The sequence below is a fragment of the Ostrea edulis genome, chromosome 2, assembly GCF_947568905.1.
Source record: "Ostrea edulis chromosome 2, xbOstEdul1.1, whole genome shotgun sequence".
NCBI classification, from domain to species: Eukaryota; Metazoa; Mollusca; class Bivalvia; order Ostreida; family Ostreidae; genus Ostrea; species Ostrea edulis.
Window position 1 is genome coordinate 82,077,417 of NC_079165.1, and position 144,179 is coordinate 82,221,595.

The 144,179-nt window shown below is 35.7% G+C and overlaps 7 protein-coding genes and 1 non-coding gene across 14 annotated transcripts; 5 read left to right on the plus strand and 3 right to left on the minus strand.

The window, feature by feature from the left end:
- The first annotated feature begins 8,088 nt into the window (after positions 1-8,088).
- On the plus strand, positions 8,089-15,920 carry LOC125680399 (palmitoyltransferase ZDHHC23-like). The gene is given in 6 exon segments (XM_048919959.2): positions 8,089-10,351; positions 11,945-12,515; positions 12,517-12,544; positions 12,968-13,079; positions 14,215-14,391; positions 14,665-15,920. Coding segments are annotated over 6 exon segments (1,269 nt in total). The 5' UTR covers positions 8,089-10,226; the 3' UTR covers positions 14,921-15,920.
- Positions 15,921-32,376: 16,456 nt separating this feature from the next.
- LOC125680532 (beta-1,3-galactosyl-O-glycosyl-glycoprotein beta-1,6-N-acetylglucosaminyltransferase-like) lies at positions 32,377-48,831 on the plus strand. The gene is made up of 3 exons (XM_048920203.2): positions 32,377-34,849; positions 40,968-41,194; positions 43,744-48,831. Exons 1-3 carry the CDS (start codon positions 33,831-33,833, stop codon positions 44,052-44,054), a joined length of 1,557 nt encoding a protein of 518 aa, XP_048776160.1. The 5' UTR covers positions 32,377-33,830; the 3' UTR covers positions 44,055-48,831.
- Positions 48,832-48,945: 114 nt separating this feature from the next.
- LOC125680088 (loricrin-like) lies at positions 48,946-61,089 on the minus strand. The gene is made up of 10 exons (XM_056155150.1): positions 60,982-61,089; positions 60,414-60,888; positions 59,415-60,365; positions 57,256-57,426; positions 54,881-54,948; positions 54,586-54,796; positions 52,124-52,300; positions 51,764-51,942; positions 51,452-51,617; positions 48,946-49,637 (listed from the first exon to the last, which is right to left on the minus strand). Exons 2-10 carry the CDS (start codon positions 60,874-60,876, stop codon positions 49,633-49,635), a joined length of 2,391 nt encoding a protein of 796 aa, XP_056011125.1. The 5' UTR covers positions 60,877-60,888; positions 60,982-61,089; the 3' UTR covers positions 48,946-49,632.
- A 12,444-nt stretch (positions 61,090-73,533) lies between these two features.
- LOC125681324 (sulfite oxidase-like) lies at positions 73,534-77,898 on the plus strand. The gene is made up of 5 exons (XM_056155151.1): positions 73,534-74,034; positions 74,928-75,070; positions 75,174-76,001; positions 76,112-76,224; positions 76,681-77,898. The coding sequence occupies exons 1-5, from the start codon at positions 73,782-73,784 to the stop codon at positions 77,081-77,083; spliced, it is 1,740 nt and encodes a 579-aa protein (XP_056011126.1). The 5' UTR covers positions 73,534-73,781; the 3' UTR covers positions 77,084-77,898.
- Positions 77,899-83,757: 5,859 nt separating this feature from the next.
- LOC125682012 (uncharacterized) lies at positions 83,758-93,951 on the plus strand. The gene is made up of 9 exons (XM_048922384.2): positions 83,758-83,974; positions 86,242-86,416; positions 86,564-86,667; positions 87,989-88,117; positions 88,209-88,385; positions 89,243-89,352; positions 93,006-93,126; positions 93,264-93,699; positions 93,839-93,951. Exons 1-8 carry the CDS (start codon positions 83,920-83,922, stop codon positions 93,296-93,298), a joined length of 906 nt encoding a protein of 301 aa, XP_048778341.2. The 5' UTR covers positions 83,758-83,919; the 3' UTR covers positions 93,299-93,699; positions 93,839-93,951.
- A 1,422-nt stretch (positions 93,952-95,373) lies between these two features.
- LOC125682387 (uncharacterized) lies at positions 95,374-107,487 on the plus strand. Its single transcript, XM_048922926.2, has 10 exons — positions 95,374-95,538; positions 95,848-96,025; positions 96,301-96,404; positions 97,229-97,357; positions 101,670-101,840; positions 103,398-103,507; positions 105,288-105,408; positions 105,525-105,533; positions 106,076-106,258; positions 106,337-107,487. Exons 1-10 carry the CDS (start codon positions 95,487-95,489, stop codon positions 107,485-107,487), a joined length of 2,208 nt encoding a protein of 735 aa, XP_048778883.2. The 5' UTR covers positions 95,374-95,486.
- A 3,461-nt stretch (positions 107,488-110,948) lies between these two features.
- LOC125680304 (tetraspanin-1-like) lies at positions 110,949-132,447 on the minus strand. 7 transcript variants are annotated; one of them, XM_048919774.2, is made up of 8 exons: positions 132,269-132,447; positions 127,013-127,098; positions 120,675-121,016; positions 120,421-120,528; positions 118,521-118,682; positions 118,134-118,217; positions 114,826-114,899; positions 110,949-111,842 (listed from the first exon to the last, which is right to left on the minus strand). In XM_048919774.2, coding segments are annotated over exons 2-8 (831 nt in total). In that variant the 5' UTR covers positions 127,073-127,098; positions 132,269-132,447; the 3' UTR covers positions 110,949-111,841. The 7 variants fall into 7 exon arrangements, with proteins under 7 accessions (XP_048775731.1, XP_056011130.1, XP_056011131.1 ...); XM_056155155.1 differs by lacking the exon at positions 132,269-132,447 and adding an exon at positions 128,929-129,118; XM_056155156.1 differs by lacking the exon at positions 132,269-132,447 and adding an exon at positions 128,698-128,761.
- On the minus strand, positions 119,186-119,256 carry Trnaa-ugc (transfer RNA alanine (anticodon UGC)). Its single transcript has one exon. It is a non-coding gene; the product is annotated as a tRNA-Ala (tRNA).
- Positions 132,448-144,179: the final 11,732 nt, after the last annotated feature.

Sequence of the window (144,179 nt, forward strand, 5' to 3'; positions counted from 1 at the left end):
ACAATCTAATCAAATGAAACTTTAATATATTGTTGGGTACCAGGTAAGGAAGACCCCTATTGATTGTGGAGAAAAAAGGTCAAAGGTCAAGGTCACAGTGACCGAATATAGAATGAAAATTTCAGAAATATTTGGTTTTCGGATGATAACTCAGAAAGTTTAAATCCGAATCAAATGATAATTAAAGATATTGTTATGTACCAGGTAAGGAAGATCCCTATTGATTTTGGTAAAATGGGTCAAAGGTCAAGGTCACAGTGACCGAAAATAGATTTAAAATTCCAAAAGATTTTGGTTTCCGGAGGATAACTCCAAATATTTTAATTTGAATCAAATGAAATTTGGATATATTGTTGGATACCAGCAAAGCAAGACCCCTATTGATTTTGGAGAAAAAATGTCAAAGGTCAAGGTCACAGTGACCGAAAATAGATTGAAAACTTCAGACAAATATGGTTTCTGGACAGTAACTCGAAAAGTTTAAAACTGAAATTAGTTCTTCACAATTATAAATATGCCACATCATTCCTGACTTTACAATGTATCCCATGCAACTCGGCTCATACACCCCTGGGTGCATGTATTGACTTTTTTATATTAAATTTATGAGACAGCAACTCGAGAATACAACGATATAAGGCCTCAACCGCGCGCAGCATTTTGTGCGCCGTAAATCGAAGGTTTTTATAAGGGGTGGATCTGTAGCTCTCTGTTATGTCAAAATATTTTTTCAGAGAGCTACAGTTCTGCAGCTACATATCAAGTAGACTTAATGATATAAAGAATAGACTTACATGTAACGATATAAAGAATAGACCTAACGATATAAAGAATAGACCTAGCGATATAAAGAATAACTTAATATTGTATGTTATTGACAATACGGATTCTGTACATAGCCATAAGACAGCTGTGGCTTTCCAAATAAGTACGTATACGGGTACTCATCAAAGATGTCCTTCGTTGATTCCTCGCCGTAAACATTTTTGGGCCATTTTGACGCCACAAAGTGCAGATTTCAAGGTCGATAAGGGAAACGTGGACCTCTAACTAATCTAAAGAAATTGACTGATTTTGTATTGACGGCACGCATACCAATCTTTATATTTTTGAGAAAAAATATTAATATTTAAAACCGTTTCCTGAGTTGTTGAACTTTTGATTGAAACTGAACAGAAAAAATGTTAGCTGTTATGACCTCCCCCCCCCCCCCCCCCCCAAATACTTAAAAGGTCGTTTTGCCATTTTTATTTTTTAAAGAATTGAAATGAATCCAAATGACTCTTACTAGTCATTTTCTGTAAAAAAAAAATAAATTAAAAAAAAAATGCATTTATCTGCATTCATTTTCAAATTAAAATGATTATAATCTTCAAATTATGTCCCCTGTATTCGATTTGACCAATGAGACACTTTCTTACTTGTCGGTGCTCATATTCTGCATGAACTTTACACAGTAACACAGGCTTGTCATCGGAAGATTAAATTGTAAACCAAGCCTAGTTTCTGTAACTGTTTTAATTTAAATACTTCATTTAAATATCTTATGAATTGAAAATTCACCGATACGTTTCAAATTTCCCTTACCCCTCCCCTTTTAACTGTTTGCACTATATTTTATACATATCTATCTATTCAAAATACCATAGACTACCTACTCACAAACAGCTAAACCTGTATACGTGCTGATATACACATTATAGGTCCATTTGTCGTACCATAGTTCAAGGAAGGCCAGAAACCTTATTTGTTTCCAGATTTCATTGGTACATTTTCTCCAGTCTACACTTCCCAGTTATCTAATTCTTATCAACGCCATATTAATTAATTATGTTTGAAAGTTTATTAGGCATCACACGTGCCCCCTCCCACACTTTTCAAATGGGAACACAACTATGTCTTTCCACATTAATATCAGTTATGTAATTTTATCATTAAAATTAAACTAAACCTAAGACCCGTTTCCGATTTGTTAATTTCTTGAAGTTATATTTTCCTTTATCTATTTCTTCATTCCAAGAAATTCCTAGCAAAATCTCCGGTATAGAAAAACCGTTATAAATCAGTGACCGCTGTAGCGGAGACAAAAGACGATCCAAAGACGGCAGCTTTCATGATGATATTAAACATTGTACATACTCGTGAAGCCAGTCCTATCATATTATTGGCGGAATGCAAAGAGTGAGATTCACTCAAAGTACTGCTCATTTTTACGTAGTTCCTTGTCATGAATTTGATATAAGAAAATTGTAATTTTATGATATAAAAAATGATTCAAATAAATGTTCCTAATTAGAACCAGGATCATGAAAATATTTCAACTTTTAAAGTCATAATTAATATATACATTGTGCTGAAATTATGTACCTTTCAAACCATTTACAACTTTAAAAATTACAAAAAGTCACGGCCAATATGACCATGGGCAAAAAGTTACAATAAGAAATTTTATGAAAGTAGGACAAAATGTCACAGGACAAAAAGTCAGTTTTATAAGAAAATAAGACCAAATCACAATTACAATTTTATGATAGTAGAAGAAAATGCCACAGGACAAAAAGTCACAGTTTATGAGAAAATAAAAAACTATTGATTTTTGATATATATTTGAAAACATATTTATTCTTTTTGTAAAGTTTAAGAAAATATATATGCAAAATTTATATTTTCTATGAGATTTTGATAATAATTATAAAATTGTTATTCCTTTTATCATATTTATTGTAAAATATCATTTTGATATTTAGATAAAATAAAAATAAGCTTGATGATCATTTGGTTTAGTATACTACATATTACATGTAATGATTGTCAAAACAAAATCTGATGGCACTCTTTCACTCCAGATCATTGTCAAAACAAGAAATAAGTGAACTATCATATAATAATTGCAATATAAACAATTTATTGATTTTTCCTTTCTTATTATCTAATAATGAACATTTAATTATGAACTGAAGGTGCTAAATGTGGCAAAACAAACACCAGTAATGATGACATGTATTTCCTTGTACCTCCTATCCACTGTAAGAAATGTCTGGTGTCTGAACAACAGCTTTAGTGAGCATTTGGGTACATGTACCACCTGTTATTATTATCTTAAAAGTATATATGGGGTCTCATTTGCTAAGTCATTTTTGTGACTTTTCCTACATATTTTGTGACTTTCTGTCCAGTGACGTTTATCCTGTGACTTTTTGTCCGTATACCAAACATGAATTCTATTTTGACTAATTTCGTGAAACTGAAACGTGTCCTTTGTAAGCAATTATAGTTGGGGCATAAGTGAACAGATATACGTTGACCTTGAAAATAAATAAATAGATATTAGGTAAATAAAGAAAGAAAAAAAAAGCCGCCAGACGTTCGTTTGTTATCTTATGGTTTTTATTGGGAATAAGAAGGATGGCACGATCCCTCATGCCTGCTGGTTCCTATACACGACCCTGATATATGTATATAGAGTCTAGTTGGTTAAATTTTAACACAAAAAAACAATTATCTCGTAATAGGAAAGTCTTCCACTTTTGTACAAAAACATCCAAAGTAAACCTCCGAGTTGTATACAGTAGATGTGTGGTTTTTCGCATATCGGAGATAATTTGAATTCAGATAATCAGAAAATATATTTGAAATAAAAGAGTGTGAGAGAAGAAAAATACTATGCAAAATAAATAAATGAATAATAAAACAATGTTGAATATTGTTCGTAAGTTGGTCGAGTGGTACTTGTAATTATATGATTACGAAGGTTGGTCACGGTAGAATAACCTGGTGTTTACAGGTAATTGCTTACACCAAGTTTAAGACGTCTAGCTGTGACTTGTTCACACCTGCTATCATGTGATTAAAATATAAAAGATGACTTAGAACAGGGCCGTAAATTAACCTTCAATTTGGAGGAGGCAGGAAATTAGGCGGGGGTCTGGGGGCCGCCCAGGCCCCCAGACGCTGAGCACATTTTGTGCACACTGAACACGTTTCGTGCAAAATCCTTGATTCTAGGGCCTTCTAAGATGTTACTTGACTAACTCATTCTAAAAGAAAGATTTGGAATGCTTTTTAAGGGAGGTATCATGTTCTTAGTTATTGGAAACAACATAAATTCTAATGAACTTTAAATTTTAATTTTTTTTTGGCTCAAAAGTTGGAGGAGGCAGCTGCCTCCTCCGCCTCCATGTAATTTACGGCCCTGTAGAAATTGTTATGGAGATAACACTATTGTAAATATGCTTTGAATAAAAAGCCATTGTTTTCAAGTTGTTTATTCGTTATTAGATATCTTAGACATAATTCAGAAATCTTATGCATTAAAATATCAATGTTGGAGTTTGATAATACAAGTTAATTTGTATCTTTCAAGTTATGATGTACATACAAAACAGAAAACTGAGAAGGCTATGAATTTAAAACCAATGGGGCACCGCTTCGAGTTAAACACCACGCATGCGCAGAAGCCGGTGATTCGAGTAGTTCTTTTCCCTATATATTCTATTATGAGCGACCTTGGTCACCAGCGACAGCCACCACGGTTACACCGCAACGCTACTATTCATCTATTGGACTTTTGCGAGAACGACTGACTTTCACGGTCAACGTATGACTTGGACATTTAAACCTAAGTATTGTATGGAAGCACGATATCGTTAAAAATATGTAAAGTCGAAGTATATAGAGAACTTCTGCCTCGCTCTTGAGCTAGCTTGTTTAGTGATTTCTCTTGATCACGCAAGTTAAGGAAAGACGAGCGTGTTCAAACCGCTGCACGTTACAAAATGGTGACAGTGTAGTGACTCTGGAGTTTGGCTGTCCAGAGGCTTGCTTCAGGTAGAGTACGCTTGGAACACAGGGACTGTGTGTCCTTATACGCAAGTTGTTTCGTCCTGGGACAACGACGGTTGTCGTCGTGAACGGCAGATGCTTTTGCTGAAGATGTGCCAAAAATAAGAGAAGATCCATGCTAAGCTTCGGGACGAAGCTTCCCTGAGCAGGGGAAGTGTAGCAGACAGTATGTAGGGAATTTCTACAGCCTCGCTAGTGAGCTAGCTTTTCTAGTGATATGGTAGAGTCTCTCTCTAAGCAACAGCGAGCGTGTTCAGATCGCTGCATGTTACGATATTATTACGGTAGGCCTGTCACGTTTCAAACCATTTGAACTTCTTTCATTTATCTGACAATTATCAAAGCATAAAACCACAAGGCTATTGATTCATGCATGCATACCTGGGTGTAAAATCTTAACTCGCACAGATACCTTGATTCATTGTTTAAACTTTACAAAAAGTCATTGCATCATGATAAATCGAATGTAAATTTATATGCAGGAGTTCCGCGTTTTATTTTATAAAAATGTACGAAGGTCTTATACAGCTTTATTCAATCAAACACACACAGGTACAACACAGAACATGATAAACATTCGGAATTACATGTGCATCTGCACTGATGCACATCTGCAGCTCTCTGGGAAAATATTTGGACATACCAGAGAGCTACAGATCCACCCTTTATAAAAACCTTCGATTTACGGCGCAGGTCGATGTATTCTTGCATCGTAATATCAAAAAATTCCTAACATATTTTCCCAGTATATTTCTTAAAACCGCATGTGAACCGAAAACTCATATATCTTCAATTGATTCCGTTTGTAGAGATAGCCATGTTACATGTAGGTAGCAGTCAATTCGAACCGACCCCGTTGATTTTTATATCTATTCATTCTATCCAATATGAAGTACGTAAATATTGAAAAGTAACCCTAGTACGGTATGAAAGTCACGAGTCTGGTCCCCGTCTCCGATTAATCTTTTCAATACTGACATATAAAAACAGGGCTTGGCGGGGATGGAACTGGTAAAGTATTTAACTAACAAGAGGCCCACGGCATAGCATTGAAGGAGATCTATGCTATTTAAATGGTTTACACATAAATACTAATTCCTAGTTTGGCCCCATCCTGGAGTCGGAACGTCTACCCCGGATATCATGAAATTTACAATTTCGGTAGAGGCTTTCCAGCTCTACATGACCAGATCTATGTATTCAGTTTTTCTTACAGATGTAAGAAGATTTTTTAACATTGGTCAATTTTTGCTCCAACCTTAAGGCCCCGGAAGTCCTGTAATTTATACTTTATACCCCCTTGTCCCAAAGATGCTTCGTACCAAATTTGAAAAAAAGGCAGTTATCAGAAAGAAGTTAAGAATGGTCAAGTTTTCGCGCACGACGACGGATGCTGACCAAATGCATTAGGTCAGGTGACCTAAAATATTTAGGGATATTAGGTCACATGGACTTTGCTGTTTTAGAAAGTGTAGGAGTATGGAAGTGAACCGGAACAACTCTATAATATTTGGACAACTTTACCATTTCTGTACATTGCATCGGTTCATCACTTATTCATGTATACAAATATGTCACGAAAAGGTTTCCGTATTATATGCTCGTGTCAAAGTCAGCCGTTGACTGTAAAAGTCAGCCCATCTCGCAAAAGTCCAAATCAGCATGTAATCTGGTCCTATTAAAGCCAACGAGTTCAGACCGGACGGGATTTCTTGGCATGCTGACACAATAACAAGATCTACAACTTTAGTTTTATAGATTTCTAAGTTTAAAAAAAATATTTTTGTAGAAAAATATTTTTGAGCCCTGCCCAGCCCTTGCTCTTTTTTGGCATAAAGAAATGGCAATAACCCATTTCACATTTTCCAAGTTTATGAAATTTCAGTTGCTTGGGGTGTTTGGGCAGCGCAGAGGTAGTACTCTCGCTTCTCACCGTTGCGCCCCCCCCCCCCCCCCCCCCCATAACACACACATCGGTGGATCAAAGGACCCCGTTGGAAATAAGCTTTCGAGGGTTATCCTTGGTATGTATGTATGTGTATATATACCGAATAAACATCTAAAAAAATAAAATTATTTCCTATTTACAATAGTTTCTGAGAACACCCCACAGGCACTTGTTTCTGTAAATGACTTATGACCTCTGTATATATACTAATAACAACACGTGTTATTATTAGTATACAGAGGTCATAAGTCATTTACAGAAACAAGTGCCTGAGGAACACCCAAGGAAAAATTTACCCTCTAAAAATCAAAATCGGGGGAGGGGGTCGTCAATATCCTACGCAAGTGACAACTCCCCCCCCCCCCCCCCCAAAAAAAAAAACCATTCTAGTATAGGCCTGTCGAAACTCCCATCCACAAAAATTGTAAGATAAAAATGATAGGAAAAAAAAGAATAACTTAGAATTATCTATATAGACTTTAATAAACATTACCAAAACGGCGAGTTCTTCTAATCTCGGCACCGCCGCGGTGGCCTGGAGGTTAGAGCGTTCGCCCCGTATGCGGTAGGCTGGTGTTCGAATCCCGGCCGCGACAGACCTAAGTCGTTAACAGATAGTGACAGTTCCAACGCTAAACGCTTGGCATCAGATGTGAAATTCACGCCGGGTCCTCGGAGATTACCTTAAAAACGGATGTCCCGTGTCACAGTAGGTGTGGCAAGCTAAAGAAGCCCTTCAACGGTTTTGGCGACGTCTCCGGAGTCAGTGATTTTCTACTAGACTCGTTCACTTCCGGCAAACTAAAGCACGTTCAGGTGAACTATAGTTTTACTTTTGTGACTAGCCTATCTCCACCACATGAGTGAAAAATTCTCGAGTGAGACGTTAAACAAGATACGATCAATATGATCTCGGCTGAGATTCGGTTCGGATGTCCATATATTTCTAGCCTTCTCCAGCTACACCGGTGCTAGTCCAAATATCCAACTGAGCCGGATCTCAGTCAAGATGAAGGTCTTCCATCTGAAACGGGATATCTTATAAGAAACAGTACCAAAACAGAAAACCTTTATTTGTTTCTAAGAACAGCTATCCAGTGAGACAGGTGCAGCTCTCTGAGAAATATCGCACCTTAATAAGCAAAGAGAAATAACTCCAAAAGACTAATGTAGGAACTCTTTAAATAAGGAGGTATGAAAGGTGAATATGATGTGTTCTCGTTGAGCTCCGTGTGAATCATGTTTTTTTTTGCATGTTTGATCATATGACTATAGTTTTGTGTTTCAAGGTTTGTAATTCAAATTAATTTATACCAGTCAATTAATAATATCTCGCTATAGGGGAAGTGTTCCAACCTGTTCATGTTGCAGTCGGAACATGGATATGTAACGGGCGGGTCTGCCCGATACTAATGGGACAACGATAAACAGATCTATTCTTTTATTTTCGTCATGAATACATTCATAAAAACAATGCTTACCAATTGGCAATTACAAATTGACTATATATAGTCTAGGCTACGTGACTGTCACTCAATCTCAACACAGTGAATCTCTCAATCTCTTCAATTTTCACTCTCTCTGTCGTACACAGCGTTATATATGTAACGTAAAACAGACGGCCGGGATATCCCGAGCCAGGACCTATTGTGACGTAAGCACGTGCAGAAATTTATTATATATATCCCGAGAATATGATTACATAAGGATACACTTAATAACAGTATATAAATTAAAACATATAGCATATATGATATTTATATATTCAATATTCATGCACATTTGCTCATATATTGGGCATGACCCATCACAGGTATATAGCGCCAAAGTCAATAATGTGTTGTCTCGAAGATGTGCCACGGCCGGATGTTGAATGTTAAAACGAATTCAATGTATACAGATGTTTTACAATAAGGAACCCTGAACCGTTGTGGATGTATTCTTGTAGCAACCCTGAGATGGTGAGCTTGGCAGGTTGTCTACAAAGCTGCAACCTCTGCCATCCAAGCTCGTCAAGCATAGCAGTCACGCTGTCTGTGGAGCTGTAGTTGCCAGTGACAACATTAGATGCTTTTCATATTCTATATGTTGGCCTAGGTAATGGGGGTCTCACACGCTTGACAAATACACTATCCATGGATGCACAAAGGTGCTGTCTTGATGTCCCTAGGGCATGATGACAGGTTGCACCTAAGAAATGCTGTGGTGTCGCTGGCTTTTCTGCTGATGGTGTTGCTGGCTTTGCTGCTGATGATGTTGCTGGCTTTTCTGCTGATGGTGTTGATGTGCTTAGGTTGTCCTGATTGTAATTCTGAGGTATTTGACATTCTTGCTGGTGCTCATTGGCCTTGTTGTTGATGTGATATGGCATGTATACCCTCCTTTTCTTCATGATAATGTGAATTGCCTCACATTTTTCTGGTTTGAAGTGCATCTGCCATTGGTGCTCCCATTCCTGGAGGTTGTTGAGGTCCTGTTATAGAGTAGCTGCAGAACTGTAGCTCTCTGAAAAAATATTGTGACAACGATTCCGTCACAATATTTTTTCAGAGAGCTACAGTTCTGCAGCTAGTTGTAGAGAGGCGCTGTCATACAGGAGGCAGTCATCTTGAGCAGCCTGACATTGCTTGGTAGGTCATTAATGAACACCAGGAATAGGATCAGTCCAAGGGCAGACCCCACAGGTAACAGGTGCTGTGTCAGATGATTTCCCGTATATACTACGACCTTCTATGTATGTTCTCCAAGGAAAGCCTCAATCTAATGCGATAATGATGTAGTTTGCATAGAAGTTGTTGATGTATTGAGATAAATACATGTATTGTATAATTCATATTGATGTATTGAGATATGTATCATATAGTAAGGTCTGCATTATTAACACAGATCTTACGATATGATACACATGTATGTATTTCGAAACATCAGCACGATATGATACATGTATCCCACTATTGAAACAAACTGAGTGTCGTTCCACCCCTGTAATCAGAGGATGAAACATGAACAGATGATTTGATTTCATCAGGGAATAATTCATTACATTGTAATTATCAGATTTACCAGTAGAGATGTGTATACGTTGTCAGTATTTACTTTGTATATTTTCTTGTTTTTATTATTATGACCTTAAAATGCCACTGTGAGGGGACCAGGACTGAATTTAAAAATATTTATCTGGGTCAGAAATTGAATTTGGATCATCAGGATCCCCAGGACTTCCTACTAGTCAAGTGCTCAACCCACTGAGCTATATCCATTTCCAGTGAATAAATGGTCAAACAGTAAAATTGCATAAACAGTTGAACTGCATTTCATAAGACAAGAATTAGGCAGACAAAATAATTTCATCATAATAGAGGAAAGTTTGTCTTTTTTAATGAAATATTTGTTTTCAGCTGCATATAGGATAATTTAGCTGTTGTGCGTGTAATTGATGAGGGGGCATACCTCCAGTACTGAAGGCCTGTGTTGCTGTGAATATGAAGATAATCAGGGGCAGAGAAATCACATCTTGGCCTGTTGTTGTGATTGCGAGGCTTTCGACCATGCTGTAGACAGGTTAGCGTGTTTTTTAAAACTTCATACTAATGAAAAGAACATTCTGTGATTGCAGATTAAGGAAATTCATTTTACATAAATGTTACCAGAGTGATTTTTATTAAAAAAAAATTCAGATCTGAAGTAATTTAATGATTGGGGAAATATTAAAATGCATGAAAATTTACTGCATATTGTGTGTTCCTTCTGATTATACATGCATTATAGAAGTATATAAATGACAAATGAATGAAAGACATTGAAGCCAAGATCTGTAGATGTTATAATGCAGAATTTTATCAATTTTAATTTTTATAAAACATTTTATTGAGAAACTCCATAGCATCAGATAACAGGCATAGCCTATGTAGGCCCTCTCCCAAATACAAAGGTTAAGTACAAGGACCTGAGTGATAACAGGATTATTTGAAGATTCGACAATATTTTAATGAGATGTACATGAAAATAGTTGATACGAGTTTTGCTATGAAATTAATTTTTATAGATCAACATGTTCTACAAAATCATGCACACGTATTCTTACAAAACCCTCCACCTACATTCACTCACATACGTATATACATATGATATAGATCTCACACACATACATATATACATATGATATAGATCTCACACACATACATATGATAAAGATCTCACACACATACGTCTATACATATGATAAAGATCTCACACACATATGTATATACATGTGATAAAGATCTCACACACATATGTATATACATGTGATATAGATCTCACACACATATGTATATACATGTGATATAGATCTCACACACATATGTATATACATATGATATAGATCTCGCACACATATGTATATACATATGATAAAGATCTCGCACACATACGTCTATACATGTGATAAAGATCTCGCACACATACATATGATAAAGATCTCGCACACATATGTATATGATATAGATCTCACAGACCTACATATATACATATGATATAGATCTCACACACCTACATATATACATGTGATAAAGATCCCACACACATGCATCTATACATATGATATAGATCTCACACACATACATATATACATATGATATAGATCTCACACACATACGTCTATACATATGATAAAGATCTCGCACACATATGTATATACATATGATATAGATCTCACACACATATGTATATACATATGATATAGATATCTCACACATACGTCTATACATATGATAAAGATCTCACACACATACATATGATAAAGATCTCACACACATGCGTCTATACGTATGATATAGATCTCACACATATATGTATATACATATGATATAGATCTCATACACATACGTATATACATATGATAAAGATCTCGCACACCATACGTCTATACATATGATATAGATCTCACACACATACATATATACATATGATACAGATCTTGCACACATACGTATATACATATGATACAGATCTCACACACATATGTATATACATATGATATAGATATCACACACATATGTATATACATATGATATAGATCTCACACACATACGTATATACATAGGATATAGATCAATATAGATCAATCCAGCCTGTAGGATGAAAAAAAAAAATGCAAAAATTAATCAATTTCAGGTGTATAACGTGTCGAAGTGTACCAGCTGAGACTATGGAAAGATTCTTCAAAACCTTAGAAGACCGTTGTCGTGTACCAGGCATCATGGGTCGGGGAGCCCTGAAAGTGCGACTGGATGTGGTAGTTCCCATCATCATCATTCCTGTCTGTCTGGGGATGGCCACTTGGGGACCCGTAATGACCATTCTGATGCTGACATTAATGCCAATATTCCTGCTGTGGTTCTACCGGTTGTGGAAGAGAAACACTAAAAAAGACAAGACCTTGTTCTTTTACTCCTGGGGGCTGATGTCGGTTGTGGTGATATTTGTGGTGTTTGAGTCGTGTGTGGTTGGCTTTCGTGAGATTCTGCTTTGGGAGCATCTACTGCTTCTCACTGCAATGTTCTTCATGCTCTATAATTTTGTGATAACTAAATTAAATACACCATACTTAAAATCCATAAAGCGACAAAGGAACTTTGAAAAGATTAATCAGTCAGACAGACGAGTTATTTACGCTGATGACAGTGTTAAAGTGCCATTGAGTTTAGAAGAAATGACAGCTGATGAATTGCCAGAATCTGATGTAAAAATGGCTGGATTCGAGGCCCATTACAAGTATGTGATTTCATTATGCGCTACGTTTTGTATACTCTGGTACTTTACTATGAAATACCCGTACATCAAGTAATTTGGCGCACAGAAAATGTTGGCTGTTTGATGGATGAGGAAAATTTGCCAAAAATAAAAGCGCCAGCATTTCTATTTTTTAACTGATACACTTTTTAAATGAAAATGTGCCCAAAACTGAAACGTTAATATTTCAAAGTACATTTGTTTAGAAAAATTTGCTAAATATTTCTGTTGTGAAAATTACCAATAAATATTACTGAACCATATTTCTGAGATACAGCACTCTATTGACACTATTCAGCAAATTATCTGTGTTGAATATTCTGGGTATTAAAATGTTTTGTCATCTTAATCATTTTTTATGTCCAACTGATGAGCAGAATAGAAAATGCTCAATTTGTCTTTCAGATGGAAAACTTGTAACATGGTGCCAGTCCTGTAACCTGAAAAAGCCTCCAAGATCTGGCCACTGTAATGTTTGTAAAGCTTGTGTGTCTGTCCGTGACCATCACTGTGTCTGGTAAGTCATTGCTAGATCTAACCACTGTAATGTTTGTGAAGTCTGTGTGTCTGTCCGTGACCATCACTGTGTCTGACCACTATAATGTTTGTAAAGTCTGTGTGTCACTATGTCTAGTAAGTCACTCCTAGATCTGACCACTGTAATGTTTGTAAAGTCTGTGTGTCTGTCTGTCACTGTGTCTGGTAAATCACTCCTAGATCTGATCACTGTAATGTTAAATAAATAAAAAAAAAAAGATTGTTTATTCGGTATATACATACATACAAAAATACCAAGGATAAACCATGAAAGCTAGAAAGCTTATTTCCAATGGGGTCCTTTGATGCACGGATGTTTGCGCTAGGGGGTCATTTATGTGGGAGGAAACCGGATTACCCTGAGGAGACCCACGTGTCCGAACGGGCGAGCGCTATACCCTCTCACATACAACCACTGCCGATCACGGGGATCAAACTCAGGTTACAGCTGTGAGAAACTAGAGCGCTACCTCTGTGCTACCCGGACACCCTGTGTTTGTAAAGTTTGAGTGTCTGTCAGTCAGTCTGTCACTATGTCTAGTAAGTCACTCCTAGATCTGACCACTGTAGTGTTTGTAAGGTCTGTCTGTTTGTGTGTCACTATGTCTAGTAAGTCACTCCTAGATCTGACCACTGTAATGTTTGTAAGGTCTGTCTGTCTGTGTGTCACTATGTCTAGTAAGTCACTCCTAGATCTGACCACTGTAATGTTTGTAAGGTCTGTCTGTCTGTCTGTGTGTCACTATGTCTAGTAAGTCACTCCTAGATCTGACCACTGTAGTGTTTGTAAAGCTTGTGTGTTTGTCTGTCTGTCACTTATATTGTGCCTGGTAAGTCTCATGGCTACAAAACTAGTCTGAGGTGTCTATGAATAAACTTGAGGATTCAATCAGTATTACAGGTCTCTCTAGGTTTAATATAGGTCCAATGTGCAAGTGAAAATGTGATTATGTTTCCCCTTGTATTCATAGAATCAATTCACAATCCTGTAATAAAAGGAGAATAGAAATGAGGCACTTTCTTTGTATGTGAACATGTATTAACTTTTGAACATATTGTTTATTTTTATCAAACTTGAGAGAACATGTGATATGAAAATAGGTAATTTTTTACAGGATTGATGCTTGTATAGGAGCTGAAAATCACCGTAGCTTCATTCTGTCTATGATGTTATTTGTGTTCTGTGGTTACTATGGATCCCATCTTTCCATGACAACACTCTGCACGCCTAAGATGTATTTCGACTGGTTTTTATTACCCAATGACTGTCGTTTTTTGTACATTGACTTACAGTAAGTTTTAGCAGGCTCTATGAAATTAGTAATTCAGAAAGGAAAGTTTTTTTCTGAGTTCAGTATTGTATCTGGAGTGGTCTTTAAAATTTCAATTTATTTATCAAATGATTTTCAAATATTCAGAGTTGGTTGAGATGATGAGAGCCGTCATGGTTGTTTTTTTGTCATCTCCCTTTCCCTCTCTCTCTATCTCTCTCACTCTCACACACACACACAATCACACTCAGAATTCGACATACAGAAATAATACTGTGAAGGATTTCATTTCAGAACGTCTGCTAGTTTTGTGGCGGCCTGCTACACATTTATGGCTTCCACCTGTATGCTGTTTGGTCTAGTGTTCCAGTTCTTGTTGATCAGCCAGAACTTAACCTCTCAAGAATTCCACATTGCCTCCAAGAGAAACATGCTAAGGAGTGGTCTGTTTGCTACTAAAAATGTGTACAACCAAGGCTTAATCCACAACTGGTTCAATTTCTGGCTGACAGGACGCAGTGACACACGGACAGGTGTCATCACCTTATAATGCACACGCAGACAGCTCATTTTTAGAATTATTTTTGTCTATATATTGCCATGTGTATTTAGATACCTGCATTTTCTATACACTTGCCAAAATGTAAGCCCTATTAATGTTATGGTACTGTAGGTTCCTAAATATGATTGAGAAATTTATTTTCATGTAATTTTGCGAGAAGCATCACTCGCAAAATAAAAGTACTCGCTTTAATTTTATTTTTGCTAATATACATGTAAAAAGTCTTGATTAAGAGACCACTTGTGAATTCATGTTCTCCCGATTTGAAGTCTACGAGTAATTTTGCGATATAAAGTACTCTCGTAAAATAAGAAATCTACAGTATTCTGTCATTGTGGTGTGTGTAGTACGTTTTGCTGCGGTTTCATCAGTTTTCTATTGACCAGGAAATACAATTTCTGCCCATAACCAAAAAACGATGCTAATAGTTCTGCATAAAATTACATGTGAATGAAGCTATTCTAGGAACATTATATCTCTGAAATTTGATGCCCACAAAAAATTATAAATTCTCAGTACGGTATGTCATAATAGTAAATAGATTTATTTGGTATCCTGTCACAATATATACATGTACTAGGAAAGCATAATCTCATTGGGAATTGAACAAGGAAAGACATACTCTTTAAAAGACATTATGTCATATCCATGTATTATTAAAATGATACAAAAAAATGTTTGAATATCAAGGATTTGAATTGTGACATTATAAAACAGGACAGCTCTTTAAAGCTCAAGAGCTTAAAGGGATTGATTAACAATTTCCCCCAAAATTTTGTTTTTCATCATGACAGATACTCATTATAGAGAGTTTATTATTTCTTTTGAAAACAAGATTGCGGTATGTTATTGTTTACGAAATTTGCCAAAGAAATGGATATCGATCTAAATTTATTATATCTTTTGCATTTCAAGCATTCTTCGGGTAAAATGTGTCATCTAAAAGTTAAAATTTGTGACTGCAAAATAAGATGCTTTACATACAAAATTAATATTACACTTGTTTGTACATGTATACATAAAAAGACTCGAGTCTTTGTTTACATAACACATATTTAAGGTTAAAATATAGCTTTTATTTTGGCATTCAGGTCAGAATTTTGGTTGTCAACATTAAATGAGTTATATTTTTAATGTTAAACATCAAAAATAAAAAAAATATGTTGTTCGAAAATTGTGAACCAGTCCCTTTAATTTGGCAATATGCGAATGACAACTGTAGTACTATGTTGGTTTTGAAGTGTATTTGACAACAATTCATCATAGACACTTTTATTCTTCTAGATCAGTTCTTTGGTGTAGTGCCTTTCCAGTGTTGCTTTTGTACAATTTTATCTAGATCATTTCTTGCATATTTTGATGACAAGAATGATTGAATCTTGTCAATGTACACAGTTAATGAGTGGGGGGGGGGGGGGGGGGGGGGGGGGGGTATTGTGACCTTAGAAATAGGAATTGAAAGGCAGAACATTTAGAAAGATGTATTGTATATACAAGAATTTACTTTAGAAATTGAACTCCTTTTAAGTAAAGTTGACTAAATTTTGAATGATATAGATGATTTGCACTAGTACACTACTATGGAGTTGGTGTAAGTTGATTTCCCCCCCCCGCCCCCCCCCCCCCCCCCCCCCGCAGTATTAGCCTGAAGACTTAAGTGTGAATGAAATCCCCTCTCTTCTTGGTATGTTCTTTTCACCGAGATTCACAGTACATGTACGTAAAATGTCAAATAAGCAAAGCACATCTTCCACGATCCATTATCTTGATTCTCTGACCCATTTCAGATTTAGTTGTGCTCTTAACATGGGGTAGGGGTATCAATTCAACTAGGGTTGTCCTAGTTTTTGCTGATATTGTTCCTAAGTTGGATCTTTTTATAGATATATTTTGTATCATTACTAGAAATATATACATTCATATTTTGTGATTTATGAAATGTACAGCTTGTATTCAAAAGTAAAAATCTTACCTAAAGTTTCATACATTTTCTTCCTTTCTGCAGTCAAAAACAGTACTATATAAACAATGCATTTCCATATAAATATCCCGAAACAAATGTTGTATCTAATATATTACAGTTAATGTATTGCCCATTAAACGTTAGAAAATATTGTTTATTGTTTAGCATTGAGTCCATGCTTAAGAACATCGTGAATACATTTTGTGTAAGTCAAAGAGGGATTTGGGAACATTTTTTTCTTCACATTAGTACATGTTCGATTGCATGTCAACATGGGAACATGTTTTAGATTCGAGAACTCACATGTCAAGCTCGCGAGGTAGTGTGAACGAGAATGATATGTTGATGGATGTTTCAGTCATGTTTTGTCTCTTTTATTGAAGTCCTCAAGTTTACATTTTATCCTTATGTTATAGCTGTATTTGTTGAGAATTATGTGCACTATTATAAACTCCATTGTTTTTATGCCCCCCGAGATCGAAGATCGAGGGTCATAATGTTTTTGTCCTGTCTATCATTCTGTAATTCTGTCATTCTGTCTGAAACTTTAACCTTGCTAATAACTTTTGAACAGTAAGTGATAGAGCTTTGATATTTCACATGAGTATTCCTTGTGACAAGACCTTTCCGTTGGTACTAAACCTTTTGACCTTGACATTTGACCTACTTTTAATTTTTTTTTTTACATTGGTCATAACTTCTAAATGGTAAATATTGGAGCTTTCATATTACACATGAGCATTTCTTGTGACAAGATCTTTCTACTGGTACCGAGATATTTGTCCTTGTGACCTTGGCCATCTTCGGAATTGGCCATTATCGGTGGCATTTGTGTTTCCCAAACACATCTTGTTATTGTTTGTTTCAACACTGAACTTGCGAAAACGTTCTTGGATTTTGCGACACTAGGAATGATATTAACGAGCATGGGTTGTGAACGCGTTCAAAATGTCATTGATTTGTCTGACCCTCTTTTAGATTCAGTAAACTTTTGAATGAATCTGTGCATAAGCTGACAAAAGATATTAACTAAAGAATGTTTCCAATTTGTGCTAAGCAGTGGCAAGCTGGGTAATTGGATTTAATTGACGTCTTAGAGCTAATTTCTTTATGTTCTTCTTTGGATTTGATAAATTATGAAGCTGTTACAAGAATGATTCCACTGCATTTATTGCACAGATCATGATAAAAGTATGGAAGAGGAAACTGCTCATGAAACTTGAGTTGTTACTTTTGAAAATAAGCTGTGTCTACAGACAAGGGAAACACCTTTCTTATGATATGAATTATTAAACTTTAACATATTTTTATTGTTTGTACCTGTATTCTTAATTCGGTACTTCTGTGTTCTTAGTGTGCATACTGTTCTTATTATCTCTGTGCTATGTAGTAAATTATTGTAGTGCAAGTATATGATGAAGTCAATAAATATTTTCAATATATATTCAAACTTTCTTTAGAAAGGCTACGTGTGGAAAAAGTCATCAGATGGCAAAGAGGTTCTACATGTGGGGAAAGGAAATTAAGGAATGTGTATTTCTCTTTTTGAGAGTTCATGAGATTAAAGTTACATTTCCACTGTTTTTGTAATGATCGCTATTTCCTCAGGAATGCGCTGCAGTTGTAAACAGTGCACGTATAATCTATATATAGTATGTGTATTTTAATGGCTGGGAATTCCATCAAATGAAAGTAGGAAGTAAATATCAGATATAAATTTTTCATTTTTGAAGATGCATCAGAGTATGAACTGTGATGCTTCACACTGCTACACCAGCTAACGCACTTCATGACAGATGTGCGGTCGAGAAGAGTTGTAGTTCATATTCTGATGTATTTTTAAAAAGAGATTCATTTCTTACATTAAATGTAAGTTTTCACTCATGGAGGTACGTTTCTTAAAACATACACGAGTTCCCTTATGATTAGCTTGGTCATTTGTACGGAATGTAGAAATCAACTGATCTGAAGCAATTTCGTTGCCATTTGTCCTAAGTAACAGCTATCGTCTTCCAATTTTCATCTTTCTGGAAGATATGGCTACCTAGGATTGTACCTGTCTCCAACCCTTCGGAGAATATAGGTAAATTCGGAAAATACGGCATCTGAAATGAGTATGATAGAATTCATCCTGGCAGGTATTTATGCAAGTCCCATTACAGTAACATTTGGATATATACATACTGGCAATTGAATAGTGAGCCATGCTAAGGGGATGCAGTCTTGTTCCCACTTAAAAAAATATATTAAACACATCGAATCATTTGAGAATTGAACAGAACTTTTGAACTGTTCATGGTCAATATGAACGGATTGTGTCGCGTACTAAATGATAAAAGAAGCAAAAATTTCTTCCATTCCCGCAGAAATAAATGACAAAATCTTTTGCTTTCTTGAATTGCTGTATTGGGAGAATTTTAAATTCTTTCCAAAAACCCTTAAAATTTGCGTCATTTTACTAATTTCACCTTATTAAAAATGATAGAAAATAGTACTAATAACTTAAATAGGAGACATATTTCAAGCCCTATAAAATCTGTAAAATCCAGGAGTCTCAGGGCACCCCCAGAGCCCCTGCCTCATAAAGTGGTGCCTCACCCCCCCCCCCCCCCCCCCCCGTAACCGCTAATCCTGGATCCGCCCCTGGTATATGTAGTACACTGAGCATGGTAAAGTTGTATTTTCATGACGTCATGTCCTGGGATCAACGACTTATCCAAATATCATTTACCAGAAAGCTGTACATGTACACATGCTCAAAATGAAATAAAAAACTTTGCTTCATATAATTAAAGACATTTTACACATCCCTTTTACTGACTTGCATCGACGACGTTTTATCTATTAACAATAATAATGTCCCAATGAACTCGAAAGTCTCTAACATATTCCCCGTACCTGTATCGAGCGCCAAATTAACATAAACTCAAATAATTGAAAATATCTTCAAATATTTGAAGATATCATCAATTCAATTATTGCTCTCTTTAATTGAATTAATGCGCGCATTAAATCAATTATTGCTCTTATCAAATGAATTAATGCGCGCATCAGTTGAATTAATGAGAGCAATACCGTAATTGATTTAATGCGTGCATTAATTCAATTATTGCTCTTTTTAATTCATTTGAATTTTCAATTCTTTTAGTAGAAATATTGCTCGCAATAATTAATTTAGAGCTCGGTATAAATAATTTGATGATCTCTTTAATTCAATTGAATATATCTTTAAATCATTTACAATGCTTTTGTATAAGGAATTAATGCGCACCTCAATTCTTTTAAAGAGAACAACTATTCAATTAAAGAGATCATTAATTCAATTGTGCATATGTTGAATTGAAGATATCTTTGATGATATAGTTGCTCTCTCTAAAAGAATTATTGCTCTCATTAAATGAATTAATGCGCGTATCAATTCAATTATTGCTCTCATCAATTGATTTAATGCGCGCATTATATCAATTATTGCTCTCTTCAATTGAATTGTAGCGCGCATCAATTCAATGTTGATATCATTAATTCATTTGAAGAGATCATTAATTCAATTAAAGCGCGCATCAATTCAGCAGAAGAATTAATGCTATCATCAATTCAACTAATGCGTGCAATAATTCAGAATTGAAGATATCATTAATTATTTGAAGATATCTTTCATTCAATTGTTGTGCGCATCAAATGAATTGATGATATCTTCAAATAATTGAAGATATCTTCAATTATTTGAGTTTATGTTAATTTGGCGCTCCATATACCTGAATATTTTATTGAGCTGATGGCAAATTAACAAGTCACTTTTTGACAAAACGGATGACTTCTCAACGTGAACTTCCCACCAACTTCCCATATTCATGTAGCAATAATTCCAATGTTATTTATTACAATTGTTCTGAATGAACAAAAATAAAGCTAAATGAGAATTTACACATCAATTAAATCCAAAAAGCGTGATGTAATCATACGCATCGGAAAACAAATAACGTAAAAGTGTGTGAGGAAAATGTCCGGAGTTTACATTTCGATGAATTCTCCAAAAAGAATGTTTCATCCTATAATATACATGTACCATTATAAACAGCATATGAAGTTTGTGTCTCTCAACTGATTCAATACACACGTACATGTTCTACGTATGATCAGTTTTGAATCGAGGTATGCTACTGACAAACAAGTTGATGTCACAGGGGTTTCAACAGGAATAGCTCTACCAAAATTGTAAATTTCATGACCTCCAGGGTAGGGGTTCTGACACCAAGAAGGGGCCAAACTTAGTATATAGTGTTTATGCTTTAAACATTTAATAGCTCTACCAAAATTGTAAATTTCATGACCCCCAGGGTATGGGTTCTGACACCAAGATGGGGCCAAACTTAGTATATAGTGTTTATGCTTTAAACATTTAAATAACATTTTCTTCAGTGTTCTTACTACTAAACTGAAACTAAATAGATATTTAGAATGAGCAGGTAGTCCTTTAACAAACTTGTAGATTTGATAATCCCAGGGGTAGGGGTTTTGGTATCAGAATGGGGTCAATATCGTGTTATTAAATGTGTGAACAATAGAAAATTTTAGCTTGATAACTACCACTTCCAATTCTTTTCAAATTTGGTATGAAGCATCTTTGGGACAAGGGGGACATAAAAGTGAATTTCAGGACTCCTGCACCCCTGGGGCATTATGTGTGGGGCAAAAACTGTCCAAATTGACAAATTTTCAAAAATATTCTTCTCTAGAACCGCACATGTGTAAGAAAAAGTAAATGCATGGTGTTGTAAAGCAGGTAGGCCTCTACCAATATTGTAAAATTCATGATCCCTAGGGTAGGGATTCTGACCCCAGGGTGGGGTCAAACTTAGTATATAGTGTTTGTGTTTTAAACATTTAGAAAACATCTTCTTTAGTGCTATTGATACTATATTGAATCTAAATGGATATTAAGAAGGACTAGATTGTCCTTTACCAAAATTGTAAATTCCATGATCCTAGAGTGTAAGGGTTTTGTTTCAGGGTGGTATCAAAATTGTGATAACAATTTGAAGGACTTCTTTAAGTTTGCTAATGTTGTATAATATCTAAATGCATACTTAGGAATAGCAGAAAAGGGTGTACAAAAATGGTGAATTTCACAACCCAGGGGTTTGACTTTAGGATGGGTCCAAATTAGTAATATTTTTTTTATGTTTTAATGTTAATACACCGATATTATATTATGTAAAGCCTTTCATCAGTGTATGCACTTTTGAGGTCATTGAAGTTTTATGAACACATTTTGTTTTATACTGTTGCTAAATATTATAATTTAGCTTGGATATTTAGAACAATTTTTTTTTTAGATTTCATAGCCCTTGGGAGTAGTGATACTTTTTACCAGTACTCAGGTGACCGATAAGGCCTGTGAGCCACTTGTATGGTTGTTACAACGATCTAATTTAGAAATACAACCTTTCACATGGTCGAATGCTGTCTGACGTGTTTCATACCATATTGTTAGACCATATTCTTTACACACCGATTTTGACTACGGATAACTCCGTTTACCTGATCAAGATCCAGGGCTCACAGCAGGTGTGGCAGTCAACAGGGGATGCTTACTTCTCCTAGGCACCTGACCTCACCTCTGGTGTGTCTAGGGGGGCGTGTTTCTCTATAGGAATTAGTAGATTCATCAAGAGGCCATCGTTATATCCCCTTCATGTAGGCCTGGCGCGTAGCTGCCTATACGCAAGTACACATCATTTGAGAGAGAGAGAGAGAGAGAGAGAGAGAGAGAGAGAGATCTTTGCCTTTAAATATTTATTCCTAATTACTGCATTATATAGTCCCGCTTTATAATTTAATCACTCCATTTAAGCAAATTTAAAATCCGTTTTGAATTTCAAAGTATTATCATCATGTCGAATATCACTTTAATACGATGGCCGATAGCTCCTCACTTGGTACCCCTTTCGTATTTTAATTGGCTCGTAATTCACCGTCGCACCATGTCGCATTTTAATTAGTTCGCAAATTGCCTCGTAGCTTTCGCCGGAGCTTTGCTTCTCTAGAAGAATTACAGGTTCTTAAAAGAGAGTATGTAAGTACCATGCTGAAGCTAGCAGCCAAAATTAATAAGCACGTAAAAGCTAGCAGCCACTAAGGAAAATCATCAAAGGATTGAGAGTACTCATAGAAAAATATTTAATTTTATGGGAAATTTTTAATTTAATTAATGTTTTGAATTAATAAATGTCAATCGCAACACTCATGGGCAACTTAGCTCACATGAGAGATTGTACATCAATGGTGAAATGAATTTATATCAGTAATTTGTAATGAAAGGATGGAAGGAAATAAAATTGACCACACATTTCATTTTCTGATCTTTTTGAACAATTAATTTCTCAGCTTACATGCATGAAAGTAAATGCACATTGATAATTTAGCTCACCAGAATATTACGATCTTAGTCATTAAGTACCTATGAATAGATTGATATGATAGGGAAACTATATGATGTGGGGTGCTTTATTATCTCAAGACTGATCCTATTTTCATGTGCCAATCCGTTTGAAATCATATTGCATTCAAAAATCTTTTCTGTAAATTAGCTCACCTGAAGAGTGATAACCATTGCTTTGTAACAAAAGAAATCAATAAAGGAAATCTTTTGAGCAAGTGGTGTAAGGAAGCAGGATTAAATAATGAAACAAACACTTTCTCTGTAATATCTGGTGAATACTTAGTGTTACCTCCATCCGGTGACTGTTATCAAAAATTGTGCATTAGCTCATGACACCTGATTTTGACATTGCGCATAACCTACCAAAAACAGTAAAGAGCTGTAATCTGTGAAAACAAGGCAGAAGGAACATCAAGGCAAGGTAGAGGACCCCTAGAACTATCATTCACCACTTTCAGCTTGGGGCTGTAGTGGTACCACCCGGTGGCTCCGGGGGGTCGGGACAGATTTGGAGTCCCTATTTCTACTTTATCAGGGGTGACAGGGACAATGTATCCATTGATTGAGGTAGAGAATACTAAGGGGTACTCGATGACATGTAAAGAAGAGTTCTGCGATACCCAGAAGTATTGTTTGGCTCACCTGAACTTTGACATTTTTCGTTTCTCGTAATGAAAGAGGGGGTTTTATGACTGCTTTTCCAGCATTAATCTTTGAAGACAAGGCGGAAGGAACATCAAATCATAGTAGAGGACCCCTAGGACTATCATTTACCACTTTCATTTTGGGACTGTAGTGGTACCACCCGGTGGCTCCCGGGGGTCGCGACAAATTTCAAGTCCCCATTTACACTCTAGGAAGGGTGAGAAGGACAATGATCGAGGTAGAAAGTACTAAGGGGTACTCGATGCCATGTATAGAATAGCTCTGGGATACCCGGAGGTATTTTTTAGCTCACCTGAACTTTGACATTTTTCGTTTCTCGTAATGAAAGAGGGTTTTTTATGACTGCTTTCAGAGCATTAAACCTTGAAGACAAGGCGGAAGCAACATCAAGGCAATGTAGAGGACCCTCGGGACTATCATTTACTGCTTTCAGTTTTAGAGCTGTAGTGGTACCACCTGGTGGCTCTCGGGGGTCGGGACAGATTTTGGAGTCTTTATTTCTCCTCCTTAAGGGAAGACAAGGATAATGTATCCATTGATTGAAGTAGAGAGTACTAAGGGGTGTTCGATGACATGCAGAGAAGAGCTTTAGGATACCCGAAAGTATTGTTTAGCTCACCTGAACTTTGATATTTTTCGTTTCTCGTAGAGCAAAAAAGGGGTTTTATGTGGCTCCCGGTGGTCGGGACAGATTTCGAGTCCATATTTCTACTCCATGAGGGATGACAAGGACAATGTATCCATTGATTGAGGTAGAGAGTGCTAAGGGGTACTCGATGTCATTTAAAGAAGAGCTCTGGGATATCCGGAAGCATTGTTTAGCTAACCTGAACTTTGACATTTTTCGTTTCTCGTAATGAAAAAGGGGGTTTTATGACTGCTATCAGAGTATTAATCTTTGACGTCAAGGCGGAAGGAACATCAAGGCAAGGTAGAGGACCCTCGGAATAATCATTTACCGCTTTCAGTTTGGGGCTGTAGTGGTACCACCCGGTGGCTCCCGGGGCTCGGGAGAGATTTCGAGTCCCCATTTCTATGCTAGAAGGGGTGACAGGGACAAGGAATCAATTGATTGAAGTAGATAATCCTAATGGGTATTCGATGCCATGTAAAGAAGAGCTCTGGGATACCCGGAAGTATTGTTTAACCAACCTAAAGAAGAGGTTTGTGATACCGGGAAGTATTGTTTAGGTCGTCTGAATTTTGATATTTTTCATACATATACTAGTATATATCATGTATAGAGACTACTGGGCATAATGGATTTCGTCTTTCCATCGTAAAGATTCTCCATTTCTAGACTTATCAATCCACGCATTCTGTTTGAAGCTGTAGAGGTACCACCTGGTGGCCCTTGTGGGTTGTGACAGATTGATGGTCTTTACGTCTAGTCTTTCATCAACTCAGGAAGGGTCAGAGACCACTGAACCTCGTAGGGGATTCTAGAAAGTATTTCATTCCAATCAGGCAAAATATGTGTGGTACCTGAAAAATACTTCTTTAGATATCTCCAATTGGAAATATGGGAGAAAGAAATGTTGCTGTATTTGTAGAGAGAACAAACCTGATGGCATAAACGGTTTTTTGTGTCTTCAGGAGCGATGACATATTTGATCTCTTTAGATTATTTCATAGCTATATATTTTACATTAGAAATTTTGCAACCATAAACGGAATATCATGTGAGAGGTGATGGATCCTTGAGGAACAAGCAAATTATTAATAAAAATGCAATGATTTTCCTTAGGAAATTGCGCGTAGTACAAAGTATCCCTAGTATTGTGAATGGACATCGGTAGGTACTATGGAGAATTGATATAAATTTAGCTAACGACCGCCATTTAATTTAAGTGGTGGCCGCCATTCATTATCTGGCGGCGCAACTTAATTTAAGTGCCGGAAGCCACTTCTTGTATGGCAACCGCCACTTATTATCTGGCGGTAGCCACTTAAGCTGAATGGCGTCCACCACATAATTCCCCTGTTGTCTAACTGCCAGCGGTCACTTAATTTAATTGCGAATTGATGAAGTTTTTTAATTAATTTATGTGACGACCACCACTTCAGTTACTGTAAACCATCTTTTATTCGCGACTACTTTATTTCGCGATTTACCTGCGGTAAACTGGTTCGTGACGAGTAATTTTCGCGATCGATCCTTTTTCGGGCCTGTGACAAACGTTCAAGGAGTGGTTCACGACTAGAGATATTCACGACAATGAGGTTCTCGCGAATCTCGCGAAATTTTATCGCACCCGTATAATAGTTGGTCTACTGTATCTAGCTTTCTCCAATTTAAAAAAATATATAATCAACTTTGTACTGCTGTATTGAGCGCCAAATTAACATAACTCAAATACTAGAAGATATCTTTAATTATTTGAAGATATCATCAATTCATTTGATACGCGCAACAAATCCATTAAATATCTCCGCAAATAATTAATGATATCTTCAATTCTGAATTATTGCGCACATTAATTGAATTGTTGATATCATTAATCATTCCGCTGAATTGATGAGCCCTATATTGAATTGTTGCTCTCTTCAAATGATTTCATTTGAAGCGAGCAACAGTTCAATTATTGCGCGCATTAATTGAATTGATGCGCACTACAATTCAGTTGAACAAAGCAATAATTCAATTATTGCAAGCATTAAATGAATTGATGCGCACATTAATTGAATTATTGCTATCTTTAATTGAATTGTTGCGCGTATTTAATTCAATTATTGATATCATATTAATGCGTGAGGCCTACATATGAGTGAAATTTTCTCGTGAGGAACATTGAACAATATCCAATGAATCATTCAATCATATTAATGTGCGCAATAATATTGAATTGATGCTCTCTTCAATCGAATTAATGATATCATTGATTCAGTTGATGCGCTCAATAATTCTTTAAGAGGGAGAAAGCAACTACATGAATATAATTAGAGACATCTTCAATTCAACAAATCCACAGTAATATTGAATTGTAGCTCGCATTGATTCCTTATATGAAAGTGTTATACAGTGTAATTAGTTAAAGATATCTTCAGTTAGAGAGATCATCAAATCATTTACATCGATCTCCAAATGTAAAGTTGCGAGCAATAATTCCACCACTTTGATGCGCGCATCATTGGAATCGATGAGAGCAGTAAACTGACTTGATGGTGCAACAAATCAATCATTGCTATCATCAGTTGAAGTAATGCATGTATCAATATGGTGGATTTATTGCTTCAACCTACACTATCTTTTGAAGCTTGCATGTTGATACATGTATGACTATGCATGGCAGGCACTGTCTGAGAAAAAAAGTTTTTGAAGTTTTCCTTGTATATTCCCTTTGTTCCATACTGTGGTCCCACCCAACCTGAGGCAATAATTTGAACAAACTTGAATCTACACTACATGTGGATGTTTGCAAATCAAAATTAGTAATCCTGGTCGGTCGCGGTAGCTCAGTGGTAGGGCGTTCGCTTTTTAACCGGAAAGTCGTGAGTTATAGCCCCGCGTATGCCACGACCGCGTGAAAACTAAGACCTAAACATTAGTAGTCATTGTGCCTTCGCCAAACACTCGGCATTTAGAAGTGGGATCTTTCTGATATGACCTTTAAATGGAGGTTCCATCTCGCAACAGGCATTGGTAAATGAAAGAACTATCACTGCTGTGGCGCTGGGCGCTAAGCAGTGGTCTAAATTTGTGGGACGTTGTTCGTGAAAAAGAATTTTAGAAAATGTCCAATATATCCCAATCCCTTATTGTGTTTCCGGGACTGTTATTTTTGCATCTACATTCATTAAGGAACATTTCACATAAGTTTTGTATTTTCTGGTTCAGTGGTTCTTCAGATTGGAGATTAGGTCTTCCAACAGTCTGTTGGAATTCCCATGAGCACGAATAGCGCTCCTTTATTAGCTGACCTGTTTTATATTCTTATGAGGCACAGTTTATTCAAAAGCTTCTACATGAGAAGAAAAAAATCTTTTGTTGTGGCCTTCAACTGGACATTTAGATAAATCGACGACGTTTTATATATTTACAATAATCCTTTGCATTCATGAAAAGTGAAGATAACGAAAAGTGATCAATCTCATAACTCCTATAAGGAATACAAAATAGATAGTTGGACAAACACGGACCCCTGGACATATCGTCGCTGTAGAGGCAGACAGTCGTATGTGTATGCAAAGTTTGAGTTCAAATAAGAGAGAAAAACACAAAGAAAAATCAGAAACCTGGCCCAATATGGTACAAAGTGTCTAAATCGATTTAGAAACATATAGAAATACTTCAATGTTGTTTTATATCTGTTTTTAAACCTATTTTTACATATACGTCCTTTTGGTTTGGTAGTATTCAATCATTGTTTACTTTACTTAAGGTCGTAACTTCCACTACCGCCTGTTTAATTATCCAGAATGGGAATGAAACAGATACTACGTAAGTGAATCATGTTAAAAAAAATCATTTATTCATTCCATTTATAAAATGGAACACAGAAGTGTGTGCATGTGTACTTCACAGGATGTACTGTTTCAAACCAAAAATATCTGAATTTGTCATTCAACAAAACACACACTCATGAATAGTGTTAAAAGTACTTTCATTATTTCGTCTCAGAAATCAGCATTAAGAATATCAGTTCAGCTTGTTAATCTACTAACATACACAAATAATCGTCAATGGGTAGCTACATTTATATCAGAAATCTTCGAAAATGTAACTATTAAGCCATTTTCTCTTACCTCCACTTGGAGGTACATATTCATAGAAAGAATCTTCAATTAGATCGAAACTGCTTTCATATGTTGTACTTTCTGAATCTTGTGAATCGTTACCTAACGTATGATTAGATTCTGTCAATCTTTATATGCTGTATCCTTCATCTGTAGTGGTAAGCTCGACTATCACTTCATCGCAAGGAATGTCACCAATAACACTAAGTATTTGATCTAATTGTTCCACTGTGAGAGAAGTATTCATGCTCTCTGTGGGTACATACACCGCACAGTCTTGTGTGACCTCTGTTAGAACATTAGAATCTACGTTCTACTCTGTTTCAACTGCTGATTCTGTGTTGTTCATGATGTCTTTCGCTGATTCTATGTTGCCTATGATGCCTTTCGCTGATTCCATGTTGCCTGTGATGCCTTTCGCTGATTTCATGTTGCCTATGATGCATTTCATTGATTCTGTGTTGCCTATAGTGTCTTTTGTTGATTCTGTGTTGTGTATGATGTCTTTCGCTGATTCTGGGTTGTCTATGGTGTCTTGTGCTGATTCTGGGTTGCCCAAGATGTCTTTCGCTGAATCTGGGTTGCCTATGGTTTCTATCGCTGATTCTGTGTTGATTGTGGTATCTTTCGCTGATTCTATGTTGCCTATGATGGATTTCGCTGATTCTGTGTTGTCTATAGTGTCCTTTGTTGATTCTGTGTTGTGCATGATGTTTTGTGCTGACCGTTTTGCGTTGGGCCGTCTATGATGTCTTTCGCTAATTCTGTGTTCTCCATTGTGCCTTTCGCTAATTCTGTTTTGTTCATGATGTCCTTTGCTGATTCTGTGTCCTCGGTGTCTTTTGCTGATTTTATATTGGTATTCACGTCGTATGTGTTGTCGGGTGTTCCGTTATGTTTATTGTTCTGTGTGAGAACTTGGTTTCTTACAGTTTTTCTGTATTTTGCTAGGGGTATATTATCGTCACTACTATCAGAATCATAATTTCCCCCTTCGTGAGCCCAGCATAATATCATATCCTCATCACCGTCAAAGTCTTTTTCAGTTTCCGTCATATTTAGGCTAAATGTTGCGCAAAGTGTCCAGTTTCTATATGTTCTTTATACGCTTTGTTGTAGTATTTCATCTTATCAGACAGTATATCAATTCTTATTTTATCCTTCAGTACATGGCTTTACCACATGAATTTTACTTCAACTGGCACTGAAGGATGAAATACATGGTCTTTAAAGGTTGTTGTAAAGGCCAAATTATAAGCTTTTCCATCGTCAACTTCCCATATTTATGTAGCAATATTCCATTATCACCTGCATATGGTGTTTATATCTCTCAATTGATTCGATACCCAAGAACATGTTATACGTATGATCAGTTTTTAAATCCAGACGCGCTACTTGCAAAGAGATTGATGTTACAGGGGTTTAAACAATCTCGTGTAAAGTCAGCATTTCGCAAATTCTATGGTCGTTATAATGATCTAGTTTGCCAATACAACAGTTCATTGGGTCAAATGCTGTCTGACGTGTTTCATACCAATTGTTAGACAGTTCTTGGCACACTGATTTGACTACGGATTACACCGTTTACCTGATCAAGAGATAGGCTCACTAGGGGTGTGAACGGTCAACAGGGGATGCTCCGTCCTCCTAGGCACCTGATTCCACCTCTGGTATATCCAGGGGTCTGTGTTTTCCCAACTCTCTATTTTACATTCCTTTTAGGAGTAATGAGATTGATCACTGTTAGTTATCATTACCTTTCCAATTTTTCCCTTTTCTTGAATGTCTCCCTTTGGAAGCGAAGGTCCCTTCGTTTGTACAAACTTGAAATTCCTACACATAGGGATAGTGTGTGCCAAGTTTCGTTGAAATTGAACGAGTGGTGTTAAAAATATGAAATTGTGAAAAATTTGACGCAAAGAAGACGTGACAAACAAAACACATTTATCTCTCGATAGTTGATATAAAAAACAATTGTATGTAAATCAATGATTGCATGTAGTAATTGTACGTTTTACAATTAAGAGCATTGTTGTCTGTCAAACTTTTGGTTACTAGTAATTTACAAAGTAGACCCCAACTCTCGCAACTTTGTTTTTTGTATCCCCGCGACTATAGTAGGGGTATATATATTGTTTTTCCTGTCGCTCTGTGAGAAGTTTTAATCTGGCTCATAACGTATGAATGGGGAGTGATAGGGGTCTCATATCTCATATGCAAATTCCTTATTTTCGTACCAAATTTTTCAACCAGGTGAGTGTGGTGTTTAGCCTACGAGTACATTTAAGAAAACCTATTTAAAACATCCTGGACTATTTAAAGTAATATTTTCATAATTGCATATATATTCCTTGTGGTAAGCCCATACAATTTCATGCATTAAAGGTTTACAAGGTCATAGATCGTGCATGAAATGTTAAGGGCTTACCACAGGAGAAGATGAAGGTAGAAATGGCATAGATCATGGTATTGCATGAAAGTTATTGCCATAAGGAATTTATGTACAACATATGGAGCTCTACCTTAAATAGTTGATAAGATATTTTATGGTTTAGGCTTTCTTAGAAGTAGGAGGAACTCGAAGGTTGACCTTCACCTTCTCAAGAAAAAGCAAGGGTATGTTAACCATAATGGTGTTGAGGCATGTTCTGAGAATTCAATGCGGCTATGACGTGATCCTTTGAGCCGAAGTTGTGGCCACAATGTGTGACCAAAATTAAAATTACATCAGGTGAACATCAACATAGCCAAGGTGATTCAGATGAGCGATGTGACCCATGGACATCTTGTTTTATAGTAGTAGTGAATGTAATACTTAAATACGGTACCGATTTTGATGCACCAGATGCGCATTTCGACAAATAAGGTCTCTTCAGTGATGCTCAACCGAAATGTTGGAAATCCGAAATAACAATGAAGTTTTAGAGCTTTATATAGCCAAAAACAGCGTGCCAAAAAATGGTGGAGTCAAATTCGTATAAGGATAAGAGCTATGCATGAGAGAGATAATCCTTAATTTTTAAATGAATTTCTAAATTTTATAACAGCAATTAAATATACATCCGTATTTTCAAGCTAGTAACGAAGTACATGTACTTAGCTACTGGGCTGTAGAGACCCTCGGGGTATGAATGGTAGGAATATAAACTTGAACTAAAAAACTGAACGCATGTTATGAAGGAAAAACCACACACCAAGCCTAATCAATGATATATGAATTTGAAGCAATATGATATCAAATGGATTGGCACATGAAAATAGGATCAGTCTTGAGATAATAAAGCACCCCACATCATATAGTTTTCCCTATCATATCAATCTATTCACAGGTACTTAATTACTAAGATCGTGATATTCTGGTGAGCTAAATTATCAATGTGCATTTACTTTCGTGCATTAATTGTTCAAAAAGATCAGAAAATGAAATGTGTGGTCAATTTTATTTCCTTCCATCCTTTCATTACAAATTACTGATATAAATTCATTTCACCATTGATGTACAATCTCTCATGAGAGCTAAGTTGCCCATGAGTGTTGCGATTGACATTTATTAATTCAAAACATTAATTAAATTAAAAATTTCCTTTAAAATAGGTTTCAAATTAAATATTTTTCTATGAGTACTCTCAGTCCTTTGATGATTTTCCTTAATGGCTGGTAGCTTCTTCGTGCTTATTGGCTGCGGGATAGTGGCTGCTAGCTTCAGCCTAGTTATGTAATTACATAAATAGAAATTATGGCCATTATCATTTTATTAGAAAGGAGTTGTCAAGCAAAAACCAATCATGGTCGTTGTGCATGTATCGTGCTTGCATGTCTTTGTGTATTCCAATACGGACTTCGGGAGATGAAGATGGCACAATTATTTTATTACGTATTCTCTTGAGAAGCATGTATAATTCTTCTAGAGAACGAAAGCCACGAGGTAATTTGCGAGCTAATTAAAATGCGACAGGGTGCGACGGTGAATTACGAGCCCAATTAAAATACGAAAGGGGTACCAAGTGAGGGGAAAAGAAAAGATAAAAATGTGGACCTAACTCCAGTTTGAAGCCCGATATCGGCCTTTAGTGTAGAGTGTACACGAGTGTTTTTCTGACACTTTACACACAATACGTTGATGTAGAGTGTACATGGGATTTTTTAAATGACACTCTACACCTGAGTAGTGAGAGTATGTTGTCAGTGATTTTTCAAGAAACGACGTACACGCTACACACAAAATGTAGGTGTAAAGTGGCGGCAGCTATCGGCCATCGTGCTTTAATGTACATCATATATGTACATGTAGTAGACGGACTAGATTATTCTTTGTTATCAGTAACATATATCAGTGAAAAACAACGGGAAAAATAATTCGTTAAACGAATATAAAGTCATTTTAAGTACATATAATGAGTTGGCATAATAAAACACTTTAGAAAAATTTGTGAATTCTTTTTGGATTTGGAAATTGACAAGAAATCCTGTTTCTATTTACAAAAAATTGGCGATTTCGCGGATAAAACCCAGGAGATTCCGGGGACTTCGCCCCACTGAGCCCCCACCAGGACCCTGGTGCCACTGGGAGCTTCAAGGCGGCCCTATAACCCTTTGTCGTACTTTTCGTAAAAAATGATTGAATAAGGACTATACATTTATTATGCATTAACTTCTAAAATCAATATTCTGGCACCATGTGACTTTTAGATTACCAATTGCTCGTTCTTTACAGTGGGCGTGTCCATTTTACGGTACCTATTCTAAAATCGGGGTGTCGACAGAATTAGAACTGATAAAATACCTGGGCCTCTGCGGAGTTCTGTGGATAAACAGCCAAGAAATTCAATTTATCAGAGTCGTTCCGTGCAGTTTATATTTACAGTGGGGACTGTCAGGTCTTACCGAGTACATTAGATTTAATTTTATCTCAGTTCCTTGATTTCACCCCAGTACAGGTACAATAGAAGTTTCGCTTTAGTAATGACTATCTGGTGTTGTTTATCCTCGAACACGTCTAGTATAAAGCGGCGTTATACTTCACCGTCACGGATTAAAGTGAACGTTGGTTAAAAGATGTGAAAACTGAAAAACAGACACAAAACAGCACCATGAGAGGCTCAACAAAGCAACTAAGAACTAAATTTGTGGTATGTGTCGTTCTGGTGTCGACAGTGCTGGCAATACACATTTGGAAATCTAACGACGCAGCTTCATCGGAGAAGGCACGCCAGGAGCCTTACCGGTTCATAGCCCGGAACCTGAAATATGTTAAAAACGGAACTCTAACTATATATGGAAACTTTAAAGATCGCGAAAATTTAGATAACATGCTGGAAATTAATAATATATCTATGATAATCAAAGAAATTATAAAGGATTACGAAGAAAGGAAAGCCGCTCAAAAAGCCAAATGGCGTACACACCGAGAACAGTTTAGTGTCAGTGCTGATGTAAATAAAACTCTCGTTTCATACTCTCCATTGTACAAAATACCAGAGATAAATTCAACTCCATCACAAAATGCCATTTTGCCGAAGTATTTTGCAAGCGATCCGTCTACGAGAAACGTTAACTGTCAGCTGCTCTTCCAAGGGGACACAAACGAAGTCGAAAAGGCTCTTCGTTTAAGCAAATCTCTTTCTCTCAAAACAACAGAGAAAATGTTTATCAACCAGACGAAGGACTGCAAGAAATTCATCAGTAACAGAGGGTATATCATGGACTCGTTAAATGAAGAAGAGAAAAACTTCTCCATCGCTTACAGTATGATGGTTTATAAGAACCCGGAGCAATTTGAGATTCTATTAAGAGCCATATACCGTCCACAAAATATCTACTGCATTCACGTGGACAAGAAAACGCCTCAAAGTGTCTACAATGAATTTGCAAGTATTATTAGGTGTTTTCCGAATGTATTTTTAGCTTCCAAGAGAATAGCTGTGTATTGGGGATACGGGAGCGTACTGACCCAGGAATTAGTTTGTATGGCGGACTTGCTTAAATATAAAAAGTGGAGGTACTTTATCAATTTAACGGGTCAGGAATTTCCTTTACGGACAAATTACGAAATGGTGAAGATCCTGCAAATTTATAACGGGGCCAATGATCTGGAATCAACGATCCGGCGGTAAGTGGAGAAGGCTTTCGTTTCTTTAGAAAATATTCGTGCCCCCCCCCCCCAGTTTTCTACAAAACGAAGTTATGGGTATAAAGTAAGAAAATTAAGATACATCAATTAAAACACCAGAGATTAAGGCATTCAGTTGTCCGAACAATCGATACTACCCCGTCACAGTTATCTGAGCACTCGGTACTCGTCCGTTACAGTTGTCTGAACACTCGGTACTCGTCCGTTACAGTTATCTGAACACTTGATACCGTCTTTTACAGTTATCTGAACACTCGGTACTCGTCCGTTACAGTTGTCTGAACACTCGATACTCGTCCGTTACAGTTGTCTGAACACTCGGTACCCGTCCGTTACAGCTGTCTGAACACTCGGTACTCGTCTGTTACAGTTGTTCGAACACTCGGTACTCGTCCGTTACAGTTGTCTGAACACTCGGTACTCGTCTGTTACAGTTGTCTGAACACTCGGTACTCGTCTGTTACAGTTGTCTGAACACTCGGTACTCGTCCGTTACAGTTGTCTGAACACTCGGTACTCGTCCGTTACAGATGTCTGAACACTCGGTACTCGTCCGTTACAGTTGTCTGAACACTCGGTACTCGTCTGTTACAGTTGTCTGAACACTCGGTACTCGTCTGTTACAGTTGTCTGAACACTCGGTACTCGTCTGTTACAGTTGTCTGAACACTCGGTACTCGTCCGTTACAGTTGTCTGAACACTCGGTACTCGTCCGTTACAGATGTCTGAACACTCGGTACTCGTCCGTTACAGTTGTCTGAACACTCGGTACTCGTCTGTTACAGTTGTCTGAATACTCGGTACTCGTCTGTTACAGTTGTCTGAATACTCGGTACTCGTCTGTTACAGTTGTCTGAACACTCGTACTCGTCTGTTACAGTTGTCTGAATACTCGGTACTCGTCTGTTACAGTTGTCTGAACACTCGGTACTCGTCCGTTACAGTTGTCTGAACACTCGGTACTCGTCCGTTACAGATGTCTGAACACTCGGTACTCGTCCGTTACAGTTGTCTGAATACTCGGTACTCGTCCGTTACAGATGTCTGAACACTCGGTACTCGTCCGTTACAGTTGTCTGAACACTCGATACTCGTCTGTTACAGTTGTCTGAACACTCGGTACTCGTCTGTTACAGTTGTCTGAACACTCGGTACTCGTCCGTTACAGATGTCTGAACACTCGGTACTCGTCCGTTACCGTTGTCTGAACACTCGGTACTCGTCCGTTACCGTTGTCTGAACACTCGGTACTCGTCTGTTACAGTTGTCTGAACACTCGGTACTCGTCTGTTACAGTTGTCTGAATACTCGGTACTCGTCTGTTACAGTTGTCTGAACACTCGGTACTCGTCCGTTACAGTTGTCTGAATACTCGGTACTCGTCTGTTACAGTTGTCTGAACACTCGGTACTCGTCCGTTACAGTTGTCTGAACACTCGGTACTCGTCTGTTACAGTTGTCTGAACACTCGGTAATCGTCCGTTACAGATGTCTGAACACTCGGTACTCGTCCGTTACAGTTGTCTGAACACTCGGTAATCGTCCGTTACAGATGTCTGAACACTCGGTACTCGTCCGTTACAGTTGTCTGAACAGTCGGTACTCGTCCGTTACAGTTGTCTGAATACTCGGTACTCGTCCGTTACAGATGTCTGAACACTCGGTACTCGTCCGTTACAGTTGTCTGAACACTCGATACTCGTCTGTTACAGTTGTCTGAACACTCGGTACTCGTCTGTTACAGTTGTCTGAACACTCGGTACTCGTCCGTTACAGATGTCTGAACACTCGGTACTCGTCCGTTACCGTTGTCTGAACACTCGGTACTCGTCCGTTACCGTTGTCTGAACACTCGGTACTCGTCTGTTACAGTTGTCTGAACACTCGGTACTCGTCTGTTACAGTTGTCTGAATACTCGGTACTCGTCTGTTACAGTTGTCTGAACACTCGGTACTCGTCCGTTACAGTTGTCTGAATACTCGGTACTCGTCTGTTACAGTTGTCTGAACACTCGGTACTCGTCCGTTACAGTTGTCTGAACACTCGGTACTCGTCTGTTACAGTTGTCTGAACACTCGGTAATCGTCCGTTACAGATGTCTGAACACTCGGTACTCGTCCGTTACAGTTGTCTGAACACTCGGTAATCGTCCGTTACAGATGTCTGAACACTCGGTACTCGTCCGTTACAGTTGTCTGAACAGTCGGTACTCGTCCGTTACAGTTGTCTGAACACTCGGTACTCGTCTGTTACAGTTGTCTGAACACTCGGTACTCGTCCGTTACAGTTGTCTGAACACTCGGTACTCGTCCGTTACAGTTGTCTGAACACTCGGTACTCGTCCGTTACAGTTGTCTGAACACTCGGTACTCGTCCGTTACAGTTGTCTGAACACTCGGTACTCGTCTGTTACAGTTGTCTGAACACTCGGTACTCGTCCGTTACAGCTGTCTGAACACTCGGTACTCGTCTGTTACAGTTGTCTGAACACTCGGTACTCGTCCGTTACAGCTGTCTGAACACTCGGTACTCGTCTGTTACTTTGTCAAAGGAAGGAGTGTGGTTCATGACGTTATACAAATATGTCTCATTTCTTTATTTTCACAAAGATGCAAATTCCTCCTCCTTTATATTGTGATGTAACGTGATGTAATGTACTCTCACAAGTTGTAAAAACTTCATTCTAGATACTGCAGAATTATATAATCACACAACGAGATAGATCGTCAGTTCCCGGATAAGCAATAGGATTTATTTTCACTTTCAATACCTATGTGAAACATGTTACCTGCATACTAAACTGAGTTTTATTTTTGCTTATTTTGCTTAGAACTATAAGTATGGTCCATGATTATCTAGTGATACCCGTCATTTTTAGATGAATAACCTACAATGTATCTGGCAATATATGGAGTGCCACGTGATTCTGTTGATTCGGGATGTCCTTCACGGGGTGAATTTCTCCAGAACTCCCGCGTACACCGGTTACTATCGGGTATTATCAGAACTAATTTAGGAAAGAAAAAGAATGGTACAATATCACTTGTACAATTTGTTGAAGCACGTGATAAGCCCAGCAGGCACACATATCTCTAGAGATAACAATTTAATTTTTATTTGTACTCCACTCAGGAAAAATGGCCTTATCAGAAAACGAAGTGATATGAACAGTGTTGTATATCGTTTACCTGTTGTCAAGCCAGTATAGGGCGAAAACCAATTTTATATATAAATTTAGAATACCCTGCACGGTGGATCGGCTACTAGCTCTGTGCTGCTGACGTCATATGTAACACCTCGTGGTATCTTCCGAACTTTTGTGATTGTTCTGGAATTTTTAAACCCCCCCAACTTTGGGGGGAGGGAGGAGATACTGGAATCGGGTTGTCCGTCTGTAGATGCAATGGCTTTCGGGCTCTAATGCGTTGTCCTTTCCTCCTACAGTCACCATATCATACATATAGACTACCCATGGGACGAAGATTTTCCCTATCGATTTTGGAGTCAAAACGTCAAAGGTCAAGCGCAGTGGACATCGAAGTAGCAATATGATTTCAATTAAATTTCTTGAACGTCTTTTTCATCGCATGGAGATACTGTGTTCCTAGATACCTTTTGGATCACAATACTGAAGTTTGCAGAACAATTTCGGCCATCCAATGGGGTGTGTAACATACCCTTCAACAAAGGTCCCCCTTTAAAGCCAAGATCATAACAAAACGCGCATTTAATTTCATCTCTTATCCATTTTTCCCTAAAGAAGAAACTACCCTAGGTTTTGTCATGCTCTTTCTTTTTACACTCAGGAAAGAGGTAATTTATACCTATTAACAACACCCTTGGGAGATTGGGGTATAAGCGGGGCGTATTCTTAGTGAGCATTGCTCACAGTACCTCTTGTTGGTACCTGTTTCATGGTCATCTCCGAGGACCCGTGACATTCACTCTCAACCTCTGACCTGGGTCTGCCAGAATGTCTATCTGTTATTGATTCACGTATCGTTGCTCTAATTGGCATTTTTTCCTGCATCTATATAATTTATATGCATGCATTAGTCTAAAAACTGCAACCCGTTCCATCTGTTGCTGAAAATTTGAGCTAAAATTATGATTTTTATTCACAATGTTATGTACATCAGATGACATCTAAGAAACAAATTTCAATTTTGAAAATACATGAGGGAATGAACTGCAAAGCTTCACACATTACATGAGGGAATGAACTGCAAAGCTTCACACAATACATGAGGGAATGAACTGCAAAGCTTCACACATTACATGAGGGAATGAACTGCAAAGCTTTACACATTACATGAGGGAATGAACTGCAAAGCTTCACACATTACATGAGGGAATGAACTGCAAAGCTTCACACATTACATGAGGGAATGAACTGCAAAGCTTCACACATTACATGAGGGAATGAACTGCAAAGCTTCACACATTACATGAGGGAATGAACTGCAAAGGTTCACACATTACATGAGGGAATGAACTGCAAAGCTTCACACAATACATGAGGGAATGAACTGCAAAGCTTCACACATTACATGAGGGAATGAACTGCAAAGCTTCACACATTACATGAGGGAATGAACTGCAAAGGTTCACATATTACATGAGGGAATGAACTGCAAAGCTTCACACATTACATGAGGGAATGAACTGCAAAGCTTCACACATTACATGAGGGAATGAACTGCAAAGCTTCACACAATACATGAGGGAATGAACTGCAAAGCTTCACACATTACATGAGGGAATGAACTGCAAAGCTTCACACATTACACGAGGGAATGAACTGCAAAGGTTCACATATTACATGAGGGAATGAACTGCAAAGCTTCACACATTACATGAGGGAATGAACTGCAAAGCTTCACACATTACATGAGGGAATGAACTGCAAAGCTTCACACATTACATGAGGGAATGAACTGCAAAGGTTCACATATTACATGAGGGAATGAACTGCAAAGCTTCACACATTACATGAGGGAATGAACTGCAAAGCTTCACACATTACATGAGGGAATGAACTGCAAAGCTTCACACATTACATGAGGGAATGAACTGCAAAGCTTCACACATTACATGAGGGAATGAACTGCAAAGCTTCACACATTACATGAGGGAATGAACTGCAAAGCTTCACACAATACATGAGGGAATGAACTGCAAAGCTTCACACATTGCATGAGGGAATGATTCATACTGCCAATGAGAAACACCGGCATCTTTTTAATTTCTTGGAAACAAATTGTAAACTTCCTTATCCTATATACAAGACAATATATTTTTTTCTTGTTTAAAAAAAACAAATTACCAAGATCATTGGAATTATTGTTCTATCTATACAACAAATACAAGGTTGAAAAATGTAAATGCATATAAAAACTTAGAAATACAAAAACCAAAAATATCTGGTAGGTATGGAAAACAAGATAAAAAATAAAGATTTCGTTATTTTAAGCAATTCTTATCCTGCTTTTGAAACTACTTTTAATTATTTATTGATTATTGTCATTTTTCCTTCTACAATTATATTAAAAATGTAAACATTTACCAACAAAAGTATGAATGCGAGTATGAAAGTGTATGAAAGCCGTTAGAAAAAAATGACATCTGTTCTTCTGTCTTATGTAAATATTTGTCACGAAAAAATGATAAATCATGTACCAAAAAAAAATTTTCAATTTTGAAAATACATGAGGGTATGAATTGCAACGCTTCACAAAATACTTCATATTGTCAATGAGAAACAGACAGGAACGCTTTCAGTTGTATTAAATAGTTTTGTTGTCATGTACAGGAAGTTAAATCTGAAATCAATAGATAAGGATTTTTATCTAGAATAACAGGAATGGCATTAAAGGTGCTTTTAGTGCTGTGTGGATGTCAAATCCTTCAAACCATGCGATATTAAAGTGTCTATATCTCTGTACAATTGTTGTTGAAATACAATTTTTTACCTAAGTTATCATAAAAATTGTTGCCTTCAATCCAATTCACAATTGTATATCATCGATAGCTGAAAGCATTCTGTGTGTAAGGTAATTAAAATCCCCTCTGATATGATGGGTTTTTTTTTTCAGTGCTAACAAACTCCGTTGGTCAGCCGCAGGACCGCCACCTCACCAGATCCGCCCAGTCAAAGGATCCGTGCATATCACTGTCAACAGAAAGTTTGTGGACTATGTTATAAACAACCCCATTGCCAAGGATTTCTTGAACTGGACACAGAGAGTAGCGGTGCCAGACGAGACCTTCTTTGCTTCTATGAACCACAATCCTCATTTAGGGATTCCTGGAACCTATAAAGGTACAGAGAGTAACGGCCCGTGACTAGAGATAACAAAAAAGACTGGAAGATTACAAAAATACTGAAAGATTACAAAAATACTGAAAGATTACAAAAATACTACAAAAATACTGGAAGATTACAAAAATACTGGAAGATTACAAAAATACTGGAAGATTACAAAAATACTGAAAGATTACAAAAATACTACAAAAATACTGGAAGATTACAAAAATACTGGAAGATTACAAAAATACTACAAAAATACTGGAAGATTACAAAAATACTGAAAGATTACAAAAATACTGGAAGATTACAAAAATACTACAAAAATACTGGAAGATTACAAAAATACTACAAAAATACTGGAAGATTACAAAAATACTGAAAGATTACAAAAATACTGGAAGATTACAAAAATACTGAAAGATTACAAAAATACTGGAAGATTACAAAAATACTGAAAGATAACAAAAATACTACAAAAATACTGGAAGATTACAAAAATACTGAAAGATTACAAAAATACTGGAAGATTACAAAAATACTGAAAGATTACAAAAATACTGGAAGATTACAAAAATACTGAAAGATAACAAAAATACTACAAAAATACTGGAAGATTACAAAAATACTGGAAGATAACAAAAATACTACAAAAATACTGGAAGATTACAAAATTACTGAAAGATTACAAAAATACTACAAAAATACTGAAAGATTGCAAAAATACTGGAAGATTATAAAATACAACAAAAAGACTGGAAGATTACAAAATACTGGAAGATTTCAAATATACTACAAACATTCTGGAAGGTTACAAAAATACTACAAAAATATTGGAAGATTACAAAAATACAGGAAGACTGCAAAAATACTGAAATATTACAAACATACTACAAAAATACTGAAATACTACAAAAATACTGAAATATTATAAAAATACTATAAAAATACTACAAAAAACTGAAAGATTACCAAAATACTGGAAGATTACAAATATACTACAAAACTACTGAAAGATTACAAAAATGCTACAAAAATACTGAAAGATTGCAAAAATACTGGAAGATTATAAAATTACTGGAAGATTGCAAAAATACTGAAAGGTTACAAAAAGACATGTATTTATCTAATTTAATCCTTGAATGACACAAATGAATAGAATTTACTTTGAGATAAATATTTTGTTAATTTCATTCAAATCACTACCTAGTTTGGAAGGAACGATAACTCTCAGCACTCCAATGTCATGGAAGTCATAATCCATGTACTGCCGTATACGAAACGAGAACATTTTAGCAACATATAGCGATATAAAACCCATCAATATTGAAATATAAATGATGATTTCGGGACCTTTATCTGTAGGATAACTGTCATCGTTGCTTATCTGTAAAACTGTAACAATCCGATATATAATTTTATTGGTTCAGACAATATGCTTGGCTTGAAGTTTATTAAATTTCTAAAGTTCAAGATTCCTTCGCAAACTTAAAGTAGGTCCACCCTTCTGTGACATCATAGATTTTGCAAAATCAATGATTTATTTAGAATCATGCATGATATTAACATAAATTTTGTTGAAGTCTTTTCCAATGATTATTGCAAAAAAAAAAAAAAAAAAAAAAAACTTGTTAAACACAAGATATTTCAAAAGCTATTAATAAATATTCAATAATATCCTCTATCAATTTCATTAGGCGATACATTTTCTTTATTTTTTTTGCAAATTGCAATTTTCTGACGTTGATGTGTATGTCTCGCATCTTTTTAAAAAAGTTTGATGACCTATATATTTTATTTGATAATTTATTAGCTGTAACTCTAATGAATTGAAATAAATACACATTTTAAACTTTTATTAGATAATGATTCGGAGTTATCCTCAAAACTTCACGACAGCCCAGTGGCGGATCCAGAAATTTCTGAAGGGGGGGGGGGGGTTGTTGTTGTTGTCTTGAGGTCCCCAGTGGGTCCAAAACGAAGCCCTAATTGTGGACTAGGGGCAAATCCGCCCCATAGAATTACGAAGTTCTGACAAAATAAGACGTATATATTTCAGTGTTTTCGACGTACTTCCTTAGAAAGAAGATCGGGAAGGGGTGGGAGTGGGCGTCGGACCCGGCACTGCAGCCCAAAGGCTATCCTAAATTAATATATAGTTGTTTCTTTTCATCTAAATAAAAATGGATGCCCTCATACTGTTTCAGGACATTTTGAGAAAATTTGAAGACAACCCTCTCCTTCATCATCGAATATTTAACTACGTTGTGTATACTTATAATTAAGATTACATTAAATGTTTTGTAGGATAAGAGGTTTAGTGAATACCCATCTGTACGCAGGAAATCATGGCTGAATTCTGAAGATTTTGGAAATTTTCACAGGGCCGAGTTACGGCATCCATGACCCAACTTCTCTCCCCAAAGTGACATAGCCACGACAATATTCAATATAAATGTCTCCAGCAAACTGGAGTTTTTAACTTATCCCAAAATTTTACATGTTAGAAGTATGAAATCAAAACTAACTAACAAGTAATGTTGTGTATTTTTTTTTTATTGCAGGTGAGCCTGAGACTGATCGATCTGAAAAACCATTTTTAACTCGATTTAAGAATTGGGGCACTGGAGTCTTTAACTGGCCTTGCAATGGTCGTCGTGTGAGGCAAATTTGCATCTTTGGTATTCGTGACCTTTCCCTTTTGGCTCGAAGGCCAGAGTTCTTCGCCAATAAATTCTACCTGTATTATCAGACGTACGCCCTACAGTGCATGGCAGAACTACACTTTAACAGAACACGAGACGAATATCTCCAGCGCCTGCAATTTCAAACAGAGTATTACGAAAACTTAGAGTTCATCAAACACGTTGTGTAAAAGCTGTATTTTATTATGTTTTGTTGATACTTGTTGATAGTTTGTTGATAATTCTTCAAGAATTATTAGTCTAAGAAATGTTACTCGAGTGAATGTTATGATATCGATCTCCAATTCATGTGAATTATAGCTGTATATATTGTATTAACTAGCTTCGTTAAATACAGTTGACATATTTATACAAAAACAACTTGCTTCCTGTAAAAATACCCAATGGGAACAAAAATTATTTTTCACTAATACTATGATCACACTGTCATTTCCAATCAATACATACCTCTAACATAACATACTCGTATATACTATTCAAAATACATTGTGTATACTTCCCAATTTATGACACATTGCATGCGAAAATATACCGGTACATAGGCCAGCATGCAATCTATGCTCTTTACTAGGTCACCTGAGTCACGTTCATCTACTTTTATCTGTTTCCGTCGTGCGTCGGTTGTAAACTTTTGAACATTTTCAGCTTCTTCTCTGGAACGACTGAACCAATTTCAAACAAATGTTGGCCTGGAATATAACATCTCCTGGCCTGGAATATAACATTTGTGGGTCGTGGAAAAAATGTGATTTTCATGATCTCTGGCTCCCTGAGGGGTCCGACCAAAACCATCAAAATGAATGTAATCTTCAAAAGTCTTCTTCTCTACTCCTGGACATCAAACACTCAAGCAATTGGCATGATTATAATAAGCAATACGCCCTTATCATAACTAAGAAATCCATGACTCCTGGGTTCCTATCCCAGGGTTGGGCTCAGTTATTCATATACTGAAAATGCATTATTGTATCTTTTAAAATCCTCTTTACTTCTGAACACCAAGCAGTCAAACTGTTGGCATAATGATAATGTGCAATGAGCCCTGGACGGACCAAAACTGTGAAATTCATGACCTCTGGTTTCTAGATTCATGCCTCGGGGTGTAGTTAAGTTATTCAAATATAAAAAATGCATTTTATCTCAGAAAATCTTCTTTACTTCTGAAAATTAAAGAGGCAAAATGTGTGCGTGATTATTATAATCACTGCAGCCCAAAGGCTATCCTAAATTAATATACATTGTATATTGAGTCCTCTACCAAAAACTGTGAAATTCATGATCCCTGGGTTCTGACCCTAGGGTGGGACTATGTTGTTAATATACCTAAAATGCATTATATCTTAGAAAATCTTTTTCTTTACTTCTGGACACAAAAGCGTCAAACTATTGGCATGATTATGATGAGCAATGAGCCATATACCAAAACTGAAATCAATGATCCATGGGTTCAGGCGCTAGGGTGGAGCTAAGTTGGCAATATATTGGATTGAAATATAATTGCTTATTGTAATTAGTAATTACAATAATTGGATACTTTGCATTATATCTTAGAAAATCTTCTATACCTCTGAAAATCAAGGAGGCAAAAATATTTGCATGATTATAATGAGCATTGAACCCTCGACGAGAACTGTGAAAATGACCCCCAGGTGTACGTCATGTACTGAAAATGCCTCATATCTTAGATTTTTATTTTACTTCTGGGCATCAAAGAATCAAACTGATATCAAAACTGTAAATTTCATGACCCCAAGATTCAGGCACCAGGGTTTGACTAAACTGGTCATATATATTATGTCGAACATATTCTTTACTGTTGGGTATCAAGCAGACAAACTGTTTGTAAAATTATGATAAGCAATGATCCTTGGATTCAAGTCCCCTGGGTGGGGTTTAGTTGATCGTGTGTTGAAAATGCAAAATAGTTTAGAAATTTTTTATACTTTTGGACATCAAGCAAACAAACTCTTTGCGTGATTATAATGAGCAATGAGCCCTCTTTGAAAACTTTTTAAAAAATAACTACCCTTTTAAAGCTCATATAGAAAATTTCATATCGGTTTGATGTGATAATAAAAGACTTAAATCTCCTAAACCAAAAATTGGAAATGATTGATTGTGTGTGATAGTTATACCAATATATGTATCATCCAGTACAGAGTACAGTATCAGAATGGAGAAGTATGAAAAACACATGTGATAACGCAGTGATCTCTAAACACCACAAAATGTGCATACTCAGGTGACCGTCAAGGCCCGAGGGCCTTTTGTGTGAACTTAAAGTAGGGGTCTAGTAGTGTGACGTCATGTCCGGATCGAACTCTGGTATTGGTTCACGTACTATTATTATCAAACGTATTTATACATTTGCCTGGATGTTTTTTAATTTAGTAAAATGAATACAATAACACTCGATCACTTATATTTGAGTAGACTATGGCTCCAATCTTCTTTCCATTTTTTGTCATCTAATTCACACATAAAACCAGAGGTACATATTTGTTTTATTGATATACAGGGGTATTACATGTTAAAATTATCTGTAAATTAAAAAAAAATTCATGATATGCATTAATGGACTTGTGGAATTAAATAAAACAATTCTGCACTTGTTATATTCTATTATGTGAAAATCATCTTCAAATTAATGGCTATTTTGGACAAAAAATGTAAATATAAATCGAGACGCTGTGAAAATATTATGCTGAGAAAGGGCAGATTTTTAAAATGTATTTTAACAAGCATTCATATATGAAAATAATATGTGAGTTTGAATGAAAAATCACAAGTCAAATTTTTAAAATATTCATATTAGTGGTGTTGCAGTGCCGTATTTTTGACTGCCGAGGGCCTGTATTGAGTTCAGTTTTGTACCACCATTATTGAAAACCATGAAACTGTGTTAAAATGTCACTTTTAATTATTTAGTTAGACATATTTATTTCATAATTGAGGGAAAAAAATTGCAGCATCATACCTCAAACAAAATTTTATGGACATATTCTAGGATTTCTTCAATGAATTCTGATATTGCCGTTTGATAAATGGGGGTACACGTAATAAAAATACCATAATTTACTCATTATACTGACAACCCCCCATTTTTTTGTTTTTGTCATACCCTCAAATGAACAATCTAAGTATTTAAACTCAAATTTTTGAGAAATCACAAGTAGTTCCAGGACTAGGGACCTACCTTAAGCTTACAACACTCATATCAACAAGCAATCGGAAGAGATTCTGTCATCTAAAATTTTGACAAAGAAGAATCCTAAGTAATTCTCTTTTCCCCAAACTTTATATTCCTAAATCGGAGGGGGGCACCGTTCGCCCCTCAATTCATTCAGGTTAAAGTTCTTACCATTCATTACTACCACCAAAAATGTGGGATGTGGGCCAATCCACCAATATATCTTACTTGACTTTGTTTCGATTGTAGTTCCACTTTGTTTGCCAAACTTTTTTCATCATGTTTTCATTAAGGTAGCTCCACCCGTATGTGACTTATCAATATTAAAGATTGAAAGTGGAAAAACCGTATCAATTTCCACTCAGTATAATTTGATTTAATTAATAGCCAAAGAAAAAAATTTATGTTGCCAACCCTTTTTTAAGATGTCAGACATACAAAAACAGAAGTATAGGTCAGCATAAAAAAATCCTACATTTTCGTAAAATAGAATATATCTGGTGCAATTCCTATTTAAATTTTGTGACCAGTTGAGGGCGTTGAATTAAAACGATATCAATGTCTACCCCTGATAAGGATACATGCGTTTTTTGTTCGTTACAAAGCAAACAGAGGTATTTTGTTGTGTGTTGAACCAGAATGTCTTTTAGTATTGATATCTGAAGGTCTTTCAGTTGAAAATTTAAATTTCGCCGTTGTAAACAAACTTTGCTTCGAACTTCATTTGTGGTGGGATGTCGGTGAGGGGTATATGTATCCTCGGATTGACCGACCTTCCACTTTAAATTGGTGAGACGACCAGAGCTCTTTAGAGAATCTGCCGCATACCCTACTTGTGTTAAGAGGAGTTGCATTTTAACAGGACAAGGGACGAATTTTACAAGTGAATACAACTCCAGACCGACTAGTATGAGAGTTTAGAGTATCTCAAAAATGTGGTTTAAAATTCTTTCTCATCAATATTCATTTGGTGTAATATGTATTTATCATAATTATTATGATTTACAGTGTATATGACTGAAGTCATGATTTCTCAAACTCATGTCACCCTTCCTCCAGAATTGTACCTTTATCATCAATACGGACTGCCAAATTAACATAAACTCAAATAATTTAGTTGAAAGAGAGCGATAATTCAATTAATGTGTGTATCATTTGAAGTAATGCGCGCAATTAATGAATTAATCCTATATTCAATTGAATTAATGATATCAATAATTCAATGGACCGATTAATCAATTAGAAACATTTTCAATTCAGCGTATTCACAATAAATTTAATGATCTCTTTTATTAAATTTTAAGTCCTATTACAAACTCTTTCTCAATGATTCAAGTCTTCAGTTGAATGAAGTAGATAGTGATTTGATGCCGAGTGATTCAGTTAATATCTTCACGAGATTAATGATATTATAGGATTAAACATTCTTTTTGAAGAATTTATCGATGTGTAAACTCCGGACAATTTACTCACAAACTGAATAAAAGTGCGAAGCACTTTTATGTTAAGTTTGTGAGTAAAATGTCCGGAGTTTACACATCGATAAATTCTTCAAAAAGAATGTTTGATTCTTATAATTCCAATTCGTTCACTTTATTAACAATTGCAAAAATTTGAATAGTTTCCCTGCACTATGTTATTTGTTTTCAGGCGTGTATGAATATATCGCGTTTTCGGATTTATTGATGTGTAAACTCTTGTTCAGCTTTATTTTTGTCCAATCAAAACAATTGTAATAAATGATATTGGAATTATCATTAATTATTTTGAGTTTATGTTGATTAGGCGTTCCATAGTTTAAGTGTTGTTTATTGACTTCCACAACCAGTACCACTACCACACAAGAGAAAAGTGATATTGATGGACTTTGGAGGATAATTATGTACAATAAATATTTTGAAATTTAAAACTTTTAAATTTACCTTAACTAATAAAAAATGTACTATATATTTTGGGACCACTCCGCGAATATTCAAAATTAATATTATATTTAGAATTTTGTATATCATCAACATTTTCAAACCATCTTAATCAATTGAGGACAGAATCATACATATAATATGAAATTATTAACTATTCATAGTCATGAAGACAATGATTGAGATGTGTACAAACTTGCAAAGGGTCTCGTCATTTAATGAAGTCGGTAGAGAGCTCGCTTCGAGATTGGAAGGTCGCGGGTTCGAGTCCAGACGGCGAGAGATCTGGGTAATTACTCTAAAAGGGTCAATCGACAGATCCTTCATCCCGAAATTTGCAATAGAATTAGGTCCCATGATATATCGAAAGGAATGAAAGATTTTTGAAGGTACATGAAAAAAACAACAACCCTCCAACAAAACAAATAAAAAACCAAATATAAAATAATAATAATAAAATAATAATAAAAATCAATGATACCCACCCCCAGCCAATTCTCATCTGTAACAATTGCATTTATGTATGTATACATACATATATATCACTATAAAAATATTTTATCGAAATAATTTACTTGGCTTCATTGGAACTACATATATATAAATGGTATTGAACGTTGTGCAGCGGCAGTGCAATTATCACCCTGAATAAAAGAAAAAGTGCAAGTGAGAGTTGTAACCCGGTATTGTCAGCTGATGGTAATGATGAAACGTCTCAAAATATCCACATACAAAGGACTATCCTTTTAAAGAAATAAATTTCAGTTTTGAAAATACATCACGGCCAGAACTGCGACGCTTCAGTAACCACGCCGGCATATTCTGTGCTTCATGAAAAGTATGTTTAACGTGAAGCCCTGCAGTTCATACCCTCATGTATTTTCAAAACTAAACTTTATTCCTCTTATTCTCCCAGAATTCCCAGCCGTTAAAATAGAGGTACCATATATTTATCTGTATTCACATTATGGTAACGCACTCATGAGGAAATGACTGTCTTTACAATTTGTAGAGATATCATAGGCAAAAACATTAGATTGTAATTATATAGTTTTTGGACCCTCAAAAACGAGTAAATTCAAATGAAATCTGTGTATTTTATTTTACGTTCAATTCTCTTTCGACAAAACAATGAATAATTTTCCTTTTAATATGACGCCAGAAAAGACACATTTTATCGTTGTTGTCATATTTAACAGAATGTGTCTCTTTAAAAAGGGAAAAGCAACCCTAACCACATTGTTACTTTTATGAATAAAGTATTACATGTACTTACTGATATCGTAAATGAGTCTTTAACAACAAAAATTCTTGTCTAACGATTAAATCAATATTTATATCATCATATAGCCGGTAAGAGAGCAGCCATTGAAGTTTAATTTATGACGTCACACCGTCGGTTCCGGTTTATTTCATCAGCAGCACTGTAAACATGACAAGTCATGAGCAGTGAAGTTTATAGAGCCGTATAAATTTGAGCTCGTTCTTTTGCATTAAGAAATTAAGAAAAGAAGACGTTCAGTCGAGTCGCAGACCAGACAGACGGAACACGTTTCTTCATACAAATGTCTCGAACCTCAACTTGTCATTACGCAAATGATCTGGATCCACAGTTTACATAGGACTTTTCTTTTCAGATGACTTGGTTCGGTCAGGAATTTCGGGAAAACCCCCACTTTTTTTCACATCTCCCCTTCGCATTAGTGCAATTAACTGCTTGACAGGAAGACATCAACCTATTCGTAAAATCTACCACATGCACATCTTTGATGATCTTAGAATCTCATCAAAACCGGAACAGACGGTGTGACGTCAAAATTATAGATCTTTGTGGTATTCAATACAAAAAGAGTTCCACATCATGGCAACCTCTATAGATAGCGGGAATTTCAATTTTTAACGTTTTCAAATTGGTCTTGAAGCTTATCTATGCCGTATATCAACAGAATAGTATGACAAATTCTTATCATATGATTAATCCTATCATTTACCCTTTCATTTTTTGGGGGGTTGTCTTCCCCTTTAAGAGTTTTGTTTTTAGATTTCAAACATTGAGCGACATTGTAAACAAAAACAGTGCGTAGTAACACAATGAATATTGTTCAAGCAGTACCTTTCTATTTGCAGAACTGACAATATCACGAGAATGTGCACTTTACATGAATATTTAAAATATCTGAGGAAAGCTTAACATTTCCAATATTATTTAAGGTTAACAACATAAAAATAAGATCCACGAGAAACTTGTACATGCAAACATCAATAAAAAGTAAACATAAAAATAGATAACTCTAGTAATTTCACGGGGCTAAATTCGATCCACACCATTAAGAGTTCTTTTCAATTCTTTTTTTCTTAAAAAAATTCCACTAGCATCCATTATTACACGCGTAATTTCTAACTAGTGAAATGATATACACAAATTTTTAGAGAAAAGGGAAAAATCTTTATAACTTGCCATTGTATAATTTGTTATTAAATGCCATAGACATTCCGGCTTTGTTTCCTCCTTGGCGGAATGGATTTCCTCCCGGGTTTCCTCCACCCACCCCGCCATAGTTACTGCCGGACTCGAAGAGCGCTCCACTGGAACCGGTACTATAACTACCCGGGTCTGACTTTATCTTAAAAATAAACCACAATCAAAATTTCTTACAGAGTTATAGAGGTCTTGAACTTTTAGAGTATCTTAGGAATGTAGTGAAAAGTTCGCTCTCATCAATATCATTATTATGCTGATGACGGCAAACTTCAACAGCAAGGTACGTACATTGGAATTGAAAGGATTGGATATGAGCTCGTTATAACTATCCACGTGTTTATCAAATGGAGTCTCGTATCCTGTAGCACTTCCGTCGCTGCTACCGCTACCGCTTACGTAGCTCGCCGCATTTCCGGCGTTGTACGAGGAGGAACCAAAGCTACTGGAATCGACATTATAGGTACCGCCTACAAATATAAGAATTTTTGATGACGCGCTGATACATAGATCAAATGAAGGGTTTCGGAATATTCTCCGATTTTCTGGTCAGTAAACCTGAACGTCCATGTTGTTTGTAAGTGTTAGCTGGTCTTTCTGAATAGGACATGCATTAACAGCTGCTCAATAGGAGGACTGTAAAGTCAGTACCTGAATATCCTACCGCCGCAAAATTATGTCCACCCAAAGAAGAAGCAGCATCCACTTGAAAGTTGGTGCCTTTGTACTGATTTTCCGAGTGCGCACTGAACGGGCTCTGGACCTCTTTAAACGGTTTGGTGTTGAATGGACCCGGTTCGTTGGTCTGTTTACCACCAGACAAGGAACCTTAGCAATGAAAATTTAAAATCAACCAAGAAATTGTACGACAGAGAAGGAAGGGAATAAACTCATGCATAGTAAATACTGAATGAAAAACTGAAAATTATGCTTGGAAAGTAATATACCGTAGAGTATATATATGTACATGTGTGTATTGCCACCCGACGTTGCATTAAACAACTCTTTAACCCCTCTCTTAGTTCTATTCTGATTTTGTCCCGTCGAGATTCGGGTTAGAATAGATCCTCAGTACCCCTTGCTTGTCGTAAGAGGCGACTAAATGGGGCGGTCCTTCGAATGAGATCGCAGAAACCGAGGTCCCGTGTCACACCAAGTGTGTCACGATAAAAATCTCTCCTTGCTCAAAGGCCGTAAGCGCCGAGCATAGGCCTAATTTTTGCAGCCCTTCACCGGCAATGGTGACGTCTCCATATGAGTGAAATGTTCTCGAGAGAGACGTTAAACAATATAAAATCAATCAATCTATTCTGATTCTAATGATTATTTATAGTTACTATTAGTAATATTATGTAGATCATATTCTTCGAACAGCGACATGTTGAACTCTACGCCACAAATTTGCATAGTTGGTTGCACATTATTAAACGTCCCTCTCGAGAATTTTTCACTCATATGGAGACGTAACCATTGCCGGTGAAGGGCTAGAAAATTTAGACCTTTGCTCGGTGCTTACGGCCTTTGAACAAGGAGTGATCTTTAATGTGTCACACCTGCTGTGACACATTCCTCAGTTTTTGCGGTCTCATCCGAAGGACCACCCAATTTAGTCGCCTCTAACGACAAGCACGGGCCACTGAGGACCTTTTCTAACCCGGATTCCCACAGGAACTACGTCTCAGAGTTTGGCCATCGTCCGTTATATCTTGACAGGTGACCTTGGATTTTAATTACGATCTACCGTAGACCATGACGTTGAGATCATCAGACGTAAAGTTTCTTTCTTATATAGTTCAAAACAAGACCAATGATAAAGTTGCAGACAAAGAGCCACACATAAAGAGGCATAGAGAATTGCCAAAACAAGATGTCTCAGATGTGCAATATTGTGGAGATGGAAACGAATGGATTGAGGATTCAAAGTACGATTGTATTCAAATTTGATGTTCTGGTGAGGGTAGTGCAATCCATGCATAACGATGTACCACAATATATGATTGATCACTGTTCATATCGATGTACCACAATATATGATTGATCACTGTTCATAACGATGTACCACAGTATATGATTGATCACTGTTCATATCGATGTACCACAGTATATGATTGATCACTGTTCGTTATCTTCGCCTTTCATTGCTGAAAAAGCTACAAAGTTTGACCTACATTGTATAGTATGGACTTTAACCCATTCTATGAATGCATACTTGCGACAGTCTACATAGTATATTGTCATTTAGTATAGTATAGTATAATATGCTTAGTAGTAGAGTATGAATACGATATAATATAGTGAAATACCAATGTAGTATAGTATTAGTATATTGATGGCCCCGATATCGAGAACAAATGTTTTTTCTTTCTTTTTTATCCACAATATAAATTTTGCCTCAAGAATTACTACATATGCAAGAGCTTGATCTGCGTATCATCAGTTTTTAAATCGAGACAATTAATGGTGCAGGGGTTTCAACAGTCTCGTTTAATGTCAGCAGTTCGCAAATTCTATGGTCTATCTAGTTTGCTAATACAACCTATTATTGGATCAAATGCTGTCTGACGTGTTTCATACCAATTGTTAGGTCGTTCTTGGCACACTGATTTTGACTACGGATAGCTCCGTTTACTTGATCAAGCTATAGGGCTCACGGCGGGTGTGGCCGGTCGACAGGGGATGCTTACTCCTCCTATACACCTGATCCCACCTCTGGTATATACCCAGGGATCGGTGTTTGCCCAACTCTCTTTTTTGTATTGTTTATCGGAGTTATGAGATTGACCACTGTTCGTTATATCCACCTTTCATTTGAACTATGCAAAATAGATTTTATACATGAACTGAAAGGTCAAGTTCCAAGTTTTGTGACTTTTAAGGTTGTTCGTCGTGGTCAAGGTCAAACGTGCCATACTGTATGCAACTATGCTTGGGCTGTAGTGTTTCATTATCACATCTTGCTAAACATGGTTTTAAGATTGAAATGATTGTGATACTGGAGAAAATACATCATTGGTAGCATGCTATTTCTATATTATATTAAAATGATGCGTGTTTCTCATCGTAGAAATTAGGCATTGTCCTTTTAGTAATGTAGAACTTTTTTTTTATCTTACCCGCTGAGCTATGTCCAGCTTGACCACTCATAAAGTTTACGCCAGAGCTTGAATAAGACCCAGAGGATGTAACACTGTTTGTTTTAGAATTACTGCTGTACTTCTGTCCATTAAACGGTTTCTCCAAGAGCTGAGAGTCGAAATTGTTCGGATTGTATAGCTGAGATAACATTTGTTCATATTTGGCGGTGTCAAATCGTGACGACTGTTTCTAGTGGTAAACAAAATGATCATTTGACAACATCATCAATATCACATTTCATCTGGAATTGTATGAAAATTGCGTCATACATACATCTACAAAGCCTGTACCAGTATTCGAATATACCGCCCCTTGAGAATTGTCTGTCTGGAAACGCCCACCTAAATATAAAACCTTCATTGATGTATATCAACACAATAAAACGCACTTTGAAACACTTATTGAGATATATTGTTTTTATTCACATAAATCGATAAAAGCTACCACAGGAAGAAGATAGACTCTCAAGCGAGATTGATTGATTGATTGTATCTTGTTTAACGCCCTCTCGAGAATTTTTCACTCATATAGTGGAGACGTCACCAATATCGGTAAAGGGCTTCAAATTTAAGCCTATCTACTCGACGCTTACGGCCATTGAGCATTGAGGGTTCTTCAGCGTGGCACACCTACTGTGACACGGGACATCCGTTTTTGTAGCTGCAATAATGTAGCCTATCCAATTTTTTTTTATTCTGACGTTTTCAGGATAGGGCTACAATTCCATTGGATCTCCGTAACGGTGCAAAATAATTTAATGAATAACCGATAATAAACTCTGTGTATTAGTCCCAAATGTTGTTTACACCAAAAGGAGTACCAACTTTGTGCTCGGGCATGTCTAATAAAGGTGTTTTTCATATAAATATAATGTACAGCATGCAAAATTCTTCGTGTGCTCCGCCATGCTTGTTATCGCGAGATCTCGTAGGTGGATCTAATGAAAAACCTAAACATTGACAATCAGCGCGAAAATGTAGTTACTCGAGCCACTTCGACAAAGAAAGGAAAATCATATTGTTGCAGAAAGAATTTACACTCTGCTGTTCGGTTTTTAACTCGATATTAAATTCAAACCTTTTCAATACCGACGAAATAGCTTTCGCCTCCATACTTGTCCATTGATGTAAATACTACCTTATATGGCATATGCAAATGACTTGACAATCGGAAGTTGAAACTTCAGTACATCAAACATGGCGCACAAATATGAATCGAGAAATTGGAATTTATCGAAATTGTTGAAAACGGTAGAATAGAGCCTCACAAATCTTAAGTTGTAGGTTGTAAATTTATATATTGACTAAGAAACATAGAATATCATTTTATTTACGTAAAGAAAGTCGGGAAATGTTTAGAATGAGCGCAAATGTTGCGGGAGTGAATCACTCCCGCATTTGCACCATTACAGAGATCCTAAGGAGTTGTAGCCCTCTCCCTAAAAAAAAAAAAAAAAAAAAAAATCAGAGAGGGCTACATTATTGCAGCTACCGTTTTTGAGGTGATCTTCGAGGACCCGTGACATTCACACCTGATGCCGAGCGTTTGGCGAAGAAATGTCACTACTTGTTTTAACGACTTAGGTTTGTCGCAGCCGGTATTCGAACCCTGACCTTCCACATGCGAACAATGTTATATTCTAGTTCAGTGGGTCAATAAACAAAACATATACTAAATACCGGTATAACTTGCCTGTACCGGTATAACTTGTCTGTACAAATACCGGTATCACTTGCCTGCACGAATTCCGATATCACTTGCCTGTACAAATACCGGTGTTACTTTCCTGTACTAATCCGGTATTACTTGCCTGTACCTGTATAACTTGCCTGTACAAATACCGGTATCACTTGCCTGCACAAATCCGGTATTACCTTCCTGTAAAAATACCGGTATAACTTGCCTGTACAAATACCGGTATTACTTGTTTGTACAAATATCGATATTATTTGCCTGTACAAATATACTTCCCTGTACAAATACCGGTATTATTTGCTTGTACAAATACCGGTATTATTTGCTTGTACAAATACCAGTATCACTTGCCTGCACATATTCCGGTATTACTTGCCTGTACAAATACCGGTATTAATTGCTTGTACAAATACCGGTATTATTTGCCTGTACCGATATAACTTGCCTGTACAAATACATGTACTACTTGCTTGCACAAATTCCGGTATTACTTGCCTGTACAAATACTGGTTGTACAAATTCCGGTATAACTTGCCTGTACCGATATAACTTGTCTGTAAAAATACCGGTATCACTTGTCTGCACGAATTCCGGTATCACTTGCCTGTACAAATACCAGTATAATTTGCCTGTACAAATGCCGGTGTCACTTGCCTGCACAAATTTCGGTATAACTTACCTCTACAAATACCGGTATTACTTGCTTGTACAAATACCGGTATTACTTACCTGTACGAATACCAGTATAACTTGTCTGTACAAATACCGGTATAACTTGTCTGTAAAAATACCGGTATATCTTGCCTGTACAAATATCCGAAAACTCGCCTATACAAATACCGGTATAACTTGCCTGTACAAATACCCGAAAAACTTGCCTATACAAATACCGGTATAACTTGCCTGTACAAATACCCGAAAAACTTGCCTATACAAATACCAGTATAACTTGCCTGTAAAGCCTCCTGGTCCAGAGGAATCGGTTCCAGCATAGAATGAGCCTCCTGTTAACCCCCCAGGGCCACCGTCAGAGTCAATGTTGTTAGCAAACGCTGACCCCGTGAGGCCTCCCGGTCCCGCAGAGGACTGTGATACGGAACTGGTATCCAGAGGGTTTCCGAGGGCTGGAATATGGGTTTGAAATAAAATGAATTCCGGGTAATTTTTTTTAATCCACTTGGCATAAATCTATTCGGTAATTCATCAACACAGTTCGGTCGTTTATTAATGATATGTAATTTATTGAAAAAGGCTAATTTATCAAAGTTAAGGATATTTGCAATTAGATTTGTAAATTAAAAAAACAGACAGTACAAGTAATGATTTGCTTAACCGAGTTAATATAAGATGAAAATCCCGTATTGTGTAGTCATATTAAGGGGTGGAACTACTATCGTTGTTTTTCAAGGCAGGGATCTATGGAGCGCCAAATTAACATAAACTCAAATAATTGAAGATATCTTCAATTATTTGAAGATATCATCAATTCATTTGATGCGCGCAACAATTGAATTAAAGATCTCTTCAAATAATTAATGATATCTTCAATTCTGAATTATTGCGCGCATTAATTGAATTGATGAGAGCATTAATTCTTCAGCTGATTTGATGAGCGCTTTAATTGAATTAATGATCTCTTCAAATGAATTAATGATATCAACAATTGAATTGATGCGCACTACAATTCAATTGAAGAGAACAATAATTGATATAATGCGCGCATTAAATCAATTGATGAGAGCAATAATTGAATTGATGCGCGCATTAATTCATTTGATGAGAGCAATAATTGATTTAATGCGTGCATTGATTCAATTATTGCTCTCTTCAATTGAATTAATGATATCTTTAATTCATTTGAAGAGAGCAATAATTCTTTTAGAGAGAGCAACTATATAATTAAAGATATCTTCAATTCAACATATCCACAATTGAATTAATGATATCTTTAATTGAATTGTTGCTCTCTTTAAAAGAATTGATGCGCGCATTAATTCCTTATACAAAAGCATTGTAAATGATTTAAAGATATCTTCAATTGAATTAAAGAGATCATCAAATTATTTATACCGAGCTCTAAATTAATTATTGCGAGCAATATTTCTACTAAATTGATGCTCTCATCAAATGAATTGAAGAGAGCAATAATTGAATTAATGCGCGCATCAAATCTATTATTGCTCTCATTAATTGAATTAATACGCGCATCAATTGAATTGAAGAGAGCAATAATTGAATTAATGCGCGCATTAAATCAATTATTGCTCTCATTAATTCAATTGATGCGCGCATTAACTCAATTGATGAGAGCAATAATTGAATTGAAGCGCGCATTAATTCATTTGATGAGAGCAATAATTGATTTAATGCGCGCATTAATTCAATTAAAGAGAGCAATAATTGAATTGATGATATCTTCAAATAATTGAAGATATCTTCAATTATTTGAGTTTATGTTGATTTGGCGCTCCATAGGGATCATGGAGGCCTAGTACTCTTATAATCTTAAAGAGAACATTTCTCGCTTTGTCAGCAAGAGACACCATTAAACTTCATAGTAATTCCAAGATATATGCACTCTTTAACGGTTTACCCAAGCATTAAAATTCATATTTATAAGATTTTCCATTTGAATTAATGACATTTTTATTTATTTATTAGTACTATATCTACTTATAGTTTCCAAGATACACAGTAGTCTGATAATATAGTAAGGTACTTTGCAGGCCTGATCTGCATTCTAATATAAGACCTAGATATGCATACATGTATTTTGGTTTGAAAATAAACAAGGTTACTATAGCATTTAGATAAGAGTATGTAAATAGTATGGGTCAATTAAAGGTCGTGTGAATATCGGTATGATTTGTATTGTATGAATAATATCTTTGATACCATTGTTTGTCGACATGGCTCCTCCCATACTTCCAAAATCAATACCTTGAAATTTTGAGACATCAAAAGGATTTTTCCCACCTGTAAGTGACCAGTATATATGTATAGAACTGTGCATTTTCATGTAATTATTCTGCCTCTACTGGGGTTCTAATGTATATTATGCATTTAATGTTTGTGAAAATTATTTTCTTAAAATATTATTGCTTGGTTTTACCTTGTCCAGCGTTAGCAATTTTAAACGGCGTTTCCTTGGATCCTGAGTTGGCAGCAACGCTAAACGGACTTGCCATTTTGCCTCCACTGGAACTGAAAGGACCAGATCCACCCCCATTTCCAGCTGTGTTGAAGGGTCCGGACCCCTTACTATTTCCTCCATTATTACCAGCAGTGCTAAATGAGCTGTGGTCAGAAAATCCCCCACCCCCATTTCCATTTGAATTGAAGGGACCGGAACTTCCAGAAGATCCTCCACTTCCAGCGTTTGAATTGAAGGGACCGGAACCTCCGGAAAACCCTCCACTTCCAGCGTTATTGCCTGAAAATCCCCCACCCCCATTTCCATTTGAATTGAAGGGACCGGAACCTCCGGAAAACCCCCCACTTCCAGCGTTATTGCCTGAAAATCCCCCGCCCCCATTTCCATTTGAATTGAAGGGACCGGAACTTCCAGAAAACCCTCCATTTCCAGCGTTTGAATTAAAGGGACCGGAACCTCCGGAAAACCCCCCACTTTCAGCGTTATTGCCTGAAAATCCCCCACCCCCATTTCCATTTGAATTGAAGGGACCGGAACCTCCGGAAAACCCTCCACTTCCAGCGTTTGAATTAAAGGGACCGGAACCTCCGGAAAACCCCCCACTTTCAGCGTTATTGCCTGAAAATCCCCCGCCCCCATTTCCATTTGAATTGAAGGGACCGGAACCTCCGGAAAACCCTCCACTTCCAGCGTTATTGCCTGAAAATCCCCCGCCCCCATTTCCATTTGAATTGAAGGGACCGGAACCTCCGGAAAACCCTCCACTTCCAGCGTTATTGCCTGAAAATCCCCCGCCCCCATTTCCATTTGAATTGAAGGGACCGGAACTTCCAGAAAAACCCCCACTTCCAGCGTTTTTACCTGAAAATCCCCCGCCCCCATTTCCATTTGAATTGAAGGGACCGGAACCTCCGGAAAAACCCCCACTTCCAGCGTTATTGCCTGAAAATCCCCCACCCCCATTTCCATTTGAATTGAAGGGACCGGAACCTCCGGAAAACACCCCACTTCCAGCGTTGTTGCCTGAAAATCCCCCGCCCCCATTTCCATTTGAATTAAAGGGACCGGAACCTCCAGAAAACCCTCCACTTCCAGCGTTATTGCCTGAAAATCCCCCGCCCCCATTTCCATTAGAACTAAACGGACCAGAGCCAAAACCGCCGTTTTTGCCACTGTTTCTTTCACCTCCGTTTGAATTTACCGAATTCCCGATAGAGCTGAATGGTCCTCCATTATTGCTTGGAAATCCGGCACCAGCTGCAGGAGCACTGCTGCCACCTATCTCAGAACCGCTGAACTGGTTGCCAAGGAAACCATTTTCATTTCTGTCTTCGTCCAGATAGAGTCTTCTGTTGATTTCAAGCCCATAGATCATATTGCATGTACTTAGGAATAGGTAAATGTAGGCCTGCCGGTTCATATTGGTAAGTAGCTAAAATACATAAATTCATGATCCTATGAATTATAGGCTAAGAATATCCATGTTCATTCTGCAATGGTAAAAAATGACGCTCCGAGTTCTTACCCAACGTTCAAAACACCTGAAATCAATCGGATGCCCTTGTGTTACATTTTCGTTCTGATGGTTGTGTTGTAGACACCTGCCTCTTATCGGGAGGTTCCTGCATTTATCGCTCCCTCAGGGTCACCACTGCGGAATGACAAAGGTCTCTTGGATAGATTTACCAACACGACATCGAACAATGGAAGATAACTATTACATCATTGAATATCTTTGCTTTAGTTCATGACATATACACGGATCATGGCTGATAAAAATAATTATATAAGGTGTACATAGCGTTTCTCGGTAGATTTTACCTATACACTGTATATGACTCTATGAACTCGGGAGAAGAGAAAACACCAATTTTTAATGGATGAATAAATTTTAGTCGTACTTGAGCCATCATTCTTAAATTCCACTTTCAGTGTATTGATTGTATATTGTTCAACGTCCCTCTCAATAATTTTTCACTCATATGGAGACGTGAAGGGATGCAAAATTTAGGCCCATGCTCGGCGCTTACGTCCTTTAAGCAGGGAGGGCTCTTTATCGTGCCACACCTGCTGTGACACGGGACCTCGATTTATGCGGTCTCATCCGAAGGACCGCCCCATTTACTCTCCTCTTACTACAAGCAAGGGTTACTGAGGACCTATTCTAACCCGGATCCCTGCGGGACAACTCTCAATGCAGACATCCTCAACTATCCTTTCAATTCACGGTAGACATCTGGACTTATGATAGTAAGCCCTGTTCATTAGTTTATAAAAAAGCAAATACCTGGTACATTAATGTAGTAGTTATTTAATTTAATTGATATTCAAAGCAGACATCCATGTTAGCAAACATATTAGGCAATTAAATATTTTTTTTAATTTCTCATGATTTCAATAAAATCTTCTAAGATTTTAACATAATTCTAAGGGACATCTGCTGACCCTGTGGACAGTAGTGGTATTAGCACTATTTCATTTCCCATGAAAAAAGAAAACCTCAGAGAAATACTCCGTAGGAAAAAATAAAGTATTTCATTCTATAATTGAACAACTCCGAACTTTCTAATGGCCTGACTAACTAGAAAAAATATACAGAACGTAATATTCACCTCCCTCTACCTGTCTTCGAGGTTAATGTAACATGCATTCCATTTTTCCAATATCGGGCCAAAAATAAATTGGAAACGATTGATTAAAATTTTTGGCCGTCCAATGAAATTTCGCATCACTTTCGAATATGTTTTGCACTATAAACGTAAACAAACATGGCTGATGAAGTATCGTATTGTAAACTTTAGTAGCCGGTTTCGATGTTTTGAATTATTCAATCATATAATACACAAAGCACGCGTCTCTAATAACTTCCGACTAAGTCTTATACTCTAATATAAACAAAGAGGCAACAAGACAACTCATGATCACCCTCAAGACAACCCGCCCCCTCTCAGGACAAGTCGCCCTCTCTCAGGACAAGTCCCCCCTTCTCTTAAGACAACTCGTCCCCTCTCAGGACAACTCGCCCTCTCTCAGGACAAATCGTCCCTTCTCTTGAGACAACTCGACCCCAATATCATATATAAATATATTATCACATTTTATTTGTATTTTGTGTGTGTGTATATAATTATACAAAAATTTACACTTTTAACCCTATAAAGATACGTCTTTTTATTTCATACTTTAACACGAATGGTAAACTCTAATAGAATCATACACATATTTAATTATTGCATTTCAGAAAAAATGATATTTTTCCTAATTCATTTGGCAAGGAAAATTATATTTACTGATCTTCAGGTAATTGAATAAATGTCACCGATACAGTATACATAAGTGTAAATGTGAAGCATAAATATTCCGATACATGTCATTATCTTTTAATGCGTTTCTCAACTAATTCCCGTTGAAAAATCATAAAATTCCCATTTTAGAAATTTTATAACGGCATTGTTTTACTGATTCTTTTTTCGCGGCGATTTCAAAGTGTAAAGTACTCTGGTGATGATCCCGAGTACCTTAACGTTTGAAGTAAATTTATAACAGCGTGGGGGGAAATCAAACAATTAGATTTAACGACAGACGCAGATTTTATTAATAATTATACTACGTCAGCTGTAGACCAAGCTAATACTCTTCCTACCAAACGCTAACTTGTTTCCTCTGAAATCATATATTTTACATGTACATAAAAGTGATGATGAATTTACTGAACCCAAACACTGGATTTTCCCTAAAATATTTCGTCTTGCATAAAAAGACACGAAGTTCGGTGTTTATGTGAACATGTCTTATTGTCTGTGATGTATATACTATCTATAAGAAATTCATAATTTTTTTGCTAACACACCTCTTGAATTTAGACCAAAAATAATAATTGTAATTATGATCAATCTAATTAAAATTAGATTGAATTATGATATGATATGAAGGGGCGAGTTATCTCAAGAGAGCTGGGGCAAGTTGTCCCGAAGAGGGGACGAGTTGTCTTGAGGGCGAGTGTCCTGATACCAACAAAGACAACCGACCAGATATCAGGCATCTTCACAAGTCAAGGGTTATTGATTCGTTACCTCGCACTAACCCTTGACATCAGTGGCTATTTAAAAGTTGGGCTCGAGAAAAAGGATGACGCAATACGCTAAAAATAAATCAGCCAATGGGATTTCTTGTTTCAGATGAAAGTTTGGTAAGGGAATAAACAGAAAGTAAAAAATGGCGTCCGTTGACGAAAAGATATGTGAAAAACATCAAATCGATCATTTGACTTAAAACCAAAAGCTTTCGATATCATGTATCAGAGAATAAAAAGATGTTTTTATTGGGACTAAAACCGGCAGTGGTAAATCGATATCTTACGAAGTTGTTCCCATTATTTTGGGGGGAAATGCAGTAACGCTGATAGTCGCTCCACTTTTCAACATCATTGCGTGTTAAATTATTTCGTAACGCAATCAATAATTCACATTTTTTGTCCTTTAATTGTTGTAGTTTATTATTTAGTTCATAGTCAATTTTAGACAACTTGTTTAATTTGTTAAAACATAGTCGACAAACGTACTTCGACAATCCATCATTTTCATTCGGCTCATACCCCAAAACCTCGTCTAATTGTTTCTTCAAGCAAAACGAACTCCCGAAAATCAATCGACGGTATCTGTCTTGTACTAATTGGCCACGAATTGTACACCATAATGCCGTCGCCATGCGTGTTTACTGTTTAGTTTTGTTTTCGACCGATTATAAAAGCCGTTGTCTGATTGGTTTGCAGCTTCAGGCTGCAAACCAATCATATGCTTCTTCTCGAGCCCAACTTTTAAATAGCGACTGATGTCAAGGGTTAGGGCAAGGTAACGAATCAATAACCCTTGACTTTTGAAGATGGATATCAGGCCGATTTCGATATTTTGAATTATTTAGCCATATAATAAAACAATTGACATTTTCTCGGTCAATATGGTGTTTTAGCTACCATCGATTTACAATATTCACCTCGCTCTCTGTGTTCGCTGAATTGTACTTATTATGTAGGTAGAGTAAAATTCTATACCTAGAAGTTTTCATTGACAATGAGAGAGAGAGAGAGAGAGAGAGAGAGAGAGAGAAGTACAGCCCACGGGTTCCTCTAGGTGTCATTTTTTTCATCTTCTCCATTTTTATAAAGACATACTTCTGTGTTTCATAAAAATTTCTAACATGCGATATGACAATCTCAACATATATTTTGTTTCTTCCTGTACCTCTAATCTGATGGTATAAATAAAAAACAGAATCCACTATTCCCTACTAGGAAAATGTAAAAAAAAAAAAAAAAAAAAAAAAAAAATGGTTGTAAAGATATGATTCAATCACATCTTATAGACAGAGGAGTTCTATTCCCACAGTCAAAGTGAGCTAAGATATTTGAATTCATATTTATAATATAACACTCGAAAACGAAACTACAAAAGATATTTCACCCTCTTCAAAGAATAACAGGGGGGAAAAATCAAATATGTGATCAAATTGAAATTATCAAACAACTTAATTCTAGTAAACGCACGTAGTGCATTTGATGAGTGGTGTCTAGATCTGTTTCATGTTCCAGTTTTTTTTTTTATGAGCAGCTGGTATTGTCTGTCAAACATGATTCCGGAAACGGACATGGAATACACATCTTTTGATGTTAGAAAAAATGGAGGAACTTTTTCCCGTTAGATGGCGCTAAACTAGTAAACAAAAATATGGGAACTGTTGAAAGAACATATGTTTGTGATAGTGCACTTTTGTGTTCCTTGTATAAAATCTTCAGAAACAACGGTACTTTAGTAAAGATATTAAGTGAACACACGAGACATGCGGCATGTAACTTATATGTATGGCAAGCCCTTTTACTATTTATTCGTAAAATAAGATATCTCTTTAAATAAGAAAGATATCTCTATTGGTTAAAGAGACATCTCTGTAAGATAGAGATATCTCTTTTTACGCTAGGGAGATATCTCTTTAAGCAAAAGAGATATTTCTTTTGTTTAAAGAGATATCTCTTTACGCTTGGGAGATCTCTCTTTCACTTTGAGAGATATCTCTCAAAGCTAGAGAGATATCTCTCAGATAGAAAGAGATATCTCTCTAGCGTAAAGAAATATCTCTCAATTGATGTAAAAAGAGATATCTCTTTAAGTTAGAGAGATATCTCTTTAGATTTTCAAAAAGAGATGTCTCTTTAACCTAAAGAGATATCTCTTTAAATTTTTCTCTCGGTGATCATAATGACTTCTCCCTTTTGCATTGTTATTGAAATGATGTAACCCTATTTTTTAACCAGGCAAAATACTTCTAGTGTACAAATGGCGGAAAAGATTGAAGAGGTGGTTGGGGTAACATTAATTGTCAAGTTGCCGAGAGACAAAATCTAATCTAGCTTGCACATTTCATCAATTTATTGTCTCTGTTTTTTGTTACCTGTAAACACATGCGGTAAAATCAAAATCTCCCCACGGGATTGCAGCCATCAGGGTGTTGCTAAAACGAGGAACGGAAAACGGAACATAATTTACGAGTTGTTTACAAGCGATAAAACAACTTTATCTTAAAATTTTGCATCATAAATTAAGTAAGCTTTAGTTAAACGTTAATATAAGAGTTTACAAGGCATTTTACAAGAATTTTGAAATTTCGGTATTGACAGATGTGTTAGCGAGCAGTAAAAGCTATGGGTAAAGAATGAAAAGAACACACGTGGTTTATACCCCCCCCCCCGCCCCCCCGTGGCAAAACGTCATTAACGCACATGTACATGTACATGTATTTACTTATAATACCGTGTATGTGTGTACTTACAACAGGGAGTGTGATATGTATAAAACAATAAATAATAATTCATGATCTTGTTTAGTCAACAAGTTAAACATCTTGTGTTTGATTTATTATTTTTTAACTAACAGGAGACTTAGTAACCACAACACTCCTGTCCTAAATAGGGAGGACTTCTGGCAATTAATTTTTAAACTAAGTACTTGTATAGCTTAACATTTGGATTAATAATGAGATGACTTTTAATTCAATTCAAGCATAAATTCTATGTTAGCTTTTTAGCTATTTCATATATTATGAAATAAATCTGTTAATTCCTCTTACTGTTGGTCGTAAACTTCATCCTAGTTAACATTGGTTTTGTTTCAATCTTTCTTTCCCGCTGTATCTCTTCAGTTTCAACACTAATTCGCAGGATATCGGTAAATGTACAGGTGTACGAACGTTCACATAGATTCATCCCAAATGAGGCAAAACTTCTTTCTTCACCGGACTCATTCGCTCATTTGATGTGATACATATATGTTTATTGTACCAGGTGTAGAACTAAATTCAAATTCAAATTCAGTTATCTTAAACATATGTAGCTCGATTGATAGCACGTTCGATTTAAAATGGCTATGTTTGGGGAAAATTGTTCAAAAAATAATTTTATCTTTTTTTCGGGGGGGTGTTGGTGTTGGAGGGGGGGGGTGTTACCTTTTATTCATTGGATGGGCTTATAAAATCTTTCCTTACGATACCAGCCAGAATAAAGTAAGAAAATTGAAAGGGGTTCAATTATACTCCAAGTCTTTTTCAGTATGTTATCTTATTTATTTTCTAGTCATTTGTGAAACAACATACTGTCAAAATCTGGGGGGAGGGATGACAAAGCCGGAAAAAAAGATGGTGCGAACAGGTGCTTGCTTGATATATTTATTAAAACTTACTATGCAAAATATTAAACAAGCGCATGTTGGTACATTCATCCACAAAATACACCGTGTAAAAATACATAATAATGCATTAGTACATGTATGAGGTATCAACATGAAATGCAATCTCTACCCAGAGTTGTCGTTCCTTGCTCTCACTAACTGAAAAGTGAGTGTAAGGAACGATAACTCTGGGTAGAGATTGTATGAAATGGTGGATTCTGAGGATGACTTCCTGTTCTCTCTGTAATTTCTTGATCTCTTGTTCATAATAAGCCTTTTGATTTTGCAAAATGTTGACCTCCTCATAATATTGCATAATATATTTCCCGTTTTCCGTTTCGTTCCGTCTTCTGTTTTATTTTCCGTTCCGCGTTTTAGTAACACCCCAGCCAGTGAGTGCAAGGAACGACAACTCTGGGTAGAGATTGCCCAACCATCATTGTAAGATTTGCTTTCGCAGGCTTCCGTTTTAGGGAGAATTCCTTAAGTATTTAAACTAATAAAAATATTGGAAAGAGATATCTCTTTCTCCTTGAGAGATAGCTCTTTTTAAACGATTGAAGAGATATCTCTTATACTTTGAGAGATATCTCTCTAGGAATTCTTAGAAAGATATCTCTGTAAGTGAAGGAGATATCTCTCAAAGTAAAAGAGATATCTCTCAGAGTAAAAGAGATATCTCTTAAAGTGAAAGAGATATCTCTTTAAGTGTAAGAGATATCTCTTAAAGTAAAAGAGATATCTCTTTGAATGTAAGAGATATCTCTAAAAGTATAAGAGATATCTCTCTATGTGAAAGAGATATCTCTTAAAGTAAAAGAGATATCTCTTTGAATGTAAAAGATATCTCTTAAAGTAAAAGAGACATCTCTCTAAGTGAAAGAGATATCTCTTATTTAGAGAGATATCTCTTAAGATTAAGATATATCTCTCATTTTAAAGAGATATCTCTTTAAAATAAGAGATATCTCTTTAATTTAAAGAGATATCTTATTTTTCGAGTAAATAGTTAAAGGGCTTGCCATATATAAGTATGGCACGCCAAATTCACAAAAATGAGCTAAACATAGTTTCACAGTTGATAAACTAGGTTTATCGACTGTAAACTATAGTTTACGGACCGTAAACTATAGTTAACGAGGCTAATCTATATTTCACATATGTAAACCATAGTTAACAGATAATCTATGTTTCACAAGCGTAAACTATAATTAACAATGAAAACAATCATTAGCGATTGCAAAACATAGTTTATCTGATAAATACGGTTTCACGATTGTAAACTACGGTTTACAAGTCTGATAAATATAGTATCACAATTTGTGAAACTAGGATTAACAATTGTGAATTATAGTTAAGGAATGTAAATTATAGTTTACAAATGTGAATCTGTATTTATCAGCAAAATCTATTGTTAACGTTTATTAAAGACAGATAAACTTGGATTAGCATTTGTAAACTATAGTTTACAACCATTAAATATAGTTTTACGGATGAAAACTATAGTTAACGAATCGTTAACTATAGTTTACAGTTCGTAAACTATAGTTTACAGTCGATAAACCTAGTTTATCAACTGTGAAACTATGTTTAGCTCATTTTTGTGAATTTGGCGTGCCATATATATGAGAGTTATTTGAGGAAGAGTCTGAAAACATCTTTTCCGAGGAGATATGTTCTAAACACTGTATCTGCTTTCCTTTTCATTGGAAATACATGCTTAAAATTTCTCAAGTTTGCTTCAGAGTAAGTATATTCTATGGGCGCGCAGGCATGACCCTTTTGAACCACCCAATCGGCGTCTTAATCAGAATCATTCGCATCTTCTCAGGTCTTTCCGGCAAGCTCGGGAAAGGCGCCTCGAATGAATGTATATTACGTTCACCAAAAGCACGAAATGGACACTTCCAACCGTTATGTAAGTAACTAATTAGTGATTAGTAACATGCTTTTAAACTGTATATGGGGAGATCATTTTCAAAATATTTATTGAAAAAATGACAATAAATATTTTTTATAGTCGTATTTTGATTTAATATGGAGGCCACCGTAATACAGGCGAGGTAGTCTGGTCCCTGTCCCTACACCGTAATACAGGCGAGGTAGTCTGGTCCCTGTCCCTACACCGTAATACAGGCGAGGTAGTCTGGTCCCTGTCCCTACACCGTAATACAGGCGAGGTAGTCTGGTCCCTGTCCCTACACCGTAATACAGGCGAGGTAGTCTGGTCCCTGTCCCTATACCACTCATGGATCACTCGGTTTTCTTTTTCCTAAAACTAGTGATCAATGAACGTCGGAAACCAAGGGTTATTGCTTCATTCGTTTGTGAAATAGAATGAAACAATAACCCGTGGTTTGCGACGATGTGAGTGATGGGGACTCATTCTCTTCCACAGAGTTATAAAGTAAAGTAAAGTAAAAGTAAAGTATATTTTATTTAAAGTCGACACTATATACATTCAACATATCAAACACAAGCTCTGTAGAGCTTTTTAATCGACTATCACATACATGTATATCAAGACAAAGACACGTAGCATGTATGTACACACATACACAGACAAAATAAAACAAAACATTTCATGCAAGAATATACAGATACGAAAGCATAAGATTAAGAGGAAGAAATAAAATACTACAAGACGTCGCGAACGCTACTGGTGTCAATTTTGGTAACGTCAAAATGACGTTAAAAACGCAGCGTCATAACATCGATATAATTTAATTTACGTTATAAGAAGTTTTGATGAAAAAAAAATTATATATAATTGATATGACAGGGGTATGACAGTTGAAGCGAACGCAGCATAAAACGAATTAGATATTTTTCCTGAGACATTATACTTAAGTAAATTAAAATGGCTAAACTAAATTTGCGACTTAATCAGGATTAGTCTATATTTCCTCCGTGATCTTCATAACTTTTCTGTTTTAAACCAACAGGAATATATTATCATAATATTTTAAAAGAGAAGTCCATAATGGACTCTTCAAAATGTTTTCATTCATCTTGTGATTTTCAGTAATTTGTCATGCAAAAATTGTAAATTAATCTGATATGATTACAATAAAAAGGAATAGTTAGAATTATGTAATTTGGTACATATGTATGCGCGATTAAAACTAGCACGTCAACCGCCGTTACACTGAGATATTATTTCTATATACAATTTCTGTTAATTTAGAAAAATAAGATATTGAACATAAGCATACTACAAGGATTTGGGTAAGAATTAATTCTTATATGCATGCATGCGGACTAAGTGAAATCTACTATCCATAATTCAGTGCTTGCCTCTATTACTATACATGATGGGTTTGTACATGTATATATGTGTAAACAACACATCACTGAAGTGAACACAAACGCTTACACCAGTTTCGTTCTGCATTTCGTTTTTAGAATACATCTATAACATTGATAAAACAGACACAATTACAGATATTTTTCTGGTTAACCTTGGATTCTAAAGGATTGTTTGGCAATGCAGGCACGTAGAAAAAAAAGGGGGGAGGACTTTTTTTGACAATGATCAATATCTGTTATTTCTATATTCAAATGAAGATGTTTTGGGTGACTGCTCCCCCCTCCCTTCCCACTATATGTCATTGTAGTATAGTGAATGAGAAGAATGTAGGCCTAAGCTATGATGTGAAGACATGTAGTGAAGGATAAATCCCCACCCTCACTTAATTAAAGCCTGGGGAAATATGAGGCAGTTTTAGCTTATGGGGACCCTAACAACCTAACATGAGGACCCTAACAACCCCTCCCCCCCATATTTTTGGTTTGCATTTAAAGAACTTTATACGAATCTTCTTCGGCTGCCCCCACCCCCCCTCCCCTTTTAAAAACGATGCTACGTGCCGGTGTTGTAGCATAGACCCCCTCCCGGAAAAACGGCCCCGGAATAGATCTTCCCCCATAGGGTGAAAAAGCGCCCCAGCATATAATTTTCCCCTATGTACAAAGTCAGTATAGAATTTCCCCCATGGCGGAATTTCCTCCCTCCTGTTTCCGGATTTCATCGATCGGAATCTTTTCTTCTCATGCAGAAGCTTTTGAATAAATATAGAATGAAGCAAAGACATGCAATTGAAGATAATAATCAATGAAATTTGTTATTATTGCTATAAAAAGGTACATGTTATCAAAATAAAAAGTTTTTTAAAAAAAGAAACAAATATGTGCTGTTAAATTGTTATAGTTTAATGAATCAGATATATATGCGTTCTTTAATATTACGATATTCATAAAATAAAGGAATTTTTTGAGATGTTGAAGTTGGGTTTACATATAAATATATATATATATATATATATATATATATATATATATATATATACACACAATATTGGCATGCAAAAAACCAACAACACAACCCTTGGCTAGGCCTTAGGAATAATAAACACACCATAGCAATCTAATATGGATGGAAAGTGGAGGATATATGTACAATCATATTTTGAAATTGAAAAGTTTCAAATTTACCTTATTTAGTTTTTAAAATGCTGTTTTAAAAGAAAATATTAAAACTCCTTCACCCTAGACTCGAACGCACGAACTACAGAGATCAGTAATTGACACATAAGTCTACTGAGTTTACCCAGCTTGGCAACTGCATTTAAAAAGGACATACATGTATTACTGATACTTATACTTTAATTCAAGTCTCAAAAGAGAAGTCAGTCATTGTGACGATGTAATATTCACCCATTCTTCACCAGTAAGCTTCACTTACATCTCTGTCAAAGCTTGGAATCACGTGACAATATAATCACATGATATAAACAGTCAATCTCGTTTCCTTTCCCTTTAAAAATTCTGGCAACAGGTGATATGTCAGGCTTTTTTCATAGCCCACTGGCACTTTAATAAGTACATTTTTACCACACCAGAGAAATTTGATATGGATGTATGTACAACAATATTTTAAAATTGTAAACTTAATTAGTCAAAAAGTACAGTTTTAGTTGAAAGCAATCTGAGAGAAAAAAAACCCAAAAAACCTGCTGGACTCGAACCCGGGATCTACACTTCAGCAGTCGACGTGCAACCTACTGAGCTACTCAGCTAGGTAAGGAGTTTTTAAATGAATAGACAAATGTTGCTGATATTTATATTTTCCACCATGTTTTAAAAAGGAAGTCAACCATTATGACGATGTAGAGTAACTCCTTAAATCTCCACCACGTGAATGTCCTTATTACAAAGTAGTTCCAAATTTAGGATCAGAAAAGGGCGATTTTAAATAATTTACAGTAAGCATTAATTTCATTGCACCAAAAACATTTCATAGTATGACTAAATATTTAGTACAAAACATAAATGTTGGATATTAGAAACTTTTACAAAAAAGTTCTGTGATTGACCGTTGACAGAGGTATAGTGCGAGCACGGAACTCTAGGGATTTAAATGTTTTGTGAAATTATTTGCATCGATCGATTTGTTTGTCTATCATCGTAGCTCAGTGATCAAAGCATTGGGCTGAAAATAAAAGAGAGGAAAAAAAAAAGCATTGGGCTGGTGAACCACAGATCTCGAGTTCAAATCCCGCAGTCTTTTGTTCATATGTGATGAAATAATTTTTTTGCAAATCATGTTTTTATCCAAATTTGTGTATTTTTTGCCTTTTTGGCATAAATACTTATTGTATATCATCATATCTTTTATAATTAAATCAGTTCGTGTTGATTTGAGAAACTATATTTTTATCACTTTGTACATTTTGGATCAGCTCTTTGGACGAATAAGGTCTGCCCTTATTCGCTCCACTTTTAACATTGATTGGCAAGCCTAAAGACAAAAAAAACATATAGTCTGCGTTGTAAATACGTTTGTAGATTGGTGTAGTTGTAGTGCTAGATGTATTTATATGTAGTTTTTGTTATTATTCTCTGTTGATATTGGCCACATTATGTAATTCTTTTCGTTTGTCCTGAAGAAGGGACGGGTCGTCCCGAAAATTTGACAATCTGGTTGTTCGTGTCGTTGGTCATTTTAGTGCTTTGTGTGTGTGTGTGTGTGTGTGTGTGTGTGTGTATATATATATATATATATATATATATATATATATATATCTTATACTACATGGCTAACAACACTTGCACGTTGCTTTAGTGCCAATAAAGAATTGAATTGAATTGAAATAATAAAGAGCACGTCTGTCTGCTAAGTTTTGTATGATATGGAGAACGAAACATTATCAGTCATGGAATCTTAGGATAAACTTTGAACGTAAAAGATATTTACTAGATTTGTAATTCTATACTGACATTTAAAAAATTGATAAAGCATGTAATAATCACTCAAGCAAGGGAGATGTTCATTTGTTGAGATCATGCTGTATCATCCAATCATGAGAATCTGTTATAGTGTTCGATCATTTACTGTGATTCTTCACCACTACTAATTAGCAGTAAGTCACAAGCGTGACGGGTTACCGGGTAATTTAAGTATGTCGTGTAAACGTGACGACCTTGTTCGAAAGTATTTCAAATATTTTGAGTTGGGCTCGGAACTCTTTTACAACACGGGCTCGAGCTTCACCTCAATGATAACAGCGTAAAAAAAGGTGAAAGCGCGTTGGGAGTTTTACGGAGGGCAATGTACAAGACAATAAGCTTTTTCAATAGAGGATTGTCATGGAAGGAACTTGGTAAAAATGTTGGCAGACTGCACGCTCGATCTCGAATTCAAGGACAGACAAAAGCATGGATCCGTCCGTTGTCCATGACGTCCATAAACCAAGCACATGCGAACACCTCTCACAACATTAACGAACGCAATACTTCAGATGATAATGACAGCGATCAGCTTCATGCCAAATGGAAAGTTTTTGTAGCATTGAGTGTCGCAGGTACATGGGTTTTACTATTTTTATTCTAACTAATCATGAGGTAAATACAACTTTCCTAGAAATGTATGTTTATAACCTGATGACGTCCTTTTTATTGTCAGCTGATTGTATTTTAAATAAAGCTAGTAAAAACGCTATTTTTGGTTTCCTTAACAAAGCTTTATGCCTCTGATAATTAAACTGGGGCGGTGTTAAATACGTGACATTCCTACAAGCTATAAGGCTAGAACTGGTGTGTAAACATACAAGATTGACTGTCAACTATAAAAGTATACATATAGATGACGACACATAGGAATTGACGTGCAAATTACTGAAATCTCTTATATTTGTTTTCATTTATATAAGGTAGAAAAATATATACTAAGATGAGAAAAGTTAAAAAAAAAAAACAACTTACCAGTGAGATGCATTCTCATATATATATTTAAATTGATTTTTTTTTTATGTCATAGTTTTATCTTGTTTGTAGGTCACTACTCTGGGGATCTGTTTAGGAATATAAGATTAAGTAAATATCAAAGTGGATACATATGTACAACATGAAGTAGTACTTGTATTTTATCTTACCAAATTCATTATCCAAAATCATTAGTGTCCTAATAAACTGACCTCCATAGAATAAAATAATTTTTATCTTAAATAGAGTGTGCAAAGAAAGAGAATATCTCTAAAGAACTATATGCTGACAACATATATCAAAATGTTAACAAATATCATGCCAAGCTAAGCAAAACACACGTGAATCAATAAATGTATTAAAAGCAAAAAGCATAAAACACATTCAAACAAAATCTTCATAAATTTTGCCACAAAACTGAAGCTAAGACCCTGATTGGTGTTTTAAGGAGTGAATAGCAAAGACTTTTAAAACAGAAAATGTTGTGTTGCAGGGGGTTTGCTATGGCAGATGCGGAAGAAGATGCTCACAGTAGAGGCTGCACAAATAGAGACAGCAGGTGCTCTAAAGAAAGGATTGCCTATTTACACACTGGCTGAAGTCGCTAAACACGATAACAAAGAAAAACGGATTTGGGTAAGTTCTATTCATTTCAAGATGTGTCATCAGGCAGACAGTAAGAATATAGGTTTGATATCTCCAACTGGCTTATTTAATAAAGGTTGAATTTTTTTCATAGGTTACATACAAAAATGGTGTCTATGACATCACAGATTATGTGTCAAACCATCCTGGAGGATCTAGGATTCTACTGGCTGCTGGTTCCTCTCTGGAGCCCTACTGGAATATGTATGCAGCCCACAAGAAAGACGAGATCTATGAGATGCTGGAGGAATTGAGAATTGGCAACATAACAGAAAAACCAAAGGAGGAAAAAATGGACAGCAAGGATCCATATGCTAATGAGCCAAAACGACACTTGGCTTTAAAGCCAAGTTCTAAGAAGCCATTCAATGCTGAGCCTCCCCTTTCACTCCTGAGGTACAGTTTTATCACACCAAATGATTTATTCTTTGTTAGGAACCATCTCCCTGTACCAGATATTGATCCACAGAAGTACCAGCTGACAATATCTAATGTTGGATCAAAGAAGTCTGTTAATCTTAGTCTGAATCAATTGAAAAGAAACTTCAAGAAAACACCTGTAGCCTCTATTGTTCAATGTGCAGGGAATCGCAGAAGTGAAATGGTGAACATTAAGCCTGTCAAAGGTCTTAACTGGGGAGCTGCTGCTATTAGCAATGCCAATTGGGCAGGTGCTTGTCTTGATGATGTCTTGAAAAAAGCTGGTATAGACATTGAGACAGTGAATGCTAAGCATATAATATTTGACGGGGCTGATGCTGACCCCACAGGGGCAAATTATGGGGCATCTATTCCTATTGATATGGCCAGAAGACTGAAGAAAGATATCATCATTGCTTATGAGATGAATGGTGAGGACATTCCACGAGATCATGGATTTCCGGTCCGTGTTATTATTCCAGGGGTGGTGGGAGCCAGGCAGGTAAAACAAATTAGCTACACTGCACTGAATACTCTGTACTGAATTTCTCTGAGTGTGAATCTTATTCATGTTGTGAGTTACTATGAATTCAATTGTATCTGCATTGATAGGTGAAGTGGTTGTGCAAAATTACATTAAGTGAAGAGGAAAGCACCTGTCACTGGCAGCAGAGAGATTACAAAGGGTTCCATTCTTCCATTGACTGGCATAATGTAGATTTCAGGTAAATGAGAATAATTGTGTCCTCAGTATGTAGATTTCAGGTAAATGAGAATAATTGTGTCCTCAGTATGTAAATTTCAGGTAATCTGTAGTGTTGACTGTTGCGAATAACTGCACCTTCAGACATCTAGGGACAAGATCAAAAGTTCAGTGTCATACAGAAAACTTGATTTACATAGTTTTCATCAAGATCAACCCCTTAGAAACTAAATAAGGTGAATGTTGGTACCAATTGGTTATAAAGTACAAGTACTAGCTCTGACTTGATACCTTTTCTACTGTTTCTTCACAAATGAAAGTTGAATAATCAATTTTGGATGAAAGAAACTTTTCTGAGTTTCGACTCCCCCCCCCCCCCCCCCCCCAACTACTTGATTGTAGATTTTTATCCGACATTGATCTTTTGATCTCATCCCTTATGTGCTTTTCAGACTTTTTATTGATATCTGTATTGCAGCACTGTCCCTGCAATCCAAGAATTGCCTGTTCAGTCTGTCATCTGTGAACCTGATGCGGGCTCCGTCCTGGAGGACAATGAAGAGGTCACTGTCAAAGGTTATGCATGGAGTGGTGGTGGGCGTGGTATCGTGAGGGTGGACTTGTCAACTGACGGAGGGAAGACTTGGCACTCTGCAGAGTTATCTCCTCCTGAGCAACCTCTGTACAAGACGTACGCGTGGACCTTCTGGGAGGGGACGATTCCTCTACCCAAAAACCACAAGGGGGAGGTGGAGATCATTTGTAAGGCAGTGGATTCCTCTTACAATGTCCAGCCAGACAATGTAGAGGGGATCTGGAATTTGAGGGGGGTGTTGAGTAATGCCTGGCATAGGGTTAATGTTAAAGTACCAAAGTCCTAAAACAATCCTGTAATGTTTGTTAATGAGGTCTGTTAATTTGTTGATGAGTCGTAAAATGATTAGTAAAATACATTGTTGAAGAAACTGATTGTGGAAAGGTTTGATTCATTAAGTTCATTGTTAAAAACAAATGTTCAGTGACAGAGAAGAGCAAGAGGATGTGAGAGTTGTGAAAATATTTTCTGTAGCATAATATATTACAGTATAATGAGTTGTAACATAGTCAGATAATGTAAAACAGAAGTAATGATATACTTTGGAATGTAGGGTTATGCTAGTATGATCGTCAGTGTCTTGTGTATTGTGAAGCTTTCTCCGTTACCTGTTGTGTGTGAAAGCTGTAAATCAGACGAAGATAAGACAGGTGCTCATTAATTTGCAGGTAAGAAATTTCACTACATGACAGTGTGCCTATTAATCATGCATGTTTATTATTTTTTCCCTTTTTTTGTGATGAATGTAATTTTTGAAAAGTGGTTTATAGGGTTTAATTATTCATTGTTGTGGAAATAATATCAAGCTTGAGATATGTGTCCAAAATGTTTCAGTGAGTTTAAGACTTATATCAACAAAGAGTATAGATAAATATGTACACACTGATGTTTGTTTTAAATGATTTTTTTGCCGAGGTATTTTAAAAATGTTTATTAGTTTACTATGTAAATGTTTATTAATATATCTTAATGTTTATTAGCATATATATATACGTGAATGATTATTTTCCTTTTACTGCCATATTTAACATGTGGACGGTGTATATTTTTGAATGCCATTTGTGACTTTTGACTGCTTCAATAAATTATATACACATTCTCGTTGAAAGCATGTTTTATTCCTGTGGAAAGCATTAATTAAATAGTGTTCTACTGGGAACTGTTGGCCATGAAGATTGTAGTTCTCGTATTATCCACCTTTGTTTGTTCCCTACCGTTGAAACCAACGGGGAATATAGGTTTCCTCTCGTTATTCAGTCATTCTTTATTTCCCCATTATGGGATTGAATATAGATATATTAATTACATGCAATTACATATATATGACAAAATATAGAGGAAAATAAAATGATAATAAGCAGAGTGATGATGATGTATACAATGAACAAATATTTTCATACAGACTGACAAGATCGGTTGAGTGATTAGTTAGCCATCACTGGCAGATGACGTCTGTAACGCTGATATGTGGCTGTAGCGTTGCTTAAAAATTTGAAGTTTTTAATTTGAAAAACCTCAAGTTCACAAGGATCTAAATTAGTATTTGGTATACGACCTAGGAGAATATAGTATATATCTTTGTAAGGCCACACAGTTCTGCAGAGAGATCAATGCAATGGTTGTTTGTGATGTCATTCCACCAATTACCTCGAATGTCGGCAGTTACTGAGCACGAACAAACAATATGTGTAAATAGATTTAGGAAACACGCACCACACAGCTGACAATAATCCGGGGAATCTCGACGTTGATCAATAATCAGTTTGCAAATGAATTTGCGCAATCGAATTTCGAAACAATTATTAGGTATGTACCAAAATGATGAGGGGTGACGCCCGTTAAAAATTGTAAGAAATCGTGAGAAGTCAGGGTCAGAAGACATTCTCAGGTATCGCATATCTCTGTGAGTTCTGGTGGTAGCAGAGTGTACAAAAGTTTTCCAGGATTGTTTGGAAGGAAAGGAACCGTTCTCTATCCACTGATGTAAGTAGTCAATGAGGTTATATATGGTCAGGAGTTGGACGACGTCAGGTATAAATCCTACTTGGTTATTTGTTAATCTCATTAAGTATGAAAAAAGTCTAATTAGAAAAGTTTGTTTCGGGAGAGCTTGACTGGACATCCGACATAAACGACCAAAGAACAGAAGTTTCCGTGCGTCTATTTCCACTGAGATTGGAATAACATTGAAAAGATTTTCGCACATGTCAGATCGTGTTTGGCGCGGGAGATTCTGCGCCGATTTACAAATAGAATGTTGAAACACTTTGAGACGTTGAGAATCTGCTGTTGACATGTTGTTCCAAAGTTCACAACCGTACAGAACAGAAGGTATCACAACGGATTTGTCCAGTTTTGACAATGATAAAGAGTTGAGATATGGAGAGCGGATATCTGTTAAGGCGTAGAATGAATTTTTCCCTTTCCTACAGGCATTCTTGATATGGTCTGACAGAGATCCTTTATTGTTCACAATTATACCCAAATGAGTATGCGAGTCCACACAGTGTATAGTTTTTTCCCCCAGAGTCCATATGAAATCCTGGTTAGCATGTCTGCTTTTGGAACGGAACTGCAGTATACAGGATTTGTCAGCGTTGAATTTGAATTGCCATTTTTTTTTAAATATTCGTTTGCTATGTTTAACATACTTTGCAACGAGATTGGTGTTAGGCCTATCAAAGAAATATCATTTGCCAATGTGGGACATTTACTTGCCACATTTAATAGCTTTGTACAAGTAGAGCAATGTTCTAAGGTATCAATTAATTCATTAATGAATACCAAATATAAGAATGAGGACAACACACCACCTTGACGTACACCCTGTAGCACATTGAACCATCTTGATTGTGCTTGATTTACAACGGAGCTGGATGTATTTAAATGACAATCATTAATAATCGACCAGCATTTGCCATTTACACCTAACTTGTGCAGTTTGTAGAATAGACCATGTCGCTAGGCAGTGTCAAATGCTTTAGAGCTATCTAAAAAACCTACATAGACATGGCTACCTTGTTCTAAGTTGTAATTGATTGTCTCTTTTAAATTGAAAGACGCAGTTAGACAACCTAATTTCTCTTGGAATCCCTGTTGCTGTTTATTAGGAAAGGAATGATTGTGAAGAATAAACTTTGAGATTCGGTCATTCAAGACACTTTCAGTGAGTTTAAGACTTATATCAACAAAGAGTATAGATAAATATGTACACACTGATGTTTGTTTTAAATGATTTTTTGCCGAGGTATTTTAAAAATGTTTATTACTGTACTATGTAAATGTTTATTATTATATATCTGAATGTTTATTAGCATATACATGTATATATACGTGAATAATTATTTTCCTTTTACTGCCATATTTAACATGTGGACGGTGTATATTTTTTAATGACCGTTGTGCTTCCAAACATGAATATTTTCATGATCCTGTGAATGTTACATTTGTCAGTTTTCTTTTCATGTTTCAGAATAAAATATTGCGCGAAAAAGTCAAATCTTACCATGAAGAGGATGAAAAAGTGAGCTATCAGCAAAACTAAAACTCAGAAGTTGCAGATTAGGTGTGTTCATGTATACCATTGAATCCATGTCCTGTATTTAAATCATCCTCATCTGTTAGAAATCATACACCCTTCAAAGGACTCACGCCAGAAACAGAAAAATGTACACCACATGTAGCGAATTTGAATGTTTGTAAACTTTAGCACAAATCACAGACATCATTTGTACTATTATCAATCTCCTCTTCGTGATCAAACATATTATTGTCAACCGTAAAACGATATATTCGTTTACTCTCTACCCATCACCACCCTGCAAAAATAAAAGTGGATACATGAACATACATATCGTTAGCCAAGTTGTATGTTAACATCTAGTCATTTGTATGGAAAGGACACGTTTGTCACTTTTAGTGTACTTCTTTATAAAATCGCATTTTCTATAGAAAGAGCCCGTGGGGATCCGGGTTAGAATAGGGCCTCAGTACCCCTTGCTTGTCGTAAGGCTACCAAATGGAGGCGGTCTTTCGGATGCGACCGCAAACACCGAGGTCACAGCAGGTGTGGCACGATAAAGATCCCTCCCTGCTCAATAGCCATAAGCCCAGAGCATAGGCCTAAATTTTGCAGCCCTTCACCGGCAGTGGTGACGTCTCCATATGAGTGAAATATTCTCGAGAGGGACGTTAAACAATATTCAATAAATTCTATAGAAAGTTCGGGAATATTAATGTTACCCTGGTCGGTCCGTCCGTCTTTCACACTTTCTTCTTCTCCTTTAAAACCCATTTATTTCTGATATAAGATCAGTAATAAAAACAACATAACACACTAAATGGACTAGCAACGACACGCAGCAGCTTTTGATGTTGTAACAATACAACGTACTATAATTACATAAATGTAAATACAAATTAGTATTACATGTAGTATAAAATTTAAACGTGTTGTCTGTTCTACGTGTCGTCCTAGAAACTGATTTTACATCGTTACTCGATTAAAACCGGTTCTATTGAACCGCATGACTGAACATACCTATACAGGTATTCGAATTGAAAACTTGAAATATCCGGAATAATCCATTCATTATAATTACGAAGTAGAAATTGATTTCTGTCTAATTCGTTCCTCAAACGAAAGAACACATTTCCTTAAACGATGGAGCGCCAAATTAACATAAACTCAAATTGGAGATATCTTCAATTATTTGAAGATATCATCAATTCAAATATTGCGCGCTATAATTGAATTGGTGCCTGCATCAAATCAATTGTTACTCATATCAATTCAATTGATGAGAGTAATAATTGATTTGATGCGCGTGTATTTCAATTGACGAGAGCAATACTTGATTCGATGCGCGCATTAACTCAATTCATGAGAGCAATAATTGATTCGATGCGCGCATTAACTCAGTTGATGGGAGCAATAATTAAGTTGATGTGTGCATTAATTAAATTGATGAGAGCATTGATTGATTTGAGGTGCGCATCAATTCAATTATTACTTTCATCAATTCAGTTGATGCGTGCATCAATGTGGTGGAATTATATTGTTCGCAAAATTGCATTTGGGGCTCGGTATAAATTATTTTATGATCTCTTAATTAATTCATTTGAAGATATCCTTAATTATTTACGTGACGCTGTTAATGTGCGCGTCAATTCTTTTAAAGAGAGCAACAATTCAATTATAAAGAGAACATTAATTCAAAAGTGGATACCGTGCGTGTGTATATATGTGTGTGCAATCCATACCATAATTCAAATAAACAGACTTCATCAATTGCCTTTGAAGTCTCCTTGAACTCTATTATTATATATATATACCACATATTTCATCCCTCGACACTAAATATAGAATTACGAAAAGTGTTGGAATGGAAATGGGCCCTGGATGAGACAGCAAAAACCGAGGCCCCTTGTCACAGTAGGTGTGGCACGATAAAAATCCCTCCCTGCTAAATGGCCGTAAGCGCCGTGCACGGGCCTAAATTTTGCAGCCCTTCACCGACAATGGTGACGTCTTCATATGAGTGAAATATTCTCGAGAGGGACGTTCAACAATTTTCAATCAATGGACCCTGTACGAGCATCCGCGGTGTTGGCAAAGATACATGTCTTTCTTATCAATCACACGTACGTAAAAATCATCAATATTTTCAATCATACAATCGCATGAAAATCCACGAGGTCTGGTAATATGTATTATTTTGGATTTTTTGGTTATACTTTTATGCATAAACAGTGAATGCGTTTTATGCAAAGTACCATGTCTTGAAATCAAATTATTAATACGACACCCTCCCAAAAGCACTAAACTGTTATTTCTAGATCATTGCAGGATATGCGACTTCAGGACGGAATAGAGGAAATCTTGATATACCAGTTTTAGAAGAACGTTGTAGTATTCATAATTTCACGGAATTTGGTGAATATAAAACAAGGTCGCAGTAGTGAAAAAAGGAGTGAATGAATAAAAAACAGGGCCACGATAGGAATAAAATAATTTTTTTTTAGAAAAGGATGGCATTGGAGATAAAAACGGGCTGGCGGTGGAGGAAACATGGTCGCAATGTAGATAAAAACAGGATGGGGGTGTGGAACAAAGAGGGTCGTGAAAGAGGGAACCACGATCGCTGAGAGTGGGAGGGGGTAAAACCAAGTTTTATGATGAGGATATTCTGTGTCGGTATATATATAGCAAAATCATGTAAGATTTAAACCATAATTTATAAAATGTTCAGGGGTGCCACTTTGCATCAAGATCCGAGATAAAAAAAAAATATTTTGAAGATAAGAAGTGAAAGGCTGAAGGAAAACAACGGAATTCTTTTCTTTTCATTTTTAGAAGTAGGCGTGTATTTGTTTCCAGTTTCAATGGCACTTGCTAGTATGATTTCTTAAAAAAGAGATCTTGGTTCGTAACTAGATTTTCGAGGAGGCAGGGCCACGTGGTAGACATTTATAAAATTCATCGCCATTTGTACATTTAAAAAAATCCCCATTTCAATGTTGCAGGAACATTAAAGGTCTAGGCCGTTTTGGTCTACAGTGTAAATGTCGCATAGTCTCATACTAAAACATTACATTTATTTCACAGATAGTATAAAATTGGAAATATTTGAATCTGGCACATTCATTACTATTCAGTAATCTGTAAATATTGTAAAAAAAAAAATATATTTATTCGGTATATACATACATACAAACATACATACATAAATACCAAAGATAACCCATGAAAGCTCGAAAGCTTATTTCCAATGGGGTTGGAAATATTTGAAAGTGACACATTGATTTCTTTATACTGAATGTTAGTAGTTTTCTTTAATGCAGAAGCGTCACCGGTTTGAAGGTATGTGAAGGTTTTGAAATGGGCGTGTTTATTGTCTTACAAATATTTTGAAATATGATTCTTTCACTGTAATTGTATACAATGCACAAGCGACAGAACGCGTGGGTAATTTACAAGAGATAATCTAAATGTTTAAAAGAAAGAAATTGCCCGTCATGAAAGATATTAGATTTCCAGTACACAGAAAATACAAAGAAATGCGTGTCTGAGAAAATTAGTCAATATAAAAAACCAATTAGAATAGACAGCACCGAGTTCTCATGTCTTCAACACTTATTTGGTTGCTGACTTTATTTTTCGTGTTCCGAAAGGCTTGTAAGTATGCTACTTTCTTTGGTTGTTGGTCAAGACACGTGGGTCTTTAAAAAGTTGAGAGGGGCTCGACTGTCTCAACGCAGTTTTCAAGTTAGCCTGTTTTAAAAATGTAAGGTTTGTCTCTCGCACATACTATCGATTATGACGTACATTGTGTTCAGCGTAAATCAGCTAAGTGTTTAAGCTTAAAAAATCTAGTGGATTCATATGTGTATTATTGTGTACATATCAAAAATTTTGTGCATATTTCGAGTATACAAATTCTAATTAATGTTTTGTTTTACACAAGTTCATTTTTTTAACATTAGAGGTACGTATTCCGATCAAAGCAGTATCTTACCGTTGAACTGATATTTTCGTGGAAATCAATTACTAGAAGTATCTCTCTAAATTAAGAATGGAATATTCGGAGACAACCTGACTTTTAAGGAAGCATTTTGTAACATTATTGGTAAGACTGTGTGTAGCCTGGTACGGATCAGTCCATGCTCTCTCTCATTAACTTTGGTAAGATTTCACTGATTTCAGTTAACTCGATTGCTATCCACTGTATTATAGTGCTAGAGGTTCCGAGTTCGACCCCTAAGAGAAGTACATCCCCGCTTGAATTTTACTTACTTCTTGCTACATGTATCATCTAGATTCCGTTTGTTACCTGACGTCAGCAGGAGACATTGAACTTTAAATTTCGAAAACGATAGCAGTAATATTTTGTGATGAAAGCTTTCGTTGCTAAAATTTAGAAGATAGTATTTGGGGTATCATGCGCAAGTTATCGTTTATCATAATGTTACAGTCCCGTGGGGATCCGGGTTAGAACAGATCCTCAGTACACTTTGCCTGTCGTAAGAGGTGACTAAATGGGGCGGTCCTTCGTATGAGAACAAAAAAAAAAAAAAAACCAACCCCCAAAAAACCAAAAACCAAGGCCCCGTGTCACAGCAGGTATCACAGCACGTTAAAGATTTCCCCCTTGCTCAAAGGCCGTAAGCGCCGAGCAAAGGCCTAAATTTTGCAGCCCTTCACCGGCAATATAAATGACGTCTCAATATGAGTTTAAAATTCTCGAGCGGAACGTTAAACAATATACAACCAACCAACATACGATCATATATTACATAGTGACCCAGTGGCGGATCTAGAGAGGGTATGGTAGGTGTAACCCAACTCCTTTTTGGCAGAATATTTTTAGGAAAAGGTCATATTTTGCCATGTTTTGGGCCTTTACCCCTTCCCGACCTTTTGGAGCGAAAAAGGTATACACTTGGATGTCAGGCCCCCTTTGAATCTGCCCCTATTGACCCAAACCTTTTAATATAAAAACAATAGGAATCACCGTTACATGTCATTCATGGGGAATCTCCGTGAGAAGTTATATTGTTAAAGCTCAGTAGTATAGGAACCATTTCTTGCCACACAATCACCTTGACCTTTGATTTTATAACCTAGAAAAACTCCAATAAGAATAACCATATTAGATATTACCTGGTTACCTGGAAACATTTTCTTCTTATATTTGACCCAGTTACATTGACAGATTAGGGGTCATCTTTAAGCTATGAAGATTCTGTAAAGTTTTATTGATAAGTTTCATACAATATTTGAGATGTTTCGTGGAAACCGTTTCTTACACTTTGTGGCCTAACTCCATGACCATAAAGTGTAAATAAACTGAAGACAATTGTTCAAATTGATCTACTCCATATTGCTAATAATGATTGTGATGATGAAATAAAATAATGTCAAGATTAGTTTTGTTTAGTCTAGATATGATAAAAAAAAAAAAAATCATTTTTGTGTGATAATAACAAATCAAAGATCTATACTTTGATTTCTGAAGTCTTTTCTCAGTTTGCTATAAAGAAGTCTGATGAATTTGACCTTAGGAATTTTGCCTAAAATGTGATAGGGAACAAGAAAGAAAAAAAACGTTTTAGCTGTCGATGTTAAAAATGTTTCTTCTTCTTCTAATTTTGATAATTTTACAGATTTAAGATCTTATGTCATTCTTTCATTTAATTGTTATATTGTTGCATTCCTCTTCTTACCCTTGTAAAGCGCCTTAGAGTAATTTATTTTATATAAGGCGCTATATAAATTTCCAAAATTTAAACCGTATCTTGATATATGTACCGAGAGACAAATTCAAACCAACATTCCCGCTTATGCTGAAGCAGGGAACACCCCCATCTCCCAAACTATTTATTGTATTACCTCACTTGTCGACAATGACCTTAGATAAATCAGCTGACTCTGTAATTTTGCAGGTGCGTGTGTTCTACCCTCTGAATGGGATGGTTTAATGTATGACAGTCGTAAAGGAGATGTGATGTTAAACCATGCCGCCTCCAATGTCCAATCAGGTTGGAATCTGACGTCATATTCGTCTACTGTGACATCATGGACATGCGTAGAGCATTCAGGAGACGTATATCTATTCAGGTATATAGTTTCATTTTTGCAATAGACGTCACTATTTCTGCAACTGGCGTATTTTTTTTTTTTTTTTTTGCACTCGTGTAACATGTGACACATTCACTATGTTTTAAGATGATGCAATTACCATTATTTTCATGTAATTTATTTTAGTGGCGATCAAGGAATTGATGTGTTCGGAGCTTTACACGCAGGATATCTCTGTTTGAACGTGACCGAGATAACAGAAAAGTCATTTTACTATCAAATAATCGCAGGTACTACCACTTCATTTTTCATTGCAAATAATGTACTGTCCAAAAAATAAGCGAGGTTTAAATGTTATATATACATGCATACTCTCACGTCGTCCGTATACCGGTATTGGGTTAACGAAGGTAGTGTGGGTGAACATGTGGATCTGTTAAACTATCAACCACTATATTAGTTACAACACCAAATTTTAAAGGTCTACCACTGGGCTAGTTACAACATTTATTTACATTTTAAGGTATTCAATGTATAATGACAATATTTCATATCTAATAAATGGATGGTGGAATATTTGTAATTATGGTATCATTTTGAAGGGTTCATCAAATAAAAATAATCCACCATAGGAATTTTCAAAAAAAAAATTTCTGCCTGATTTATTTCACCTAAAATTTAACATTGAAGTATATGGGGAAAGCATGTTTTGTTACAATATTTTTAAAATAAAATATTTTTTCAAAATTATCTCTTGGTAAAAAGTTACATACACTTTCTTTTTATGAAAATATGAAATAAAATTAATCATTGACCACACACATTTTTAGAAAATTAGATTTTTCTTATTTTTACAATGGGCAGACAACTCTTCCAAAAAGTCTTAAGTGCAAAAAGGACAGATTCTAATCATTTACCAGTCATGTGAATTTCATCTGCTTCACTTTCACCATTATTTAACAATAAACTTTTATGTTGATCTAAATCCTTTAAAATTGTTCATTATCCTTTCATTATACATGGAATACCTTAAATTTAGACACGAAAAAGATATAGTCTTCTCGACATTTTCTGTCGCATTATGCTGTAAAAACAATTTTATACAACTCAGGCATATTGTTATTCAGCTCATGGGATGGGCAACATAATTTATACAAAAGCTTTATAGACAGAAAATATGCAAAATATCGTCACAGAACATTTTTCTGAAGATGTCAAATCTTTTTGTCGAATTATAAAAAGCTTCATCGTTTCTCTTTTTCGAGTTACTTCCCTTAACAAACCTTCATATAGGCCATCCGTTTTGTTTTCACTGTAAAATTATTTCACTTTTAACAATCAGCTGAACAAGGAAGCATTTTTTATTTGTTACTTGATAGCCTTTGGTTTAATGACAACTATGAGAAATGAAAACAAGTATGGTCTGAACACCTTTTTCTTCTGGTGTCTTATCATTTTAGCAACTTTAATGTAACCTACATTAGGTTAAGTTAATACTACAGGATGGATGAATTTAATGGTTTATATATTGCCTGCCACTCAAGAGCAATGATGAAATGTAAAAAATAAAAATTCTGGTATGTCAAACCATTTTTTCCTCCATCCCTTCAGATGAACAGGTGAATGCTGGCAATGAGCGTGCTATTGTTGTGCCTACTGGGACCATTGTAACCATAGCTAATCATTGCTCTGCTAATAACACACCCGGTGCCGAGGAGTTCCACGTAATCCTTAAACCAGGTACGTTCAGAGTAGAACAAATAATATTAAATCGGAATAGAAATAACTTGCCAATGAAAGAAACATTTAACATAGTGTTTTTGTCCCGCAGGCAATTTGACAGCCACCAAACAGTATTGTGCCGATCCATTTCTGGGAACGTTTACGTATTCGCATAACACGGGCAGTACTGAAACCTGTGGTTCCAATTCGCAGGTGGATGTTTGTGAAGACAGGACTACCATGAAGTTTAACTACAGTCTCTGTTCAACAGAACAAGGATTCTCACGTATGTGTCTGTCCTCCTCCATTCTGAATTGTGGATCTCCCTCATACCTGGATATTCTATTGAACATAGATGTTTAGGAAAACTAATAAGTCATCTTTATGACAAGCGGGATGACTTCAGCTTTTCCATCGTCAACTTCACATATTTATGTAGCAATCGTCCATTACCACCTGCATATTGCGTTTATGTCTCTTAGCTGATTCGATACGCAAGATCATGTCCTGTGTATGATCAGTTTTTAATTCGAGGCAGGCTACTGACAAATAAGTTGATTTTACAGGTGTTTCAACACTTGTTTAAAATCAGTATTTCGCAAATTCTATGATTGTTATAGCAATCTGATTTACAGATACAATCTGTCGTTAGATCATATGCTGTCTTACGTTTTTCATCCTGTTTAGTCGTTCGTTACATACTAATTTTAACTACTGATTATTCCGCTTATCTGATCAAAGTATAGGGCTTATGGCGGGTGTAACCGGTCGACAGGGGTCCTAGGCACCTGATCCCATCTCTGAAGTGTCCAGAGGCTCGTGTTTGCCCTTGATTCTGTATTCTTTTTAGGAATGGTTAGATTGACCACTGTTCGTTATCCTCACTTTTCATCAAGATACTATCCTGCTGATTTTGAGTAATTCCAAGTCTGATCAAGTGTAGAAACTAGTTAAGGTGAAATTATTGTAATATATTATTGAAAATTTAAGAATTCCTTGTTTTAATTCTCGAATCAATGAATCCATGTATTTAACAATTACTCTTTATTTCATACATTCTTTTGATAAAGTACTTTTAAAAAACCTAAAAATAGAAAAATGTTTAGAGAGAGTTCTATTGGATATGTTTTGTTTGTCCCGCAGAGGAAGGAATTTTGTACTGTGTCTACTACACACAGAGCGGTTCCGTTTATTACAACCTGGTCATTAATCCTGGAACGCTAGGTGCAGGTCATCAGCGATTTACCTGTTATGTAAGTATATCTTAATTACTAATATACATAAAGGTATGTCTCGATAACTAATATACATATAGGTGTATCTCAATAACTAATATACATATAGGTGTATCTCGATAACTTATATACATATAGGTGTATCTCAATAACTAATATAGGTGTATTTCAATAACTAATGTACAAATAGGTAGATCTCTATAACTAACATACATATAGGTGTATCTCAATAAACTAATATACATATAGGTGTATCTCAATAAACTAATATACATATAGGTATGTCTCCATAACTGGTATACATATAGGTATATCTCAATAACTAATGTACATATAGGTATATCTCAATAAACTAATATACATATAGGTGTATCTCGATAACTAATGTACATATAGATGTATCTCAATAACTAATATACATATAGGTGTACCTCAATAACTAATGTACAAATAGGTGTATCTCAATAACTAATGTACATATTGGTATATCTCAATAACTTATATACATATAGGTGTACCTCAATAAACTAATATACATATAGGTGTATCTCAATAAACTAATATATATATATAGGTGTATCTCAATAAACTAATATACATATAGGTGTATCTCAATAACTAATGTACATATAGGTATATCTCAATAACTAAGGTACATATAGGTGTATCTCAATAACTAATGTACAAATAGGTGTATCTCAATAACTAATGTACAAATAGGTGTATCTCAATAACTAATATACATATATTGATTGATTGTATCTTGCTTAACGTCTCACTCGAGAATTTTTCACTCACAATGAGACGTCACCAAGACCGTTGAAGGGCTTCAAATTTAGGCCTATGCTCGGCGCTTACGGCCATTGAGCAGTGAGGGTTCTTTATCGCGCCACACCTACTGTGACAAGGGTCATCCGTTTTTAAGGTCATCTCCGAGGACCTCTGACATTCACATCTGATGCTGAGCGTTTGGCGATGGAACTGTCACTACCTGTTCTAACGACTTAGGTATGTCGCGGCCGGGATTCAAACCCCGGGCCTTCCACATGCGGGGTGAACGCCCTAACCTCTCAGCCACCGCGGCGGTTAGGTGTATCTCAATAACTAAGATACAATGTATATATAGGTGTATCTCTATAACTACCATACATATAGGTGTATCTCAATAACTAATATACATATAGGTGTATCTCAATAACTAATAAACATATAGGTGTATCTCAATAACTAATGTACATATAGGTGTATCTCAATAACTAATATACATATAGGTGTATCTCTATAACTAATATACATTTAGGTATATCTCAATAACTAATGTACATATAGGTGTATCTCAATAACTAATGTACATATAGGTGTATCTCAATAACTAACATACATAATTATAGGTGTATCTCAATAACTAATATACATATAAGTATATCTCAATAATTAATGTATATATAGGTGTATCTCAATAACTAATATACATATAGGTATATCTCAATAACTAATGTACAAATAGATATATCTCAATAACTAATATACATATAGGTGTATCTCAATAACTAATATACATATAGGTATATCTCAATAACTAATGTACATATAGGTATATCTCAATAACTAATATACATATAGGTGTATCTCAATAACTAATATACAAATAGGTGTATTTCAATAACTAATATACAAATAGGTGTATCTCAATAACTAATGTACAAATAGGTATATCTCAATAACTAATGTACAAATAGGTGTATCTCAATAACTAATATACAAATAGGTATATCTCAATAACTAATGTACAAATAGGTGTATCTCAATAACTAATATACAAATAGGTATATCTCAATAACTAATGTACAAATAGGTGTATCTCTATAACTAATATACATATAGGTATATCTCAATAACTAATGTACAAATAGGTGTATTTCAATAAACTAATATACATATAGGTATATCTTAATAGCTAATGTACATATAGGTGTATCTCAATAACTAATGTACAAATAGGTGTATCTCTATAACTAATATACATATAGGTATATCTCAATAACTAATGTACATATAGGTATATCTTAATAGCTAATGTACATATAGGTGTATCTCAATAAACTAATATACATATAGGTGTATCACAATAACTAATATACAAATAGGTGTATCTCAATAACTAATATACAAATAGGTGTATCTCAATAACTAATATACAAATAGGTGTATCTCAATAACTAATATACAAATAGGTGTATTTCAATAACTAATATACAAATAGGTATATCTCAATAACTAATGTACAAATAGGTGTATCTCAATAACTAATGTACATATAGGTGTACCTTAATAAACTAATATACATATAGGTGTATCTCAATAACTAATGTACATATAGGTATATCTCAATAACTTATATACATATAGGTGTATCTCAATAAACTAATATACATATAGGTAGATCTCTATAACTAACATACATATAGGTGTATCTCAATAAACTAATATAGGTGTATCTCAATAAACTAATATACATATAGGTAGATCTCTATATTTAATATACATATAGGTGTATCTCAATGACTAATGTACAAATACGTGTATCTCAATATCTAATATATATATATATATAGGTGTATCTCAATAACTAATATACATATAGGTTATCTCAATAACTAATATACAAATAGGTGTATCTCAATAACTAATATACAAATAGGTGTATCTCAATAACTAATGTACAAATAGGTATATCTCAATAACTAATGTACATATAGGTGTACCTTAATAAACTAATATACATATAGGTGTATCTCCATAGCTAATATACATATAGGTAGATCTCTATAACTAACATACATATAGGTGTATCTCAATAAACTAATATACATATAGGTGTATCTCAATAAACTAATATACATATAGGTAGATCTCTATATTTAATATACATATAGGTGTATCTCAATGACTAATGTACAAATACGTGTATCTCAATATCTAATATATATATATATAGGTGTATCTCAATGACTAATATACATATAGGTGTATCGCAATAACTAATTTACAAATAGGTGTATCTCAATATCTAATATACATGTAGATGTATTTCACTAAATAATATGCATATAGGTATGATAGTTAGTATATCTCAGTAACTGATATACATATAGGTGTATCTCAATAACTAAAATACACATAGTTGTATCCTAGTAAGTAATATAAATATAGGTATATCTCAATAATTTATATATATATATATGGTGTGTGTGTGTGTGTGTGTGTGTGTGTGTGTGTGTGTGTGAATAACTCAATGGCTAATGTAATCATACATTTTTAACACATACGACAACGTCAATGACTCATACACTTATACAGTCATCTCAGTAACTCATATATACTTGTGCATTTACTTCTATAATTTATTTATTTAGACATGCACCACTATAACTGATATACTTAACTATTTAGGCGTTTATCTCATTAACGCTTATACTTATTCGTGTATATCTCAATATTCCTCAGTTGTTTCATTGTGATTTGATAGATGAATTGCAAATTTTTTACATGCAAGTTTGAGTCGGTATAATGTTCATAATGTATGCTGTAGTCGTACGCTTACCCAGCTCTAAATCATAAATTTGCTTTCGCAGTACTATAGTGTAATATAGACTATTTTGCTACTGAAGGCGGTGGCATCGAATGGGGGACAGGTGTTTGCCAGCGACGATGCCGGAAGTTGTGCTAAAGGTCAAAATCCGTACAATAAGACTACAGACGGCAGCGGGATACTGGTTATGCAACCATTAGGTAAATGGAACCTAAGATAATAGAAGTGTAGACATTTTCATACGTTATCTATACAAATTGTCTGATGTAGAATTTTTTACCTGCAACAAACTGTATATAATTTCTGGTAAAATTGGTTTGTATTTTGTACTTTTCAGTTTTATGCCGTAAGTATGACCAAAATCAATATTGACATTAATTTTTATGTCATGAAAATATCTTTTTTAAAAATAAATTATATATTCCATTGATTTGATTAAATCGGGTCAACGGTATTAAGCAACACATTCATTATTTGATATACAATTTGATGTTAAGCTTTCATAATATCAACAACGACAACAGCTGAATCGACAACACAAACACTGACGACAACAGATTTCACCGGAAATGAAACTACACTCTCCTCCATTGTGACACCGAGCCCGACCTTAACGGATTCACCGAATTCTAACCAGACTACCACAATAGCGGCCTCAGTCACAGTGTCTTTACTTCTGCTTCTCGTACTCACAGCAGGTGTATTGTTTTGTCTAAAGAAAGATTGGAGGAGAAAAGTTTTCAAGGCTTGCAAAAATAAAATCAAAGACGAAGGTGCGTAGTCAGATGTATTTTGATTTTCATATTAAGATTCAGATGAGAGAAAAAAATCTGAAAACAGGAAAATCTACATTCATTTCATTGTTTGATGAATAATGAAAATTTGATCATATGTACGTTTTTTGTTTAAAAGGTAAGAAAGAATACCAAGATAATAACAACGCATGGGAGATAACCAATCAAAAATCAAACTCGGATAAAACTTCAATGGACAAAGCGACCAGTGGTGATAATGTACAAGAAAAATCTGATAGGAGTGAAAGTGTTCATGAACCTACCAAAGTAGATAGCGAAGAACCTAAAACTGAACAAGACGACTTTCTCCTCATTGGTTCTGACATTCTTATTGGAGCGCCACCTGTTAACCAAACACGGGGTTATACCACAGACAGAAAAGAAACCGCAATCGACAAACAGAATGTTGAAATCAATGGCTTTGTTGTCCGGAATGTTAAAAACATCCCTACAGAAGAAGACCAGTACTCTAGCTCATTTGAGTTCGATTCTTCAGACGACGAATAGGTTAGCGACACCATTTGTTTACTTCTCCATCTATGCCATGTACAAGAGCTGACTATATAGTTTCTTCTGATCCAGTTTGTTTGTTTTGATTTTTGTTCGTTTGTTTGTTATCATTTTGTTAATAGAATAAAATCAACCTCATTTGTAAAATGACTATCAGACACTAACATGCAATCAACATAATGCGTATTTATGCGCAATAAAACATGAATTAGAATATGTACTGTCAATAAAACATGAATTAGAATAGGTACTGTCAATAAAACATGAATTAGAATAGGTAATGTCAATAAAACATGAATTAGAATAGGTACCGTCAATAAAACATGAATTAGAATATGTACTGTCAATACAACATGAATTAGAATATGTACTGTCAATAAAACATGAATTAGAATAGGTACTATCAATAAAACATGAGTTAGAATATGTACTGTCAATAAAACATAAATTAGAATATGTACTGTCAATAAAACATGAATTAGAATATGTACTGTCAATACAACATGAATTAGAATATGTACTGTCAATACAACATGAATTAGAATATGTACTGTCTATAAAACATGAATTAGAATATGTACTGTCAATACAGCATGAATTAGAATATGTACTGTCAATAAAACATGAATTACAATATGTACTGTCAATAAAACATGAATTAGAATATGTACTGTCAATAAAACATGAATTAGAATATGTACTGTCAATACAACATGAATTAGAATATGTACTGTCTATAAAACATGAATTAGAATATGTACTGTCAATACAACATGAATTAGAATATGTACTGTCAATAAAACATGAATTACAATATGTACTGTCAATAAAACATGAATTAGAATATGTACTGTCAATACAACATGAATTAGAATATGTACTGTCTATAAAACATGAATTAGAATATGTACTGTCAATAAAACATGAGTTACAATATGTACTGTCAATAAAACATGAATTAGAATAGGTACTGTCTATAAAACATGCATTAGAATATGTACTGTCCTCTAATGCCTTTTCTCTGTATGAAAGTGTTTAAAATCACTGAGATAAAGTTATTGGAAGTTACTCAAACGAATGAAACCTGATATAGGAAACAGCGATTCGAAAGAATAGTTAAACAAACCTTTTAAATTTCTTCTAAAACAATCGTGTTGAAGAGTTAAACAGACCTTTTAAATTTCTTCTAAAACAATCGTGTTTATTCTTCGGTTTTCGTTTTGACAACATGAAGATTCAACTCTTCAGTGACAATAATGAATGTTGCTGTATTCATAGCATTACATCTTGGAGTTTCAAGTCAAGTCGGTAAGTGTACCGATCAATGTTATACTTTAGAGGTCGTCAATGATGAATAGCTATTCCTTACAGTAGCCTTGACACAGAGCGCAACAGCTCTTGGAGGTCTATTTATCAAGGATTATGTATAATTCAGTATTATATAGTTCCTTATGTGATGGTAAGAAAAAAAGTTGTTTTGTGTCCTTGTATGAATGTATGTGCTATGAAGTTCCATTTTACATTATCGATAATTTACAGGACAACACTGAGAGATAAAAGTCTTTTCTTCAATATGAGTGAACAGTATTGTACGTAGTTTGGTTGTTCATATTTCAGTCGGCCTCTGCACTTTTCCAGAAGAATGGGATGGACTTTGGTATGATAGCCGTACAACAGATGTAACACTCAATCAAAGCTCGTCAGCCGTCCAGTCGGGCTGGACTCTCCAAGCGTACTCCTCAAGCGTGACGTCATGGACATGCATGGAACAGTCCAGTGATACATATCTGATAAAGTGAGTCGTTTTAGATGTATTTTAATGTATTTGTTTATCATTTATATTTAGTTAACATCCCTTTGCTGTACTTCTAGAGGTGATCAAGAGGTGGACGTGTTTATCATTTATATTTAGTTAACATTCCTTTGCTGTACTTCTAGAGGTGATCAAGAGGTGGACGTGTTTATCATTTATATTTAGTTAACATCCCTTTGCTGTACTTCTAGAGGTGATCAAGAGGTGGACGTGTTTATCATTTATATTTAGTTAACATCCCTTTGCTGTACTTCTAGAGGTGATCAAGAGGTGGACGTGTTCGGATCTCCACACGCAGCGTACTTGTGTTTAGCTGTAACAAAAGTCACCGGTGCTTCTTACAGATACACGATCGTTGCAGGTAATTCATTCAATATTCATTATGTAATATTTACATTTCCAATGTGTTTGCCTTTGATATCGTTTGAAATTGTAATGATAGCCATTTCGTCATAAATGCACTGCAGTTGTAAACAATGCGCGTATGAATCTTGATGAATATAGTACGCATATTCTAACGACAGGAATTCCGACAGAAATGAAAGTAGAATGTAAATATAAGAAATAAAATTCATTTTTTAATATAGATGAGAATATAACTGCAATGCTTCACGCCAGAATACGTTTTATGAAGCGCTAACTCGCCGACGTTTAGCGTCTCAGTGCATGCCCTCATGTATTTTCAAATTTTAAAATATCTAGGTTTAAACTACATGCATTTGCTGTAGCATGCACATATGCATTTCGATTGACTAATTTGCTGATCCAAAGTGTTGAAGAGACTAAAACGTTATAGTAGATTGAGGGAGAGGACTGAAATAGACTATGCCTGCTGCCCAATTCCATTCACGTATTAGTGAATAAAATATTGTTTGAATAAAAATAGTAGATTGGTGGAAAACCATAACGTTTACTGTAAAGATGTCAATGTCTTATAAGAAACAGGGGAAACAGACTTCAGTGTCAAACAAAATACTGAGTAGTGCATTATAACGTCTTAAAGTAATTAATGCTGGAATACTGGTCGCAAAACTATCAGATACTTTAAGCTATGATATGTAACAAGATAGTAGAACAAAATAATATTAGATATCTATCGTGCGTTAAAGCTTTCCTTTTTTTATTGTACCTGCTAATGGTAGAAAGCAATCACCTGAATTTATACAATGAGGGCCTTTTTTTTAGACGAGCAGGTGAATGCCGGAGGTGAGCGGGTTTCCATAATTTCTATCACGAGAAACGCCACTATAACCAGTGATTGTACAGCCGTAAGTCCGCCTGGGTTAGAGGAGTATCACGTGATCATCAAAGCAGGTAGTCAAGACACCCATTAAACTGATAGAGATACAGAAGCTGTACGATGGCCGATATCAGCCTGTACACTTTCTACATTTCTCTGGAATTTGTACACTTAAAATATACATTTAACATGTACAATTCACACTGACAACGCACATTTTGTAAACGATTTTGAAATTAACGATGGCTTTATTATATTTCATGGTAAAGAAAAAGAAATCTATGATTTCATTCGCTATAGTAAATGTATGTGAACGAAGTGCCTTTCTTGGACACTATGATGTATAAAGGAAGGCGATTTGAGGCAACTTGCATCCTGGATTTTAAAACGTACATCAAATTTACAAACACTTTCCAATATTTGAAACGAAAGAGCGCAAGGTGAAACCATACGCCAGATGAGAAACAGAAGTGATTTAGATGTTCTTCAAGAAGTTCTTAAAGAATTCAAAACAAACCTTCTAAAGAGGGGGCAAAAGTGATAATGAAACCAATAAAACTATACAAGTGGTACTTGATAACTACGATCGAGCCACTCTGTTATCAAGTGTTAATAAAAGCCACAAAAAGGGACAGGATATATTCTTTGTTTTTGTCACCAAATCCAACCCTAGAATTCGAAAAATAAAGCAAAAGCTTTTTAATACTGGCACATCCTCCAGCGAGACAAAGAGGTTTTCTCTGTTTTACGTATTGTAATATAATCGCAATGTAAATGCTGGGGGTATGCTCACATCCTCAATTATTAAATAATCATATTGCATGGAAATTGTAAAGTACAAATAGACTACTAATGAGGAAGATTTGCATGTATAAAAATTTCAGTTTTTGTATTCCAACATATTTCTCTGTATTTCCTACTAATATACGTCTACTATTGCATCAATTTTTTAAAATTACAAACAAACTTTGCAATGCCTAGGTATATACCATCTTATATTAATCCACGTACGTGTTCTTGTTATTTGTCTTCTTTCAACTATAGTCCAGCTGGACATGTCATTACTGGTGATGTTGATGTAGTTGAAAACGAGGATCTGAAATCACTTATTTTAAAAGGTCCGAAATTCAGAGAACCTTGGTCTTTCTATTGGCGACAGAACTTCATCATTGTTATGAATTCTGTCGAAAATTATGCCAGTCGATGGACTAAATATAAAAAAGAACTTGATACCTTGTCAGCATGAATTAAAAGTACAAGAGAAATAGTGAAATCCCGTATTAGACACATCGAAACAAAAGTACGTACCATTTATCCTTCTTTGTGTAGACTACTAAACAAGAAGTGATCAAATAATTAGATAGGTTACATGACGGATATGTTTTGATTCCAGTTGAGAAAGCTTTTACCAACATTGTGTTTGTTTGTAAGACTCATTATTACAAATATATTCTAAACGAATTTGACAATAATTCCACATTTGGTAATCGTACTTATACTCCAACTGCCTTGTCAAAATATGAAATTCTTCAAAATCCTGCTTCAGTTTTAAACATATTCAATATCAATAGGATGAGTGAATATGAGTTACCGTACCTTTACTGGATTCCAAAACTTTTCTCAAATCAACTACATCACAACGTATGACTTTTCAACACTTTACACGACCATTCCTCACAATAAATTAAAAACTAGACTTTTTGACATCATAGACAGTTGCTTCTTCAACAAAAATGGGAAAAAGAAATATTCCAATCTAGTGATCAGTCATCCATAAATACAACTTTGATTCCACGCACAAGCACCCTGAAGTTGAAATAAAGATATGCTGGAATTCCTCACTGACAATATCATCGTTGTGTTTGGTGATCAGGTCTTCCAACAGTATGTTGAAATCCATGGACACAAATTGTGCTCCTTTGTTAGCAGACCAGCTTTTATATTCTTATGGAGCAAAGTTTATTTAAAAGCTTCTACATAAGAAGAAAAAATCTCTTACTGTGGCCTTCAACTCGACATTTAGATATATCGACGACGTTTTATCTATTAACAATAATCGTTTTCATTCCAAAAATTCCTGTGAACTCGAGATAAAAGACACCACAGAGTCCACCACATCTAATTCGTACTTAGATATTTCATTGAAAATGAATATTAACGGCAAACTAATTTTATAACAACTCAACTTTATGACAAACAATTCAATTTCAGCTTCTCCATCGTCAACTTCCCATATTTATGTAGCAATACTCCATTATCACCTGTATATGGTGTTTATGTCTCTCAATTGATTCGATACGCAAGAGTTTGTTCTGTGTACTGGAATCACGTTGTCCGTCTGTCCGTCCGTTTGTCTGTAGACGCAATTTGTCCGAAGTTTATTTCTAATACCGCGGGACATATTTTATTCAAACTTTATGCACATCTTCTATATATTATGTACTTGAGCATCTCCTATTTTCATTGAAATATTTTAGCAGTTATAGAAGTTACGCGCATTTTCTTTTCATTTTGGGGGTTGCGCACTTTGTCCAGAGTTTAATTCTAATACCGTTGATCAGATTTGATTCAAACTTTATTCTCATCTTATATATATAATGTAGTTGTGCATCTTCTATTTTCATTGAAATGTTTTAACAGTTATGGAAGTTACGGACATTTTCTGGTTTGGTTGTACTTGTAGTAATAGACACAATTTGTCCAGAGTTTATTTCTAATGACAAAGTAAAGTTGGTATAACATAATGATCTTTAACAAAGTGAATATAAACTAAAGACTAGAAGAGTTGACCAGGGATTTGCAATCATACAATATCCAATGTGCTTGCATTAAATATTTCCCAACATCTTATATGCCCCGCGGGGGGTATTAGTCCCATCAGGACAGTTCTAGTTTAAATTGAGGCAGGCTACTGACAAATAAGTTGATGTTACAGGGGTTTCAACAGTCTCGTTGAAAGTCAGCATTTCGTAAATTATATGGTCATTATAATGATATAGTTTGCCAATACAATATATATCTATAGTATATATCATTGGATCAAATGCTGTGTTTCATACCGATTGTTAGACCGTTCTTGGCACACTGATTTTGACTGTGGATTCCTCCATTTACCTGATCAAGGTATAGGATTCATGACGTGTGTGACCGGTCGACGGGGGATGCTTACTCTTCTAGGCACCTAATCCCACATCTAGTATATCCAGGGATCCGTGTTTGCTCAACTCTTTATTTTGTACATGTATTTCTTACAGCAGTTATGAGATTGATCACTGTTTGTTATCTTCACTTTTCATGCAGCTGAAATTCAATCTACAGTATATATCAATCATTTCAATGTGTAATGTCGCACCGCCAAAAGACTTTTAAATTAGTGTAAAGTAAAGTGATTGTTGATGTTAGTAGCTGATGGGGCCATATATTTCCTTGCCAATTGACATACTTTAAAAAATATTTTTAATTAGTGGGTGCTTTTGTACATGTTTTATTGGTTCCGCTACTTTGTGTCATGTGAATAGTCAGCCTAGCTGTTTTAAACTTAAACTGATAATTTTCTGATTTAAGCCCAGCCAATTAATGGTTATGTAAGATGGTGTACGAGTATTCCTAGCGAATTGCTAGTTTTGATAAATAAACAAATTCACATAATAGTATTCGTCCATATTCTTTTCATATGTAATGTACAACAAAAACAAGCTGCGAATTAACAGAATTGTTTTTTTTAATTACATTTTTAGGCAAAATTGAGGATAAAAATATCGTTCTATATAAACTGTGAATGCAAGGTGAAGATAACGAACAGTGATCAATCTCATAACTCCTACAAGCAATACAAAATAGATAGTTGGGCAAACACGGACCCCTGGACACACCAGAGGTGGGATCAGGTGCCTAGGAGGAGTAAGTATCCCCTGTTGACCGGTCACACCCGCCGTGAGCCCCATATCCTGATCAGGTAAACGGAGTTATCCGCAGTCAAAATCAGTGTGCCAAGAACGGCTTAACAATCGGTATGAAACACGTCAGACAGCATTTGACCCAATGCGATGTTGTATTGACGAACTAGATCGTTATAACGACCATAGAATTTGCGAAATGCTGACTTCAATCGAGACTGTTGAAATCCCTGTACCATCAACTTGTTTGTCAGTAGCTTACCTCGATTTAAAAACTGACTATACCCAGAACAAGCTCTTGCATATCGAATCAGTTGAGATATATAAACACCATATGGAGGTGATAATGGAGTATTGCTACATAAATGTGGGAAGTTGACGATGGAGAAGCTGAAATCATCCCGTTTGTCATACAGTTGAGTTACACCTTATATTTCAAAGAAAGAAAGAAAATAGATATCCCAAGAAATGAATTTAATTTGTCTTGTAGATAATGTTTCTGATGTCAAACAGTATTTCCCAGAGCCTTTGTTGGCAACACTGTATAATTCTAATTATACCAAAACTGATCCAACTTGTGACTCTGATGTCATATTAGACATGTGTTCCGACCGTACTGAAATGAACCGTACTGAGTGTTCAGCGGGAAACGGACAAGTTCGTAAGTAAAGGAAGGATTGGAAAGAGAGTAAGTGAATAGGTAGACAGAGAGAGAAAGAGCAATGTGCGAGGGAGAGACAGAAAGAGAGAAAGAGAGTAAAATAACTGCCTTCGTAGATATTATTTCAAATACCCATACTTATTTCATTTAGTTTTTATCTAACAGCTTGTATGAAGGTTTCCTTCTATAGTTGATAGTTTATATTTAACAGCTTGTATGACTCCTTATTTAACAGCTTGTATGAATGTTTCCTTCTATAGTTGATAGTTTATATTTAACAGCTTGTATGACTCCTTATTTAACAGCTTGTATGAAGGTTTCCTTCTATAGTTGATAGTTTATATTTAACAGCTTGTATGAATCCTTATTTAACAGCTTGTATGAATGTTTCCTTCTATCGTTGATAGTTTATATTTAACAGCTTGTATGAAGGTTTCCATCTATAGTTGATAGTTTATATTTACATGTAACAGCTTGTATGGATCCTTCTTTAACAGTTTGTATGAATCTTTATTTAACAGCTTGTATGAATCCTTATTTAACAGCTTGTATGAAGGTTTCCTTCTATAGCTGATAGTTTTTATTTAACAGCATGTATGGATTTTTATTTAACAGCATGTATGGATTTTTATTTAACAGTTTATATGAAGGTATCTTTCTATGGCTGATAGTTTTTATTTAACAGCATGTATGGATTTTTATTTAACAGCATGTATGGATTTTTATTTAACAGCTTGTATGAAGATTTCCATCTATAGTTGATAATTTTTATTTAACAGCATGTATGAAGGTTTCCATCTATAGTTGATAATTTTTATTTAACAGCATGTATGGAGGTTTCCTTCTATAGATGATAGTTTATATTTAACAGCTTGTATGAATCCTTATTTAACAGCTTGTATGAATCCTTATTTAACAGCTTGTATGAATCCTTATTTAACAGCTTGTATGAAGGTTTCCTTCTGTAGTTTGATAGTTTTTATTTAACAGCTTGTATGAATCCTTATTTAACAGCTTGTATGAATCCTTATTTAACAGCTTGTATGAAAGTTTCTTTCTATAGATGATAGTTTATATTTAACAGCTTGTATGAATCCTTATTTAACAGCTTGTATGAATCCTTATTTAACAGTTTGTATGAATCTTTATCTAACAGCTTGTATGAATCCTTATTTAACAGCTTGTATGAAGGTTTCCTTCTATAGCTGATAGCTTTTATTTAACAGCATGTGTGGTTTTTTATTTAACAGCTTGTATGAATCCTTATTTAACAGTTTGTATGAAGGTTTTCGTCTATAGTTGATAGCTTTTATTTAACAGCATGTGTGGTTTTTTATTTAACAGCTTGTATGAAGGTTTCCTCTATAGTTTGATAGTTCTTATTTAACAGCTTGTATGAATCCTTATTTAACAGCTTGTATGAAGGTTTCCTTCTATAGCTGATAGTTTTTATTTAACAGCTTGTATGAATCCTTATTTAACAGCTTGTATGAATCCTTATTTAACAGCTTGTATGAATCCTTATTTAAGAACTTTTATGAAGGTTTCCTTTTATAGTTGATAGTTTGCACCAGTGTGTTACTTACGTACAAGACGGCTCACAATATTTTGTGTCAGTGCTAAATCCAGCTGTCGTAGGAAGCAGTCAGCAACACTTCAGATGCCTTGTAAGTAGACATGTTTACTTACTCGTGTGAAGAAGAAATTATTAAGACTTTCAAATGTTCATTATTAATGCATTCATGATCATACGTAACGTACAATCATGAAGGACCTTCCCACGTTAGCTGTGACATACGGCCCCCGATGATTTAGTAAAACATCAAAGTTTAAATTATGCAACAATGCCCCAAGATGTTCATTAATACCTTAACTTAAAGGCTTGGCATTTTATTTTACTGAAAAGTTCGTAAACATTAAGAGCTAAGCCGGTTTTTTTTTTAATTAGGGGTTGTCTGTTTTTGTTAAATCTCTATTGATAATCATCGATTGACCGGTTTTTAAAGCCTTTGTTTGTATCGAACACAAGATTGTCCAGGTTTCTCTTTCTACTATAAGTTGTTTATGTTATAAAGACAATTATATCCCATAGGCAAGACTGGACTACGTTTTGCTGGTGATGAAATTCATAAAACTAAAGACAACAAAAATTTGCAAAAACTATACGTTTTCTTTCTACCTCATTTACCTGTAATTACCTCGGGTACTAATTCAGTAGTTTTCGGGCTAAGGGTGACCAATTAAAACTTAGTCTTCTACCCTGATCTACGTTGACGCATCTATCGCGAATCAAGAAATTGTAAACAGTATATGGATCGTTACCATGGACCTAATGACGTCACAATATTTCGTTTACAAATTGGGCAAAAATCATTCTTGAATAACAGCTTAGGTCTATGTTCACCTTCCGCCAAATCATTCGAACAGTATTTTAGAAGGTTAAAGAAAATCCCGTGATAGAATTAGCCAATCAGCAATATTTGTCAGTTTGCGACCCAATCAAATTCGATGTTCTATTTACATGATAGGCCAGCATTAAAACAATATTGTATCAATGACGTCATAGCTAATTTTGACTACCTAATAGGTTTGTTATTGACTTCCTACAGAAGTTTGTCGGTTTGTTAAAGTCTGTATAATGCAAGGCGAAGTCGAACCTTCTATGTATTTCATTAACCCAAGAAATTTCTGTATTGGGGATCCGGGTTAGAATAGATCCTCAGTACCCCCTTGCTTTTTGTAAGAGGCGACTAAATGGGGCGGTTCTTCGGATGAGACCGCAAAACCGAGGTCCCGTGTATTATATATTTCACTCATATGGAGACGTCACCACTGTCGGTGAAGGGCTGCAATATTTAGGCCTATGCTCGGCGCTTATGGCCTTTGAACAGGGAGGGATCTTTATCATGGCACACTTGCTGTGACATGGGACCTCGGTTTTTGCGGTCTCATCCGAAGGACCGCCCCATTAAGTCGCCTTCTACGACAAGCAAGGGGTACTGAGGACCTATTCTAACCCGGATCCCCACGGGACTCGTAAAATGAAAAACATACAAACAAAACCTTAGAAACGTAACATGCAACTATTTTCTTGGCAGTTGTTCCTCTGACGTCACAATGTTAACTTTGATTGATTGATTTTCTATGGTTTAACGTTCTGCTCGAGAATATTTCACTCATATGGAGACGTCACCATTGCTGGTGAAGGGCTGCAAAATTTAAGCCTATGCTCGGCGCTTACGGCCTTTAAGCAGAGAGGGATCTTTATTGTGCCACACGGGGACTCGATTTATGCGGTCTCATCTAGAGGACCGCCCCATTTAGTCGTCTCTTACGACAAGCAAGGGGTACTGAGGACCTATGCTAACCCGGATCCAACTATTTTTGTATGGTTAAATATGTTGATTATTTAGCTGTATAGAATTATAACACAATAATACATTACAGGCAGTGACGAAATTGAATAACCAAATATTCATTAGTGATAATAATGGCAGTTGTGCAAAAAACCAAGATCCACAAGTTAAACAAGCCAACGGTACAGAGGTCCTCGTTATGTACGCCAATGGTACGTCCTTCCACCTACAACATGTGTTATCATTAAAATTGTACGAATGATGAGTTATTTCTTTCTCTATATATGTATTTCATTATGAATAAAAATTCCTTCTAAACTTTTTTCAGTGCTGTGTCGTAAGTATTTTTATTGCTTTTTAAGTAGTTTGCTGAAATTAGCTTTAAAGGTAACTCCAATCTCATGTTACGTCATAGGTTTTTGCAAAATCTTTACTAAACTTTATACACGATAGAACTGTATCTTTTTCACTCGGTTTAAAAGAAATTTTGTAAATTATAGTGTTTGCAAATTTTACGGTTGTTTTATCGATTTGATTTATAAATACAACCTGTCGCTGGGTCAAATGCTGTCTAACATGTTTCAATTCATACCAATTGTTAGGCCGTTCTTTTTACGCTAATTTTGACTACGGATTAATTATTCCGTTTAACTGATTAAGATATAGGTTTCATGGTGGTTGTGACCGGTCGACAGGGAATGCTTTATCCTAGTACGCACCTGATCCTAACTCTGGCGAGTCCAGAGATCCGTGTTTGCCCTACTCTTAATTTTGTATTCTTTACAAGAATTATGAGATTAATCATTGTTCGTTATTTTCACCTTTTCATAAATACTGATTTTTTTTATCGTTTCTAAACCCTCTACTTTGTATTTGCAGCTTTCGTGACAAATCCCGAGGAAGACGATGTTGATGTTGGCCTTATCGTAGGAATTCTGATAGCCAGCCTTGTGTTCCTTACAACAATAATTGCCATATGTATTTGTTGTTTGCGGAAGAAATACAGGGACAAAATATGGACTTTTTTCCGAACAAAATGTCAACGCAGGATCCAACAGAAAGGTTTGTATGTTTTAAGATTATCAAGTTATTAGTACCAAATGTTGGCTGGTATAAGAAATACTAAAATATTGATTTCAGATGTCCAAACATCAAAGTTGTTTATGGTGAAGAAATCATCGACAAATGAATCAAACGATGATACTGATATTGATAGAAAGGAAAGTAAAACTAGTTCTATTTTGTTTGATAATTGGAAAAAGACAAAGGATTTTAGCAAAGTAAGGTTGACAAACAAGGAAAATGAAGATGATCTGCAGGATAACGGTTCACGCAAAACCGTAACCATGACTACTCCTGTGGAATTTCTTGACGATACAAAGGGAGATATTGAGACGGGTAAAGCTCCAGTTGATGAAAGGGGAGGTATTCGATCTGATACCGGCGTTGATCATGCTATTTCCATGAATGAAATAGAGGATGAGGACGTGACTTTTCAGCTCGAGAAAACCAGTGAAGGTAAGCCAGAGTTTCGTCGTCAGACTACAGAGGACGATATGGAACAGTTGCGAAGAATTAACAAACAAGTTAATTTTGAAAAACATTTATTTAAGAAAGAAGATACACCTCTTGATTCTGAAATGACTGCAAGTGAACGAATTTACTTTGAAAAGAGTGTTTTTGCGAATCAAAATGTCGAAGCAGAAATGTATTTAAATGAAACCGTGGAATCCCGTAGCTTGCCTATCATTGTGGAGGCTCATGAGGATAAAGATATACCTGAATTAGAATTAGAAAGTATTTCATCTAGTCCCATTCACACGACGGATTCTGTGTCAGTTTGTCAACAACAGCCATTGTCACAGATAGACAATGGTGAAGACGCAGGAGAAATAAAAGGAATGGTTATTGAGGAGATGGAATTTTCTTTGACAGAAGAACAGATCACAGCCAGATCAAGCCTTTCGGTAGCTTTATCGTCACGACTGAGTTCCAGGAAAGTGTCAACCGCCGAAACAATTGCAAAAGGATTAAGAGAATCGATTTCCCCATCAAAGCAAACTTCGGGAAAGATGAAGAAACAAAGGACATCATCTAGGTATTCTCTTCACTCAGCTCCAGAATTAAGATTAAAATCTTACAAATATCCAAAACAGAGTTCCTCTGACTCCCCTGTCATAACACGCACATCGTCTAAAATGTCCAAGCTAAAAATTGCAACACTCAAACGAAAAAGACAGGAATTCAACGATGTACCTAGGCCTGCCAAAATGAAGTTCAGGTGGATTTGATAAAATTTGTAGAATTTCCACAAGTGCTTTAAAAATGTGTTCAGCTTTAATGTGTTTTTTAAAATTCTATTTTGCTTGATACTGGTATTCAGTCGTTTTTCTTGTATAGGTAGGTACTTATGAGAAAGTGGTTTTAAGCCGTTAAATCATATAGGAATATGCTTATGTGTATTTCTTAGGTCTTAAGCAATCTTGGACTATTGTTGACAAACATTTCTAATTTCATTGAGTGAATGATTTAAATAAAATTTTATTGATTGTGCATTTGATTTGATCAGGAAGAGAGTTCCTATGTTTGATTCCGTTTTACATAGAAAGTTTCCGATTCCATTTTCTCAACCCTTGGTACAAAGAAATTAAATTACTCGATCTAATTATTCTGGTTGAATAGTTAAGTCTCCCAAACGAAGTTTGGAGACTTATTGTTTTTGCTCGGTTCTTCTTTTTCTTCTTCCGCTTCTTTCTCGCGCCTAAAACTGTCCGACACCGTTCTCCGTAAACAGTTGATACAAGTATTAGATATTCAAGGATATGATAGGCCAGTGTATCTAGATGTGCAGAAATGTTTTTGTTTTCAGATTGAAGGGGGGTAGGATATATTTTTTGGGGATCAAATGGGGGTGGGGTTTGACATAGAACTCGATAGGGGAAAATTAATTCCAAATTTCAACAGATATAACTTGGCAAATATGATAGATAGAGTCCAGTGGCTTCAGAAATGAAAAGATAATGACAGGGCCTACAAATTAGTATCAAGGCCAAGTGACTGCAGTGACCTTGACCTTTGGCCATGACCATAAAAACTAGTATAACTTTTAAGTCGGTACTAATAGCAACATGGGATCTTCAGAAATGGCAAGATGACTTACAAACTAGTAATAAGGTCATGCGACTCCAGTGACCTTGACCTCTGACCATGAAATTGGTTTTACTCAAGAACTACATGTAGGTCTGATACAGAGATGGGGTCTTCAGAAATAATAAAAGAATGATAGGATCTACTCATTTGTATCAAGGTCAAGTGACCCCAATGACCTTGATCTCTGACCTTGGACATACAAACTCATGTAACTTTAAAACTGGAATTGATAGGAACGTGGGACCTTCAGAAATGATAAGAGGATGATAAGATCTACAAACTAGTATCAAGGTCAATTGACTCCAGTGACCTTGACAGCTGATCATGAATTTGGTATTATTTAAGAACTAGGTTTGATAAAGAGATGGGATCTTCAGAAACAAATAATGGATGATAGGATCTACAAATTAGTATCAAGGTCAAGTGATGCTAGTGACCTTGATCTCTGACTTTGAACATAAATCTGGTATTACTTTAGAACCGGGACCGATAAAGACATGGAATCTTCAGAAATGATAAAAGGATGTAGTAATCTACAAACTAGCATCTCCAGTGACCTTGACCTTTGACCTCGATTAGAAAAAGTTATATAACTTTAGAACCAGGACTGATAGAGACATGGGGTGATAAAAAATGATGAGATAATGTTAGGTCAAGTAACACAAGTTTTAATGAAGGAAAAAATGTGATTTTTGTTGTTGAAAAATTTCAAAATCAAAGTCTTCGTGATCTAGTTTTGTAAAATGAAGTTAGAATTGGCATGGATTTTGTCAAGGGAGGAAATAGTAGTACTCAGAAAAAGCCACTTTTATATACAGCTGTACATGTAGCCATGCAGTACTTTGTTTGAGAGACTTTATAATCGGTGGATTATAATCATATCTTGTTTCCTCTAAAATTAATTTTTATGAAAGGTGTGATTCAGTCTAAGTTGTTTTTCTCTATTACTTAAGTTCAATACTCCAGTTCCTCAAATAGTTAAGCATTAATACTTCTTCTGGGAGATAAATCTAATAGCCTTATTGTGAATAACCTGTAGTTTGTTCTTGATAAGCTTAATTGTCAAGTCCTCGTACCAGGATGCACATGCATAGTGAATATGACACTGAATTAATGCATTACAAAGTGATTTCCTGGACAGTAGAGACAGACAGGATTTGTACCTCTATAAGAATTTCAGGCTTCGGTTTCCGTTTTAATAATACCATCAACAATTTGTTCTCCAGACAATACATTATCCAAAAACCTCCAAAGTATTTGACTATGATTTACATTCTACATCGTAATTTGATACCGTACAAATTACTTTCAGTTTTTTTCTAGATGAAGTGACAGTTTGTTGTCTGCCAATCAATCCTGACAGCTTTGTAACATAGATGACAATTTCTTAGCTATAATGTTTGCATTAGAATGAGAGGATAAAATGGCTGTGTCATCTGCATATAATAAAACTTTATGTTCAGGATCAAGACTTGCACCAAGATCATTCACATATACTAAGAATAAAAGAGGCCCAAGTAAACTGCCTTGGGGCACCCCACATGTAACATCACATACTCTAGAACTTGTGTTATTTACATAAACAGTTCGTTTTCTCCCAAATGAATACGATTTAAATCATCTGATTAACTTAACACCGATGACTTCCAATTATCAGAGTATTTCATAATCTTCTGTGTTATTAAGGTGGCTCATTACACCCAGAAATAGTTTCTCAAATCAGTACGAATTGATTTAATTATAAAAGATATGATATGCAATAAGTATATATGCCAAAAAAAAATAAATGTAAAAAATATACAAATTTTGATAAAAACATGAGTTTCAATAAAATACATATAATAAGCAATATACCTAGTAAGTCTTACATATTTTAATATATAGACATACATGTAGTTTTGTGAACAATATTTCTTTAATGGGAGTAAGCTCTGTATATATGCACAGTTACTTTTAAGTTATTTTACTTATTTTGATTATGTACAAGAATATATAGGCCCTATGTAGATCCATAGAGGCATAAACGTGCACTGTGTTTTACGGGGACAATGTAACACAATTTAAATCTTAAACTACATGTCATTAAAAACTTAATGCGTTACCTGTAGATCCATGGGATGCCAGTAGTTGTGGTATTATCTCTGTTGAAAACTCTTTTTAGCGGTCTCGTTTTTTTCCCCCGGCAATTATCGTCTGTACAACGTTACTTTGATCGATTGTGACGTTTTTCTTGACGCAACTCATATGTATATTTCAACACATTTGAACAAAAGACCCGGGGGTGGGGGGTGGGGGGGGGTGTTGAACTCGAGATCTGTGGTTCACCAGCCCAATGCTTTAACCACTGATCTACGATGATAGACAAATAAATCGATCGATACAAATAATTTCACAAAACATTTAAATCGCCATCTTGTGACGTGGTATCATCCAGAGTATAAGCTTTAGTGTAGTGAGCTACCTTAAAAAGGCTTTCTTTTTTTAAATATTTTTTTTCTAACACGTTTTTGAAGATTTCATTCATAGATTAAAAACAATATTAACAAATAACATTTTCAATTTTCATAAGAAATTTTTTCTTTAAAAAATTAGAACGTCTATCGAAGTATTTTAGGCATTTTTATTAGATATTCATTTCATGCAACAAATCACAGCGAAACTTGGACTCTAAAATCTCTTATTTCCAAACAAAACACATTTTTATAACTCCACAAAATATCACAAAAATCATATAAAATAATTCAAAGCTTGTATTACTTTTTCGATGGTAAAATCATGCTTCATACGAAAACCGTTAAAGAAAATGTTGGTGTAATGAGACACCTTAAAGTGACGAAATGGTCAATGATACGATATTTCAGTACTTAAATAAAATATAGATGATAAAATTCTTTTCATTGTTGTTTTATTGGGCGATGAAGGTAGCTAGCACTGCAGAAAAAATTTCATAACCCGCGCCGCTTACGCGGGTTAGGATTTGTTCTGCAATACTCGCTACCTATAAACCCCTATAATCTAATATTGTCGTATTCTAAAGGTATGTAATCTTCTATTTTACGGATTTAATATATTTCTTTTTAGATAATCAATGCATTTAATAAACTTATTAAAGGAAAATATCATGAGAAAATTTATGAAACAATAGAAAACTGTTTTATTAGGTAATAACGTCTCAGGTCAGATCAAGACCCTCATCAATTATCAGACAGCAACTTAACAAGCACAATAAATTATCATTGATATATGTACAATAATTTAACAATACATGGGATTCTCTGCGCAGCAGACGATAACAGATTTGTAATCTAAAGGAGGACGTACAGTCCCCCATGCTTTATACGATTCCAGACAATACACTTTTATAATAGTCCACAATAGGAGTTTCTTCAATTCACTATAGCATGAATAAATACGGATGGAGATGGATTTTCCTAAGGATGAACTCGGTGTTTCCTCCTAAGAAGGTTTTTTTCCTGTGTTTGGGTCGTTAAACGATCTGAAAATAAAAGTACATGTATATGCTAAGGTTGCAATTTTAAATGTTGCTTTCATCCTCAAGTGAAGAAGCCGACAATTTACAACAAAACTTACTTCTTAAATAAAGAGAAAACGCCAACCATTTATTAGTATTTAGCACACAACATATAATTCAATATTGGTATATTTGAGCATCTGAACAAAGGTAACAGTTTTAAAGAATGCAAAATTTATCTATAGTTAAAATTCTCACCTGAAGAAAAAATAACAAGAGGCCACAATGCTCACCCGAAGCATCCGTGATTTTACCAACTAGTAAGTATTATAGTATCTCCAACTAGTAAGTATTATAATATCTCCAACTAGTAAGTATTATAGTATCTCCAACAAGTAAGTATTATAGTATCTCCAACTAGTAAGTATTATAGTATCTCCAACTAGTAAATATTATAGTATCTCCAACTAGTAAGTATTATAGTATCTCCAACTAGTAAGTACTATAGTATCTCCAACTAGTAAGTATTATAGTATCTTCACATTGAATATTTGTATATAATTCCAATGTTATTTATTACATTTGTTTTCATTGGATAAAAATAAAGCAGGACGAAAATTTGCACATTAATAAATCTGAAAACGCGAGGAAACTATTCAATTTTTTTATTTTATTTTTAATACAGGGAACAGAATCAAACATTCTTTTTGATGAATTTATCGATGTGTAAACTCTGGACATTTTACTCACAAACTTAACAATGCTGCGCACTTTTATTCAGTTTGTGGGTAAAATGTCCAAAGTTTACACGTCGATCAATTGTTCATAATGTAGTAATTAAATTCTGTAAACTAATGTGACCTCAATCAGACCAAAGGTACAAAAAAATGGCCATGATTTAAACAAATTTGAGTCATACGGAACATTACTCTATTGTTCTTTTGGAAATTGTTTGAAGGATTTTGTGTAAATAAATCTATACGTAAAACTATGCTCATCCTTATAATTCAGTCCAAAGCCTTAGAATCATTATCAGACAGGCTTGTATCTACAATATACGAGAAAGCTTTCGCAACAATTTGTATTTTATCGTTGGCCAGGTGATTTTATAGAGTTTTATGAACGGCAGACTTATAAAGTTTTCTATTTTATAATCATTTCCCTTTGGAGGGAGACGAAGCAGATCCTCAGTTCCCTCCATGTAAAGGCACATCGTGGTCCAGTGGATATGGTAAAGCTGAGGCACGTGAAATGTTTAACAGACATATATACAGAAGAACAGACGCCGGATCAGCTTTGATCACAAACCTTCTGATCACTAACTTTCTTCGATTAGTTCAGAAGAGGAGCAAACTGATTTCAAATTCAGTTACTAAGAAGAAAAGAAAATACATCAAAGTATACCGAAGTAGTAAAAACTCAACAGTTTATTTTCTACATGAAAGTGTTATAGATTTTATTTCATAGACAGTAGAAAACTACAGACAGCTCAATAATGTTCGATCGGCCGTCCATTCTTACCTGTCCCGTTCGCTGTAATGGATGTTAGTTACACATGAAAATAATTCTTTTATTTCAATATAATGCACACCCGATCTCAGAAAAAAACCAAGAAAACTTTTAGTTTCCTCAGTAATTATTCACAGGGTTAAAGAAAAAAACCCTATCTGATATGCATGACAAAGGCATGCCTACACAAAAATATTATAAAGCCACTGCGCTATACACTGAAATAATCAATTTTAATCTTGTTAAGAGCTCTAGCTAATAAATAGCATATTGAAATTTACTTTCTCACTTGGGTAGTGTTTCAAGCTTGGGTAGTATTTCAAGTTTTCTATTCACTTTTATCAACAGTACCGAGGCCAACTTAATCGAACTATGTTATTGTTTTTTTTTTAAAATCAATATATCGAGCGAGGATGATGTCAGAATTCGAATGCAATGTTTAAACAGAGGTTGCTGTGTCAGATCCATAAGGTACTTAGTTTGACCTCTTCTTTTATTTCAATGTTACGAAAGGTTTTCCAGCAGGAAGAATGACATAGGTGTTATAAGATGTGATTTTAGAAACAAAATGTGATTCTTATTTCAATTTTTAACATCCCGGCATCAAGTATACCAATAAATAGCAGATCTACAATCTATCTCTGTTTTATGAATTCTATTCTGTAGACAAACTGCAATAACAATACGATTTTGAAATAGTCTGCCCAGTTGCGGTAAACAGTATGCATGTAGTACCATTCTTAACGTTCAAGAGGTATGTAACCGGTAGTCGTACTTCCAGCGCAAATTTACTAAACTTATTTTACGAAAATACTTCTGACTTATGAATTTTGTAAGTTCTAACTTAAGATATGATGTTTCTGTTTCACTAAAGTAAATGTAATTTAAAGTAACTAAAAACTCGACGATGAAAATGTCCTGAAACAGCATTAAGGGCAACAATTTTCAGAGAAATACCTTATCTAGGATATCTCATTGGCTGTTGTAAAGTTACGATGATTAAGTAAGGAAGTTTTATAAAACGGATCTTTATTGTAACTTAGGATATCTCATTGGCTGTTGTAAAGTTACGATGATTAAGTAAGGAAGTTTTATAAAACGGATCTTTATTGTAACTTAGGATATCTTATTGGCTGTTGTAAAGTTACGATGATTAAGTAAGGAATTAAGTAAAGAAGTTTTATAAAACGGATCATTATTGTAACTTACAATCATTTACGGTGAAATCTTGAGTTTAAGAAATTTAGTAAAACTTAAAAAAAAAATTCCTTGGACTATGGGAAATAATCTTCACGTATCAAAGACGTGAAATGCCCGTGCTATCTAAAATGAATTCTGATGACGATAATGGAGAAATTGTTTCATTGTTTGCAAAAAGGCTAGCTTAAACAATGGGCTTTATAAAATATCAATTCAGCTTGGAAGAAATATCTGTTCCTATCACCATGGCTTTAGCCACACATGCGGAATTGAATGTTTCATTAGAAAGTATACATACCACATATTTGGGTTTACTTTTGACGACTGTCGTGCGTCACAGAAGATGATAAGTGCGAAGATAATCAAAACCAGCTGCAAGAATATTCATGATTACACATTAGTGTTATTTGTTAGACATTGAAATGTTTATCACGTGAATAGCAATAAATTAATTTTTAAAAAAAAAACCACATATCCCAATCGACTCAACTCGAACTCTTTTTAAAACAGCGCTAAAATGTCCAGTAAATGGAACTCTTGTCGGAAAGCCTTAAAACACAAGGTTTGACCATATTTTTTTGTAATATAATTCCAAAGGTATCGGGCACACGTTTTAAACTTAGATCACCGTTTCCCTATATACATGTTAATAACATAAATACAAAGTCTTTCATAATTTGCATGATTATTAATTAACATTAGAAATGTGAGTATACTAGGAGATATTCAGTATTATACATGGCATCTAACAACATTCTAAATACATATTGTAGATTGATGTACATTACTAGATTATTATCAAATCGATTTCTTTATTTAATAAATGTGTGAATAAGATATATTCATTTCTCTTATTGCTGAGAAAAGCGTCACCCCCACGGTAGAACATTTGTGTTCACTATTTGAAGTTTGCCAATACTGAATATTTTGTTAATTAATTCATTTCTGGCATTTCTGTACCTACTACATAAAAAGAAATAATGTTAGTCATCCTCTTCTGATCCACATGTACATAAAGGGCTCTCAACGATATTTCAGTGGAATAAATCTTTATTTTAAAAGAATTCAGTTGTGATGAAGCCTTGTATGTACAATGAATAATATATTTTTTCTGGGTGTGAAAATTTTTTTTTTATTATTTCATATATTTACAGTCTACTGTTAAAATATATGAAACCAAGCAATACAAATCACAGAACACGAGAGAGAGAGAGAGAGAGAGAGAGAGAGAGAGAGAGAGAGAGATGAGATCATGAGAGATCATAAGGTTGTCTTAGTTGGAGAGTAAACATAAAGCTGTCATAGTTGGAAGTATTTAAATAATAGAGTTGTCAGAGTTGGAAGCATTGAGATTATATAAGATATATCCTTAATACCAGGCATTCGAATAGTCAGGGTCTGCACGTTTTGATGTAAAATACTATTAGTGCTTTGTATGTATGATATTTAAACGCCTCTCCGAATGAAAAATAAAAGGGAGGAGGTTTTTTAATGTTACTGGTGCATTTCATAAATTTTGATAAAGATTCAGATTGCCTAGTCTCCAAAGGTAAGGAGTTTCATTCCTGCGTGACTGTTGGAACAAAGGAGTTTTTATAAATTTGATCTTTACATCTTGGTGTGCTATAGTCTTGAAAATTTCTTGTAACATAATTTGAGTAACGGTATCTAATAATTGGAATTTTTTTTTTTTAAAAATCAGGAGCTAAATTGCGGTTTACTCTACAAATTGTTTTCAGTCTTGTTTTTCTTCTGATGTAAAGTGGTTCCCACCGATTACCCGGTTTCAAAATACAGAGATTCCCTTGATACTAATGATGTCAAACCCGTAACTATTCTTTCAGCATTTAATTGAGTTTTTCCAACTTTTCTGAGTCAGTTTGACTACACCCTCCCCATACTTCTGAAGCATAATCCAATATCGGTCTAACAAATGTGGTGCACACTAATGATAAGGATTTTCGGCTAAGCCTAAATTTCAACTTTCATTTTATTGAAAATTATTATTAGTATTGTATCAATATAACATCTTGAGAGAAATATCTCCTAAATGTTTGTGATGTGTAAGAAATTCTAATGGACTTTGCTGAAATAATAGATTCGGAATATTTGGATATTTTTGGGTCGTAAAAGTTTGAGTTTTTTGTGGATTAAATCACAGGTGCTTGTGGACAGGACTTCCGGTACCCCCCTTCTTGTATTTTTAAATGTTCAATTCCTTGGGTATTTTGGACGTATTTTTGATAAAATATGTAACTTCAGGGTTTATATATTTGAATGGAATACACAAATCTCGCATAGAAACCGTTTTTTAAAATGTCATATCACCGATCATATATTACGATCGGTGATATGACATTTTAAAAAACGGTTTCTATGTGAGATTTGTGTGAGTTGGAGCCCCGCTCGTGTCATGGCCGTGTCAAACCTAAGTCGTAAACATAGGTAGTCATTGCTCCTTTGCCAACCGCTCAGCATTTAGAAGTAAGAATCGGATATGATCCTAAAAACAGAGGTCCCGTGTCGTGGCAGGCATTGGCACGTGAAAGAACCCCCACTCCTACGGGCCTAAATGTCGTAAGCGCTAAACATTTATATCTTTTGTGATATTTCATCTACAGCTGGTGACGTCTCAATATGAGTGAAAAATTCTCGACAGAACGTCAAACAACCAACCAGCCAACAACCCCAATATAGATATCAAAGCTACCTCCGTGGTGTACACAACTCATAGATAGACAACAGTCTTACAAAGTAGGGAATCACAGAATAATCCCCAATTAATAACCCTGAGGGGAACATCACGAACATATAGAGGAAAGATCTGCACAGAATATTGTATACAACCTACAAGTGGATGCATGAACTTCACACACAAATTCGTCTCAGGCGATAACATTAGCAGAGCATCTAAAATGTCTATTTTGTATGTCTGCAAGCAAAATTGCCAATTCACTCTGTATTTTCTTCAAAACACATAGGGAAAAACAAACAGTGAAAACTAGCAGCCCAACTCTCTGTTTTGTATTGCTTATAGGAGTTGTAAGACTGATCACTGTTCGTTATCTTCACCTTTTACACAGTGGGAACTGGTAGAACACAGTGGGAACTGGCAGAACACAGTGGGAACTGGCAGAACACAGTGGGAACTGGTAGAACACAATGGGAACTGGTAGAACACAGTGGGAACTGGTAGAACACAGTGGGAACTGGTAGAACACAGTGGGAACTGGCAGAACACAGTGGGAGCTGGCAGAACACAGTGGGAACTGGCAGAACACAATGGGAACTGGTAGAACACAGTGGGAACTGGTAGAACACAGTGGGAACTGGTAGAACACAGTGGGAACTGGCAGAACACAGTGGGAGCTGGCAGAACACAGTGGGAACTGGCAGAACACAGTGGGAACTGGCAGAACACAGTGGGAACTGGTAGAACACAGTGGGAACTGGTAGAACACAGTGGGAGCTGGCAGAACACAGTGGGAGCTGGTAGAACACAGTGGGAACTGGTAGAACACAGTGGGAGCTGGCAGAACACAGTGGGAACTGGTAGAACACAGTGGGAACTGGTAGAACACAGTGGGAGCTGGCCTTTAGGCTTACCTGGAAAACACCGCACCCAGCAATGGAACCAGCAACTAAACCGACATTTCCCAGCAGCATATTATACACCTCATCAAAACACCCCTGAAATATTCATTGTTAAATTATTATACATGCAACATATTATAAACCTCATCAAAGCACCCCTGAAAAAAAAGTCTCCATTTGAGTGAAATATTCTCGAGAGGAACGTTAAACAATATGAATTCAATCAATCAATCAATTCAATGTTAAATGATAAGACACGCAGGCAACTGTTGAGTTAGGATTTTGTATTCGTAAATCTCAAATTCGATTTCATTCTTGATTACTGTTCTCAGAACCCAATTTGTGACAACAGTTGCTCTCTGAAAAAAGTATACCAGTTGCTCTTTGAAAAAATCATACCTTTGTGTATATGTTTACTGGTGTTGTAGCACACGTTGGAGTGGTTGCATCGGGAATGGTTTCGCAGCAGGTTATGGGAGCTTTTAGGCCTGTGCCGTAATTTGTGTTCCATTTGGCACCTCCGGTAAAATCGTTGTAAGTATCAACACCACAGCATTTAAACTGTAAATTACAGAAACGTACACTTTCAATAAAATCAACATCATATCTTAACTTCACAGCTGCTACTCGAAAAATAGAACTACCTTTGGTACGATATCAACACCATATTTCAATTTCAAAATTGACATCTTCACTGGTTAGAGATGATTTGTGGTACTTAAAAACAATCCTCTGGTATAAAGAGTGATTATCAACGTGAAACTGACATGAATGACATCTTGGAGTGATCTTCTGAACTTTATGATTGATTGTATCTTGTTTAACGTCCCTCTCGAGAGTTTTTCACTCATATGGAGACGTCACCAAGACCGGTGAAGGACTTAAAATTTAGGCCTATGCTCGGCGCTTATGGCCACTGAGCAGTGAGGGTTCTTTTGCGTGCCACAGCTACTGTGACACGGGACATCCGTCTTTAAGGTCATCTCCGAGGACCCATGACATTCACACGTGATGCCGAGCGTTTGGTGATGGAGCTGTCACTGCCTATTTTAACGACTTGGGTCTGTCGCAGCTGGGATTCGAACCCCGATCTTCCGCATGCAGGGCGAACGTTCTACCTCTAAACCACCGCGGCGGTTTTCTGAACCTTACTAAGTAATTTTGATAGAAAACTTTAAAAAGAAACAAGCTTAGATAAAGGTATTCAACTTTGTGCAATTTATTTTTCATAGAAGTGGGAAACGGTGATTTCTCCAAATAATCTGTCTTTGAACAATAGATGTAAAAACTCTAAGACTTGTGCGTATCATTCGAGGCAGAGGACAGGTACAAAAAGGTATAAAAATATGCAAATTGTATATATTGTTGATCCACAGCATTAAACTGTTATTGACATTTCCTCTGACAATGCGATACTTTAGCCTCTAGAGAAGTACATATTCACCGAGCTCTCCAAAAATTCATATGATTAAAGAATTAAAAAAAAAAAAACCCGGCTACTGCAACCTATGAAACGATACTTAGTCGGCCATCTTTACTTTCAGTTAGAGTACAAGACTTAGTCTAAAGTGATTAGAGACGCACGTTTTCATTGGACAACCAAAAATACTAATCAAACGTATCAATTTGGAAATTCCCAATTTATTCTCGGTCTGGTGTTGGAAAAACCAAACGTTATATTTACCTGGAAACCTCGTGAAGGTAAACATAGCATTCTATTTTTTCAAGTATGTTTTAAAGCAATCTGACAATAACAAAGCTAGGATTTATCAATTATATAATAAAAAATGAAGTTCATTTTCATAAAGTGTTTGAAAGATCAACGAATGTATTGAATATTAAATGTGTTGAAATTTGTGTCGCTGGGACAAAACAAGTGCAAAACTATTCTATAGGAACAGTGATTTTTATTTGAAAATTTTGAATGCCAATTTGTGTAAGCTTTTGCATTGATTCATTCGCCTGTCATTGGGCATGGTTTTCAAATACGTATTCACCGATATCAATAAGAACCCAACAAGTAAATCACATATCACTTGCTTGTCCGACCATTGCGAAATACCATCTTACGAGCAACCTGACACTTTCTTGCAATCTTCAGCAGTTCGAAGAATTCTAAAGGAGAACGCTACTTTATGTAAAATGGTTCAAGTGGTGTATGTATGTCTGACCACTAATACAGTGTGTATGATGTTCGACAGAGAAGAAGAAAAAATGAAGTGTGGCATGGATTTAGATAAATCATATTTGCACAGTCCTTTAAAGTACTCTGTAAACAAACAGACATGTTTGGCTTTACCTCTCTATGTACAAAGTTCCAGCCCAGGCTGACGATATTCGTCCCATTAAATCCCACGTAATCACTCTGGATGGTTGTCTTTAATGGAGCTTTAATTTCGCTTTTTATCTGTTGAATAACAGATATAAACAACTTTCAATATAAATCTAATTTTTAAAAATTACAACTTTTAAAAGAATCTAAATTTGCGTACAAAATCTGTATGAATTGCGTTTGTGTTTCTATAAAGCAATTCCTGAAGGTCGATAAGTTACCGTGTCTGGAGAGCCGTATAGAATTCCAACAAAGATGATTTCTCCGGCGAGGATTGCAATGACGATGATAGCATAAGCGACCAACATATACTTGACTTTACAGCAGGCTCCACAACATCCAATGATAGTAATGATGATTAGAAACAGTCCCAGGCCCACGAAGAAGTAGCCCAGCCCGCCAATCAGGGAACTGAGACTGAACGAGGAGAAATCCACGGTGCCGTAGTTGTTGCTCTCGAGTTGACTCTCGAGCGAGTCCAGCACGCTCTGGTAGAAAGGTTTTAGAATAGACTCGCCCACTAAACATATCATTCCCGCAGCCAAAAATACTAAGCCTAGAATCTGAAATCAAGGAAAGACTTTTTTAGTAGAAAATAATCGTTAAATTGAATTGCCGGGTCCTATAATAGTATTTCGATTTGTGCAATTTGGTAGCATTTTCATTAATTTCGATAAAGGTATCAAGACTATATTCTATAAATAAACTCTATTAATCAAATATGCAAACATATGTACTGCGGTTATAGAGATACAAGTGAAAAAAGTTTCAAATTTGGTACTCTTTCCGAGACCAGCCCAGTGCTAACCACGTGGCTATCTTATTAGCAGAAGACGCGTGCTCTTTTTTCACCAATTCCATGATCTATGCATATCTAACTACCGTTTAGTATTTTATACACAATCTAGCACAATGAATTTAGTCTGATAGGTCCTTTTTCATTTATGTATCAGTATATTCAATCTTTTTACCTTCAATAGCTTTACCAACTGTAATGACATTCATTTCCTCATAAATGCAATGCAGAGGTTATCAATGTGCGTATGCATCTTGATAAATATAGTACGTATATCTAACGGCTGGGAATTCCGACAGAACTGAAAGCAGAATGCAAATATGAGGGGGGGGGGGTCATTTTTGAAAATGCATGAGAGGATGAACTGTGACGATTTATGACGAGTCAAAATTTGCCTTTACACCGGCATACTTTTCATGAAGCGCTAACGCAAATGAAATCATTTCTTTTAAATCGTACGAAAGATGGGCTTATCGAGACCATTGTTTTCTTTCTGATGACGTTGGGACGAAATCAAATAGTTTACGTTGCACAAGCTATAATGTTACATTAATCATGTTAGTTTGGGGGGAGGGGGATAAAATAATGAATTAATTATATCAAATGTTTACTTCACATGAATGGTGCATACAATATTGGGCAAAACAACATACAAATGTTACAGTATTAATCCTGCAATTACTATTCATAACTAAACCTGGACGGCCGATTTTTTGACAGGTTTTCTTCACACTATAAAACATTCAATATAATTACAACTGTTTTAACCAGAATCATGTGGTTTTAAATCAGTGTTTACAAACAACTGTATTTGTCTCTCCGCCAGTTGTACATACAGTCACGTGACCTTTGCAGACGTCAACAAACATGACTATAGGTGAAAGAACATTTTGTTGTGTTAAAATTGCACACATCTGTGTAAAACAGTTTATTTGGTGATTAGTTGGTTAATAAACTTGGATGACCGTGTTTTCTCTTTCTTGACTCCATGTTGAAGTGGTGTGCATGCGCAGGAGTCCACAAGTGTGCTTATGGTGTTGGGACATCTTTCTAGTATGGTGGCTGATTTGTGCTATTTTACATTTTGTCTTGTTTCGTTATTTCAAGGCAAAAAGACGACAAAAACAAAAGACGAAAAAAAAAGTAAAAGAAAAAAAAAGAGAGAATAGCGACTTTACACCTCGAAATAACGAGAAAAACACACGAAAAGACGACAAGATTTATGTAAAATAGCACAAATCAGCCACCACAGTCTACCATTTTCTTTTAAATGCTAATGTTTTCAGGTATTTGAATGAAGGGTATCTGATAACCTTTTTAACCAATTCAGCTATACATTGAAATACTTTTTAAGCTTTGTGGAAAAATTAAAAATGCCATACAGCTTTAACGTTTTGGTATACATGTATATGTAAAGTTCAATGTCTTGTGGGCAAATTGACATTCAGGGAACATTTTACCGCCCTCTTTTCATTCCAGTGAAAATCTAAATTGGTAGCGCGTTTAGAATAACAATTAACACGATTCCCTTTAAAAATGAAAAAGTTAAAATCACGAACATTATTTTACGAGACCATGACGCAGTTAAGTGGAAAGTGTTTGTTTACAAAAATCCCCGCCTAGGTAATTCAGGTCAAATTACATAAAGGACAGACCGAAGAAACCCGAGCACTGATACACTAGATCATTTGAAACCAGTGTCTTCTATTAACATTCCAAAAATATCATTTTTTAAAAAATACTAAACAGTCCTCAATTAGAAGTCAACTTGACAAAGTGAAATGACGAAAGTATATGCTCTTCTACACTAAATATTGACCCCCAGTACTGTATATACTTTTCGTCATTTACTAAATAAATGACATTTTCTATTCTCAAACTTGTTCTGTTTTGCCTGCTTTGAGCAAAAAAAACGAGTGCAGTCCACTTGGCTAGTGCTTTTGAGCTAAGGATCATAAATATGAATATAGATGACTCTGTATGATAGAATTTGAACAGTAAATACCATGTAGTATATATTTATACATGATTTGCGATGTTTTGTGAAATCCCTCGTCAACTATATTTTTGTCATTAGTATGTACTCATTTTGTTCTACTTAGCCATTTTATGCAATATTTGACTTCGTCATTTATTTTCAGTGAACAGACGACATTTTTACAGTGTCTTCCATACCAGCTCTAACTAGCTGAATTACTCAATTATGGAGCAGAAACATGGTGTTTCAATATAGGATAGGATATTGAGAAAGTCCGCACTCGGTTTTGTAAAGTGATATTGAAAGTTAAGAACTTCAGTTTAAGTATATTACTTATTGAGTCGTGTACCATTAATAACACATAGAAAATTACGTATACTGAAGTATTGGGTCAAAATCTTAAGTACTCAGAATTGTTCATGTACATGTATATTGAAAAATGTATACGATGAAATGTGTGTCTTTCCATATCATAATTCATGGGTATCAAATGTGAAGGATATGTTATGCTCTCTTGGTTTCAGCAATGTCTGGTATTCAGAAAGTGTTAACAACCCCCAAAAACTTTACTATGACAAAACAAAGACTGACAGATATATTTATCCAAAAAAGATACTCTTCTAAATGTTTTATTTACAAGTACTTATCGGATACATTCGATTTACAGTATAATCTATTAACTTAGGAAATGCATCCCAGAAACCCTTATTCACTATTTTTCAAAATATAGACTTAGCTATAGAGCAAGGCCGTTACAGTCAAACAGAACGTGCTCAACGTATTTGCAAATTATGTGATCTAAACAAAATCGAAGATGAATATCACTTTATCCTGGAATGTCCACAGTATCATATACATAAAAAAATTATTGGACAAGGTCATCTACCTTTAAACAGAGAACAACTTCACAATCTTTGTATCTTTCTTCAAAAAGCTACCGCCCATAGAGATAATGTATGCTCATATAGCGCATATAATGAATTGCATATCATGATATAATGTATGTGTATATATGTACATATGCTTATGTTAGTAAACTTATGGCATAATGTGTGTTGTGTACACTACTGTACTCGCAGTATCATTGTATGTGTATATTGATGTGAACGTCTTGTGTAATACATGTAGATGAATGTTATTAATTTTTCTACATGTATGTGGTCTACTTATTACATGCCTGTAAACCGTATGGTTTTGTGCTAATAAACTGAACTGAACTGGATTGATTGATTGAATATTATTTAACGTCCCTCTCGAGAATATTTCACTCATATGGAGACGTCACCACTGCCGGTGAAGGGCTGCAAAATTTAGGCCTATGTTCGGCGCTTATGGCCATTGAGCAGGGAGGTATCTTTATCGTGCCACACCTGCTGTGACACGGGACCTCGGTTTTTGCGGTCTCATCCGAAGGGCCGCCCCATTTAGTCGCCTCTTCCGACAAGCAAGAGGTTACTGAGGACCTATTCTAACCCGGATCCCCACGGGACTATCTGAACTGGAAGAAACATAATAGTTGCTTCATTGTGAACTCGATGATCCGGGATAGTTGTGATTATAAATATTGTGTATGATCCATTAAAAAGTACTATTTACTTTTTAAAGATTCATAGCTCTTATTGGGTCTATTTTCATCCAAACTACATTAACTTGGCATTTTATAATGATGAAGTCCATTTAGTTAATTAGTGGCACCGGCCGAAATGGTCGTGATAAATGAAAGTGCAGACAGTTTTAAAATTTTCAATCACTTAGAATATCATGGGCTTCTATTTATGAACTAGAGTCAAAAAAAAAAAACACTTTAAAATGATATCTAATGTTGTACATTCTATGCAATTGCTTTTTTGCAAGTCACAAACATTCTGTTTAAAGTGCCAGGGCCCAGTACAGGTTAATTTCGGGATGAACGTTGGTATCAATAAAGATTAATTGCATGTTTGAATAAATTAGAATATAGAGTAGAATCTTATACCACTTGGTTTATTATTTTTTCATCGGTGAACTTGGGTACCCAATATTTAGAGTTGTATACCTTTACCCTTTAATAGTCAATTCGAACCTAAGCAATAAAATTGTCAGTGGTGTTTAGCTGTGTTGAAGGGTACTTCTTTTCTTTCTTATATACATTTTAATGGCCTTTAAAGAGGCTGTTCATAGAAAATCAGACACTCCTGTGACGAAGGTGGGGCATGGCGTATCGGTGCACACCTATTCTCATTTTTGGGTTTTTTCCCCATTAAGTCCAATGATAAGACTTATCTTTCTATTCTATTTGAATTATGATTTCTAAAATCCTACATTATCAAAAAAATTAAGTTAATATTATCTATATCATCAAATGAGAATGCAATCCCAATTCTAAATGAATAATAAAAAAAAAGTATGGCTGTCCAATTGTCCAAAAACGAAATGCGGGTGTGACCGGTCAACAGGGGATGCTTACTCCTCCTAGGCACCTGATCCCACCTCTGGTGTGTCCAGGGGTCCGTGTTTGCCCAACTTTCTATTTTGTATTGCTTGTAGGAGTTATGAGATTGATTACTGTTCGTTATCTTCACCTTGCATCTGTCTGATTTTTCATGGTATATACTGTACACTAGCAACTGAACATGTATATTTTAAATCTATACATGAACTTCATTGAAAAGATCAATAATTTCTTTTTTCACTAAATTACAAAGAAAAATATTTTTGAAAAGTTTGTACCCTCGCAGCCTAATAGGAAGTACAAGTGTTATGATGGACTAATTGCCAAGTAACCTTGCACAGGTAATTTACCTTCCTGCTCGAAAAACGTAGCTCTCTAATAAAATACCTATGTTTTACGCAGTAGTCTAAAGGACCGAAAGGGTAACATGTTATGGGTTTAAAACTTTCACATGGATATTGGATACGACATGAATACTCATGATTGAATTTCAATATTTTTTATATGCACTGTACACATTTTTTTTTCAATTTTTTGTATAATACATATTTTTGTTATATTAAGAAAACCCAAATGTTTGAAGTCGATTGAATTAGATTAGGTGTTTCACTAAACACCCGCTGTATAAATGGTGCATATCAATTTTGGTAGAGGTGTGACTAATAAAACAATTCAACAACTCGCACTGGAATCAACAATAAATCTGAGAATTTTACTAATTATAAGTATTCTACTTGTTATGTGAAAATGTTATCTCGTAATGACAATCGTTTTAAATATCAAGAAGGAAGTGAATTATTCAAGATTTTATGAAATGAAAATTTTCAAAAATATCTACACGTATGATAATATTGTAAAACTAATTTTGAAAAAAAAAAGTTCTTTTAACCTGCATCTCATCGACAATTTTTGTAAACAACCATATCGGAGGAAACTGTCAAACACCGAGTAGAAATCAACCTAATATATATATATATATATATATATATATATATATATATAATTCATAGTATGATTATCTATGATTATTTGTCGATCATTTCTAGACTACTCGCGTTTGAGTCTGGCGGTCGTTGAAATAAGATATGGGGCGATTGGAAATTTACGTCAGACAATCAAACAACTTTTCATGAAATCTTCAGTTTCATTTGAGCATCAGATCAAAAGACAGTTCATGTCATTAGCTTTGGTTGATTAACGTAAAAACTTGCCTGTTCATACCAAACTAACGTTTTACAGCGAAGAATTTCAGCTTTGATTTAATTTTAATTCGTGTCAATGTTTGATGCTTTCCTTTTAACAAGTGTTTTAAATTGTTTGTTTAATCGCTTAGTGCAGAACGGTGAATACTCACCAGAAATATAATGTTGATGACAACAATTAGGACTCTCCCGAGCCCGACAAGACAGCCCATCGTGCGTGATGTGTTCTATTCACAATCTGAAAGAGGAAATAACAAACAGATCAGGAAGATAGTACACAATCTCCATCTATAGAGCTACCTCTATAACTGAATGGAAACCGGAAATATTTTAAATACATTTTTCACCTTAAATTTAAGATAAATCATGAAGTGTAAAAACAATGGGGGGAAACCTGGTTGTCAAAAGAAGTTTTCAATTTTAAATCTTTTTAATCATCCGTTCTACGATTGTTAACAGTACACGAGTGTGCAATGATTGCATGCGTAGTGTAGACGTATGAAGGTCTCCCATCCCAACTCCATTAATACAATTAGCATACTATGACTTGTTGTTTAATTTATAAAACAATATCCAAATTATGAAAATATTGCACAGATTATCTTTTACTAAATCTCTTATTAGGACCACTATACATATTGTAGCATTTAATGTCTCGTTTCTTGTGTTACATCTGTAACAAACGCTTTTTCAATACTCATATCAAAGTAAAGCCTTGATCAGGTCTCCTTATTGCGTTTCATATCCACTCTAGATTATATCTTAACGATCGCGGTAGTCTAGTGACTAGAGGGCGCTCACCTGGCAACCGGAAGTTCCGGGTTTGGTCACGATGCCGCAAACATAGGTAATGACGATTCCTTTGCCAAAGAAGTGAATGAACAGGTCTTTATGATATGACCTTATAAACCGAGGTCCTTTGTTACGTTATATTTTGGCATGATAAAGAACCCTTAGTGCTGCAGCCATAAGAAGAATTTTTTTTAGGGGCACTCGACCTCAAGCTAACGACGTCGCTGCGGGACTGAAAACTTTTCGAATGGGGCGTAAACAACACAAAACAAACAATGATTATGTCTAAATTCCTGATATAAACGTAAACAACAAACAAATATTACACCTCCATTGCTTATCATTTTAGAGATGTGGACGTAAACAAATAAAACAAAGAATACACCTTCATTGCTCATGTGGATTTGGAAGTATATTACACTGTAGGTGTGGGTTTGTTTTAACATGATGGTATATATCTACTAAAAGTAGGGAAATAAGGCATTCATTCAATTCATTCTATAGAAACTGTTTTAAAAATTAGAATATTTGCAAATTGATTTTATGTTAATTTTTTGATTAATTCTATCATGATACATATTGGATTGGTTTCCCGTCATAGTTAGTTGTTCATTGTGTTAAAGAGATACAAAAATTTGCATTAAATTTTCGTCGCAGGCGTCTTCCACGCACGGTCATCAGGGTGCACTCTTTACATACTTGAGATTTTCCGTTAGATACCAATTGCAAAACAAAATATTCTCATACCAAATCTTTAAGCAATGGGTTAAATATAGAATATTACATGCTAAAATCCATACCGTATGTCATATCAACCCGAGTGGCCCCATATCAGCCTGGGGGTTGATATGGGGTCCGAGGGCTGATGTGACTCATGATAGGATTTTAGCATATAGGCCCTAATATTGTATTTATTACTTGAATGAAGCTTGTCAGAGTTTCATAAAGAACAGACAATGAATTAGTTTACCGTTTTCAATTGAATGGATGAGGAAATAAACAACGGAAACCAAATTCACGCGACGAATACTAAAATACAACGAACTTTAAGTAGTATACAGCGAGGACTGTTTCCACAAAACATTAATACGTCGGAGACCAATTCCATGCAAATCTATGAAGAAGAAATTTCCTTCAGAATGAATGATGGTATGACAATATCAATTCTCTCTCTCTCTCTCTCTCTCTCTCTCTCTCTCTCTGAGTTGTAAAATGATGTGAACATCCAAATGATTAGTACACCATAACATTGTTAGTTTTAAAATGCGTCACACACCGATGTCAGTTATCTCGGCAAAATCGATCCCTCCTATTCAGTGACACAAGATGAGCTGGTTGAAATTCATATCTTATATGCAGGTGTCAAATTTTACACTCTGTTAAATACTTTAGGTTTCATGTACAATGTATTGCGCATCAGTTGTTACGGGGGAGTTTTCGTCCTATTAGTCCGCCATATTTCTTTATATATGTGGTCTCAATCTCCTTAATTTTTGTCATGGAATATACATCAACGATGAAAGTACTGGCTTGTGAGAAATAGGAACACTATATCATATTCGGACACAAGAATAAGATATACACATACACTTGTGGTTTTTGCCTCCGTGTTGTAATGTAAATAAGACAATAAAAGACGCCACGTTATATTGATGCACATTGAAAATTTATAGCAGTCTTCAAGACTTAAACAAACACATGGATATCGTGAATTGGACTTTTTTAATAGCACTACGTATTTCAAAATCAATTTTTCATGTTTTAAAGAGTTTGTAATGTGCGACTAACTCTTATGAAACATTAGAACACTGTTTCATTATTAGCACAGTACACAACCAGCGTCACGTTCCACAAAGACGGCCCCAGTGTATGGCTCAGACTTTCTCCTTTAGTTCACGCGTAAAATATCTGGGTTAATCTCGTGAATTGCCGAAATTTGCCCGAAATATATGCCTCATTCCAAAGAAAACTTATTTCCAAAGGCATACAGATTTTAGATAATGGCGGCAATTATTTAGCCCTGTACAAGTCATGTCTGTTTAAAAGTCGCTTTTGTTTTTCAACAGTAAAAAAGGAGAAATGTCTAACAAAGAGATTCAATGCTTTCTGATAATATCCTCCTTTCTGGTAAATGATAAGACTGATCTGTCTTTTTGACTGATTCTTCCGGAGATTCTTGCAAGGCGGAAGCTCTTAATTTTCCTATTTCTATAATTTCAATTAAAACAGAATAACATAAACACGTAGTGACATGTATCATTGCTTTCTCTTCACAAAAACATCCTTATCTTAACTTTATTTTGAATTTCAAACATGTGGTTTTGTGAATATAAGGTGTTTTAAACAAGGCTCCCATCCCTTCACATAACATATCGTATTGTAAGGAAAATATCCCCGCATAACAAAGAATTTCGAAATTCATATTCCAGTGACATGACCCTTTTAGGGAAATTCGGAAGTGATTTTGTGCACTAAGAATAAGCTATATATTTAACTTATTCTTGTCCAAACTTTTAAGGAATGATACCCTGCTTACAAATCTTATTTCTGATTGGTTACAAAGCAAGATGAAAAGGTCAAGGTCACCGAAAGTAATAACTATTATTTGAAACTTCAGGAATGAAGGTTTCTATTGGTTTTCAATAAGTAATATACACATATGATCAAGGTCATTGGAGGAGGAAGTCGTAATGGCCTTGTTTACTCTTGCTGTGTTTTTCACAGTTCAGTTTTTTACTAAAATTACAAGGAAGCTATTTGATGCGAAAATCGTGGTTTCTACTGGTTTTTAAGATGAGATATAAATCGTAAGGTCATTGGAATAGTAATTCTTTGCCTTAACTTCTGATTTCAATAACACTATAATGTACCATGTTATAATTATCATGTCCCGCTTGTTGTACACGGATTTTCAAAACTAATCCCAGATTTTAGAAACCGCAAATCTGCCTATAGAGAAATGACTTTGTCCATCTTTCAATTAGTAAATAATGTATCTCCAGAAAAAAATTAATTACGGAACTCATTTTGCGTCTTGATGAGCTTGCCATGGTTTTCAATATTTGTCTGGTTTTGTTTCAAGCACGACATCGTCCAGTCTTTTCAATCATTTTCAATATCCCCTCAAGCACATGAAAAATATGCAATCAATACTGCCTAGTATAGCAAATAAGTTTGAAATATCTGTATTGCTATTCATGAAGTAGGGATGCAGTACGTGGTTACGTAAAATATGTATAAATTATGAATTTCTTTAGGTGCTTTTCTATTGCATCTACGGGCATTGAATAAGCAGTAGATAGTGTATGTATTGTGGTAGGGGTCTTGGCATTCACACAATGTCTGGTAGAAATGATGGTAAAGAAAAATGCAGGTAGCGGACAGGTGAAACGGGATAAGAACGCTGACTTGAGGAATCGATACAGCACGGGTTTTCACACGGATGGAGGTCAGTACTTCCATCACTAGAAGAAAACACAATTAATATTCTATGAAAAAAAATCAGAACCATAAATCATTGACCCACGTGTCAAAATTAAGATGAAGGCCCTAGGATATATTTTCATTTCGTGAAGGAGCTTTCAGCAGAGACACTGGATGAAGTCAAATACCTTCTTTGCTAAATATCCTTTAAGAGCCAAAATCATTCCAGATTTGCAAACTAAGTCATACTTTGAAGTGAACTGCATTACAGGTTAATATAGTTGAATATGTGCAAATTGGGATTATTGTTGTTTATTTCAAGATTAATACGCCTTGCCTGATAATTAAGAAATGTTAAGTTTGGTTAGGAAAGGGTAACTCTCTTAACACAACTTTCAAACACAAAAAATAAGTAAATAAATAAATAAAAATCAATTATCATTGTTCATATATCGATTGCCGTGTATCTAGCGACTAGGAAATTGGATTTAGGAGTGATATATTGATCCATGTGCCAAAAGAAAGGCTACCTTTCAAAGCATGTGCTGGACCATACAATAGTTTTATGTATTTATCCAGAATAATTTATTTCTTACACAGGTATTTAACGTGGTTTGAGAAAGCGCTATGACTATTTGATTTCCTGTTCTACTCATTTACATATAATTACATCGTAAATTAAAATGTCCGTGAACAGAATTTCTGTCCAACAAGAAAAAGTAAAGATGGCCAGAACAGCGTCACGAATACAGAACATTTACTCTCAAGGGCCTGGAAGTCTTCAAGTACCGCCATTCCCACATCCCAGTAAGGTGCGTTTTCGACTCTGCCTTTAATTGGTTATCAAATGACAGTTCGTGTAAGTTAAGGCTCACTTCTGAATCGTCCATACATGTACATGAGACCCCAAGAAACCATCAAACAGATAGTCAAAGCCATAATTCTAGAAAGGTTTGTGTCAAATACAATCAGATAATAATTCCATTATCATTACTTACTTCATTGATTTCATATTGCGGCTATAGAAATAAAATGATGATTTCATTTGCCAGACACTTAAGTTTATGTTACATATGAACATGGAGGACCATCAATTTCACATTTATTTTCAAGGAAATATATTCAGATTCAATTACATTTTTGATAAAAATAAGCTTATTTTAAATATACTACCCAATAAGTGAAAATTTTACCTGTATGAAGTATATTCCTTTAGATAATTTCGCAAGTGGTGGATCGTGAGGCTTGAAGAAGGCGAACTGCCTCGGTGCGTGATTAAACAGTCTGTGTATTGGGGAAACTGTTTAAAGAGACCTGCACAGAGTCGATCAATATCAATTCTGTTCAGGGAGGAAAACGCGAATAATCAAGCATTTTAATTTAAAGGTATTTCAGTTTGAAAGGCCTGAAATTTTTTTAAGGTTGCTATATTAGATATGTGTGTGTGGGGAAAAGATGTCGTCACAAATTTTATTTATTTACATTGGGTAGTATTACTGAATGTGAACATATTTAAATTAAGTTAGTTTTCAGCCACTTTCACTGCGAGGGTTTCTTTTTCAAAATTTTTCTGCGTCGCTTCTTGAATGAATTCTACTCAGTGACCACGACAGTCAGTAATATTTTAGAATTGTGTGAGACCTTTTTTGGAATGCTGAATCAATGGGCAGTAGATACGTAAATCCGTAAGAGAGCGATTCCGGTGTTGTTTCTCATGTTTCTAGACAAAGCTGATTTTCCTGTATAAATTGAGCGTTCTTGCCAATTAAGCATTATTTCCCGTATATTTCATCATGTGTCCCCGCTCCGCTTTCCCTTTCGCTATTTTGATAATACCGTTTTCCTCTTACTACGAAAGAAATTCCGTTCACCCTTTCCCTATACCAGTAATTCTGTTCACCTTCTCCCTATACCAGTAATTCTGTTCACCCTTTCCCTATACCAGTAATTCTGTTCACCCTTTCCCTATACCAGTAATTCTGTTCACCCTCTCCCTATACCGGTAATTCTATTTCCCCTTCCCCCTATACCGGTAATTCTATTTCACATTCCCCATATATCGATACTTCCACTCACCCTCTCCCTATATCGGTAATTCCGTCCATCGTCTCACTTTACTGGTGATTCCTTTAACGCTTTCGCAATACCGATTAATTTCGCTTGCCCTCTCATTTTACCGGTGATTCCGTTAGTTTTCTCACTGGTCTTGTGGATGGAGGGCTCGTTTCTCACCCGGAAGGTTTGAGTTCGTATCACGGCCCCGGCACCACGTCAAACCTAAGTCGTGTAAAACAGGGACTGCTCCTTCACTAACCGCCCAGCATCAGAAGTGAAACTCGCGGGTATTTCGGATGTAATCTTTAAAATGGGGGCCCTCTTGTCACGGTAGGCGTTGGCACGTCAATTAATTCTCACTACTACGGCCGTAAGTATCATGCCTAGGTCAAAATTTGTGGCACTTCACCTAAATCTGGTGACGTTTCTATTTGCGTAAAATATTCTAAAATGGGACGTAAAATAGATAACAAGCATACAAACTTTACCGGTGGTTACATTCACTCTCACTATACTGGTAGTACTGTTAACTTTACCGGTGGTTACATTCACTCTCTCACTATACTGTGGTTTGGTTAACTATACCGGTGGTTACATTCACTCTCACTATACTGGTACTACTGTTAACTATACCGGTGGTTACATTCACTCTCACTATACTGGTACTACTGTTAACTTTACCGGTGGTTACATTCACTCTCACTATACTGGTACTACTGTTAACTTTACCGGTGGTTACATTCACTCTCTCACTATATTGTGGTTGGTTAACTTTACCGGTAATTACATTCACTCTCACTATACTAACAATACTGTTAACTTTACCGGTGATTACATTCACACTCTCACTATACTGGTAGCACTGTTAACTTTACCGGTGGTTACATTCACACTCTCACTATACTAGTAATACTGTTAACTTTACCGGTGATTACATTTACACTCTTACTATACTGTGGTTTGGTTAATTTTACCGTTGATTACATTCACTTTCTCACTATACTGGTAGCACTGTTAACTTTACCGGTGATTACATTCACACTCTCACTATACTGATAGTACTGTTAACTTTACCGGTAATTACATTCACTCTCTCACTATGCTGTGGTTCTGTTAACTTTACCGGTGATTACATTCACATTCTCAGTATACTGTGGTTTGGTTAATTTTACCGGTGTTTACATTCACACTCTCACTATACTAGTAATACTGTTAACTTTACCGGTAATTACATTCACTCTCTCACTATGCTGTGGTTCTGTTAACTTTACCGGTGATTACATTCACATTCTCAGTGTACTGTGGTTTGGTTAATTTTACCGGTTATTACATTCACTCTCTCACTATACTAGTAATACTGTTAACTTTACCGGTGATTACATTCACTCTCTCACTATACTAGTAATACTGTTAACTTTACCGGTGATTACATTCACATTCTCAGTATACTGTGGTTTAGTTAACTTTACCGGTGATTACATTCACACACTCACTATATTGTGGTTGGTTAACTATACCGGTGATTACATTCACACTGTCACTATACTGGTAGTACTGTTAACTTTACCGGTAATTACATTCACTCTCACTATACTAACAATACTGTTAACTTTACCGGTGATTACATTCACACTCTCACTATACTGGTAGTACTGTTAACTTTACCGGTGTTTACATTCACTCTCACTTTTTCTGGTGATTTGGTTAAATCTTAAATTGGAATTCTAGTCGTTTATAGCCGGCTATAATCAATGATAGCTCAATCTAATCGTGTGTCCTCACAAGGAATCGCTTTTTAGCTTTTATATATCTGTCGTTACAAGTTTTCAATTAATCACAAGAACTACAGAGACCAAACTCGGCGTATTTTCAGCGGTGTATAATTTTAGAGTCATTCTCTGTAGCATTAAAATAATGTCGACAATTACAGACTTTGACAAAATTTTATATAAAGTAGACATACTTCAGTCTTTTAATTATGACACTTTTAAAACTGCACTTTGACTCGTGTTTCCATGGCAACAAGACATCCGATTTCTTGTAAAGACATAAGCCTTGAGCAGTAAATGTTGAATTTTCTATTGAAAGTGTGTACATTTATTTTTCATTCAACTTCCGGTTAGTACTTTACTCAGTTAGATGTTGTGCGTATTTTTTTTTAATTTTTGTTGTTGTTGATAAAATGAATTTGCTGGAATGTCATAACACAAAAGAAATAATTGTTTCAATTTTGTGCAGAAACGCCGGCACTGGTGGATTGTTCCTACATGGATAATGTATTTTTTTAAAAATTGGAGATGTCTTATTTCATTCAAATTAATTAATTTTTTCTCCTAAATTTGGGCGTTTGCGAAAATACGTTTTTTTCCCCCCTGTGATCTAAATCACATCGACTCTTGACTGCAATGAGCATTCTAATTATATATATCTATGATCACAAGTTTTTTGCGAAGTGAAAGGCTATTATGGATATTTTCAGCTAATTTACGTTTTAAATCAACAAAATTCTTTATAAATCCTCCTGTGAACCACGATGATACAATCAGTCGAATTGAAATGCGAATATCTCATGTATAAAGGGGCCACTACCGTGCTGTTGGTTTTTTTTGGGGGGGTTAAACATTTACATTGAAATATATATAGGAAGAATGATGAAAAATCTTGCTCTCAAGAACGACTGAGGTACAAAAATATGTTAAACAGACATCCTCATGCAGTATAGATTACTGGGCCACAATAGGGATTTGAAATCTACGCTAAGGAATATCTGGGTAATTCTTTTAAAATCTTCAGAACACGTGTACACGGATATAATACGTCCATTTCATTAATTGCAAGCTTCTTAATGTGTTGTAAGGAGTTTCCTTTTGTTTTACGTCAATTTTAAAAGAATTTTCACTCACAATGAACGTTGCCAGCTGTAGGTGCTCAGGGCAATAGCATTGGGGGTTCTTTAACGTTCCAACGCCTGTCGCGATATGGGACCTCCCTTTTAAAGACTCACTTCTACATGCTAAGCGTCTGGAAAAGGAGCAATTGATAACCATTTTTACGTCTAAGGTTTGACGTGGACAAGGCACGAGCAAGACTTAATTTCACGACCTTCCGGTCAAAAAGCATAGTCCAACACGGAGTCACTGCGACTGTAAGATTCAAGTTCGTTGAAGCCAAAACGCCATGGACAATTGTAGGGTCGCATTGGGGATATGAAGTTTTCCATAGCCATTGATAAAATCAATATTATCTTGCAAGTATATTATCCTCATGAAGTGGGGACTCGGGTTTTACCCTCAAAAAGGGATTTTATGTTTATATAAGAATAGATAAGAAAATTCTTTAATGAAGAATTTGTTAAGATGCGAAAATCCGTATGGAGAGTAGATAGAATTTCCGATCACTCTTCCTTATCTTCACCTTTCACTTACGAATTTGAAAATTGCAACTGCCCAGGCGAGTGATGTAACCTATTTGTTTGAAATACCGTTAACTGACAGGGTCTTCAAAAGTACACATTTTGGGTGTAAAAACTATTTTACATTTGGAGTTAACCATTTTATTCTCTAGAGCGCTTCATTCGTCAAGTTAGGGCATTCAGGGACTTCCAATACTTTGTTATGCCAATCAATAACCACGACCCTCGGCTATTGCATACCAATTTTAAATTTCTGCGTTTTGAAAAGGTTTATTAAGCTGTTTCAAATCCTACGGTAAAAACTAAAATGTCATAAAAAACTTATCAAAATGCCAAATATTTTGATGCAGCCAATTTTGGGTCCTTAAATGTTAATAGTGCAGTCTAATTCATAGTTGTTAGAGGCAGTACTTGATAGCGATATGATTTAAGATCACATTTAACCTCAGAATCAATATTGACATCAACCGTGTAATCGGACATTAGGGCGGTTAGAAATCCTGCTATCGGTGTTTGCTGCTGAAATATTAATGGAACGATCGAATACAAATTGATATGCAGTCCATATGTGCAAAGTTTGGAAAACTAAGTTGAAGTAAAATTGAAATAAAACAGTGAATTTTAGTAGACATAGTTACATTGATAATGATTCTGCATACTAACCAACTAATGTCGTACGAAATTCACAATCTCTATAAAAACTTTATATCTGAATCTAAAACAATGACGGCCACCGAGCAGTATACAATCACTTAACGTTTTCATTCAGACTAGTGGACTCATCCTCGTGACTTTGAGTTCTTCTACCACTGGACAATTACTTAACGTTTTCATTCAGACTAGTGGACTCATCCTCGTGACCTTGCGTTCGTCTACTACTGGACAATTACTTAACGTTTTCATTCAGACTAGTGAACTCATCCTCGTGACTTTGAGTTCGTCTATTACTGGACAATTACTTAACGTTTTCATTCAGACTAGTGGACTCATCCTCGTGACCTTGAGTTCGTCTACTACTGGATTTTCATTCAGACTAGTGGACTCATCCTCGTGACCTTGAGTTCGTCTACTACTGGACAATTACTTAACGTTTTCATTCAGACTAGTGGACGCATCCTTGTGACCTTGGGTTCGTCTACCACTGGACAATCACTTAACGTTTTCATTCAGACTAGTGGACCTGATCCTCGTCTCCGTGAGTTCTCCAACCACTTTGTCATAGTTTCTTAGCTCAAGCATTCCGGTACTTCTGCTGAAATGACCCCCGCGGTTTATGTCTCTCAAAAATGGCCTCGTCATCTGCTCACCCTGAGATATAGTCTCTCTCCTTCCCCCAGATGTCTCAGTATCTGATTCTTCGTCATCATCGGTGTGACTTGATTGACTACTATCGGAAGGGCACGTTGCTGGTTTCTCATCGTATCGGAAACCCTCTAGGTTGTTGTTTGCATTTGGTATCGTGACTCTCGAAATTCTTTCATCAGAGAATCTCTGAAAATAAAGAACAGCTGTTGAAATGAAAGCTAATATTGGGTTTGTATTTCTTTCTTTCTGTGGTTTTGGTGTTGAATTCTTTTAGCACAGAAATATATTACTAACAGTTTGAATTAAAAAGCAAACTGTAATAGAATAGACAGACACAAACATTAATTATGATTACTTCCGACATGAATTGATATTCAGATATCCAGCTTCGACAGCGCAACCACAACGACTTCTAGTGTTTAATGTTTGCGGTGAAAGTATAAATCAGAGAAACTCAATTTGAAATGTACATGTACTCGACAATGTATCCAAAGTGCCCTACCCGTCTGCAATATAATTTCGATCTTCCTGGTGCAAGAGTGACTTGAACCTCGCTACAACTTATGCGATTGCTGTCGTTACACCTGGTAGAAGTGTCGGGGGTTGTGGTGCCATCAATTGCTGAAGGAAGGACCTCACTTTGAGTCGTATTGGTTGAGACATCGACACCAGGGCGGAAATATGGTGGAGGTTCGTAAATTAGTGGAGGGGGAGGGTGCCCTCCGAAGATGGTCGCTGGATGTCTCTGTGCACGTGTGGGGGGATAGACTGGCAGCTGTGGAGGGGGAACGTGGGGGTTGTAGGACTGAAAGTAATTAGTATGCATTGGATAAGAGGAGTAAAACTGACCCGAATTCATTTGGTATCCGTCACATGCCACAAAATCATTGGACTGAGCTGAGAAAGGGTAGGAAATTCCAGGCAAGGCATAATTCATTTGCTGGTAGTTTTGAAACGGTTGTGGAGTTTGCATTTGCTGTTGCATTATCATATTTCCAACGATCCCACCTAGATTATTGTGAGGGGGACCTAGATTGTTTTGAGTGACACCTAAATTGTTTTGAGTGACACCTAGATTGTTTTGGGTGACACCAAGATTGCTTTGACTGACACCTAGATTGTTTTGAGCGGCACCTAGATTGTTTTGAGTTTGTTGAGCCTGAGTGTGGTTCTGAAGGAGGCTTTGTATCGATGCTACTTGACCTTGTCTCGGTTGGAGGGCGGGGTTGTTGTTAATGCGAGTCGCCAAACCTCCCATCAGGGCCGATATGGTACTATTTTGCGTGTTATTTGCCTCAGTGTTGCCTATTAAGGATCGAACAAGAGCATTCAGTGCATGTAAACGGTCGCTGTTATTGTTACAGTTCTTTGCACCGCTATTGTTATTTCGATTGTTGTTGTTATTCTGACTTTCATTGTTATCATTATTTCTGTTATATTTGTTACTAGTCCGATTGTTGTTACTTTTTTTGTTGTTATTTTCACTATTGGAGCTCTTATTACGACTTTTCTTTAATTTGTTCTTGCTTTCTCCTCTTTTCTCGATATTTGGACTACTATCTTCGGAGGACGGAGCGAGGCCTATCTCGTTTAACAGCTCTGTAGCCTGCCGCAATCCCTCCTCCTCTGTCTCCGTCTCGTCTTCTTCCTCTTTCTTCTTTTTCTCCTTCTCTTCCTTTAACACAGCTCTCATCAGCCAAAACGAGAAGAAAATCAGCGTCAGCTGAAATGGAAGGACTTATATCTCAGTAAAACCGTTTTCAATACATGATATTGTGTCCGGTTTCTTTCGAAAATATTCTAAAAATACTTTGTATACCTCAAACACTCCGAGCGTGCCTAGAAAACCAAACGAGATTGCATTTTGTTCCTCTATGATGGTCCACAAAGCTGTGTAGCAACCCTAAGCAGAATTGAAAGAAAAATATTGACGAAGTTGATTTAAATATCAGCTATATGTTTACAAGTATCATTTCTTCTTTGTCGTATTCTTTTTATCAAAAACGTGTTAGAATTTGTGTGCGAACCTTTTGCATATTATATAAATGCAATGAAATATGTTTAAACCAAACAATAATGATGTATCCCGGTTCCATCAGATCTATACTGATTCATATTTTGCATGCATTTCCAGTAAAACGCGATATGAATTATTATTTTTCACTTTTCTCAAAAGGACTCGAGACAGTTCTTATCTTATTTGCTCAATAGAAAGCCGTAAAAAAGAACAGATGACTGCATTGTTCAAAATCATCTTAAATACAAATTTTCAACATTTCTTTTTTCATATCACATTTAAAGTATTGAAGAATATGTTTTTAAACTTTGGATTGTTTATCACAGTACAGTATAGTTGTATTGAATAGTTTATCACAGTACAGTATAGTTGTATTGAATAGTGTAGAAGAAACGCGTTACAGTGAGATAATTGGAGTTCTCCTCGGTAGGCGTCACTGCGCAGTCTCCGCCGCTGGGCATTTCCCGTGCATCTTTGCAACAGGAAACCGGGGTCGTCAAAGTGACTGATAGTGTGACGTTCCAGTCATCAACATAAAAGTATTCCCGGTCCCAAACCTGGCTCTCGTTGAAATCGGAGTAGTTCTCCATACCGCAGCACGACAGCTAGAAGACGTGAAAACCTGAGTTTATTATGGATCTCTTAATTTGAGGATTGTGTTCCGTATGTAACGGGGATCTAAAAATAATTTCTGTCGTTTACATGAAGTTAGCATTGACAATATGAATTCCATGGTTATTATGGTGTTATTTAGTTACGATCTAGAACGATATCGTATTTCATGTGAAACCATACCTCTAAAACTATGCAACAATAATAAAACCATATACTACGATAAGGAAACAAATCAAACGTCTCTCTCCATTGATTTCTTATTTATGAAAAAGGGTTAAATTTGCATTGTGTTAAACAGTGTTCAATTCATTTTACAATGGTGAGGAAGGTATTAGCCAGCTCTTATCAACAGCAGATACCTTAAAGAAAATTATCATCAGGCAGCTGTCACAATGTTCAGCGCTGGTGCAGATTAGAATATCGATCATTTTGTGTCACTCTGGCAATATAGGTATTAATGATTTATCAGTTGCAATTAATTGATGCAATTAATTCATTCTTACTCCTGACATGAAGAAATCGAAGGCCAGTGACAAGACGTCAGTTCCGTTTCCGCCGACGTAACGATCCTTCAGGAAGTTCCGAAGAGACGGCTTCATGTACCCATCTATCTGAATGGCATTATGGAACATATATTACACATGTCATTTTAATATTTTTTCACACGAGCACTACCAATTAGATTGGTTAGATACATGTTCATTTTGAGCATGATATAATTAAATAATACCAGGTATGCTGTTTTTTTTCTTTGTTAATGTTAGTATTTGAAGATTTTGTACAAATTTATTTTGAGTAACAACACCTACCATATCCCGCATAGTGATCAGTATAACAATGAATGCGATCTCTGCAAAGACTAGAAGGATCAGCATTATACCATACTAGAGAGAAAAACAAAATTATGATTACATGTCATGCAGCATTTTGATAAGCAGTTCTAATTAAAGAATACTGACTGATTATCTGGCAAAGAGCCTGTTCGAAGTCTTTGCACGGTAAAGTGGACGGAGCTTACGAGGCCCGCTTCCGCTCAGATAGAGGATGGATATTTTGTCAAATTTTGAGTCAATAGCATTTTTATTACATATATTTCAAGAACTGTACATTTTCAGTGACGGGTGAAGTGTTTATGTCCATTATCATTTGAGAACAGGTGCGATGTCTCAAATCCCGCCTTTATTTGTAAGCACTACGACATCACAATTTAGTTGAAATGGAGTCCGGCCTTTTACAGAGCTCAATGAAATTTCGGGTATTCTGTGGAGTCGACAGATTGATTGAATATTGTTTAACGTCCCACTCGAGAATATTTCACTCATATGGAGACGTTACCATTACCAGTGAAGGGCTGCAAAATTTAGGCCTATGCTCGGCGCTTACTGCCTTTGAGCAGGAAGGGATCTTTATCGTGCCACACCTGCTGTTTTTGCGGTCTCATCCGAAGGACTGCCCCATTTAGTCGCCTCTTACGACAAGCAAGGAGTACTGAGGACCTATTCTTACCCGGATCCCCATGGGACTAGAGTCGACAGAAAAAAGGCAAAAATTGCAAAAGTAACAATATTGATATACTATTTTTTCAGTGTGCTGAATAATGGAAAAGTGATGACTGAATATTAACATTTACCAATATTAAGAGAGGTTTAATCTTTTGCTTGGCACCAAAGATCCCCATGCCAGCAACTATAGCCAAAGCTATACCAATCACAATCAGACCAATAGCCGCATTCCCCACCAGCGCCGTTATATCCAAACTGGAGAGGTCTACGCCCTCCAATCCGCCAGTCATGCTTGCCACAGTGTCGAACAGCTTTCCCATTATCTTATTGATGATATCTTTGGCAAATTTTACCAGCATTCCTACCACTGCCATTCCAACTGCAAGCAACTAGAGGAGAAAAGATGAAATATATAGATCCTCCACAGGAGATGCTTACTCCTCCTAGGTACGATGGTCGGGATTCGTGAATATGTTTAGAATGTACTCAAGCCTAAGAAAAATGTCAAACCAGTAAAACTGTGAATTGGAAGATACCCCGAATCACGCAAGTGACTTCAGGAAAAGGGGGGTATAATTGTAAATTTCAGCACCCCTGCATTCCTGGAGCTTTAGGAACGGGGCAAAAAACTGCTAAAAATTGCCCATGTTCAAATAACTTCTGTATAACCGCACATCTGTAAGAAAAATTAAGTACATAGTTATAAAGAACAGGAAGGCTTCTACAAAACATGATTCCTAGGGTAGAGGTTCGGAGAGGTTCTGACGCTAGGGTAGAGGTTTTGACTCTAGGGTAGAGGTTCAGATTCTAAGGTAGAGGTTCGGACTCTAGGGTAGAGGTTCGGACTCTAGGGGAGAGGTTCGGACTCCAGGGTAGAGGTTCAGATTCTAGGGGAGAGGTTCTGACTCTAGGGGAGAGGTTCGGACTCTAGGGTAGAGGTTCGGTCTCTAGGGTAGAGGTTATGATTCTAGGGTAGAGGTTCAGGTTCTAGGGTAGAGGTTCTGATTCTAGGGTAGAGGTTCAGATTTTAGGGTAGAGGTTCTTACTCTAGGGGAGAGGTTCTGACTCTAGGGTAGAGGTTCTGACTCTAGGGGAGAGGTTCGGACTCTAGTGGGGTAGAGGTTCAGATTCTAGGGTAGAGGTTCAGATTCTAGGGTAGAGGTTCGGACTCTAGGGTAGAGGTTCTGACTCTAGGGTAGGGGTTTTGACTCTAGGGTAGATGTTCAGATTCTAGGGTAGAGGTTCTGACTCTAGGGTATGGGTTCGGACTCTAGGGTAGAGGTTCGGACTCTAGGGTTGACCAATTTTGAAAAATCAACCGCACATGTTTAAGAAAAACTAAATGTATAGTGATGTAGAGCAGGAAGGCCTCTACCAAAATCATAAATTTCATGATCCTCGGGGTAAGGGTTCTGACCCCAGGGCGGGGCCAAACTTAGTATATAGTGTCTATGTGTACAACACTTGAATAACATATTCTTTAGTGCAATTGATACTAAATTGAGACTAAATGGATATTTTAAAAGAGCAGTTAGTATTTTACCAAACTTGTTGATTTGATGACCCCAGGGGTAGGGGTTTTTGGTATCAGTGTGGGGCCAAAATGTTATTAAATGTGTGAACAATAAATTTTTTTAACTTCTTGATAACTACATTTCAATTCTTTTAAAATTTGATATGAAGCATCTTTGGAACAAGAGGGCATGAATTGTAAATTTCAGGAATCCTGTACCCTGGAAACATAGAGGCAGGGCAAAACTGTCAAAAATTTACCAATTTGTAAAAATCTTCTCTAGAACTGCACACGTGTAAGAAAACCTAAATGCATAGTGATGTGGAACAGAAAGGCCTCTACCAAATTGTAAATTTCTTGGTCTCCGGGATAGGGGTTCTGACCCAGGGCGGGGCCAAACTTAGTAGATAATGTTTATGTGTAAAACATTTAGATAACATCTTCTGTAGTGCTAATGATACTAAATTGAAACTAAATGGATATTTAGAAGGAGTAGGTAGTCCTTTACCAACATTGTAAATTCTATGATCTTAGGGGTAAGGATTTGGTTTCTGGGTAGTGTCAAAATTATGATAACGATTTGAAGGACTTATTTAAGTTTGCTGATACTGATCTAAAATCTAAATGCATACTTAGGAATAGCAGAAAAGGATGTGCAAAAAATGGTGAATTTCACAACCCAGGG

Bases quoted from the DNA above. Each gene is read 5' to 3' on its own strand.
- LOC125680532 (XM_048920203.2), top strand. From the start codon at position 33,831: ATGAGAGGCTCAACAAAGCAACTAAGAACTAAATTTGTGGTATGTGTC. The intron at 34,850-40,967 runs GTAAGTGGAGAA...TTTTTTTTTCAG, and splicing joins CTGGAATCAACGATCCGGCG to TGCTAACAAACTCCGTTGGT. The intron at 41,195-43,743 runs GTACAGAGAGTA...TTTTTATTGCAG, and splicing joins GATTCCTGGAACCTATAAAG to GTGAGCCTGAGACTGATCGA.
- LOC125680088 (XM_056155150.1), bottom strand. From the start codon at position 60,876: ATGAACCGGCAGGCCTACATTTACCTATTCCTAAGTACATGCAATATG. The intron at 54,949-57,255 runs GCAAGTTATACT...TTTTATATTTAG, and splicing joins TGGACCAGGAGGCTTTACAG to GTGGGCGTTTCCAGACAGAC. The intron at 52,301-54,585 runs GTAAGATAAAAA...TTCATTGCTAAG, and splicing joins AGCTGGACATAGCTCAGCGG to GTTCCTTGTCTGGTGGTAAA.
- LOC125681324 (XM_056155151.1), top strand. From the start codon at position 73,782: ATGTACAAGACAATAAGCTTTTTCAATAGAGGATTGTCATGGAAGGAA. The intron at 74,035-74,927 runs GTACATGGGTTT...GTTGTGTTGCAG, and splicing joins TGTAGCATTGAGTGTCGCAG to GGGGTTTGCTATGGCAGATG. The intron at 76,225-76,680 runs GTAAATGAGAAT...TCTGTATTGCAG, and splicing joins TGGCATAATGTAGATTTCAG to CACTGTCCCTGCAATCCAAG.
- LOC125682012 (XM_048922384.2), top strand. From the start codon at position 83,920: ATGTCTTCAACACTTATTTGGTTGCTGACTTTATTTTTCGTGTTCCGA. The intron at 88,118-88,208 runs GTACGTTCAGAG...TTTGTCCCGCAG, and splicing joins CCACGTAATCCTTAAACCAG to GCAATTTGACAGCCACCAAA. The intron at 89,353-93,005 runs GTAAGTATATCT...TTGCTACTGAAG, and splicing joins ATCAGCGATTTACCTGTTAT to GCGGTGGCATCGAATGGGGG.
- LOC125682387 (XM_048922926.2), top strand. From the start codon at position 95,487: ATGAATGTTGCTGTATTCATAGCATTACATCTTGGAGTTTCAAGTCAA. The intron at 95,539-95,847 runs GTAAGTGTACCG...TTCATATTTCAG, and splicing joins TGGAGTTTCAAGTCAAGTCG to TCGGCCTCTGCACTTTTCCA. The intron at 106,259-106,336 runs GTTTGTATGTTT...TATTGATTTCAG, and splicing joins ACGCAGGATCCAACAGAAAG to ATGTCCAAACATCAAAGTTG.
- LOC125680304 (XM_056155152.1), bottom strand. From the start codon at position 127,072: ATGGGCTGTCTTGTCGGGCTCGGGAGAGTCCTAATTGTTGTCATCAAC. The intron at 120,529-120,674 runs GTAACTTATCGA...GTTATTCAACAG, and splicing joins TATACGGCTCTCCAGACACG to ATAAAAAGCGAAATTAAAGC. The intron at 118,683-120,420 runs GTAAAGCCAAAC...TGTAATTTACAG, and splicing joins GGAACTTTGTACATAGAGAG to TTTAAATGCTGTGGTGTTGA.